At 41.0% G+C, this 116,777-nt stretch overlaps 2 protein-coding genes across 3 annotated transcripts; one reads left to right on the top strand and one right to left on the bottom strand.

The window, feature by feature from the left end:
- Window positions 1-6,347: 6,347 nt before the first annotated feature.
- LOC149467970 (uncharacterized) lies at window positions 6,348-43,413 on the top strand. Its single transcript, XM_089670864.1, has 4 exons — window positions 6,348-7,990; window positions 32,612-32,783; window positions 36,982-37,157; window positions 42,309-43,413. Exons 1-4 carry the CDS (start codon window positions 6,458-6,460, stop codon window positions 42,498-42,500), a joined length of 2,073 nt encoding a protein of 690 aa, XP_089526990.1. The 5' UTR covers window positions 6,348-6,457; the 3' UTR covers window positions 42,501-43,413.
- A 2,048-nt stretch (window positions 43,414-45,461) lies between these two features.
- Window positions 45,462-97,039, bottom strand: HOPX (HOP homeobox). Of its 2 annotated transcripts, none has more exons than XM_089670866.1 (3): window positions 96,882-97,039; window positions 68,372-68,567; window positions 45,462-45,937 (listed from the first exon to the last, which is right to left on the bottom strand). In XM_089670866.1, exons 2-3 carry the CDS (start codon window positions 68,534-68,536, stop codon window positions 45,860-45,862), a joined length of 243 nt encoding a protein of 80 aa, XP_089526992.1. In that variant the 5' UTR covers window positions 68,537-68,567; window positions 96,882-97,039; the 3' UTR covers window positions 45,462-45,859. The 2 variants fall into 2 exon arrangements, with proteins under 2 accessions (XP_089526992.1, XP_089526991.1); XM_089670865.1 differs by lacking the exon at window positions 96,882-97,039 and adding an exon at window positions 96,717-96,873.
- Window positions 97,040-116,777: the final 19,738 nt, after the last annotated feature.

Genomic DNA, 116,777 nt, shown 5'->3' with positions numbered 1-116,777 from the left:
AGACCCTGCCATCACAGTCTTTAATGTCTCACTGTACCAATCAGAGATGTTCCTTCATTTAAAGATTCTGCAGATAGGAAGTAAGAAATGATCTTAAAGGCTCTACACTTGAAGGCTCAGCTCTGCAACCAGCTTTTGCTGCAATGTCGTTTTGTCAAATTGCAGCTAACTGGACTAAGACCATGAACAGTTAACATGATACTGTTTTCCAAAATTACTTTTAACGGAGTAATTACCTTCTCTGCTCTTTCAAGTGGATGTCCTAGAGCAATTTATGACACAAATCTCCAGAATGGCTGATTTCCAATCACATGCAGAATCCGGTGGCTTAACGCCTGGTCAGCTGAAGCTGGAAGAAAAGTTCCTCTTCCACAGTGGAAATTTTGTAATTCCCATTCCTTGGGAACCTCTACCTCTTCAATGTTCATCCCAGATTTCAACTTTAAAATCCAAGTTCAGCCCTTCTTTTTGGTGCAAGATTTGGTCCACAAAGTCCACCAAGTCTTCCCCAAAGCCCTCATCCCAATGAAGGGGCACCCTCACTCTTAAGAGTGGGGGAATGTCTGTTATAGTTGTCTATCTCTGGGTCACAGATGTCCCAGACCTGTGGGTTCAATCAGTGATTTCAAATGGGTACAAAGTATATTTCAAAGCTCTACCCCCTCACCCCTTCTCTCAGTCAGCCAAAGTCTGCCCAAGGACACCCAGATTTGCAGAATGCCTTGGACCATCTCTTGTTCCAGGGAGCAGTTGTGCAATTACCCCTACAGGACAGGTTGAAAGGAGCATATTCAAACCTGCTTACAGTACAAAAACTCAACAGGGTTATTTGTCCACTTTTTGGCCTGAAAATCCTGAAACAGATACGCTGATCAGTTGGATAAATGGGAATATTCAGGTAGGCATATTGGATATCCCCCTGCATATTTCCATATATCCACCTGATCAGCGTGTTCTGACAATCACTTCTAGTTTGTCACATTGCCATTTGGCCAATCCTCTGCTCCCACAATATCCACAATAGTCCTCATACCTCTTCTTGCCCTACATCCAGATCACATGTTATCTACGTAATCTTCTTCTGGAGGACTCCTCTTCCTTCCAGCAATCTGCAACTGTACACAGGACAATTCAGATGCTTTGAGCTTTCAGTTGGGTGATCAACTTCCAATCAACAACCTTTGCTTGGAATATTTGGAGTTGATTCTAGACACCACCCAAACTAACGTTTCCATCCAGAAACAAAACGGCTCTCTCTCAGAACTCACATTTGGGACTTGAGATCAAAGAGACATCCCTCTGTTTTTGGGCAGGCATTGGATGTTTTGAGAATTCCCTGGTCTCAATTCAAGCTAACCTATGGCTTCCCTCCAGTGCTAATTCTAACTCACCTGCTCCACAAAATAGAGCAATAGAAGAAATTGGTGGTTCTCACTGCACCAAGCTGGCTCAAAAAAACTTGGTACACAGACATAATCGGGCTACTAGGAGACAGTCCCTGGCCTTTTCCCAACAGACTGTCTCAGGGCTATTCCATCCTTCTTTTCAGCCTCTGGCTTTAATGGCATGGCTGTTGAAGCCCAGGTCTAAAATGACAGAGGGATCTCTGAGTCTTTCATCCTACTTTGGTAAAAGAAAAAATGAAAGCCACTTCTAGAAATATCTATTATTGTACCTGGAAATCCTTTTTTTCCTGTTGTGAACACTGGCAGTTCAATCCCAGGGATTACTCTGTGTCTTCCATTCTGACCATCCTACAATTGGGACCAGAACTTGGCCTTAAGCAGCCTGAAAGAACATGCTTTGACCTTGTCCGTTCTTTCTTAGAAATCTCTGACCTCACTCTCCCTTGTTAGAAACTTTGTTCAAGATGTGCCTCGGATCAGGCCCCAGGTGCTTCCTTGGAATTTAATTTTCCCTGCATAAACCACTCTTCGAATCCATGAGGGAAATCCCCTTAGATTATACAAGGTATCTCCTGCAATGTGGCCTTCTTGGTTGCTATAATGTCTGTCATATGTGTCTCTGAGATAGTGGCTCTCTCTTCGAAGGAGTCATTGTTCAGAAAGACATGATAGTCTTATGCCTAGGACCATCTTTTCTTACTAAGGTGGTATCAGTCTTCCAACTCAATGATGACATAGTCCTTCCAACTTTGTGCCCTGCTCTAAAGCACCCCAAGAAATCGCTCTTGGCTGCCTTAACATAGATCCACCAGTGTCTGCCACAAAGTAACAGCTTCTATCAGGCAAGACAGACTCCCTATTCATCCTGCCCACAGGACCTTATAAGGGATATCCCACTTCCAAGTTTACCATCGCTAAATGGGTAAGAAAACTCATGGCCAGAGTTTGCACTCTAAAGGCCAAAATCCCTCCTGTGCTATTACATGCTCACTCCACAAAGTCGATGTGTTTTCCCTGTGCATTCTGGCACCATACATCTGTTACACAGCTTTGTAAGGGTGCCATCTGGTCCTATATGAATACCTTTTCATAGGTTCTTGCAGCCACACTCTGAAGTTATGTCAGCTGACATTTGTTGTTGGGCCTGTTGGCACAGTTTTGTGTGCCTAGTTGTTGCCCACCTTTCTCCTTCCTTGCTTGATGACATCCTAGGCTCTATGAATACTCTGCCTGTGTCTTGTACTGTACAATTAAGACGAGAAATTGTGACTTGTCTGTAAATTTCAAACCTTGGAGAACAGTGCTAAACACATGCCTCTCTTACTTCTACTGCTGGGTTACACTGCATTGCTTGCTACAAAACTGAGGACTCAAAAAATGGGGGAGATTAATTTTTTTATTTATTTCAGGTACTTGTATAGCTCCGTCAATTTACGCAGCGCTTTACATATATATTGTACATTCACATCTGTCCCTAACCCTCAAGGGGTGTACAATCTAAGGCCCCTAACTTACATTCATACATACACATACTAGGGCCAATTTAGACAGGATCCAATTAACCTACCAGCATGTCTTTGGAGTGTGGGAGGAAACCGGAGTACCCGGAGGAAACCCACACAGGCACACTGAGAGCATGCAAACTCCAGGCAGATATGGGGAATACACTCAGAGGCGTGTCTACAAAAGCTTGTGTGTGTGTTGCATCACTAAATATTTTAATAGGATATACATTGCTTGTATAGGAATGCTCGTATTTACATATTCACAAATTCACTTGTATAGACATTATTAGACAGTTTCACAGGAACATTTGTTCCCATTGGAAGATTTTCAAATGCAGACAAAAGTGACAAATGTAAAATGTGAGATTTCATACCACCTCCTGTCCCAGTAACAATTTTACATTGATCCTGTAGCAAGGAATAGCATTTTTTTGTCTTGGTGACATCATTCCTTGGCTTATTGCAAGGACAGCTGTTGTGATCTCAGGCAGGAGCACTTGCAGTATTTCTATATTTCTAAACCCTTCCCACCCTCTCCTGATAGCCTTTTAATTGTGTCTTTACATTGGAGGACAGCAAAATTCACAATCGCGGTCACTGTAGTTGGCTGTCACAGTGGTCACATGATTGGGACCCCATCCCACTGGCTTCTAATCATAACTAGTGACCTGGTGCTGCCTGTGACAGTGTAATCTCTGTGCTGGGAAGCCATCATCTTTCCCTAACTGCTGGTAGTCATTTCATGTGTGATTACATCTGAACACCCATGGCCATTATCAAATTGTCAATGCTTTGTACAGGTTCCGTGCCTGGTAGTATCCGCATATACCTGGGAATCTAGCAGCAGGAATATGCTTGACTTTTACTGCAGCTGGCACATAAATGGTGTGTGAATGAGGCCTTAACCCTTTTGCCGCCAGGCTTGCACATTTATACACTTGGCTGCTACAGCAGTGAAGCGATTACTTTTCCACCCACTGTAGTTTGCTGATCCACCCTTCTGTGAATGAACTCAGAAGCAACAAGTTCTACATCACTTCCTCTCATTCCCTGGTTAGTGTGGCCAGGATCCGTGCTTGATTAGCTTTAGGGGTGTGCAGGGGAGATACCAGGAGACTACTAGACCCCTGATGTTTCTTTAACCACTAGCCTACAGGGCACTTATACCCCCTTCCTGTCCAGGACAATTTTCAGCTTTCAGTGCTGTCACACTTTGAATGGCAATTGTGTGGCCATGCAACACTGTACCCATATGAAATTTTTATCTTTTTTTAGACAGAGCTTTCTTTTGGTGGTCTTTAATCACCTCTGGGTTTTTTATTTTTTCCTAAACAAATCAAAAACAACTGAAAATTTTGAAAAAAAAAGTTTTTTCTTAGTTTCTGTTCTTCTCCTTCACTGGTGTGCACTAATGAGGCTGCAGTGATGGGCACTGATAGGCTGCACCGATAGATGGCACTGATGAGGAGGCACTGGTAGGTGGCACCGATGGGCATTAACAGGCATCACTGATGGGCACTGAAAGGCAGCACTCATATATGGCACTGATAGGCGGCACTGACTGGCACTGTTAGGCAGCACTGATAGGTGGCACTGAAAGGCAGCTCAGATGGGCACTAATATGTGGCATTGATGTGCACTGGTAAGCACTGATATGTGGCATTGATGTGACACTGGGAAGTGGCATTGATGAGCACTGGCAGGTGGCATTGATGGACACTAACAGGTGGCACTGATGAGGCTACACTGAGCATCAGAGCACAATGGTCATCAGGGCACACTGGTGATCTTTGTACATGTCCCCTCTGAGAAATGTTGCTTACCAACTCTCTTCTCCTCACGAGCTGTCAGCTGATCACATGACAGAGCTGATGTCTTCGGCTCTTTCCGTTGATCGGTGATCCGCTGTGTCCGAGGGACACAGCGCAGGAAGGGGGTAAAAGTGCCCGGTATGGAAGAGGTTAATAGCAAAAAGTCAAAAAGATTTTTTCTCAAAATTGTCGACCTTTTTTTGTTTAAAACACAAAAAATAAAAACCGCACAGGAGATCAAATACCACCAAAAGAAAGCTAAATTCGTGGGGAAAAGATATAAATTTCAGTGTTGCATGACCGCACAATTGTCAGTTAACCTCCCTGGAGGTATTCCCGAGTGTAGCTCGCGGTAAAGTTTCAGCACCACAAGCGGTAACCCCGATCTACACTCAGGAATACCCTGCAGCATTGCTCCAGGATCTCTTCTTCACTTACCTTGTCCTTCGCTCCTGCAGTGTCCCTGGCAATGTCCTCCGGCCGATGCCAGCATCTGTCATCTGGGTTCCGTCCCCTGCGACGTCGGGACGTACGGGGGATGGAATGGTGGGAAATTTAAAAATGACAAAAAGTGACATTCACTAAAATCACATAGTATAACATTACTGTGTCAAAGCATTTCACATACATTTTGTCCCTAGTGCTTTGTCCTGTGCCCTGCCTGCAATTTTACTGTTCTTTCTGCCTGGAAACTGAGAAACGTCCATGGCGTCCAAAAAGCGTCCCTTTAGGTCAAAAGCAGTTTTAGACCAGCTAGAGAACAGCGATAGTAAATTAGAACCACTTGCAGAATTGAGTGATAATGATTTGTGGGGAAATTCGGCATCAGACACTGAAAATGATTCTGCGACTGAGCTCAGTGATGTGCGAACTTGGCGCTATATTTCAAATTTCAGTGTTTTCGGTTTGATTATATTATGGAATTAAATTTATTATTATTATATTATTATTTTTTATGATTATTTATTAAATTATAATTTATGATTTTGTGTTTCAAATGTTAACATACCCGGGATGTTTACTAGACTCTTGTTCAGACAGATTTCAGTGAGTTATTCCTAAAAATTACAGACCTACAATAAAATAAGAACATATTTCCATGCAAAAAAATGTCCCACTTTGAGCACAGAAATACTGACATAATCAGACCGCTAGGGAGGCTACAGTAACACAGCGCCGTAAAGCAAAAAATGGCCTGGTCAGGAGGGGGGTAAATCCTCTGGACGGCACGTGGTTAATAAAGGATTGCCATCTTCATGAGGCACACATGGGTGGTGCAGGGGCGGACTGACCATTTGAGCACTTGGGCACTGCCCGAGGGCCCGGGGTCAGTAGGGGGCCCCATGAGATGCCCCTGGTACCTTTTTCATAGGCTTTTTTGAGATTGGGCAAGGACACAGGGGTCCCATGATCCCCTATTGCCCGGGGGCCCCATGAGTTGTCAGCCCGCCCCTGGGGTGGTGTGTATGTCACCTCCTCTATGGCAGTCTATGGCATCGCTTTCCTCCCCGGTGTATGAGTGTCCTGCCTGTGTACATGACTATGACACTTACCATCCACAGAGGGCACTGCTCCGCTCCCTCCGGCTCTATGACTACCACTCCCAGCTCTGGCTCTCGCTGTCGGAAGTATTGGAGGATGTGTGGGCGGGGCCGTGTTGTGGTCCGTACACATGGTACCCCTGGATGTAGTCCTGTGTAGGGAGAACAGGTGGAGTACATAGAAGGCGGGAGGGATGTCTTTCCTCAGGGAGATGGGGCTAGCTGCTGCTCTTCTGGCTGCTACCGGAGGAGCGGCAATTGCTACATGGAACTACATCAGTGCCAAGAGAAGAAAGGAAGCTGGACGGGAATGGAAGCCACCACAGGAGGGGCCCCAGAGGACAGAGGAACCGTCTATAGTGCCTCATTCCGGCCAGGACTCTATGAGCAGACACTGTGTACAAGGAGTGGAGCTAAGCGACTCAGAGAAACAACAGGGAGGGCAGGGCACCGTGTCACTGCCAGAGCATGAGAGAGCTGGATACCCTGTGCAGAACATAGCACGGCCAGAGGGGGCAGCACTGCAGGTGGAAGGAGAGAGGTCAGTACAGGAGGATAGGGAATTAGCAGAGCAGGTGGAAGGAGAGAGTGCATACAAAGTGCATGAGGATAGGAGATCACAGCTAGGGGGATCAGCATTGCAAGTGGAAAGGGAGAGTGCAGACACAGAGCAGCATAGGGGATCACAGCCAGGGGGATCAGCATTGCAGGTGGAAAGAGAGAGTGCATGCACAGAGCAGCATAGGGGATCACAGCCAGGGGGATCAGCATTGCTGGTGGAAAGGGAAAGTGTATGCACAGAACAGGATAGGGGATCACAGCCAGGGGGATCAGCATTGCTGGTGGAAAGGGAAAGTGTATGCACAGAACAGGATAGGGGATCACAGCCAGGGGGATCAGCATTGCTGGTGGAAAGGGAAAGTGTATGCACAGAACAGGATAGGGGATCACAGCCAGGGGGATCAGCATTGCTGGTGGAAAGGGAAAGTGTATGCACAGAACAGGATAGGGGATCACAGCCAGGGGGATCAGCATTGCAGGTGGAAAGGGAGAGTGCAGGCACAGAACAGGATAGGGGATCGGCATTGCAAGTGGAAGGAGAGACAGAAGGGAATGCATACACAGTACAGGAAGATAGGGGAGCAGAGCAAGAAACATCAGCAGTGCAGGTGGAAGGAGAGAGAGAAGGTAGTGCATACACCGTACAAGAGGACAGGAGATCGCAGACTGATAGAGCTGCATACACCGTGCAGGTGGAAGAAGAGAGGGCAGACAGCACAAACATGGTGCAGGAAGACAGAAGATTACCACCAGAGAGATCAGCAGTGCAGGTGGAAAGAGGGATAGCGGGAAGTGCATATACAGTGCAGGTGGAAGGAGAGAGAGCACCTAGTACATACACAGTGCAGGTAGATAGGAAGGCAGACAGTACACACATGATACAGGAAGACAGAAGAACACAGCCAGAGGGATCAGCATTGCAGGTGAAAGGACAGTTAGTGGGAAGTACACACAAAGTGCAAGAAGGAGACAGAGCAGTCACTACATATGTAACACAGGTAGAGAGATCGCAGCAGGGGAGATCAGCAGTGCAGGTGGAAGAAGAGAAAGAAGGGAGTCCATACTCAGTACAAGAAGATAGGTCAGAGCTACAGACATCACCTATGGAGCCCCCTATCATAAAGGAGCTCAGTGACAGCAATATTTGTACAGAAGTACAACCTCAGGTAAGAACCCTCTGTGATAAACAGCTGTTGCTTCCTTCCTGTTTTATGCCCTTAGTTTTAAACGCTTGTGTTGATTGCTTTTACAAGTGAATCAAACTTGCAGGCCACTGACATGCCAAAGAAAATATTGTTGTCCATAGATTATTCTTAGTGGCCTTTCTGTCGAGCGAGAATGGCCATAAATTGATTGAAATTCATTCCATCCTTGCTGAACGAACCACATTTTGATCATCTATGGCCAGGCTTATAAAGATGGAGGTAAATCAGTTCCTTACAGTTTAGACAGAAATCTTGTGCCTAAAGTGGACCCTTTAACCACTTGCCCACCACCCTATAGTACAAATACTGCTACAGTGTGGCAGGGCTGCACAAAATCACGTGTATATATACGTGATTCGCATTTCTGGGTAGGGGGCGCTGCAGCTACGGATGTCAATCACAGAGATTCCCCACTGGCACCCGGCGATCATCTAGTAATACTGACAAGGGAGAGACCTGTGTATAAACAACACACACAGCAGAGAAATACACAGCAGCATGTTTCCCTAGTAAAACACAGCACATTATGTAAACAGCACATAACCAATAAATCCAAGTGAGTGTCGCGCTCCACTGACAATGATACTCAAAATATAGAATGTATAAGGTGTATGAACATACATATGTCAGGGAAAATTATGTCGAATGAAATATAATAAAATAAATTAAAATTAAATAAAATATTAGTCCAACATTAATTGAAAAGTGACAGTGCAAATGTCTTTAGGTAATCAATGATTCTAATATATCTTCCAGCGATGTAAGACGAGGTAAATATCGTGCGGTCCACCAATCTTAAACTGTGTGCACCTTCACCAGTTATGCTCTCACCTGGCATATATGACCAAACTGTTAAGTGAGGTCATAAAGGCTTGTGTCCCTTTAATTGGACTCAGAGATGAACAGATGGATATATCCATAATCCCTGGATGGATGGATGGACGGATGGACTTTTCCCAGTAGGGGGTCTCGCCGCTTCCCAGGGACCTTTTCCTGGAGATGGATGGAGTTATCCCTCTTCCCACTAGAGGTTCTCTTCACTTCCTTAGGATTTTTACTCCATATGTATAGGTGCCATGTAATGTAAGAATAGGATATAGTGCCTTATCTTCTTTTTTAAAATATGCATTAAACAAGTATAGTACGCTCACATAGATAAGTCAAAATCGCTTTTGTGTGTAAAATAAAGGATCCTCAATGTTTTTTACAAGCTCCAACATACTTGCTGTGTGTTGCCTTTAAGCGTTGTGATGTCAGAGCCCCTCCCCTATGTGGTACACCACCGGGTCACGTGGCTTCATCAGGGGGAAATAATCATTTCCATCCATCCATACACCTTCAGGAAAAGGTCCCTGGGAAGCGGCGAGACCCTCTACTGGGAAAAGGGAAAAGTCCATCCAGGGATTAGGGATATATCCATCTGTTCATCTGAGTCCAATTAAAGGGACCAAGCCTTTATTTATTTATTACAGGTACTTATATAGCGCCGTCAATTTACGCAGCGCTTTACATATGTATGACCTCACTTAACGTTTTGGTCATATATGCCAGGTGACAGCATAACTGGTGAAGGTGCACACAGTTTAAGATTGGTGGACTGCACAATATTTACCTCGTCTTACATCACTGGAAGATATATTAGAATCACGGATTACTTAAAGAAATTTGCACGGTCACTTTTCAATTGATGTTGGACTAATATTTTATTTAATTTTTATTTATTTTATTATATTTCATTCAATATAATTTTCCCTCACATGTATGTTCATACACCTTATACATTCTATATTTTGAGTATCATTGTCAGTGGAACGCGACACTCATTAAGTTTTATTTACTGTGACACACTAGTATGAGTGTGTATAGTGTAGGCAACCCACACATTTTAAATCACTTGGATTATATTTTATCAATTATTTAATAATTGCTTTCACATAATCACATATTTATATATTCTATTGATTTTGTGTATACACCATAATAGCTCACAAGATTTCACATTTTATTATACACACAATTAACCCTTTGATCGCCCCAGATAGATTTTTTTTACTGGATATGTTTTATAGCAAAAAGTAAAAAATATATTTTTTTTTATCAAAATTGTTGGTCTTTTTCTTTTGATAGCGCCAAAAATAAAAATGCAGGGGTGATCAAATACCACCAAAAGAAAGCTCTATTTGTGGGGAAAAAAAGGAAATATAATTTATGTACAGCATTGCATGACTGCACAATTGTCAGTTAAATTAACACAGTGCCGTATCGCAAAAAATGGCCTGGTCAGGAAGGGGAGTACTAGGCTGTGACAGCATGCGGAAAGTGCTGCCAATAACTGTCAATAGTGTTTACATCGCGATCAGCTGTGATTGGACAAAGTTGATCACGTGGTAAAGGGTTGCTGTGATTGACCCTTTACCGTAATCTGTGAAGAGCTGTGTCTGATGGACACAGCAATCACAGGGTGTGCCAGGTGCGCTCCACAGTGGGTGTGCGGTCATATGATGCCCTCCTAGAACTGATGACCACACTGTAGCTGTCATTCGGCTATAGCACAGTCAGCAAGTGGTTAAGTGCAGCCAGCCTGTAATGTTGCTTCAAGCACTGGATCCAGCTCTAGCCTCTCACCTTGACACATACTGCAACACATTATGTTAGCCACACAGGGCTATACAGATCCAGGCCCTCTGACTCAATTATTGGTCTGCGGAACTTCTTTGCAAGAGGCATCTTGAGAGAATGTCCTTTGATGATGAAAGCCTTTTTGATGACTTTTTAGAACAAGTAAGTCACTGGAGGTACCTTCAAACCCCAGAAAAAGAAGACAAACGCTCCTGTGGGTGACCCATCACCTTCTGGGACAAAAAAGTTACTTTAATTTCTCTAGTGGTCCAAATTCATCCTTGTTTTTCTCCAAACTCACCAAGTCCGGGAACAAGCCGTCTTGATAATGAGGATTTGCCCCACTTGTCTTAATGGAGGGATATCTGTTGGCCATCTAGTCTCAAGACATCCGACATTTGGGTCCAGAGTGTCATATCTAGAGGTTACAAACTAGGGTTTCTGTCTCTGCCTCCACCTGCTTCATTCTCTCAGATTTGCCATCCTGCTCACAAAAGCATGCAGATCTATACACTACTCTCCAGTGGCTCCTCTCTTAAGGTATCATTGCCCTTGTCCTAAACAAGGGAGTATTCCAAGGGTTCTACTCAAACCTCTTCGCTGTCCCTAAGACAGAAAGAGGACCTTCTGGCTTCTATGGACATCTAGGATGCCTACCTACACATTACTGTTTCATCAACACTAGTTGCAGTTTGCTGTGGGCATGCAGCATTAACAAATTGTTGCCCTTCTTATTGGACTATCCACAGCACCTCTGGTCTATACCAAGGTGCTATCACTTGTCTTAGCTGTGCTTCGCTGTCAGGATGTCCACACAGTGGAATATCTATAGACAGTTTACTGCTAAAGGTCCAGATCCTGACAGGCAATATCCAGCGGACCGTGCCAATTCTGTGGAAATTCAGATGGGTTAAAAACAGAGGGTTTTGTTTACACACATTTGCAAGTACATGCATAAGCCACAGTACTGCATCAAGGGTCCTCTGTATACTGTGGACCTAACTCTAAATTTTCAACAGTCTCCATAGTAAGAGCACATATATCAATGGATAGGTTAAGGTATAGCTGGGCGTCACATGTGTCCCTGTACCTTTTAAGGAGGGATGGGCTCCTCCAGGCACACCTGCCCTTAACCTATCCATTGACACGGGACTGTGGCTTATACATGTAGTTGCAAATGTGTGGAAACAAAACCCTCTGTTTTTAACGCAAACTGTTAGTCAGGGCCAAGTTGGTTGTTTTGCAGGCTGGCTGGTAAGTGCTGCTGGGAAATCCTTTGTTTGAAATTCAGATGGGTCCTCAATCTCCAGAAATCGACTCTGGATCCAACTGATTGCTTGGAGTATCTGCGCCGAGTTTTGGATATGGCCCTATCCAGGGTCTTCCTTGCCCACGGCAAACTACTGTCCCTTTGCTCACATGTTCCAACCCTTCGGTCCAAGAGCCACCCCTCTATTCGCTTTTGCATGAGGGTTCTGGGTCTGATGGTAGCTTCATTCAAGGCAGTACTGGAATGGAAATGGAGTCCGGGAAATCCTTTCTCCCAGTCCTGGATACCCTCTTGATATACGTTTCCTGGAGGAGCCATCAACATTCTGGAACTCGGTGCAGTTTGCCCCTTCAACGCTGGACTCCTTGAATGTGAGGTTAAGCAAGCAAAATCTAGTTGGATAATGCCACAGTAGTGGCTTACATTAACTATCAGAGAGGCAACAGAAGTTGTGCAGCTCAATGACAAGAAAATCTCATTCTAGCTTGGGCACTGGCTTTGGTGAGCTGTCCTAGCTGTTGACGGACAGGGGCCTATCGCATTCAAACATCCTTACACTTCTGAAGGCTACGAGATCAACTTCTCACAAAGTCTACTATTGTATCTGGAAACATTTGCATACTGTTAATCTAGAAAGGTCCTTCCTAGGAAGTACTCCGTAGAACAAATCTTGTCTTTCCTTCAGTCAAGTCTGGATCAACATTTGCCTTAAGCACCATCAAAGAGCAGATCTCAGCCTTTGCTATCCTTTTTTAAAGACTGCTTATTTCTCACTCCTTAGTGAAGGCTTTAGTCTGGGCTGTCGCTTTTATTACTACCCCCTTTAGGCTCCCCAGTAACATGATAGGATCTCAAACGGGTTCTTTTAGCACTTCAGAGGCTGCCCTTAAAACCCCTTTTAGGGGTATTCCCTTATCCAAACCCACTGAGGAGGTTACCTTCCTCAATGCTATCACCTGTAAGAGGCAGATCTTAGAGTTCGTGGCTTCCTAGTGATACACAAACATAAACATCCAAAATGTGATTCATGCTCTGTACCACTCCAACACACATCAACACTGGTGACTGTAATGTGCTTCAAGTATGTGGTCCACAATGGGATGCATCCAAAAGATCCTGTAGTGCCCCGATTTCCCACTGCACCACCGGATATGTTTGACCCTGTGTATTTACAAGTGAGTCAAAAAGAGCGATCCTGGTTTCAATGTCACTCAGTTTTCTTGTTAAGTCTCCATGCAGCTAAGTGGTGTCTCCTTATTGCCCCTTGGTATATCTCCACAGTATATCCACAAGGTACAAAAAAAAGAGGAGGGAAGGAGAATTTCACATAGCGAAAATATAGCTTTATTCATTGGAAGGATTGAAAATATTGCGCTTACATGTTAAAACCATTAGCAAACGCTTTTTAAAATCAGGGAGCACGGTTTCCAATATGGCCACTGTGCGTTCCAAGTAGGGGATATGGCGTCACCCAGAAGTCCTGCCCTACACATTTCAAGAAGCATCGTCCTGAGAAAACATCCTCAGGGTGTCGCTTTTTTTATGATGAAACGTAGAGAAACTTCTGGGTGATGTTATATGCGCTACTTGAAGCGCACTGCGGCCATATTGGAAGTGTGGGTAGGAAAGCCAAAGTGGATAGTGTCACAGGAAAACCTTTGTAACATGCTGCTCTCACCCCCATGAAAATGTCACATGTAGTTTAAATAGCTTTCATGAGCCCAATAAGAGTGTCCACTAGCCTAGTTAGGATTGTGTGAGTGTGATGGGGAAAAAAAACCTAAATCCTAAAAATGAGGCTGAAGATAAATTAATCCAAGAGTACAATATACATCTAATCAATGATTAAAACATGCAGACAGTGAAAAGGCAATATGGATATAATATCTACAGGTGGGTAGCCCAGATTAAAAACAGTCCAAAAGCTGCTATAACTAAGAGGGTGTTGCTGAGCTGTGTGGGCTGGTGCTGCAAAGCTGTGTAAAACATAAAAGGAGAGGGAAAGTGTGGCATGCATACAAGAGATTAATGGACATAATAAAATCAGTGGTTGCACTCACATATAACTGTGGTATATAGAGGCTTGTCTGCTGGTTTAGAGGGTAGGTCCAGAGTCAATGTAAGAGTTATCCTAGATCTCCGCCTTGGCCACTGGCTAGGGAAAGCATGGGCTGACCCTGCCAGCAGAAATGGATGGAGCTCTTGTAGGGTCTGGAGTCCAAGAGCCAAAAGCCTCCTGCTGTCACCACTGTGTACCCTAATATACAGGGATCGCGTTTTGAGGCAATCCTGCTACCTGCTGAGTATAAAGGCTGGCTCGGGGGGGTGGATCCATAGAAGCTTGTGCAGCTCTCTCGGGATGGAAGAGAGATGGACACAAACATTGGGCATTGACAGGAAGTGCAGAACTGTCAGGAGCAGTCTTTGTATTAAACTCTTTTATGCATGCTACACTATGTGTGCGCTCCTCTCTCTCCTTTGATATTTCCTATGGTTTCAAAAAGTGGTTATTGATAGTTTTAACTTGTAAATGCAATATTTTTATTCCTTCCATTGAATAAAGCAACAGTTTTTTTTTTTTTTTTTTATGTGGGGTTCCTCTTCCCTCTCCTTTTTTTGTATTTGGTGGATATACTGAGACACCATTGAGCTGGATGAAAGCTTTACAAGATAAATGAGTAGCACGGGAACCAAGATCTTTCTGGAGTGCTTTTTAACTCCCTTGCTAATACGAGGTAAAATATATCGGGTGAGTGAAGTTTGAAATCGGGGCACTACGGGATTTTTTGGATGCATCCCATTGTGGAGTACATACCTGAAGTACATTACAGTCACCAGTGTTGATGTGTGTTGGAGTGGCACAGAGCATGAATCACATTTTGAATATTTATGTTTGTGTTAACAAAACTATATGTAAAGCAGGGATATGTAAATCATAATGCCCAACTCCAGGGACATGCAGTTCCGGGCGTTGGGCAGGTAGTTTGTTTTGCATTTAGCCCTGCTGCCACCTGTCAGGTGGAAGCATTTGGGCGGCAGTGCTGCCACCCGATTGCTTCCACACAGCCCACAGTGCCAGCCTTTCCCCCATGCCCACTATATGTCCCGGGCTCCGCTTGCCCATCTGCAGGCCCAGGACTGGTTCAGTGGGTACCGGCAGGATGTGGTATAGGGGAGGGAGGACACATCTGCTCCCCTTCCCTTCTTGTCCTGACCCGGAAGTGATGTGACATCACTTCCGGGTCCCTGTTTGACAGATTCCTGGTTTTAGAGGCCGGGAAAGAATGTAATGTGGAGCGATGTGTACTGTATTACATTCAGGGGAGCGCAGGGGAGATATCCAGGGTCTTTTAAAAAGAGAACCTGTCACCATAAAATCATCAAAATCTTATCAAGTTAAGTTAAAAAAAAAATTTTTTTTTGTTAAATGGAAGTTACACCCAAGCATATAACCCCCCAATTTTCCCCCACCCCCACATATGTACGCACAAACATAAAATCACGTGCTGGGGCACCTACACAGGAAAACTTAGATTGCGATACGCATGTTACATATCGCCTCGCACGCCAGAATGAGTGCAATAATTCTAGTACCAGAGGAACTTGACTGGCCTGTACAGAGTCCTGAACATAACCTGATAGAACACTTTTGGGATGAATTAGAACGGAAACTGTGAAATCAGGTACTGTTGTTGGACAAAAAGGCCTGGCTCACAGTCTATGGGAATGGTCAAACATTCCCATAGACACATTCCTAAACATTGTGGACAGCCTTCCCAGAAGAGTTGAAGCTGTTATAGCTGCAAAGGGTGGACCAACTCAATATTGAACCCTACGGACTAAGACTGGGATGCCATTAAAGTTCATGTGCGTGTAAAGGCAGGCGTACTAATACTTTTGGCTATATAGTGTGTTTATTTAGGAATTTAGACAGCGCTGCTCCCTTCATTTGTGAGCACAGCCAAGAACTGCACAGGTAGCTGGATTTACATGATTGTAATATTCCTGAGCTATCGGCTCAGTCCAGGAAGTAGATAATGATCCTGGAAATGCCTGAACAAAGATGGCATCTTCCTTCTGGAGAGCAAAGCATTGCAACTAGTACTGGGATATCTGTAAAGGGTAATATATACATTTATACATTATTTAGCATGTCTTATGTTGACATGAGATATGCTAAAATGTGAATATATTCCTCTCCCCCTTAACCCAATATGTTTCACTGTTTTATTCTAATCAAGCCTTTTTTATACCTGTTTTACCATCTTTCTGCATCCAGCCTTGTGTACACGGATGGGTGGTTTTACTAAAGAATAAAAAGTAGGCTTTGTTTTTCCTATTCACAAGGTACAGCCTATTTGTTTTTACTGTTGCAGCCAGTTAGCAGGGGTGACTCATTATAGACTGTCAGGGCTGCAATTAAGTCTTAATCAGGCCTTTTGTTTAAAGGCTAAGTCCATCATGTATGCCATTTTACACGTTACACCCATGTTTAGGGTGGAACATAGTGCCAAGCTGCTCCCTCCCAACCTTCAAACTGCACCCCCCCCTTTCAGGATCATGCGTTTCTTTTCACTGGCGGCTCCTGTCACTTTTCATTTTAGTTAGTTGCATGGGTTTTTACTGTTTTCTGGGGCTCTTATAGAGTGAATTTCCCTCACTTAAGCAAGCCATACATTGTCTTCTTCCGTTCAGGCAGAAAGCCGAATGACAAAAAAAACTGTTTTCTCCATCCACACAAGCAAGATGAATAAAGGAATCCGCTCGCAAGGACCCACAGCAGGTGATCAAGAAAAGTTTTCCAGCTTGTCTGTTTGACAGACATCTGACCACACTGCTCCTCAAACCCTGCACAGAATTTAATGGGAACAAGTGCTATATGCAATGGACCCCCTGGGTTTTTTATTTCTGTAGGACTTCTTTAACCAATACACGCCCGGCCAATAGCCAAAAGGCGGACGGAAAAATGTATTGGATTTCCGGGTGGACGCCAAATGGCATCCTCCTGCACACTTTTCGCGCTTGCAGAGCCGCGCAGCGGGGCGATCTGTCAACAGCCGTGTACCTCGGACACGGCCGATGACAGATCTGAGTATCGGCCCCGTTGCCGGTACCATGTGACCAATCACAGCAGGTCACATGACAGTTGTATACAATGGATGGCTTCATTCATGCCATCCATTGTATACTAGTGTCTAGCTGTGAATGGTCACAGATAATCACATGCACATGTCATGTGATTAGCTGTGGCCAAAGCACACAAAAAAAAAAAACCCTGAATGAATCGATGTCATTCAGGTAAATGCTGTCCCTGATCACCGCCATGCCAGTTATATGAAGATGCTGTACTGCACTGGTGACAGTATGTAAAAAAAAAAAAAAAAAAAAATAGTGAAAATAATTTTTTGCATTTTTTTCATTTTCCAAAAAATTATGACAAAAAAATGCAACTTCAGAAAACTCGCCATGCCTCTTATGAAGTACGTCGGACTGTCTACTCTGCAAAAAAGGGTCATTTGGGGGATATCTGTACTATTCTGACATTCTTGGACCTCAAGAAATTAGATTGGCTGTAAGTACTTCAGGATTGATCAATATTCAGATATATACCATAGTTTGTGAACTCTATAACTTTCCTACAAACTAAAAAATACATCCTAATTTGGGTTATTTTCACCAAAGACATGTAGCAGAATACATCTCGGCCTAAATTTATGAAGAACAATTATTTATTTGCAAACTTTTATAACAGAAACAGAAAAACGTGGGGGTTTTTTTCAAAATTTTTGGTCTTTTTTTGATAATTTAGCAAAAAATAAAATCCCCGGCGGTGATTAAATACCATCAAAAGAAAGCTCTAGTTGTGTGAAGCAAATGATAAAATTTTAGTTTGGGTACAATGTTGTATGACCGCGCAATTGCCATTCAAAGTGTGGGAGCGCTAAAACCTGCAAAAATGGCCTGGGCAGGAACGAGTAAAATTGCCCGGTATTCAAATGGTTAACCAGCTCTGGAAGGTTTTATCCCTTTCATGACCAGGCCAGTACAATTTAGCACTGCGCTACTTTAACTGGCAATTGCTCAGTTATGCAACTCAAAATGAAATTTATATCATTTTTTAACACAAATAGAGCTTTCCTTTGGTGGTATTTGATCACCACTGGGTTTTTGTATTTTTTGTTATATAAATGAATAAAGACCAAACATTTTGAAAAAAAAAAAAATCCAATAAAAAAAAATAAAAATTTAATTTCTTCATACATTTAGGCCAAAATGTATTCTGCTACATGTCTTTGGTAAAAAAAAATCCCCAATAAGTGCACAGTGATTGATTTGTGTGAAAGTTTCAGTAAACTCTGGTATATATACTAGAATTGTATTTTTTTTTTTCTACTTGTATTGGTGGTGATCAGCGACTTATAGTGGAACTGTGATAGTGTGGCAAACCATCTGACACTATAAAAAGGAGGCTGCAAGGAGCAGACACAATGTCTATATGGTTTTACTGGTACCACATACCTTTATATAAGACACTGAAATAAACCAAAGACCCTACCAGTTAGAACATTTGACACTATCTGATGCTGGCTGGGAGGTACACTAACTGACATCAGTGACACTAATACAGTGATCAGTGATAATACTATACACTGCCACGCTTTGAACCTGGAAGACACTGCAGACGTACAAGTATGTGCGAGTGGGCAGTCAGCAAGTGGTTAAATCCACCACAATGGACCTGGCTGCAGTAAATTGGCCCCGTCTGTTTTGTTAAATAACTGCACTAGTACAGTTTTCACAAGGGTTTGTTCACCCCATCTGCACTGAGATGTAGATCAATGCAGGGTCAACACAGAGGCAAGTACCCTGTTCACATCATACAGTGCATGTGCATTGCCTAAAAATGTAGCATATATGCATTTTTACACAGTCCAACTCGGTGCACTGTGTGTCAATTCACCTCTGCAATGCAAAGATTTAATGAAGTGTCATTTGTGAAAAATGAAAGAAATAAACAACACATCACTAAGCAACTTATTCACTCCCTTGTCATATCACGCCTCGACTATTGTAACTCCCTCATTGGCCTACCTCATCGCAGGCTATCCCCTCTTCAGTCTATCATGAACGCTGCTGCCAGACTCATCCACCTTACTAACCGTTCCGTATCCGCCTCCTCTCTCTGCCAATCCCTCCACTGGCTTCCCATTGCCCAACAGATAAAATTCAAAACACTAACAATGACATATAAAGCCGTCCACAATACTGCCCCAACTTACATAACCGATCTTATCTCTAAATATCACCCAAACTGTACACTCCACTCCTCGCAAGACCTCCTACTCTCTAGCTCCCTTGTCTCCTCCTCTCATGCTCATCTCCAGGACTTCTCAAGGGTGTCACCCATCCTCTGGAACTCCCTACCCCAATCTATCAGTCTATCGCCTACTCTATTTTAGACAATCACTGAAAACCTATCTCTTCAGGGAAGCCTATCCCGCCCTCTGCTAATACTGGAATCCTCTACTTTTCCAACCACTTCATCCCCCACAGTTATTACCTATTGTACCACTAGCCCCTCCCTCTTAGACTGTAAGCTCAAAGGATCAGGGCCCTCCTAACCCTCTTGTATTGAACTGTATTGTTGCTGCATTGTCTCCCGTTATATTGTAAAGTGCTGAGCAAACCGTTGGCGCTATATAAATCCTGTATAATAATAATCACGCTGCCCCTTTACAACGTACACCAGTACACACACTTTTTATCTTGTTGGCTGTTAGGACCAAGCCCTGTTTATATTTAGCAATTTCATTATCATGCTACCATAAAGCTGGGTGCACGCAGTCTGAATATGGTCCGGTTCATCAGGAACTGGCTGACATTCGGACCGTGTGTACAGCTGTCCTTCTGACAGAAGTCGGTCTAAGGATCAGTCTTTGTTGAAGGCACATGCTGGAAAAACCATCATCAGATCAGCACTCGCAGCCAATGGAAGGAGGAGGCACAACGGGAAAGATTGTTGCATTAACATCAGTACAGCAATCTGTGTTTTTTTTTTTTTTCTCCGTTCAGCCCACTGGGTTGAACAGGAAAAATCTGAATGTGTGTACCAGGTTTAACTCTCTGACAAGATAAACCCACTTCAGTGCTTACAGTAAACTGTTGTGTATTTTCAGTGAAAACATCTTTTCTATTAACTGTGAAGTACATAAAAGGAACTTCTTATGCTCCATTTTGATTTGCTTGCTATTATTTTGATTTGATTTTGATATACTTGTTTTTAGTAATGTTTCAAATACAAATTTGCAGATTTTCCTTCTAATAGCTGCACTCATACCCAATCAAGGGATTATTCATCATAGCTAGTTGCATCTAGAGTAAAGCTTTCCACAATTGACAGGGTTTATTTATTTATTTATTTATTTCAGGTACTTCTATAGCGCCGTCAATTTACGCAGTGCCTTACATATATATTGTACATTCACATCAGTCCCTAACCCTCAAGGGGTGTACAATCTAAGGTCCCTAACTCACATTCATACATACACATACTAGGGACAATTTATACAGGATGCAATTCACCTACCAGCATGTCTTTGGAGTGTGGGAGGAAATCGGAGTACCCAGAGGGAACCCACGCAGGGACAGGAAGAACATGCAAACTCCAGGCAGGTGGTGCCGTGGGTGCGATTCGAACCAACAACGCTAATACTGCCAGGCGGCAGTGCTAACTATTTAGCCACTGTGCTGCCCATTTATCATCTATAGATGAATGGAGCTGTAAAATGGGTGAGATCAGGATAGACCTTGGTGTGTACAGGGAGGTATTCCTGTACATATTCTGACTGACAGGTTCTATATCTGCAAAACATTTTCTTTGCCACATCCGATGGCACACAGAGGTGAGCTCTGTCAACCTGACCCAGGTTGCACATCCATCTTCAGTTCTGTTTACCTCAGTTTACATCAATTTGCACTTCAGATCAGTTTATGGGTCCTTTCACATGGCGCGGACCCGTTTAGTGGATCCACTTGCTGAGCCGGGGATCTCTCCGTTGATCCCCCGCTGAACAAGCGGATAACAGGTCTGTGTCCGCTCCGCTGCAGAGTGGACACAGAGCAGCTCGCTTTCCTCAATGAGCGGTCAGATGAAAACCAACCGCTTGCCTGTTTCCATCTGACCCATTCCGATGGACGGAAGAGGAATTGGATCCCCATCTGTCCCTTTTTTGCGCATCGGATTGGATGTCGGCAGGTGTAAACAGATGTGTCTGTTTACACCTGCTACTCCATAGATGAGAATGAAGATTCTGATCAGGTCCCCCTGGAAAACGGGCAGGCGGACCCGATCGGAACATCCATGTGTTAGAGGCCTGTATCGGTTGAATTCAGTTCAATTTACATCAGTTTATATCAGTTCTGTTCAGTTTACATAAGTCTGCATCAGTTCTGTTCCTTTTCAACAGATCTGGACATTGGCTGTTTCAGACCTGAACTGATACAGATGTAAGCTGACGATCATCCGTTTACATCCATCCACCAATAGACATACGCTGTATGAAAAACTGACAGACGGATCTAGACTAAATGTGAAAGGGACCTAAAATACCAGACCTGAACAGTTACAGATATAAACAGATGATCATCCATTTACATCCTCCCTCCCATAGACACGTATTGTGATTTCAGTCTGGACCCATCTGAAAAACTGACAGATCAAGGGTGGATTTGATTTAAATCAAGATAATTTAAATTGTGATTTAAATTTCTAATGAAAAGGCTCGATTTAAATCATAATTTTTAAAGAGCAACTGTCATCTCTGTCCCGCAGCTGCTCCTTTGACCCGCTGTTGACTCCCCAACAGTCCCATTCACATTAATGGGACGGCTGGTGATGCGGCAGTGACACAACAAGGTGAGGGATAAGCAGCAGCAGGTGGGTGGACGCCCGCTAACAGGCGCTGCCATGATGGATCTAAAATTACAGGTGCTCTTTAAATGTAAGGAATCCAACTCATTCTTGCTGGAATTTAGAATCTTTAATATTTGCAAACCAAATGAAGGTTTCCTTTTTAGAATAATAAGCTGTCAGGTTAGTAAAACAGCGATATTAGAACCGATTTTAGGGTAATAAGGTAATCACACATAGCTGGAGCACTACTCAGATTTTTTCATTTCATGTTTTTTCTCATGGTTACTGTGAAATTGCATAAATGCAGTGCATGTTATCTCAACTTGCAGAGCTTGGATTCATTGAATGAGTTTACCAAAAATTTAAATACTGCAGAATGTACAGCCTCATGCTACATAACTAAGCTCCATTTCATGCTGAATAAACAAAAATTTTTATGTATTTTAAAAAAAAAAACTATCTTTAGATAGATTTTTCCTCCAAAAGCATTTTATGAAAATATGTGATAAAAATCAAAAAAATCCAATTTAAATTAAAAAATAAACTGATTTAAATTTGAAAAAATCCAGTTTTTTTTTTTTTTTTCTTAAATCATCGATTTTTATCTACCCTGGACAGATCCAGACTTGAACGCCTGTGTGAAAGGGTTTAAATCACATTACAAATCGCATCCAATGATTGGCAATGGAACTGTTCTAATCGGTGCACCCCAATTAAAAAAGTAGTTCCTGCACTAATTTTGCTGATATGGGGAGCAACTTGTATAGACATTTGTGCATGAAGTCGCATTGCCTTTCGACTTTGAAGTCGTGCAACTTCAAAGTCGGATTCAGTGTGAACTGTAGTCATTAGATCAAAACATAAACTCACACGTGCCTACTTAGAAGGTGCTGTCATTTAACAGCAGATTGCAGTGATATACCATATGATTACACTGTTCAACAAATTTTTATTTTTTGCCAGTTTTGGAAACAAAAGGATCCATTTCTTAATGAATTTCACATTCTGAGTTCAAATATAACAATGAAATTTGTCAATTGGCTCTAGTTTTTCTGTAAACGGAAAGTTTTCTACTATAGGTGTAATGACTACATAATGCACAATAATTATATAGATAGATGTCTTTCCACAAATATAAAGCAAGTGATATTGACTACATAACAAAGCCTAAATGGCATAATATATTGCATAGGATTACCAAGACAAATTATAGCCATAAGCTAAGTTGAATCATTTTAATACTTAGGATTCTCACTAGTTTTGTCTTCAGTTTGTGTCGGTTTTGCTTCTCTTGGCTTTTCTCTTGTATTCGAGGAAAGGGCTATCTCTTACAACTGCACGTGACTACACGCTTCAGGTTCTTCCTCACTTGACTCAACCACGAAGGATTCTGGTGCTTTAGGAATTGGTAGCCCCTCTCCATGAGGAACTGGACGTATTGCCGATGGAATATTTGGATAGTGCACAGATAACTTTTTCTTCTTATTTAGCCCTTTTACAATTGGAGGCACCATACAAAAGTAACAATTACTAACATGATCTGTTGGCTCTCTCCAAATCATTGGCACAGCGAAAGGCATAGATGCCTTTTTTCCGTTCAACCATTGCTCCAGTGCCGTCCCACAAGAATTGCAGCATATATGTGGTGCCCAGCTCGTGTCCTGGTCTCCTATCTTGCAGCCAAAATACAAGTTGTAGGCTTTCTTAATCATTCCTGTTATCCTCCTTTTTTGTGAGATAAAAGTTATTTCACCGCAGATATAGCAGAAATTATCTGCTTTATTCACACAAGTTCGAGGCATTACTGAGTAGCCTATATAAGCATAAAACGAAATGTAAAGACGCTGTCGAACTACAATCAGCTACAGATACTGCAGCTTTTATGCAGTGAAGTCATGCAATTAAAGGCTAATATTGCATCATCTCAGTATACATGCAATTTTCTATTGGTCACCAGTATCAATTGCGCAATATGCAGCTGAAGTTGCATCATAATTTTGAATGGCTTACGTCATTAGATGGGTGAATATATCATGGAAACTAGAGCCAATCAACATTTTTTAGGGCCATTTTCGTTTTCAGCACCCCAAAATTATGTAAGATTAGCTAATTTTATGCCCAAAACTTTTTACCTGTTGAACAGTGTTATGGGACTGTAAAGGATATTTTTTAAATAAAATAATAAACATGTTATACTTACGCTGTGCAATACTATTGCACAGAGTGATTTAGTATAACATGGCCTTGCCTCCAATTTTGGCTCCTCCTCTTGTATGTGTGCCCCCATAGCAAGCTGCTTGCTATGGGGGTATACCTGTCGACTTGTTCCCAAGCCAGGCTGTATGTTTCCATAGACACACACAGCATGGCTAAGCCCCATGCCCCTCCCTGCTCCCAGGATTTGATTGACAGCAGCAGCAGACCGTGACTCCCGCTGCTCCCCTCTCTGTCCTGTGAGCAGAGGAACACAGGCCAGCACTACTGCAGACGGGCACAGCACTGGATCAAGAGTGCTCAAGTAAGTATATAGGGAAGGGAGGGGTGATACAAATTCTGGGACATTTTTTACCTTAATGCAGGGAAGTATTAAAGTGTTACTAAACCCACAACAGTAAAATCGGTCAGTATATGCAGTAAAACATGCTTGTTATACTCACTGTGGAACCTAAGTGGTTAATCCTCTGCATTGTGTAAAAATGCTGTTTAATCCTAACTTCTCTGATCCTCCACTTCTTCCAGTGTCCCCCTCTTATCTCCTGATAAGACATACACTATATTGCCAAATATATTGGGACACCCCTCCAAATCATTGGATTCAGGTGCTCCAATCACCTCCATGGCCACGGTGTATAACGTCAAGTACCTAGGCATGCAGACTGCTTCTACAAACATTTGTGAAAGAATGGGTCGCTCTCAGGAGCTCAGTGAGTTCAAGCGTGGTACCGTGATAGGTTGTCACTTGTGCAATAAGTCATCCATGAAATTTCCTTGCTACTAAATATTCCACGGTCAACTGTTAGTGGTATTATAACAAAGTGGAAGCAACTGGGAACAACAGCAACTCAGCTACGAAGTGGTAGGCCATGTAAAATGACAGAGCAGGGTCAGACCATGCTGAAGTGCACAGTGCACAGAAATCGCCAACTGTCTGCAGAATCAATAGCTAAAGACCTCCAAACTTCATGTGGTCTTCAGATTAGCACAACAATGCGTAGAGAGCTTCATAAAATGGACTTTCATGGCCGAGCAGCTGCATCCAAGCCTTACATCACCAAGTGCAATGCAGAGCGTTGAATGCAGTGGTGTAAAGCACGCTGCCACTGGACTCTGGAGCAGTGGAGGCGTGTTCTCTGGTGTGCTGAATCATGCTTCTCTGTCAGGCAATCTGATGGACGTGTCTGGGTTTGGCGGTTGCCAGGATAACAGTACTTGCCGGACTGCATTGTGCCAAATGTAAAGTTTGGTGGAGGGGGGATTATGGTGTGGGGTTGTTTTTTCAGGGGTTGGGCTTGGCCCCTTAGTTCTAGTGAAGGAAACTCTTAAGGCGTCAAGCATACCAAGATACTTTGGACAATTTCCTGCTTTTCCCCAACTTTGTGGGAACAGTTTGGAGATGGCCCCTTCCTGTTCCAACATGACTGAGCACCAGTGCACAAAACAAGGTCCATAAAGACATGGATGAGCGAATTTGGGGTGGAGGAACTTGACTGGCCTGCACAGAGTCCTGACCTCAAACCAATAGAACACCTTTATGATGAATTAGAGTGGAGACTGTGAGCCAGGCCTTCTCATCCAACATCAGTGCCTGACCTCACAAATGCTCTTCTGGAAGAATGGTCAAACATTCCCATAGACACACTCCTAAACCTTGTGGACAGCCTTCCCAGATGAGTTGAAGCTGTTATAGCTGCAAAGGGTGGGCCAACTAAATATTGAACCCTATAGACTTAGTCTGGGATGTGATTAAAGTTCATGTGCTTGTACAGGAAGGCATCCTGATACTTTTGGCAATATAGTGAGACACTTGCACATGCTCAGTTTGGTGTGTATTGCTAGAGAGGTTGTTTTGTTTTTGTTTTTTTCTTTGGGAGAGTGCATGTGATTAGCACAGGGCCAATCCGCACTATCCAGACAGATCAGGGGTTCTGCACCCTCCTAGAGCAAAATGAAAATGCCTCCTACAAGCTTTAACCAGGGCTCTGGTTAACACTGATAGAAGTCACAAGACTGCTATATACTGCTAAGAAAAGGTATTTAGCAGTTTGTATTTACTAAAATAATTGCACTTCCATGTTGTGTGTACTGTGGGAGAGCAGATATTGTTAATGCAGGGTCCTGGGTTTAGTAACACTTTAAGGTAAAAAATGTCTTGACTTTAGAACCACTTTAAAGCAGACCTGAAAGAGGCAGCTGGCTCACAGTGACTGAATAGGAACAAGATTGTAGTGTGTTACCTGGGCTATGACACCTTAGCAACAGATCACGGCAGGACCATGATGGATCCATTGCGCAGGTGATTATGTGAATTGAGAACAGTGCTGCACAGCAGGTAAGAGGGGGTTAAAAATTAAAAAAAAAAAATACAGGGGCAGTCACCTTGTTTTCCAAGTAGCCCCAACATTTCTAGTGCACTGTGTTAACTTACAAAACCAAGCAATGTCACTGTACCGTTTTATGGAAATAAAAACCCACTAACACGGTGACCCAGTTGCAGTTCACGTTTTGTTTATCTCTTCTGCTGACCTGTGACGCTCAGTCTACATCAAGGTACGTAAAGGTGTACAGCTTTTAGGTTAAAGCTGGATTAGTGTTAACTGCATTAGTAAAATCTTATTAATGGCGGCTTCAATTAAATACATCATCACAATTGTTTTCCTACTTGAGCTCTGTTACTGCCATTAGTATTTGCCACAATGAGTCCTAGTGTCTGGTCATGATCGTGGGGTGCAAGAAGCCATGGAGAAAATAATCAAGAAGGTAATCCTTCTACTGCTTCATACAGCTACTTTTCTTATACCGTGTTTCCCCGAAAATAAGGCCATGTCTTATATTTTTTTTGGCTTAAAAAACACACTAGGTCTTATTTTCGGGGTAGGTCTTATTTTTTTTAATGTACAGGCGTGGACAGGGGGTGCAGAGGTGAGCTGCAGGCAGTTGTGGTGAGGGTTACTATAGAGAGGGTCGGCTGATGCCAGATAACAGTTGTGAGCTGTAGTCAGGTGTTGCAGAGGTGATTTGACAGGTGAGTTTCAGACAGGGTGCAGAGATGAGCCACAGACAGGGTTCAGGGGTGAGTTGCAGACAGGGGATGCAGAAGTGAGCTTCGGGTCCTATCTTCCCACACAGTGCACCAAGCGCACTCACTCACCACTCTGCCTCTTCCCCACTAGCCAGTGATCACCCCTGGGGCATTGGCTTCCATGCATTAGGCTGCAGGGTGAGATGCCCCGCCGTAAATACACTGATACTGTTCCTTCCCTGTCCCACAGTGAGTACAGAGGTAGGGGGTTCTGTGGGAGCAGATAGTGCTGTTACAAGAGGGATTGTCACTTGGAAACACAAAAGCCACGCTTCTGTGCTTATAGGAGACAGTAGATATTGGTGTATACAGGGCCAGTGCCAGAGGTGGTGGAACAGCTGATCACAACTAGATCTTATTTTCAGGGTACGTCTTATACTTCAGCAATTCCCAAAAATAGTACTAGGTCTTATTTTTGGGGTAGGTCTTATTTTTGGGGAAACAAGGTAGAAAATTCTCTTCATTTTTTGGTTTCACAGCATTTGTTTTATACTTTTGTTTTGTCTACGCTATGTATACATATGAAATATATATTTTTTAAATAGTTTTACATTAAACATCTGAGAAATTATAATACTATTACTGAATCTTGTTGATATATTAACATTGCCCAAGTCGGCAATATGGATCAAATTCTTCTATTTTATAGTATGCAGAAGATTTTCCTAAATATACAGTCAGGTCCATAAATATTGGGACATCGACACAATTCTAACATTTTTGGCTCTATACACCACCACAGTGGATTTGAAATGAAACAAACAAGATGTCCTTTAACTGCAGACTGTCAGCTTTAATTTGAGGGTATTTAATCCAAATCAGGTGAACGGTGTAGGAATTACAACAGTTTGCATATGTGCCTCCCACTTGTTAAGGGACCAAAAGTAATGGGACAATTGGCTTCTCAGCTGTTCCATGGCCTGGTGTGTGTTATTCCCTCATTATCTCAATTACAATGAGCAGATAAAAGGTACAGAGTTCATTTCAAGTGGTCTATTTGCATTTGGAATCTGTTGCTGTCAACTCTCAAGATGAGATCCAAAGAGCTGTCACTATCAGTGAAGCAAGCCATCATTAGGCTGAAAAAACAAAACCAACCCATCAGTGAGATAGCAAAAATATTAGGCGTGGCCAAAACAACTGTTTGGAACATTCTTCAAAAGAAGGAACGCACCGGTGAGCTCAGCAACACCAAAAGACCCAGAAGACCACGGAAAACAACTGTGGTGAATGACCGAAGAATTCTTTCCCTGGTGAAGAAAACACCCTTCACAACAGTTGGCCAGATCAAGAACACTCTCCAGGAGGTAGGTGTATGTGTGTCAAAGTCAACAATCAAGAGAAGACTTCACCAGAGTGAATACAGAGGGTTCACCACAAGATGTAAACCATTGGTGAACCTCAAAAACAGGAAAGCCAGATTAGAGTTTGCCAAACAATATCTAAAAAAGCCTTTACAGTTCTGGAACAACATCCTATGGACAGATGAGACCGAGATCAACTTGTACCAGAGTGATGGGAAGAGAAGAGTATGGAGAAGGAAAGGAACTGCTCATGATCCTAAGCATACCACCTCATCAGTGAAGCATGGTGGTGGTGGTGTCATGGCGTGGGCATGTATGGCTGCCAATGGAACTGGTTCTCTTGTATTTATTGATGATGTGACTGCTGACAAAAGCAGCAGGATGAATTCTGAAGTGTTTCGGGCAATATTATTTTCTCATATTCAGCCAAATGCTTCAGAACTCATTGGACGCCGCTTCACAGTGCAGATGGACAATGACCCAAAGCAGACTGCAAAAGCAACCAAAGAGTTTTTTAAGGGAAATAAGTGGAATGTTATGCAATGGCCAAGTCAATCACCTGACATGAATCCAACTGAGCATGCATTTCACTTGCTGAAGACAAAACTGAAGGGAAAATGCCCCAAGAACAAGCAGGAACTGAAGACAGTTGCAGTAAAGGCCTGGCAGAGCATCACCAGGGATGAAACCCAGCGTCTGGTGATGTCTATGCGTTCCACACTTCAGGCTGTTATTGACTGCAAAGGATTTGCAACCAAGTATTAAAAAGTGAAAGTTTGATTTCTGATTATTATTCTGTCCCATTACTTTTGGTCCCTTAACAAGTGGGAGGCACATATGCAAACTGTTGTAATTCCTACACTGTTCATCTGATTTGGATGTAAATACCCTCAAATTAAAGCTGACAGTCTGCAGCACATCTTGTTAATTTCATTGCAAATCCATTGTGGTGGTGTATAGAGCTAAAAATGTTAGAATTGTGTCGATGTCCCAATATTTATGGACCTGACTGTATATCACTGATGTACATGAAGTGAAATAAGGAAAGGTTTTTGTGGGACATGCATAGCTCTTGTTATATTGGTTAGGGCTCCTGATATAGGGCTGTTGTTTTTTTTCAGAGCAGTTAGAAAGTAGACACTATTTGGTTAAAACCTGGCTGTATTAAAGTGCATCTAAAAACTGTAATATATTGCAGCTTACCAGTTCTTAGATGTGGTGACTGCATTAGTTTTCTTCAGGTTTTTCCCCTTTTCATTTTTGGACCAGGTCATTTTGCAAATAACACACTTCTACACGTCTGTTGTGGCAGCCATGGTTGGTACAGTTACTGAACATCAAACCATCATCTCCAATAGATGGGGGGTTAATGGGATTAGTAGTCCACACAAAAAAGATAACATTCTATTCTGCTTTATTGTAAGCTCACAGGAAGTGGCATAGACGATACACTTCTGTCAGGATCAACAGTTGATTTCTGTATTTGCTGATTCAGTGCTGAATATAGGAATAAAGTAAACGGCTGCTGAAGTTATGCTTCCAGTGATTAGGGCTGAATAGTAGTGGCAGCAATCACAGATTTCTGCTGCGGCTTTTAGCACTGGTGCTGATGCGGCCCCGTTCACTATAATAACAGGTCCCTTGCAGCCACAGCTATTCACTGCTCTCTGCACAGCCAGCGGTCACTTGAGGTGATCACTGCTGGATACACTTTGGGGTTTATTTACTAAAGCTGGAGAGTCCAAAATCAGACTCCCTTCTGCATAGAAACCAATCAGCTTCTAACCTCAGCTTGTTCAATGAAGCTTTGGCAATGAAACCTGGAAGCTGATTGGTTTCTATGCAGAAGGGAGTCTGATTTTGCACTCTCCAGCTTTAGTAAATAAACCCCTGTGTGTCCAGCAGCAATAACTGCAGGTAATCGCTGCCTGTGCAGAGGGCCACGAATAGCTGCAGCCACCAGCAACCTCTCATTGTAGTGACCGGGTGCGGTAGCCACACCCAGCACTGAGAGCCGCAGCAGGAACTGCTCACCGTTGTGAATGTAGCCCAAGTCATCTCTGTTTCCATAGCCTTCTGATTGTACAATGAAACAAAAACATATTTCTTGGTCTTAGCTGGTTTGTGAGTCAAAAACTGTACTGGGGTTCTGTGCCAAAATCTGATAGGCCTTGTGTACAAAGGTGTCAAAGAGGGAATATGACCCTCCTTCCTGTAGCACACCAAGCACTTCCTAATGGCAACTGTAGAAAAATTTCTTCCTGTCTCTGTAAATGCTTTGACCTGGCTTCTCTGAAGTACCTTCAAGTAAGTTCTTGATAAAGGACAATGGTTCCTGCATTGCTTAACTAGTTGCCGACCGCAGATAGCCGAATGATGGCTTCACTGCGGCTGGCCAGTTCTGGGTGGACGTCATATGACGTCCCCCCAGAACGCGCTCTCCTGCGCGCCCCAGGGGGCGCGCACCCGGCGATCTCCTACGGGCACAGCTGATCACGTGATGTGGTAAAAGGCCGATCCCAGCGGCCTTTTACCACGTGATCAGCGGTGTCCAATGACACGCTGATCACAGGGAAATGCAAGTGCCGGTTCTCGGCTGCACTTTCCTCACGCTGTCAGATCGTCACAGCGGGGATCGGCACCGATCATCAGGACACTGATGATCAGTGCCCTGATGATCGGTGCCCAGCAGTGCCACCCGCAAGTTCCGCCCACCTGTGCCCAGCAGTGCGCCCACTAGCTCCGCCCACCTGTGCCCAGCAGATCACCCACCTGTGCCCAGCAGTGCACCCACCTGTGCCACTCTGCAGTGTCACACACCTGTGCCCAGAAGTGCCACCTACCTGTGCCCAGAAGTGCCACCCACCTGTGCCCACCAGTGCCACCCACCTGTGCCCCCCACCAGTGCAGCCCAGCAGTGCTGCCAGTCAGTGCCCAGGGGTTGTGCCAGTCAGTGCCCAGCAGTGATGCCAGTCAGTGCCGTCTATCAGTACCCATCATCAGTGTCACCTATCAGTGCTGCATATTAGTGCCACCTATCCGTGACACCTCATTAGTGCTGTCTATCAGTGCCGCCTATCCGTGCCACCTCATTAGTACTGCCTATCAGTGCCCTTTAGTGCTGCCTATCAGTGCCCATCAGTGCCGCCTATCAGTGCCCATCAGTGCTGCCTCATAAACGCACATCAGTGAAGGAGAAAAAATACCTGTTTGAAAAATTTTATAATAGAAACAAAGAAATTTTTTTTTTTTTTCAAATTTTTTGCACTTTTTTTATTTATAGCGCAAAAAGTAAAGCGCCCAGTGGCAATTAAATACCACCAAAAGAAAGCTCTATTTGTGAGAAAAAAATGATCAAAATTTCATATGGGTACAATGTTGCATGACCGCGGAATTGTCAATCAAAATGCGGCAGCGCTGAAAGCTGAAAATTGGCCTGGTAAGGAAGGGGGTATAAGTGCCTGGTAGGCAAGTGGTTAACTAGAAGTGCAGAGGTGATTGAATTGTAACCGTTTGACTGCCAAGGACATAGACTACATTTCCTGACAAAGGGTTAAAACAAACTATTGCAACTATGAGCTTGTTTTAAAAGTTAAGCAGTCATGTTTCCTCTTAAGTAGAAATGTTTTTGTGGCTATGAAGCCACTTGATCAGTTCTACATTGTGTGAAAGCATGACCCCCCACATCCAGTCTTGGAGCTTACCTAACTAATCTCTGAGCCTGGGATTGCTGAAATTCAAGGGGGAAAGTAGTGGGGGATTGGTGAAATGGAAATAGTGGTCCGGCTGCTAAAGTCTTAGTGTCCCTGTCACTATGATAAAAAAAACAATCACAATGTAACAGAACAGCACTTTACAGCAGGCAGTAATTCATATAATTCTTTGGAGAGCTATAGGGGCCACGGGTATCCAAAACTTCACACTGATGCCTGTAGCGCCTAGCAAAAATAAAAGTTACTGTAGCCCAAAAAAGTTGCTCTGGTTTTATTTTATTTATCATAGAGATAAGGTCACTTTTTTAAAATCTTAATTTTAACAGCTTTTTCTTTCAGTAAGTAATCACTGATCAATGGTCCCCAGTATGAAATATAGACTTTGCCAAATATAGTTGCAGTAGTAAGTTAAAAAAAAATAACAGTAACACTTCCTTTTTTTTCCCCTTCTTAATCCTTAATAGGTGAAAGCTTCATTGCGAAAACAAGTTGTGGTACTAGGACTTGATGGATCTGGAAAAACAAGTGTCCTCAATTCCATAGCAGCTAATAAAGGAAAATTTGTCACAACACCTACGGCAGGTGTTAATGCATTATGTGTCCACAATGGAACCTCTAAAATGGAATTTTTGGAAAGTAAGTTGTTTTGTTTTTTTATTTGTGCGCTATCATAAAAGCAATTATTCATATTAATTTTTCTTACCATTAAAATACACTGTCACTGCTCCTATGAAGATAAACATTACAAGTTGATATACCCATATAAACATGTTAACCTGCATGCATTTCCCCATACTTTGCCCCATTGAGCTGAAAACAGACCTTTCTCATGGTAAGCTTTCAGGAGATCTACTGCCTTCTTCTAATCAAGCAGAACTCTTAAAGCAGAAATAAAATTTGCAAATACTCACCTCCCCTTGCTAACATTGTCTTCTCAGCTACTCCTGGGTGCTGGATCTTTGGGTGTTTGATTGCATGGCAGTTGATGATGTAGCTCCTGCACTGGCGCATGGGAGTTTGTTCCTTCCGCCACCAAGGTGTGCCAAGAATGTACACTGCACATGAGCAGCTCTATGTGCATTCTAAAGAACATTGTAAACAGACATATACATTTCTTTAATTGCAAAATATACCTAGCATGTCATTTTGTGCAATAAAGAGCCTGCTTGCTCAGTGTTTTATTAGACACTTTAGTTTCACTTTAACCACTTCCAGTCCAGGCACTTTCACCCCCTTCCTGTCCTGGCCAATTTTCAGCTTTCAGCGCTATCACACTTTGAATGACAATTGCGCAGTCATGCAACACTGTACCCATATGAATTTTTTAGCATTTTTTTGAGACAGATAAAGCTTTATTTTGGTGGTATTTATTCACCACTGGGATTTTTATTTTTTTGCTATGTAAATGAAAATGGCCAAAAATTTAGAAAAAAAGTGTTTTTCTTATAAAATTTTGCAAATAAATAATATTTCATCATAAATCTTGGCCAAAATTTATTCCGTTTTATCTTTTTAGTAAATAAAAATAAAAAATATTATAAGTCATACACCCTTAATATCACCCTTCCTTGTGACCTAGTCTCATTTTGCCAGTCACAGTTCCCGTTTCGATGGGAAAGTGAGACCCTCACTTATCTGGGAATACAGCTCACGCGTAACCTTTCTGACCTTTATGCCAAAAACTTTATTCCAGCCCTTAGATCCATTCAGGAAGATCTAACTAAGTGCAACCGCCCATGCTTTTTGGGAGGGCTGCTATGCTAAAAATGAACTTTTTCCCCCGCCTCCTCTATCTATTCCAAACCTTACCTATCCAATTGCCACCCACCTTCTTCGCTTTGTGTAGAAGAATGTGTTCACTCTTCCTTTGGAACCACAAGCCCCCGCGCATATCTTTCTCCCAACTGGTACTCCCCAAATCCAAAGGAGGGCTCCCAGACCTACGACAATATCACTGGGCTTGTCATCTTTCCAGAATCATTGATTGGAATATTCAACCAACAAAGCTTGGGTGCAACTAGAATACTCCTTCTCCTCTTCTCCCATAGCATCGATCCCGTGGCTCTTGACAAAACACAATCCTCATACATCCACTAATTGGACCTACCCTGAGAATCTTCTGCTTGGCCTGCAAGTCGGCCTCCATTCTTAGACACACCTAACCCACTAACCTCCCTCCGCTTATACCCAGACTTTCCTCTGGGCATGCACAAGGCCTTTCTGTCCGAACATTGGCCACATAGTCAGGTGAGAGCGGAAAACTTTTTTTCACAAAGGCCAACTGAAATCCTGCTCTTCTTTGGCTAGCACCATGAGGGACTATGCCTTCCCCTTTTGGGCTTACTTTCAAATTAGGCATTTTCTTCTATCCCCTGCACTCTCACCCCCTTTGAATTAATTTGTTCTAAGGCTGAACCCCAGAGGCACCTAATCTCATTAACATACCTCCTTCTAGTTGGCGACAGGAATCCTAACTCACTCCCCGCTTGCTAAGCTTGGAGGAGAGACTTGGATATAGATTTTTCTTCCTCGGATTGTGACCAAATTTTTACATACTCCCACAAATGTTCGCTGAATGTATCAACACAAGAAAACGGATATAAACTGGCTTCCCGCTGGTATATTACCCCTTCTAGAATTCATCGTTTTAACCCTTCTCGGCCCACCAACTGTTGGAGATGTGGAGCACCTGACAGGTCCCTTCTCCATATTTGGTGGTCCTGCCCTATTGTCCTGCCCTTCTGGCAGGAGGTACACCGTGTAACCTCGTCAGTCTCCACTTTATCTCTTGATTTCTCCCTGGCCCAATTTCTCCTCCACCATACCCCGCTCCCCAAACGTCTATATTTCAAATCACTAGCAATGCATATGCTTAATGCGGCTAGACTCTCTCTACCTGTTTTATGGGGATCTACCCACCCCCCTTCAATACGAGATTGGCTCACATGTTTAGGAAGAATCAGGGAGATGGAGGAGCTGATTGCTTCCTCCAAAGATAACCCAACTAAAGTTTCCCATACCTGGTCTTGCTGGACTCACTTCCGAACAACCTCCGAATACCATTCCCTCATGGGTCTTTTTACTTGACTTCGAGCCTAACCTGTATTTACATTTTGTTTCTTCATTACATTGACCCCTCAACCTTTTCTAGGCTGTCGATAGTAACTTTTTTTCCTAACCCCTACACTGGTCGGAGCGAGACACCTCCCTTTTCCTGGCACCCGATTGTCTGACTCATGCTTATACACCCTTCGGGGCTCAGTACATCAGCCCTGTCCTTGGAGTTTCCACACATGTAATATGCCCATCCACACCGCGCCGCCCCCCCCCCCCCTTTTTTTTTTTTTTTTCTCTTCTTTCTCCTTTTTTCTCCTTCTTTCTCCTTCTTCTTCTCCCTTCCTCCCCTTCCCTCTCTCTGGCTCTCCATCCCCCAACCTTCCTTACCCCCCCTAACTCCTTCCTCATCATCCCCTATACCTCACATTTCCTCCTATCTATTTTCCTTGTCTTACTTTTCTTTTCTCACATACGCACTCATTCCCCTGCCCATAGGCGACCTAATCCCATACCCATACTACACCTGTACATGCGCCTCTTCCAATTCACGAAGACATCTCCCCACACATTGGTAACCTCTAAGAGTTACCTCTGTTCTACCTATTGGATAGTACCGAGCTCCGTATACCTTTGCACCCTCTTTCCTTTACAAGATGTCCAGAACCTCTACTCATATCCTCTGCCCCCCCATCCTGCTATTCTATGACGAAAGACATATGGGGGTGCAAACTAATGACCCTGCCAGTCTTGTGGAATTCTTACGCCTTGTTATGGTTAGTGTGTGCCTTTATTCTTGCTGTGAACAGATGTTCTTTTTCTTAGTCGAACTTTATTAACAATATGTGCGACATGGGATCATTTTCTCAGTCTGTTTACCTTAGTATTTCTTATTGTTTGACATCTGTCATTTGTTTTCTATTGCATTTTTCATTGGCACATTGTATCTCCTTGCACAATTTGTATGCTCTGTGTTTTCTTAATAAACTTTGTGGGGGAAAAAAATACCCCAAATTAGTTTATAACCAAAAATTTTAATTTTTAATTTTTTTACAATTTTATTTTATTTTTTTTTACATACTGTCAACCTAGCAGTACAGTCTCACCATGGTGACACTGTACTACTTGTGGGGGGTGATGATTTGTTTTGTTTTTTACACTGATTGCTTTTACAGCCTTTATGGGTGTAAAAGCAATCATTTCTCCTCTCTGGCTGCATTCTTGCAGCCATTGAGAACTACTGTGTGAGCTGTGATTTGGTCACAGCTTGTCACATGGTACAAGGCTGTTGTGAATGGCCTTGTACCATGTAACCTCTGTGATCATTCACAGATTTCACACGTAGTAAGCAATGATGTCTTACTTGCTTACTACTCTGCATGTGATCACTGATTGGCCAATCAGCGATCACATGATCGGGACCTCGCACAGAGGTCCCGTACAACGATCGGTGTTCCACTGTGTCCGGAGGACACAGCGGGCACCGGACTGCGGTGCTGCCACCGTCCAGCCATTTCTATACAACAGCCGGACGGGAGGTGGTTAAGGATTGTATCAGTACAGTTGATTACTGTATCCTGTTCAGTACTCCACTGTGTTATAGAATGCCAGGACCAGAACACTATGGAGAATTTATATCATAGATCACCCATTTTTTTAGTATGAGTAATATTAACTATTTTAGCAAGTTTTATTCATATTAACTACATCCTTCCTAGGTAATGAGGTTCAGAAAACTGTAGTTCACTTTCACTGAGTAATGTTGCTATTTCACCAACAGTTGGCGGAAGTGAACATCTACGTCCCTACTGGAAAATGTACCTCTCTAGAGCATTTGCTGTCATTTTTGTTGTGGATTCTGCAGATCATGGTCGCCTTCCACTTGCTAAAAGACACCTGCATCAGCTGATTCAACAAGATGCATTAATTCCATTAATAGTTCTTGCTAATAAACAGGTATGGTGAAGTTGTTTTCTTCAAATTTTTTCTTTATTTGCAGTAAATCATAGCTAGATCAACAAAGCATTAGCTCGATCTTCATAACATAGTTGTAACCTAAAGCTTGAGATTATTTACCATTAGTTTTGTTCTGATTTTAAGATATTAAATTCTGTTTTGGATGCATCAAACCCCAGACCCTTGTTTATTAATATGCTTTTATTTCTGTGGTATTTAGACAAGCTGACACTGCTTAACCTTCTTAGTATATAAAGCACAGTAGAGATGCAAAAATTTTAAACACCCTTTTAACTTAAAATGTTTATGTTAAAGTGGACGAAACCTATTGATTTAACAGTTTCAAAAGCAAGTTACATTCCTGTCATGCTGGGAGTGCTAAATGTCAGATTTGCTTGTGCTCTCAATCAGACTATAAAACCACCAAATGACTGGAGTCATAACTGATCATATATGCAGCACCAGGTCAGTTGCAGATCAAACAAAGGCTGAGATGGCCGCTTCCTTGGCTGGAACAATAAGGAGGGGTTAGTTCCACTTTAAGGAAAAATAATAATGCTCTTTTGGTCTCCATGTTCTTATTCACCTATGTTTAGAATTAGCTGAAGTCACTTTCTTTGTTCACACTAGAACCAGCTCACGGGAGAGTACACTGCCAGTATGGTGGTGCAGAGAGAGTGGGTTTTGGAGAACCCTAAACCAAATGAGTATGCTTTCTCAAACTTTTTACCATGGAGGAAACCCTGAAATAATTTTCAAATCTTAGGGAACCTTTTAAATATAGATTATACCCAAGAGCATGGAGTGCTGGATAGATTGCTTGTTTAATGCTGAATTCCAGGTATGCTTTTTTCTTCATAGTTACATTTGGTGCAGCTTTGACCAATGTAAGTATACATATTCCACACCCAGCCAGTTCCTGTGGAAGCTGCGAATGGCTGTAGTAGCCACCACTTGCTTCCTTCCAGATCCCATGTTTAGCAGTTGCCTGCTGCATAGTACCCCTAAGGAGTTGCCCATTTGGCATGGGCACCATCTAGAGAATGCCATGTGTCGTTCTAGATGAATAAAAGGCATTCTCTGATTGGACAAGGTGGTGATTGTGCTGTCATTGCCCAGCCTCTCCACCTCGTCCAATCAGAGAATAGTCCATTCAGAAAGTAGCTGCTTCTCCTCTTCCACCTGGATTGACCATATATGAAATATACAACACATGAATCCCAGTGCAAGGACAGTGAGGGTATGGTAAATGGTGGCAGGGTCGAGGTGAATCAGGTGCTTGAGTGTGCTGGCCAAATGTAGACTAATCCAATAACACATAAGATGCTCATCTGCGTCCCTGAGCCATGAATACACTGTTGTGAGGATGAGATCATGACCAAATGTCCAATATCATAAATAAGTCCAAATAGACACTTTATTTAGTCAAAGCAAACTGAATGAAAGTCCATAGTTAGTTAATAAGATGAAAACTCCACACTAGTGACAGTATAAATTAGTGCTTACTGTGGTTTACACGGTGTGCAGTAGGCGAGCAGCATCTCTAACCACGGTGGGACTGTGAATGGAGAGCACTCCTGTGTGTAACCTGACAAGCGGGTATAACAATCATGAGCAGGGATGGATATGGCTGCAAACAAGCCAACAGAGACACTAGAGCTTCATGGTCAGTCCAGAAGTGTGTCATCAATAGACCCGGAACTGTGTTACAAATGGACTGGTTGTCTGTATTGGTTTCTCCTGTCCTCAAGTGGAATTCTCTAGCAGCAGGACTGTTGGGAATATGTTGAACATTGGTCACACAGGCCTAGTGCCTTGGTTCAATTGTTGTGTGTTTTGTTCAGATATGGAATATTCATACTTATACTGTATTTGTCAGAGCTTGACCTATGTAACTATGTTAAAAAGAAAAAAAAACACCTGGAATTCAAATTTAGAGTTAGAGTTCATGTCTGAATGTAAGCAGACTGTTGATTCACAATGAGTAGCAGCTGAAGTGATTAAATGGATGCCTTTAGGCAGCACAGTGTCTACATGGTTAGAAGCACTAGAATCATTATTATATTGTTACAGGTACTTATATAGTGCCATAAATTTATGCAGCAACATCACATATATATTGTAAGGGGCATACAATCTAAGGTCCCTAACTTACATTCATACATACACATACTAGGGCCAATTTAGACAGGATCCAATTAACCTACCAGCATGTCTTTGGAATGTGGGAGGAAACCATAGTACCCGGTGGAAAACCCGCACAGGGAGAAAATGAAAACTCCAGGTAGGTGGTGCCGTGGTTGGGATTCGAACGAACTATCCTAGTACTGCCAGGCGAAAGTGCTAACCATTTTAGCCATTGTGCTGCCCCTATGTTGGTTCAAATTTCAACCATGCCTGCATGTTCTCCCTGTGCCTATGTGGGTTTCCTCTGGGTACTCCAGCTTCCTCCCACACTCCAAAGACATGGTGATAGGGTAATTGGCTCTAGTATGTGTATGTATGAATGTGAGTTAGGGACTGTAAGCTCCTTCAGGACAAGGACTGGTGTGAATGTACTAAGTGTGTGTGTGTGTACTGCTGCATAAATTGATGGTGCTATATAAGTACCTGTAATAAGTAATTTAAAATGCAAAAGTGGTGTACCATGATGGAGAATATATAACTAGATGCTACCCGAACTTTTTTTTTTTCTTTCTTCTTTTTGAAGGGGATGGGAGTGGTTGTAAAACAAAACAAAAAAACAATTAATCAGGATACTAATTTAGGTAAAAGTATCTTTTCAAATCTTCTTATGCGACCAATTAATTTGTTTTCCTTCTCTTGCTGTGAAAGAATGGCTTAGTTGTAGACTCATATATGACACTCTTAGGATTTATGGGCCCAATTCCCAATTGCAAAGTGTTAAAAGTGTTAATAGCACTCCACTACATTACAAACTTCCACTATACAGGCATAGGGCAGGTACTTGTAATAAGGGAAACTTGCTATTCCTAATGTTTCCACCAGAAAATATGTTTTCCAAATGATGATTAAATTTTAATTTATTATTGGGTTTATTGTATTTCATTTCTTACAACCCATAGTCTTTCAAACCCATTTTTACTAATCAATACAATATTCGTATATACTAGGGTTTCCCAAAGTGGTCAATATTGACCCCCAGGAGACAATGGTATTATCCAAAGGGTGAATAAAATGTCTTGGGTTTAAAAAGAGCTCAGTAGACACCTAAGGGTAAATAGAAGGTCAGTAAAAGATGGAAAAGTTGTTTGGGATCAATTCATCTTTTGAAGTCTCTGTAGAGCTCCCAGCCAGTGTCTAGTCCTGAATGTCAGGTGGCTGGCAACCAGACAGTGTTACAGATAGCCACCAGCCAGAGGCCTTGCGTTGTCTCTGTTAGCTTTGTGACAGAGGGTACTGGCCTTCTTTGAGTTGTGGTTGCTACCTTCCTCCCTTCCTTTTCTGGAAAAGATTTGTTTGTGTTCACGTCCCCAAACTAGTGTACTCCCGGGTTACTGCACATTTACTAAGAATTCAGCATTGTTCATTGTATGGGGTTATTTGAAGTAGAATTAACTTTATTTCCTGTAATAAATACATTAAAGCATGTGCCATAAACTGTGCATGTAGTATCCAGCATTTTACATATTTTTGGAAAAGTAGAGAAGGGATAGAACCTCTGTCAAGATTTTATTGTTGTCTGTATCCCTATTGGAGTGATTCTCTTTACTTCCTGTTCAGTTATCAGAATGAAAAATGTATTGTAAATTGTATGGTGACCCTTAAACCATTTAACATATTACCAATCAATCCAAGATTAAAAAAAGGGTTGTAATATTTAAACAACATACACTATATTGCCAAAAGTATTGGGACGCCTGCCTCTACACGCACATTAATTTTAATGACATCGCAGTCTTAGTCTGTAGGGTTCAATATTGAGTTGACCCACCCTTTGCAACTATAACAGCTTCAACTCTTCTGGGAAGGCTGTTCACAAGGTTTAGGCGTGTGTCTATGGGAATGTTTGACCATTCTTCCAGAAGCTCATTTGTGAGGTCAGGCACAGAAGTCGGTCAAGAAGGCCTGGCTCGCAGTCTACATTATAATTCATCCCAAAGGTGTTCTATTGGGTTGAGGTCAGGACTCTGTGCAGGCCAGTCAAGTTCCTTCACCCCAAACTCGTGTAGTCATGTTGGAACAGGAAAGGGCCATCCTCAAACTGTTCCCACAAAGTTGGGAGCATGAAATTGTCCAAAATGTCTTGGTTCCCTTCACTGGAACGAAGGGGCCAAGCCCAGCCCTTGAAAAACAACCCCACACCATAGTCCCCCCTCCACCAAACTTTACACTTAGCACAATGCAGTCAGACAAGTACCGTTTTTCCTGGCAACCACCAAACCCAGACACGTCCATTGGATTACCAGACAGAAAAACATGATTGGTCACTCCAGAGAACACATCTACACTGCTCTAAAGTCCAGTGGCGGCGTTCTTTACATTACTGCATCTGATGCTTTGCATTGTACTTGGTGATGGAAGGCTTGAATGCAGCTGCTCGGCCATGGAAACTCATTCCATGAATCTCTCTACACACTGTTGTGCTAATCTGAAGGTCACACCAAGTTTGGAGGTCTTTAACTATTGACTCTGCAGAGAGTTGGCGACTTCTGTGCACTGTGCGGTTCAGCATGCGCTGACCCTGCCCTGCTATTTTACATGGTGTATTACTTCGTGGCTGAGTTGCTGTTGTTCCCAGTTGCTTCCACTTTGTTATAATACCACTAATAGTTGACCGTGGAATATTTAGTAGCAAGGAAATTTCACAGATGGACTTATTGCACAGGTGACAACCTATTACGGGATGACACTTGAATTTACTGAGCTCCTGAGAGCGATCCATTCTTTTACAAATGTTTGTAGAAGCGGTCTGCATGCCTAGGTGCTTGAATTTTATACAACTGTGGCCATGGAGGTGATTGGACCACCTGAATCCAATGATTTGAAGGGGTGTCCCAATACTTTTGGCAATATAGTGTATTATGTACAGCAAAGACGTTTTTGTTGCCGTGCCCCCTTCCCAATCCTGTAATTTTGTTTGTTGGTGTCAATCGGAATTAATAATCTATTCTTTCATTTTTGTTATAGGACCTAAAACATGCATACCACATCACTGAAATTCACGAGGCTCTTGGGTTGTCTGAGATCTGTGAAAACAGGAAGCTCTTTTTAATTGGGACTTATGCGACAAAAGATGAGTCTGAGGTTTCTTCAGGGATTCTAGATGCTAAGGAGTTTCTTGCACAGCTTCTTTCTGAAAGTTCTGCTAAAAGATCATAATTGCACTTGTTACAAGCACATGCCAAAGTAATGCAGAGTACATGCTGCAGTAATGCAGAGTACTTTGTGATTTTACTGTGTTCTAGAAATAGTTCTTACATTATACTTTACATACTGTCTTAGTAATATATATTTTAAAGGTCACATTTATTACGTTTGCAACTTGCCCTTTAGAAAGTTGTGATCATTGGCTACACAATGAATATTTAATTATTTTTTTTTAATTCTTTTAAGCCAAGGAATTAAAATACAATATTTGCCGGAACTGAGCTATGATGTTCAGGATTTATTTATTGGCATCTGTCAAGGAGAAGGTCAACATAACTGTAGCATAATACATATTATTTGATATGCTTGGCCTTTTTTGTATCAAATAGATCTTAAAAGGATACAGTGAATTTTTGTTTTTGTTTTTTTTTCTAAGGCCCCATTCACACTAGTGAGTCTGCCATCTCACTGCAATGCATGACAATGGAAATCATGTTCTACTCTATGGTGCCCATTCACTTCATTGCAACGTGGTGCAGTGCAATTTTTGTACAGGTGTAGTTTCTTATCTTGCTACAGCAAAGTGCACTTTTTGGGTGCGTTTTTGACAGGCTTTTGTGTTTAATAACCAGTCTCCTCCTACAAAACAAAATGAATCATGAAAACACATCAAAAACATGTAACATAAACATACTGAAAAACGCATTATTATACAGCAGCACTAGTGTGAACCTAGGCTATTGATTACAGAAAAGGGGAAGTATCTGATGGACTGGTTTGAATACTACTGACGTTCGAACACTTTTGATATGTTTGGTTTACTGTATTCCTCTTCACTTCATACATATTTTTCTATTGAAACTGATTAAAAAATATATATTGTCCAATTTTAAATGTGCTGAATAAATAGAAAATGGTTTGTGAATTCCAGAGTTCTGTTGGTTTGTTAAACGTCTGCAACATTTTTTGTAAATGGTTCCTGCCTACGCTGTCTGCGTTCAGGCTCAAGCACCCACACGGCTGTCAAATTGGGAGCAGGGTTGTGTCTGTGCAGCCACTGCGTCCCAAGTAAAATGAATGGGACTGCCTGCACAGGGACACACACAACAACTGTGCATCCCTGTGTGGATAAACACAGCCCTTGCACGGGCATATGATGCAGTATGCCCATGTGAATAAGGCTTCGAAGTGACTGTTTTGCAGCATATAAAGAATTAAAAGGAGCTTCATGTAAAAAAGGGATTGCCTACCTGCCAAGTGTTTTGGCGATTTGTATCTTCACTCTCTTGAAGAGCTACTGGGACCAAAACACTTCAAGTGTGTCAGATACTTGGTCCCCTGCTGTTCTTTGTGGGTCCACTGGCCTGCTGCTATGTCTTTACTGTGTCTTGTAGGCATTGAAATCATTGTTGTTTGGCTAAAGTTAAAGTGGAACTACACTGTATCTGAGCACCACAAACCTAAAGCACTATTTAATTCATTTTTAATCTTCAAAGCAAACTCTCCCCTCCACCCATGTCTTCATGCTTTATTTTGATGGGAAATCACATACCCGCTAGCATTTCTGGTCCTGGCCATCTTGAGTAAGCGCAGATGCTTCATGTAGCATTTACTTCCTGGAATCTATCTGCCCTTAGCTCAGGCATGCATTCAGGAGGCTCTTCTTAGCTGAAAAACCCCTCCTGTAGACTCCTGGGATGTATGAGCTCATTTGCATAGGCATAGAAACCAGGAAGTAACTGAAGAAAAGTAAAAAAAAAAAAAAAAAATTAAAACAAGTAAATATGATGTACTTTCCTATCTATTTAATAATGTTAGCAGCATAAGGACTCAAAATAGTCAATGCTGATTGAAACTGTGAAGTTCCACTTTAAGTACAAATGTCCTTATTTCCAAAAATTATTCATACATGTGCGCTATTGTTTGGAACAAGCAGTTCACATTTGTTGTGGTCATATACAGTTCTCTATGCACACTGCAAATCCCATAGTCCATCTCAGGAGGAACCAAGAGAGGGTGGCTATGTTCCTACTTACAGTGAGACCATGGAGAACAAGTTCAGCTGCCCTCTAACAGAATGTCGGATCACAAAAAAGGGATTGGGCTGAGATTTAGTGGGTTGTTTACTAAAACCGGAGAGTGCAAAATCTGGTGCAGCTCTGCATAGAAACCAACCAGCTTCCAGGTTTTTTTGTTTTTTTTGTTTTTTTCCATCAAAGCTTAATTGACCAAGCTGAAGTTAGAAGTTGATTGGCTATCATGCACAGCTGCACTAGATTTTGCGTTCAGTTTTAGTAAATCTCCCCTTTAGCCTGGGTTCACACATATGCGGTGCAGTATATCGCATATCATTCGGACAGGAACCGCACCGCATTCCTGTACAAATCACATGAGATTTGTGTGCGGTGTGATTGAAGCCATACATTTTATATGGCCCTATTTGTACTGCACCTGCACCAAAAACATGCAGGACCCTTTTTTGGTCCGCACTAGAATTGGATCGCATAGGTAGTCACACCTATGCGATCCGATTCTGCACATCGCACCGTGTTTTGCAGACCACTTTCGGGGTGTTGTTAACATACACACCCGCAGCGGTTTGCATGTACAGGGTGCAATTCTGATGCGGTGTGGAATTCGCACAGAAAATGCCTGCGAATTCCGCACCACATCAGTGTGAACCCAGGCTGAGTGTAATTTCAAGACTTCTGACTTTTCCTTATATGGATACTTGTGGGTTAATTTAACCAGGTAACGTATTTTCAGATGGAGGTAGGTGATGGCAGCCCTGCATTTATCTTATGACAAATCTTAATCACGATTAAAATCTTCCATCATCCAGGGTTATGGATTCTGATACTCACATGGTTCCAGAGGTCACTTCACCTGTCCTAGTTGCTTCAGCTTAATCTTTCTATGTATGAACCTCCTCCTATGAAGATGTAATACCACAAGAAATACATTTCTACAAAGTCTTTGTTATTGTTTTTTATTAAATATTTCCATGCAAAATAAATGCAATTATTTTTACATATATTTGTGTAAATAATATTTAGCCGTTCTATGTTGCTTTTATTTCTGCTTTACATGTACATACTGTATATGTTTAGGATCTGAATAGATCTATTTCCAGTTTAGATTACATTACTGGTTAAATATAGATTTAGTTATATAAATATGTTTTTCAAATAAAACATCATATTCAAGAGTGGACATTTCAAATATATTACATTTGTATATACAACATAGATAAGTCTAATGCACAAACCGTACGTATATTATTATATTTTTCTCTCAAATGATTTTGAACTCTGTAGAAAAAAATAATTGAGATAAACATGATGTATAAAATGTTCATTCACAGTTCCTCCTTAGTCCATGACTGAGCCACATTCTGATGGTAAACCCTCCGATCTTTTCCATTTAGCTAATCGATTTTTGAACCATTTCTAGAGGGGGGAAAAAAAGCAGAATTACTTATTGCAATTTGAATTCTCTGTTAACACCCCCAGTTAATTAATTGCTGTGTGTATAATCCTAGCCAAGTACTTTAGCATATCCACTAAACAGCAGTCCTCTCTTGCTGTCGCAATAGATATTCCCTGCACATCTCATGCCTATGGGTAATGAGTCAGTCTGTAATATATAATTCAGTGTTTATTACACTTGTCTATCTAGAAAACGCATCCATTGCCTGCACCAATAAAATCTGCATTCTTAGCATAAAAAGCCTTTGAGTAAATAAAATTACAGAAAAAAAGTTGGATGGATAGACTTTGTAATTAATTTAAGTCCACATTTTCCACATTTGGTAATCAACATGTCCCATTCCATTATTTTCTTGTTACAATAGCAACCACAGCACCCACAATGTAGTATATGTTGTGTATTGCAGGGCCCTCTGATAAGTCATGTTTAATTATTCTGTGCCGAAGGATTCTTTCACACGAGCAGACCAATCGGGCCTGCCTGTCCATTTTTCAGGCAGACCCCATTGGATGTTACATTGTTCTCTAGGGGGAGGTGAATGTAAATGGTCATGTCTGTTTACACCCACCTGCATCCGATCTGGTCCACCAAAATCAGACCATCTGTCTAGCGGGTCGGATGACAGATGTAAACTGACAGGCGGTCTGTTTACATCCGTCTGACATATAGAGAACAGCAGGCTGTGTCCGCTCTGTACAAGCACAGAGGACACAGGCCTGTCATTCGCCTGCTCAGCGGGGGTCAGTGGACAGATCCCCCACTGAGCAGGCAGATCCACCTAACTGAGCCACCCCATGTGAAAGGGGCCTTAAGGTGTACTGCCACCATATTCAAAATGAACTGGCTGTCTTAAAGCAGTATATCTTAAAGCAGCACAGTGCTTTACATTGATAAAATGCACAGTGATTGGGTGCTAACAGAAACCTGTGCAGAGGGAAATTGAGATGCTGCCACTTCTGACCTATTTAGAAAATGCTGGTTGCCTGGCAGCTGTACTGATCCTCTGACTTTAGTACTTTTTGAGTCACTGACCTGGAACTTGCAAACCATGGCTGACTACTATCCCATCTTTAACTACAGTATTTTGATTAAAGGTATTTCATTCCTTAGATCAGATATGCCCTTGAAAATCTCTCAAAACTCATGGTTTTTGCAGAATGAAATTATTCAATCCTACAAAAGTCTTCTGGAAGCAATGCTCATTAAGACGGTTGTACTAACTATTAAAAGGGTGACCGCACAAAGAACCAAGTGGACCACTGAGTCTGCTTAATTTTTTTTTTTATTAGCTTATATTTTTATTGTTGTCCCTACCATGTTTAAATCCATCTTCTGTTGACTGATTTATTGCCATTGTTTGAAGTTTATTCCAAGCATCAACTACTCTTTCAGTAAAATAATACTTTCAAAGATTAGTTAGTTTTTAAAGGATAAGTTCACCTTTTAGAAAAAAAATAATAAATGCACATATTTTTTCAGGTAAAAAAATGTGCATTTATTATTTTTGTCTACAGGAGCCTGTAAAGCATTGGACCAGCGATCAGCAGATCACTGGTGCCATGCAGATCTGTCAGATCAGGAAGAATTAATAAACTACCACGGCACTGCAGTTCATTGAGGATTACCAGCTGACAGCCGCTAAGGCATTCACAGATGACTCTGTAACGCACTTGGCACTGCCATGCAGTGTACTCTGTAACGCACTGGACACCAAAATGCACTGTACTCTGATACACTGGACACTGCAATGCACTGTACATGGTGCCTGGTGTGCTCTCCTTCTCTCCTATTGCTCCTCTGCAGCAGGTGAAATCCGGGGCTTCCAAGTTGCTGCTCGCTGGGTCCTCGCGGCTGAGGACCCAGCGAGCAGCCTAGCTATTTGCCAGCCGGTGACGGTTTTTTTTTTTGGCTGGCCCGGCAAGCTGGATTAATGTCTTGGGCAGGCCATAGTTTGAGGACCCCTGGGTTATGTCTCCGTGTTGCTGACTTCAAATCGAAAATATTGCCCTCCTGAATGTTATTCGTCCCCTTCATGTATTTAAAGGTTTCAATCATGTCTCCCCTTTCTCTGTTTTCTCTAAGACTACATAGTAAGTTCCTGATGTCTCTCCTGATATGTTTTATCCCTCAGTCATCAATTTTGTTGCCTGCCTCTGGACTTGTTCTTATCAATATCTTTTTTGTAACTGATATCTCCAGAACTGGACACAGTATTCTAAATGAAGTCTTACTAAAGATCTATATAGGAAAAGAGTAGTGGTGCGCTGAAATGAAAAGTCTGGTACCGAAACTGAAAATTGAGGATGCACTTGGCTGGAAATCGAAACCAAAATGGACAGTTTTTAAAAATGTATATATTTTTCAAAGGCAATTGTTTTGGAAAAAAATACACTTTAATGAATAATTATATATAAATATGAAAGATGATGTTATGCCGAGTAAATAGATACATGTAATGCTTTAAAATTGCGAACGCTAGTGGAATGGCGCCAAACTACAGTGCTTAAAAATCTTCATGGGTGATGCTTTAAAAATTTCTACAGGTTACCAGTTTAAAGTTACAAAGAAGGTCTAGTACTAGAAACACTGCTCTCACTCTGACGTTTGCAGTAATACCTCACATGTGTGGTTTGAACACTGTTTACATATGTGGGCGTGACCTATGTACAGTTGTGTTCAAAATAATAGCAGTCAGACATCACTAACCTGATCAATCACTGTTTTTGGTAGGAATGATATTTCTACATGGCAAATAATTTAATAGCGTGTAGTAGAGTAATAGAAATCCAACAGACCCAACAGTCATGACATGCATGCTGCTGATTCTGTGTCATTGAATCACTAATTGAAAGGGGCATGTTCAAAATAATAGCAGTGTGGAGTTCTATTAGTGAGGTCATTCATTCTTTGAAAAACAAGTGGCAACTATTGCCCTTATTTAAGGAAGGGATGCAGCAAATGGTGTACATGCTGGTTACAGAGCATTTCTCTCTGAAATTCTGAGGAAAATGGGTCGTTCCAGGCATTGTTCAGAAGAACAGCGTACCTTGATTAAAAAGTTGATTGGAGAGGGAAAAACATATAAAGAAGTGCAGAAAATGATAGGCTGCTCAGCTAAAATGATCGCAAATGCTTTAAAATGGCAACCAAAACCTGAAAGACATGGAAGAAAGTGAAAAACTACCATTCGAATGGATAGAAGAATAGCCAAAATGGCAAGGACTCAGCCAACAATCAGCTCCAGGAAGATCAAAGAAGGTCTAAAGTTACCTGTGAGTACTGTTACAATTAGAAGGCGCCTATGTGAAGCCAAGCTATCTGCAAGAAGCCCCCGCAAAGTCCCACTGTTGGAAAAAAAGACGTGCTGAAGAGGTTACAATTTGCCAAAGAGCGCATTGACTGGCCTAAAGAGAAATGGCGCAACATTTTGTGGAGTGATGAAAGTAAGATTGTTCTTTTTGGGTCTAGTGGCCGGAGACAGTTTGTCAGACAACCCCCAAACACTGAATTCAAGCCACAGTACACTGTGAAGACAGTGAAGCATGGTTGCGCAAGCATCATGATATGGGGATGTTTCTCATACTACGGTGTTGGGCCTATTTATCGCATACCAGGGATCATGGATCAGTTTGAATACATCAGAATACTTGAAGAGGTCATGCTGCCTCATGCTGAAGAGGAAATGTCCTTGAAATGGGTGTTCCAACAAGACAATGACCCCAAACACACCAGTAAACATGTAACATCTTGATTCCAGACCAACAAGATTGACGTTATGGAGTGGCCAGCCCAATGCCCGGATCTTAATCCAATAGAAAACTTGTGAGGTGACATCAAAAATGCAGTTTCTGAGGCAAAACCAAGAAATAGAGAAGAACTGTGGAATGTAGTCCAATCATCCTGGGCTGGAATACCTGTTCACAGGTGCCAGAAGTTGGTTGACTCCATGCAACACAGATGTACAGCAGTTCTCAGAAACAGTGCTTATACAACTAAATATTAATTGATTCAAAGGAAAGCAAAATGTTCACACATTTTTCAGTTTATATAGTGAATGTTTGAGTTTGTAAAGAAGAATACAAACACTGCTATTTTTTTTAACAGTCTAATATTCACTTTTCTTCATTTTTTTTAGAGGAACAACACACATTTGATATATTTTTTTCATGTTTTGATTTGGAATAGAATGTTTAGTGTTCCCAATGCATTTGTGTGTATGGAAATAAAAGCTATTAGAAGGATTTTGAGCTTTATTCACTTTTTTCAACCCACTGCTATTATTTTGAACACAACTGTATGTGTTCACCACTGCACACAAACACGGAGGGACAGGGGCACTTAAAAAAAAAAATTAAACGAACAGAAATTTTTTTTAAATCACATTTATTCCTATCACAAGGAATGCAAACATCGCTTGTGATAGAAATAAGCAGTGACAGATGCTCTTTATGGAGATATCTGGGTTCAATAAGACCCCACATCTCTCCTCTACAATGCAAAGCATTAGATAAAAAAAAAAAGCATTGATCTAGTGCTTTAAAAAAAGATGGCCTTGTTTACAAGGCGCCAGAACCAGAAGTGACGTAGTGACGTTGCTCCAGACCTCCAAGGGCATATAGATCAGTGGAGGCCATCTTTCCTCCTCTGATCTCTATGCCCAGCTTCCGGGATTATTGGATGGGCTCTCAGGTAAGCCTGAGAAGCGGTGGGCGGTGACGGGGCTATTTTTGACACCTGTATCCGTGCCTATTTTCATATCAGTCAAAGGCCAACAGGGATATTTTCAGCTGAAACGTTTCGGTGCATTCCTAAAAAAGAGGACCTCCTTGCTCCTGCTGGTGGGTGACCCTTCTGGTTATGCATCCTTTTATGCACTTTTCCTAATGCCTGAACACAATATCCAAAATAAGTACCCCCAAATCTTTTTTCCTCTGTAGCTCTGGCCAGCACTGTACCCCCCCCCCCCCCCGATATTGTACTCTAGCAAAGGATTCTTTTTCCCCATGTGAATTTACATTTAGAAACTTTGAACTACATTTTCCACGACTTTGACCAATTAGAATCTGTTGTCCTACCTGAGGCAGGCTAATAGTCCTGCTCAACATACCTATAAAAAAAATGACAATTTGAAGTAAAGGAATCTGGTACAGAGCAATTATGGGCACTGTTACTGCTGAGTTTCCCTTCTAAATACTAATTTTACTCTAGTAACGTCATTACTCACTCTGTTGTTGGACAACTATGCACATTAGGAGTTCTTATTCAATTTGACTTGATCTGCTTGCTTGTCCTGTATTGGTAACTCAGAGTACTAAAGCCATTCAAACAGCATGACCCAGGAAAACAGTAAATTTTATTTTTATGTGCCCATGCTTTTTGTCAAAAAGATTTACCCAATTTACACAGATACAATACGTGTGAATTGTGCTACCACTGGCCCTGGAATCAATAATTAATAATTATGTTTTTTTTTTTTTGAAGACCAAAAACATTCAAATGAAACTATAGTACATTTGCAGTCACACGTTCGATTATTTTTGTATTTAGAGTTAATCCTGAAATTATAAAGATGTTAGATTCGGACTAAATTGAATGAATTTGAATATCCCAAGCTGAATTAGAAATGTAGTGTTATTTCTGGCAGATAAGATTTCCAAAAAAAAGATTCTGGTTGTTTCTGTTGAATATCTGTTTCTGCTGTTGACTGGGCCCCCCTAGCTTGATTGTCAGTGCCAACAGGCCCCACCCTTCTATCTCAGTATCCCTGGTGGATTTTTTCTTTATACAAATTTTTTATTTAGGAGAAACAGCAGTACAAAGATAGCAGAAATATAGGCAATCAGGACGTACCAGTTGTAACAAGCAATTACTCAAAATAGTAGTAAGACCACAGAAGCCACTGAGGCTGGCAATGTCTAAGACAGTGTTTCTCAACCTTTTTTCAGTCAAGGCACCCTTTAAAATTATGGACAACCGAGGCACAGTTTAAAATGATGGACAGTCTTAAGGCACCCCATTCTAAAATGGGGTGCCTCAAGACTGTCCATAATTTTAAAAGGGCACCCCATTCTAAAATGTGAAAATCTATTCTAATAGTTTTATATAATACAGCAACATCTGCACATATAGGACACCCAACATTATTCTAACAAACCAAATACACTATTACACACTGGTACGGACTAGTATTCCAGTGTTTCTCTTCTCCTTCACTGAGCTAATGTGACCACCAACACTGATGGAAAGGGGCAGGGGAGGGTCAAACTAAGATGCTGTGCAGGCAGCTGACATCCTCCCTATCAACTGATGATGTCATTGGTTGTCAGGATGCCGGCAGCTAGAAGGTTGTAATGTTGCACAATAAAAACCTGTGGCTTTGTGTAACTAAAAGGTAGGTTTGTTCCACCCGCTGGCTTGTATACAAATTTGGGGCAATTTTTAGACATTTTGCCAAGGCACCCCTGAAGAAACCTCAAGGCACCCCAGGGTGCCTGGGCACCCTGGTTGAGATAGGCTGGTCTAAGACATAGGTACATAGGTCACGCCCACATATGTAAACAGTGTTCAAACCACACATGTGAGAGCAGTGTTTCTAGTACTAGACCTTCTTTGTAACTTTAAACTGGTAACCTGTAGAAATTTTTAAAGCGTCACCCATGAAGATTTTTAATCACTGTAGTTTGGCGCCATTCCACGAGCGTTTGCAATTTTAAAGCATTACATGTATCTATTTACTCGGCATAACATCATCTTTCATATTTATATAATTATTCATTAAAGTGTATTTTTTTCCAAAACAATTACCTTTGAAAAATATATACACTTTTAAAAACTGTCCATTTTGGTTTCGATTTCCAGCCAAGTGCATTCTCAATTTTCAGTTTCGGTACCAGACTTTTCATTTCAGTGCACCATTACTCTTTTCCTATATAGATCTTTAGTAAGACTTCATTTAGAATACAGTGTCCAGTTCTGGAGATATCGGTTACAAAAAAGATATTGATAAGAACAAGTCCACAGGCAGGCAACAAAATTGATGACTGAGGGATAAAACATCAGGAGAGACATCAGGAACTTACTATGTAGTCTTGGAGAAAACAGAGAAAGGGGAGACATGACTGAAACCTTTGCCCTGATCGCGGCACCTTTGATCATTGTCAGCAAGCAGGCGACTACCATTTGTCTGCTACATTTTAAAAAATTTTATAGTTGACCTCATCAAACCAGGGGAAAAAGAAAAGAGGAACAAGGAAAAAAGAGGGCGGGGGGGGGAACGGTTTAGGTGAATGGGGTGTGGAAAGATGGGAAAAGAGAGGTGAAAGGAGTATTTAGGAAAGAGAAAAGGAAATATCCCCCTCTGCTTCAGCAAGTCATTAGTTAGATACTTAGAGGAGTAAGATGTTGTCCATCTTACTCTTGGGATCCCTGGTGGAATTTAAATGTCTGGAGTTGTGTTTTTTTTTGTCTTCTTCTTTTTTTTTTTTTTAACTGTCATATAAGGAATGATGCTAAGAGCTTCACACCATTTTGCACAAATTTGCATTATTTGGTGCCCTGGAATACACACTTGTTTGAAGTGATTGGTTTAGATTCCGTTTGACATCCTTTTCAGGAATTCCAAATTTCAAATATTCACAAATACCTAAAAAGTTAACCTGAACCACAATTGAATGAATATTTTGAGAAGTTCACATATCTGAAATTGTAATGTTTTTAAAGTAAAGTTGTATAGCCAAGCAGAAAACATTTTATTACCAAATGAAAGGGAAACATATTGCAAGTCTCCACTAGATGACGCCAGAATATTATGCAATATTGAACCTGCTGCAGTGTTTACCAAACATCTCCAGTAATGTGCAATTCAGTTTTCCCAGATCTCTACAGAATAACAGCTGAAATAATTAAAATGGTTCTGTGAAGGTCTAGGGCATGACTCCAGAAAAAGTGTGCAGATGAGACCGTATCAATGATAAGGAGCTCATGCATCCTAACCCCCTTCTGTGCAAAATACAGGCGTACCTCGATTTACGAATTTAATTCGTTCTGTGGGACTTTTCGTATTGCGAAAAATTGGTAAACCGAAAAGCCGGTTTCCCATAGGAATGCACTGAAAACCAATTAATCTGTTCAGGAGGTCAGAAAAAAAGTAAAAAAAAAGTATTTTATCTGTTCAAAACTCTTTATAAAGTGCACTTTAAAGGCATAAATACTGTACAGGGACATGATTAAAAATTAATTTGTAAATACAGTGAAAACCAATTAATCTGTTCCGGAAATCAGAAAAAAAGTTAAAAAAAAGTTATATCTGTTCAAAACTCTTTATGTAGTGCACTTTAAAGGCATAAAAGGACATGATTAAAAAAAATTGTAATTTCATTGAAAACCAATTAATCTGTTCTGGAGGTCAGAAAAAAGTGAAAAAAGTTTTATCTGTTCAAAACTCTTTATAAAGTGCACTTTAAAGGCGTAGTACTGTACAGGGACATGATTAAAAAAAATTTTGTAAATGCATTGAAAACCAATTAATCCGTTTATATTGCAAAAAAAATTAATAAACCGAGGCATTATTTTCAATGGATTTTCATTCGTAAACCGAAAATTACGTTAACCGAGGTGTTCGTAAACCTAGGTACGCCTGTATACCATCATCTATCTTTCCACATCCCTTTTGCCTTCTATTAGCAGTTTTTAGAGTTTGTATTAGGCCTCATTCACACAGTGACAGGTTGCCAACAGATGCCACTATTCGTGGCTGTTAACTCACATGTGGTGATTGCTGTTCAATGCACACAAAAGGGGTTATTTTCTAAAACTGGAAAATGCTAAATCTGGTGCAGCTCTGCAGAGAAACTAATCAGCTTCCAGGCTTTATTGTCAAAGTTTAATTGAACAAACCGAAGTTAGCAGCTGCTTGGCTACCAGGCACAGGTGCACCAGAATCCGACGGCATCGGTTTTAGTAAATCTCCCCCAAAGTGTATCCGGCAGATTCCTGCCACTGCCATTTGCATCGGGGCAAACACCTGTGCAAATGTAGCTTTAGGGACTGACCTGAGTTAGTAGCTCAGGCGAGCAGATGTTTGTTTTATGCTATGCTTACTGCACAAAGCCCTCGAGGATTGAAAACTGTGTTTGCTGCATTGCTTAATAAATATTGTACCAAATAAAGGAAGACCCCCATACACCTGCCAACATCCCTATTTAAGGATTATACAGAGATAAATTAAAAAGACAATACACTTTATTCCAGTATTATCATAAAAGTGTTTTCCTTATATTAAAAGACCGTCCATTACAATGTGTTCATACAAAATCATAATAAATTGCAAATTTGTAGAATTTTACATGTTTACAAAGATCCAAAGATCAAAATCTGACGCGGTTTGGAGACTATGACTCCTTCTTCAAGGGTAACTTGTGTAAACAATGCAGTCTAATATCGATTAAAATGTGCTAAGGAGATCGTCTTCCAAATGATAGCCACATCAAAAAAACAGCTTACACATTAGTGCAGGGCTTGAAAAAGCCGCTTGCCCTCTCGCCAAATGCGAGAAGAAATTCCTCTGTGGCGAGTGGCTGCGAGCGGCGAGCACAGATGAAGAAGCATGGAGTGACTGCACATGCGCTTCAAGCCTCATTGTGAAGCCGAGTTCCGGTTTACAAATTCCGGTTTCCGCGGCATCGCCATTATAGTGGCAGTACCGCTGAGGGGACATGTGCAGGAGAGGTCCGCTCTCCTACGCTGAGAGGAGACACCCACTCTACCGCCACGGAGGACTCAAGGCCCGCTCTCCACCGCCGTGGGGGACACGAGGCCCGCTCCACACCGCCTTGGGGGACACGAGGCCCGCTCCACACCGCCTTGGGGGACACAAGGACCGCTCTGCACCGCCTTGGGGGACACAAGGACCGCTCTGCACCGCCTTGGGGAACACAAGGAGAGGCCCCCTCTACAGCGCTTTGGGGGACATGGGAGAGGCCCGCTCTACACTGGCGTGGGGAGAGTAAGGTTTGTGCCTGGCTAGTAGTTCTAGACTCGAAATTTTAACCCCTGCATTAGTGGAAAGAGGAAAAGGGGTCTCCAAATCATAATGCGGCCAAATGTAACGGACACTGAGATCGCCTGTACCACAGAGGGTGAAAAGGAAGATTGATGGGGAAAGAAGAAATATACTCCCCTTGAGGATAATCCTAATCGCTGTGCATTAACTCTTCCAGCCCCAAAGGGATCTTGGTGTATTGTGTCAGTGGATAAACAAGCATCTAACTTGCCAAGCCCTTTTATTTATCTGATGCTCTTAACAATTAAAACAATAAATCTAAAAAATGAGTTGTTAATCCATCTGAATACTACTTTTTCAAATGTTGGCATATATTTTGTCAATAAAGAATGTCCGGTGCATTTGTCTGTTAAGACTTGCCTACTGGGAGCCCATATCCTGGGAATGTGGACTGAGACTAAGAGGCTGATTCACACCATCTGTGTCTCAGCCCTATGGGCCATTGCTCTTCATTGGAAATGACCTACGGTACCATTGGCCTCAATTATGCGAAGAGTCGATGCGATAATGCTCATGGAACATAATCACTTTACGTTACTGGATAGGATGCACTTATTTGACAAAAAATGGGATGTTTGGACATTTACTGTCTGATTATTCATGCTTTAATTGATGATGTCTTTCCGTTGGTGGCTTTATTGCTCTGCCTACCTTCCTGCCTACCTTACTAATGTATTTAACTTTTATGTTCTACATCACTGTACCTTTTTGGACTGAATATTACAGATGTGCCTTTTTTTGTTGTATGTTATACCTTACGCTGTTAAACTGTTTTTGCAGCCTATTTCTTAATAAATAAAAATCTTTTGTAAACAAAAACAAAATAAAAGAATGCACATATTTCTTCTTTGTAAGTGTAATCAAAGTCAGACATTTATAAAAGAATATGAACATGAGAACCATATTTATCGGTTTGTTGTTATGTATGCAGAGATACTGTGTGCTGATCTAATTGTGGTACAGAACCAGACACTAGCAGAGCCATTTCAGCCCAGGAAAAAGAACAAACAGCTCAGTGTCAGTGCAGACACAGGCGATGCTTTGCATTACCCATTAACGTATCAGTTTCATTGGCCGCTAAATGAAAAGGGACAATTGAAGCCTTTCTGGACCCACAAGGTCAGCCGGGAAAAAGCAGGAGAAAGAAAAAGAAGAAAGCAAAATGATAATACAATTAAACAAAGACATCTGAGTTGTTGCCAGTGGACTGTTTGTGACAATGTGTAATCTGTCTGTAGCCTACTGTCTGATAAGGAGACCTTGTTTGGTAAGTCATATGATGACAACCAGAGACCAATGCCACGTAATAGTTATTTTTAATGCTGCAGCAACATAGTTATGCCAGATAAAATGACAGTTCATTCCTGCCTGGAGACCAGCTATATTTTACAGCATTTTATGAGCATTTTTTAAGAACAGGCTATAGAAATGCAGGGGATGTAGATGCACATTGTAACTGTACAATACCGCCTGCTCTCGGACAAAAACCGTTTTATTTTTAGTAGATCAGATTTATGCACTAGAAAAATGCAGGGGTTAAGGGCTTGTATTTAGCATTCCTATTCCCAAGCACTTCTTCCCCGTGATCCTATTTTAAAAATGTAGCAAACAGGTGATATATCCAATTTCATAAGCATACAACGCTGTTTAGACACTCACCCTGTCCATTCAGTCTTTACCACGTGAAATAAAGCATACGTTATTACAATTGGTACTGTGCAATTCCTGTCTGGTGATATAAAGGGTTAACGTGGAACTCCAACTATGCATTTTGGGTGACAGATATCTAGACCACCAATATAACTGTATAAGATGGTGAACCTAGGGACCCTTCTCCACTATGTACATGCAGTAATGTGTTGTTTCACTGTATTAGGAAATAAAAGGGCCACTCTTGGATATGTACATGCAGTAAAGTGTTGTCTCTGTACCAGAGGCATAACTAGAACCTTCTGGGCCCCATTGCAAGAAACCATGAAGGAACCCCCTGGCCCCCAGCCAGGGCCCTTCACTCTGAACCCGGGGCTCTTTACTCCCATCACAGGGTTATGCAGTAGGTCCCCTTCCTGCTGTTACTTGAACCAGGGCCCAGTCGCAAGTGTGACTTTAGCAACCCTGATAGTTCTGCCACAGGTGTCAGTAGTTTTTTATTTTTGTCATTTAATTTTACCTTATTTTTTTCTTACAATTTAACCACTTCCCATCCAGCCCATGTACATAAACAGCCGGAAGGGAGCGCTGCCAAAGCGGGTTGACGTTTCTAAACATCACCCGCATTCACTGTCTGTGTGCTCTCCCTGGGAGCGCACGGCACCGCCATCCGGTGCCCACTGTGTCCACCGATCACTGTACGAGATCTCTGTGTGAGGTCCCGATCATGTGATCACTGATTGGCCAATCAGTGATCACATGAATAGTAGTAAGGAAGATGTCACTTCCTGACATCATTGCTTACTACTAGTGAAATCTGTGAATGATCACAGAGATCACATGGTAAAAGGCTATTCACAACAGCCTTGTACCATGTGACAAGCTGTGACCAATCACATCTCACACAGTATTTCTCAATGGCTGCAAGAAAGCAGTCAGAGAGAAAGAGAAATGATTGCTTTTACAGCCTTTATGGGTGTAAAAGCAATCAGTGTAAAAAAAGAACAAAAAAATCTTTATCACCCCCCACAAGTAGTACAATGTCACTATGGTGACACTGTACTGCTAGGGTGACAATATGTAAAAAAAAAAAAAAATCATAATAATATAAAAAAAATTAAAGAAAAAAGTAAAAATACATTTTTGAAAAAATATAAATTTTGGTTATAAACTAACTTGGTTTATTTTTTTTTACTAAAAAGATAACTGAATACATTTTAGCCAAGATTTATGAAGAAATATTATTTCTTTGTAAAATTTTATAAGAAAAACACTTTTTATTTGAATTTTTGGACTTTTTCATTCATATAGCAGAAAAATAAAAAATCCCAGTGGTGAATAAATACCACCAAAATAAAGTTTTATCTGTCTCCAAAAAAATGCTAAAAAATTCATATGGGTACAGTGTTGCATGACCGTGCAATTGTCATTTAAAGTGTGATAGCATTGAAAGCTGAAAATTGGCCTGGACTGGAAGGGGGTAAAAGTGTCTGGACTTGAAGTGGTTAATTATTATTATTTAAAAAAAAAAATTTAAGAGCCTTGGTGGGGGCTTTGGTGAGATATCAGGGGTCTAAACAGACCTCTGATATTTCACCTTTGAGACAGAAAAAGGAAATTAAGGACACAGCCCTCAACCCCCATCTCTGCAGCCTCCGCTGCACAGAATGAATGGACAGGAATAGCTCTGTACAGAGCTTCCCGTTCATTCACAAACTGAATAATAGTAAACACAATGCTATGCCTCGGTTATGAATGGAAAGAGTCAGTGATCGGTACCAATCACTCACTGGGGTTTATTTACTAAAGCTGATTCACTCGGAATCTCATGCACCTGTGCATGGTAGCCAATCAGCTTGTAACCTCAGTTTGTTCATTTACGCTTTAGCAATAAAACCTGGAAGCTGATTAGTTTCTTTGAAGAAGTGCACAAGATTCTGAGTGAACCAGCTTTAGTAAATAAACCTCACTCTGTCTATTCAGGAAATCACATTGTATTATTTTTAAAGAATTTATTTGTCTTGCACTGCTGAACATAAGTATTTGAACACCTAAGAAACAGCAAGAATTCTGGCTCTCAAAGACCTGTTACTATGCCTTTAAAAAGTCCACCTCTACTCCACTCATTAATCTAACTTAGTAGCACCTGTCTGAGCTCTTTAAAGACACCTGTCCACCCCACAGTCAGTCAGACACCAACTACTACCATGGGCAAGACCAAAGAGCTGTCAAAAGACACCAGAGACAAAATTTTTGACCTCCACAAGGCTGGAAAGGGCTACGGGGCAATTGCCAAGCAGCTTGGTGAAAATAGATCAACTGTTGGAGCAATTGTTAGAAAATGGAAGAGGCTAAAGACGACTGTCAGCCTCCCTCGGACTGGGGCTCCATACAAGATCTCACCTCGTGGGGTATCACTGATGATAAGAAAGGTGAGGAATCAGCCCAGAACTACAAGGGAGGAGCTGGTCAATGACATGAAGAGAGCTAGGACCACAGTTTCAAAGGTCACTGTCGGTAGAACACTACGCCGTCATGGTTTCAAATCATGCATTGCACGGAAGGTTCCCTTGCTCAAGTCATCACATGTCCAGGCCCGTCTGAAGTTTGCCTATGACCATCTGGATGATCCAGAGGAGGCATAGGAGAAAGTCATGTAGTCAGATGAGACCAAAGTAGAACTTTTTGGTCTAAACTTCACTTGTCGTGTTTGGAGGAAAAAGAAGGATGAGTTGCATCCCAAGAACACCATCCCTACTGTGAAGCATGGGGGTGGTAACATCATGCATTGGGGGTGCTTTTCTGCAAAGGGGACAGGACGACTGCACTGTATTAAGGAGAGGATGAATTGGGCCATTTATTGTGAGATTTTGAGCAACAACCTCCTTCCCTCAGTCAGAGCATTGGAGATGGGTCGTGGCTGGGTCTTCCAACATGAAAACGACCTGAAGCACACAGCCAGGATAACCAAGGAGTGGCTCCGTAAGAAGCATATCAAGGTTCTGGAGTGGCCTAGCCAGTCTCCAGACCTAAATCCAATAGAACATCTTTGGAGGGAGCTGAAACTCCATGTTGCTCAGCAACAGCCCCGAAACCTGACAGATCTAGAGGAGATCTGTGTGGAGGAGTGGGCCAAAATCCCTGTTGCAGTGTGTGCAAACCTGGTAAAGAACTACAGGAAATGTTTGACCTCTGTAATTGCAAACAAAGGCTTCTGTACCAAATATTAACACTGATTTTCTCAGGTGTTCAAATACTTATGTTCAGCAGCGCAAGACAAATAAATTCTTTAAAATTCATACAATGTGATTTCATTTTTTTTTTTTAAATTCTGTCTCTCAGAGTGGGAATGCACCTACAATGTGAATTTCAGACCCCTCCATGATTTCTAAGTGGGGGAACTTGCAAAATCGCAGGGTGTTCAAATACTTCTGTTCCTCACTGTATTTATCGGCCCCTTCTCCCAACCTCCATCCTGACACATCCCCCACAGCAGACAGCAGGAGAGGGGAGGGGGTAAGCAGGCAGCACTGCAGGGGAAGGGGGGACTAAGGGAGCACACAGGGGCCCTGGGGCAGCAGGAGACAAGTAACCTCGATAGGAGGGATGGCGGGGGGGGGGGCATATAGAAGAACTGATCCCCTCCATTTTCCTCCTGCAGCAGGAGGGAGAAGAAGAGAAGCTCTCTTTCAGCAGCTGCAGGAGGAAAATATATATGCCACTGCCCCATCCTATCCAAGTTTACAGGAGAGCCACACAGGCTCCCTGGAGAATGGGACTGGGTTGCCCTGCAACCCCTATGGTTATGCCCCTGCTCTGTAGCTAAAGTTTTAATATTTAAGCATAATCTTACAATAAGCTGTTAAAGTGCATGCACAGGTAAAAACTAAATACCCATATGGAAGAAAAATATATTTAAAAAATATTCTTTCCCGATATATTGACATATATTTGAAATGCTACAATTTTGACCATATTCAATATATTTAAAAAAAAAATTATATATATATACTATATGTTGAAATGCGTTTTTATTACATAATATATGAAAAATATTTTTAAAAATATATTTCAAATATAATGTATGTCTTTAAAAATACAAATCTACATTTTTGTAATACATACATTTTTACATATATTTGTAAATGCATTCCAAAAATGTAGATTTGTATTTTTAAAGACATACAGTATAATTGAAATGTATTTTTACAAATATTTTTCATATATTTTAGAATAAAAATGCATTTCAACATACAGTATATATATATATATATATATATATATATATACACACACATATACATATATATTTAAATATATTTTGAAATATATTGCATATGGCCAAAATTTTTGCATTTCAAATATATGTTAACCTCTTGCCGTCCGCCTGCTGTTTATAAACGGCAGGGCGGTGGCAGTCCAAGGTCGGGTTGCCGTTCCTAAACGGCACCCGCCTTTTCTAGCTGTGCGCGCTCCCTAGGAGCGCGCACCACCGCGATCCGGTGTCCGCTGTGTCCTCCGGACACAGTGAAACACCGATCGTCGGACGGGACCTCTGTACGAGGTCCCGGTCATGTGATCACTGATTGGCGAATCAGTGATCACATGCAAAGTAGTAAGCAAGATGTCACTTGTGACATCATTGCTTACTACGTGTGAAATCTGTGAATGATCACAGAGGTCACATGGTACAAGGCTATTCACAACAGCCTTGTACCATGTGACAAGCTGTGACCAATCATTGGTATATTTCTCAATGACTGCAAGAATGCAGACAGAGAGAAAGAGAAATGATTGCTTTTACATCCTATATGGGTGTAAAAGCAATCAGTGTAAAAAAAAAAAAAAAAAATCTTCATCACCCCCCACAAGTAGTACAGTGTCACCATGGTGACACTGTACTGCTAGGGTGACAGTATGTAAAAATAAAAAATAAAAATAAAAAATAATATAAAAAAAATAAAATAAAAATGTAAAAAAAAAATGTTTAAAAATTATAATGTTTGGTTATAAACTAATTTGGATTTTTTTTTTTTATTAAAAAAATAACGGAATAAATTTTGGCCAAGATTTAGGATGAAATATTATTTATTTGCAAAATTTTATAAAAAAAAACACTTTTTTCCAAAATTTTTGGACTTTTTCATTTACATAGTAAAAAAAATAAAAATCCCAGCGGTGAATAAATACCACCAAAATAAAGCTTTATCTGTCTCAAAAAAATGGTAAAAAATTCATATGGGTACAGTATTGCATGACCGCGCAATTGTCATTCAAAGTGTGATAGCGCTGAGAGCTGAAAATTGCCCTGGACAGGAAGGGGGTAAAAGTGTCCGGACAGGAAGTGGTTAATATATTTGGGAAGAATATTTTAAAAATATATTTCAAATATATTTTTCTTCCATGTGGGTATTCAGAACATTTCCACAACGCATGCACATTTTCCCTTGTTATATCTCTTTAAAAATGCTGTAAGTACAGAAAAAGAACCATTGATCATGGCAGAAATTCAGTGAGCTCTTAACTTATTGTTATGTGCTGACAACATGGTGCCTTTGCTGCACTGAAATTAAAAGCAAGCCCACCCTGAATTCTCCCCTACTATACTACATAACTTGTATCCTTCTACATCACCATTTGGATACATTTTATTCAGTTCCCAGAAAAACAATGCTGTGCCTTTATTTCCAATAACACTTTGTGTAGGAAAAGGGCTCTTGGAAGAAGTAATTCTGGGGGGTGTCTATGTCAGTGCCCCTGTAATAATTGTCCAAGCCTGGTGATGATATCAAAAAAGTAATAAAAGCTGATTCTTGCTACAGGTAAAGGAAAAAAGAATGAATGATGGGACATCCTCTAGATGTGGAAAGGGAGGTTGGGGGTAAAATTGGGTCATGCCTATACAAACCCTTTAATTCAGATATCTCTACGTTGCAACGATGTGCCATAGTAACACATTTAGACAGGGTGTTAAAAGAAAAACTTCTGTTTGTCTTCTTCTGTTATCTCACAAACATGTTTCCAGTGCATTTGTCTTGTAAAATATAATATTGTATATAATTATTTATGTGGTATATGTTTTTCAATCTATTGGATCTCTGCTATCACTGCTCTCCACTATTCTACTTCACAATATGGAGCACTGTAAAAATTGTGAATTTTCATCCTCAATCATCAGCATGTACTATGATGCTAATTGTAACTAGAGTCAATGCACATACTTTTCTAGACCTATGTGAAAGGCCTAGCTGGATCTTCCAAATGCAATCTTGCATAAAATATTGCTGCCTCTATACCTAAGATAGATTTGATAATAGATGATACATTTGTCCTGCACAACCTGATAGGAAGGAGCAAAACAATCAGTTCATGAATTGTCTGCAACAACTGGGCAGTGTGGACATTACAGTAAGTAGTTTTAAACCCCTGGCATGAAATATAGACAAAGCATAACAATCTGTAGTGTTTACTTGTCTCAATCCAGAGCACTAAGTTACATTTCTGTCTGCTGCTTTGTTCCTCTGCCATCTGCATGAGTCACTTCTGACAAGTTTTCCTGACACCAAGGAGAACACAGCCTGTGATTGACAGGCTCAGATCTGTTCTTGAGTGTTGTGTGAAGGGAATGGGTCCCTTCCTTCCAAACAGCATTATACTAAGCCATGCAGAGTGTAACTTAAGTGTTACCAAACCCAGGACCCTGTTTTAACTATATCTGGTCTCCCACAGTACACAGAACATGGAAATGCAATTATTTTAGTAAATAGAAACTGCTAAATACCTTTTCTTATCAGAAGTTAGAGCAGTCTTGTGACTTCTATCAGTGATCAGCAGAGCACTGGTTAAAGCTTGTAGGAGGCGTTTTCTTTCTGCTCTAGGAGGATGCGAAACCCTTGACCTCTGTCTAAACAGTGCTGATTGGCCCTGTGCTGATCACAGGCATTCTCCAAAGAAAAAAAAACCCTCTCTAGCAATAAACACTAAACTGAGCATGTGCATAATGGCTACGGGTTCAGTCCGTCTTATCAGGAAATAAGACATGGACATTTGAACAAGAGGAGGAGCAGAGAAGTTAGTATCAAATGCCCTTTTTACACAATGCAGAGGATTAACCCCTTAGGTTCCACAGTGAGCATAACAAGCTTGTTTTGCTGCATATACCAACTGATTTTACTGTTGTGGGTTTAGTAAAATGTTCAGCTCCCCACAACCCCCCCCCCCCCCCCGAAACTCAGAAATGTTACGTAAATTCTGGACTGAATGGATGTAGAGAAGATGAGAATGCAGATAGACAGGTACAACGTATGTAGGAGGATTTGTTTCATCTCTGTGTATCACCTGAGGACATTCACTTCACTAAGTGTATGTTTACAACCACTTTTAACTTCAGCCACACAGATGTCATGCACATCAAGAATGAAAATAAATGATTTTTCAGTTTTTCTGACCACTGGGCCTGCAATCCTGTCATCAACTGTTTGGAATATTTAGAACTTCATTGATTGTTCCGGTTTACTTTGAATACTTGCATAGCAAAGTACTAACCTTTCATCCCCTTTTATCCCCTTCCTGCCCAGGCCAATTTTCAGCTTTCAGCGCTGATACACTTTGAAAGACAATTGCGCAGTCATGCAACACTGTACCCAAACTAAGTTTTTATCTTTTTTTAAGACAGATAGAGCTTTATTTTGGTGGTATTTAATCACCTCTGGGGTTTTTATTTTTTGTTAAACAAACAAAAAAAGACCAAATATTTTGAAAAAAAAAGGTTTTCTTAGTTTCTGTTATAAAGATTTTTAAATAAGTGAATTTCCTTCACTGATGTACACTGATGAGGCTGCACTGATAGGCACTGATCAGTAGGCACTGATGAGGCTGCACCAGGGACGGACTGACAACTCATGGGGCCCCCAGGCAATAGGGGATCATGGGGACCCTGTGTCCTTGCTTAAACTCAAAAAAGCCTATGAAAAAGGTACCAGGGGCATCTCATGGGGCCCCCTACTGACCCTGGGCCCTCGGGCAGTGCCCGAGTTTCCAAATGGTCAGTCCGCCCCTGGGCTGCACTGATAGGCAGCACTGTTAGGCGGCACTGATGAGCACTGATAGGCGACACTGGTGGGTACTGACAGGGATCACTGATGGGCACTGACAGGAATAATTGAGGACGCACTGATAGCCAGCACTGATGAGCACTGAAATCCAGCACAGATGGGCACTGAAAGCCAGAACAGATGGACCCTGATGATCAGTGTAGATGTCCCCGAGAAATGCAGCTTTGCAGCTTACCAGCTTTCCTCTCCTCATGCGCTGTCAATGTGAGAAGAGAACTGACGACAACCGGCATTTCCTATTTACACTGTGATCAGCTGTGATTGGACACAGCTGGTCGCATGGTGAAAGGCGGCTCTGGCCCTTTACTTTGACACTTGATCAGCTGTATCTAAAGGACACAGTGATCACAGATCCCACACGGTGCACGCCCCAGGGGACACGCGGGGGGTGTGGTCCATGGACGCCTTCCCAGAACTAGCCGACCACGCTGTAGCCGTCTTTTGGCTATAGCGTAGTCAGGAACTGGTTAAAGTTGACACAGAATACAAAGCAATTTATATTTAGAGTAAAAACTTTCTTTTTTTAGATAGTGTGCATACAGTGGATTCAGCAGGAAGTGGTAAACCCCCTGTCAGTTAATTTTTTTTTCCTTAAATAATCAGCACAAAGGATGGTACTTACATTCAATAAGAAGACTCCCTGCTGGTGGATGCTGTCTTAGTTGCAATTTTCAGTCCTCTACTCCCCATCCATACCCCTGCAGCAGTAATCTTCTGCTGCGGGGGTTAATACAGCTGCTGGACCCAGGGTTGCCACCTCATCCCTTTAAACCTAAACACACATTAATTCTGGGGCTAATTTAATGCAGATAAGGCACTAAGTGAGTTTAATTACCACCTTAATCAGGCACAGAATTTGTGTAATTAATATGTGTTTGGTTTTAAAGAGATGAGGTGGCAACCCTAGCTGGACCTGTCATGGTCACTCATCAAGAGTCCTAATTATGCCCTTTCCACCCCCCTCCTCCATTCATAGAAGCTGCACTTTAGCTTCCAGCAATCAAAAGCACTCTATGAATGGAGGAGGCAAACCATTCATTCATCTGCCTGTGCTCCATTCATAGATCACTTTCATTCATGAAAGATATGATACAGCTTCTTGACGTAAAACAAAGTCTTAAAACAAGTCCTGTGGTTGTAATAACCCCCCACAGCACTGGAAGAAGACTTCTGCAGGGGTGGGGCAGAGGACTGAAGATTTCAATTTAGACAGCAGCCGCCAGCACAAGAGACATTTATCATTGAATACTGTTCCTTCTTTGTTTTTTTAATAATTTTAATTAAAATGTACAACTGTGGGAAATACAAAATGTTATGGTTGCTACTGGAAAAGGAAGTAAGAGAAAATCTTCCAAAGGGGACACTGTTTTTTCTGGCACTTTCTATTTTTGAGGAGATTTCTTCTTATCTGCTGGGCCTCTAGAGCAGGAAGTGAAGGGAGTTGTCAAGAGAACACAGATAGGGCTTTTCTTCTCAGAGAATAGGTGCAGGAACTCTCCCCTTCTAAGTCACTTCTTGTCTCCACCCCCTACCCACCTCTGAGCACTGGATCTTGGTTCCACCCCCTACCTACCTCCGAGCACTGGGTTTTGGTTCCACCCCCTACCTACCTCCGAGCACTGGGTCTTGGTTCCACCCCCTACCTACCTTCGAGCACTGGGTCTTGGTTCCACCCACCTCCAAGCACTGGGTCTTGGTTCCACCCCCTACCCACCTTTGAGAACTGGGTCTTGGTTCCACCCCCCACCCACCTCCAAGCACTGGGTCTTGGTTCCACCCCCTACCCACCTCCAAGCACTGGTTCTTGGTTCCACCCCCCACCCACCTCCAAGCACTGGGTCTTGGTTCCACCCCCTACCCACCTCCAAGCACTGGGTCTTGGTTCTACCCCCTACCCACCTCCAAGCACTGGTTCTTGGTTCCACCCCCTACCCACCTCCCATTACTTCCTTAAGAATACAGAGCCCAGTATCATTTTGTGGTGCTAAGTAAGTTGTATGGAATTTGTTACTGATTACAAGAAAAACAGTAGCAACAACAGATTTCCCAGCAGCCAGCATCACTAGACTCCCCAGTAGCCAGCAACATTAGTCCCCTACCTCAACAATAGATTCCTTCCAACAATAGACTGCCATGCAAAAATAGATCCCCTCCAGTGACAACATATCTTCCAGCAGCCAGCATCAATAGACTCCCCAGCAGCCAGCAATTAGACCCCTCCCTCAACAGTGGATCCCTTTCAGCAAACATTGACCCCCAGTAGCAATAGCTCCACCACCAGCAACAATAGAGCCCCCCAGCAACAACCGACCGAGAAAATAGATGCAAAAATAAATACCCTCCAGTGACAAAAGATCCCCCAGCAGCCAGCATCAATAGACCTTCCAGCACACCTCAGCACCCCTTGCCATTACAGACAATCAGTGCTCAAGGTGCTGGAATGGCGTTCCCCTGCGTTTCCACTGAAAAAAAGCTGTTTCTATAATTATGTGCACTTTCAAATTTAGTCATACACAAAGGAGAGCTATTATAATTATCTCTAAATATAGGGTCTAATAACATTTGCTCACCGCTGTATTTTCATCTGAGAGCCCAGCTTCAGCAGCAATCAACATTAGCAAACACTTGTCAGGCTGTTTGCTCACTTTATTGAAATTATTTTCAAGAATGTCTATTTGTTCTTGGCTTGGCTCCTCATCATCGTTTTCACCGGATTTTCTTGGATTGGAGCTCATTATCACTGCCAGTGTCCACGTATCTGTAAAGCTGTAATGCATTATAAAGCACAGTCATTACATTAAATTATATTTTACTGTAAACTCCATAACCTAGAAAATACGTTACATTTTTAGAAATATGTGTGAAGTTTCATATAATAAAAAGTGAATTCTGCTACTTTTTATTTCACCAAGTTCAGGACAGCTTGCATCAAAAGTATTCTTGTTTCTAATATTAAAGACAATTTTCTTGTGCATACGTTCTTTACAATAGCTTGTCTGGATATACAGTATGCATTGTACATGTCACAGGAAAATGAATGGACTGAACAGAGCAGCTTTTGTCAACATGGAAGAACTCCTGTGTCTCAGGGAACTCTTATTTATTTATTACATGTACTTATATAGCACCATCAATTTACATGGTGCTTTGCATATATATATATGATACATGCACATCAGTCCCTGCCCTCAAGGAATGTACAGTCTAAGATTCCTAACTCACATTCATACATAGACCGATTTTGAATCCTAAATCATATTATTATTTCAGGTACTGATATAGTGCTGTAAATTTACACAGTGATTTACATATATATATATTGTACATTCACATCAGTCCCTAAACCTCAAGGGGTGTACAATATAAGTTACCTAACTCACATTCATACATACACAGGCCAATTCACCTACCAGTATGCCTCTGGAGTGTGTGAGGAAACTGGAGTACCCGGAGGAAACCCACACAGGCACAGGGAGAACATACAAACTCCAGGCAGGTGATGCCGTGGGTGGGATTTGAACCAATGACCCTAGTACTGCCAGGTGGAAGTGCTAACCATTTAGCCACAGTGCTGCCCCAAATGATACAATAAGGGTTAAAACAATATTCAAGGGTTTCATTGACAACAACAAAAATCTGGTTGTAAGCCTTGCCTACTTTAGTAACAAAAGTATTATTGCTGTGAAATTCTGCTCACTTCCTTGGGCTCCAGCCAGAGTACCTGGAGGAAACCCACACAGACACAGGGAACTCTTGCTGAAGATATAGCTACAGCTCACAGTACATTAGCATGATATGTAAGTTATAGATAGAATAAAAAGGAAAAAATAAATTTGGGATATTTTACATATGTTACACATTTTTTTCACACTAATTTTTTCACTTATTCACACTATACATGTCATTGAAAATTTCCGCATTATATTTGCCCCTTTACATTGATGGTCAATGGGGAAATGCACTTTTACATTCGTTGTCAGTGAAAAAGTGCTTCTACATGTCAGTGGTAATTATAAAAGTACACCCCAATATTGGAAATCAGAGATAAAGAATCCCTTTATATTGGATAGGATTGCCCTGTTACTTTGGTAATCAGCAGGATTACACCACCACTGTCACACTTTGCTTCTCTCCAATAGACCAGACCCCCAAATATAGGTGGTCTTAACTGTCACAGATGTCAGAGAACTGTGACTGCAATCATATCACAAAGATCAGGGAAGCACAGGACACTTCAGCAGGGAGCAGCATCCAGTCACCTCCTCTGAACACAGCCGCATCAAACAAAACTCTGCTGCTTCTACTTTTGGCAGCATGATGACATCAGTACATGCTCCTCCCCAATACGTTTCGTATGCACATGGATATTTGTAGGAGCAAGGGGCTGTATTGATAAATTTCAGTGAAACCGCAGATGGTGCATACAGCCAACCATGGAAGTGCATAGGCACTTCTGGTTCAGCGTTTACTCGTGCTTGTGTGTAAGATGTATTTTCCTGAATGCAAAATTTGTGTGTTAAGGAAATTTACCAGGAGTTTTATGCTAGAGCTCACTTGTGCCTGTTCAAGTTCAAGGTTATAGGGCTGAAATGTGTAAGCAAGGAAGGATACTTGTTGTGATCCCAGTAGCATGTGCCAGGCTACAGCTGCAAATGCTCAACTACATGTACCCTTACACTGACACATTAATTAGCATTCATGTAATTAAAGTAATTGCTCTCTAGAGGATTTACCCCCCTTCCTGACCAGGCCATTTTTTGTGATACAGCACTGCATTACTTTAACTGACAACTGCGTGGTCATGCAACACTACATAAATTAAATTTATGTCCTTTTTTCCCACAAACTGAGCTTTGTTTCGGTGGTATTTGATCACCTCTGCGGTTTTTCTTTTTTGCACCATAAACAAAAAAAGACAGACAATTTTGGAAAAAAAAACAATATTTTTGACTTTTTTGCTATAAAACATACCCATTAAAATATAAAAAAAATCAAATTTCTTCATAAATGTAGGCCAAAATGTATTCTGCTACATGTCTTACCAATACATGTAAATTAATTGGTTTACGTGAAAGTTACAGGGTCTACAATGGCAGTATATATACTGGAATGTTTTTTTTAATTTATAGTAGTAATGGCAGTGATCAGCGACTTATAGCGGGAATGCAGGACTGCGGCGGGCATTCTGACATTGGGGGTGGGGGGACTGACTAACTGCCACTGGCATCCCAATGACACTAATACAGTGATTACTGCTAATAAAAAGCACTGACACTGTACTAATGACAATGGGCAGGAAGGAGTTAACATCTGGGGTGATCAAAGGGTAACTGTGTGCTGTTTTACTGTGTGCTGTGTGTGTTTTACTAGGGAAATATGCTGCTATGCTGTGCAGCATGTTATTGCTGGCAGGAGAGAGACCTGTGTAGTGTACATACAAGTCTCTCCCCTGTCAGTTATACTCGGCGATCGCTGGGTGCCGGTGGGGAATCTCCAGCCGGGACCCAGTGTTCGACATATGTAGCCACGAATGGCGGCGAGGGTAGGGCAGGGCACATGCCCCCTACCCGGAAATGCGAAATCATGTATATATACGTGATTTTGCGCAGCTCTGCTGCCCTGTAGCAGTAGTTCTGTTCTATAGGGCGGTCGGAAAGCGATATCCTTATACTCCCAAAATAATCCATCTACTACTTAACTACTTAAATGATAAGTTAAAATTTCGTACCACGTTACATGTTACACCCATATTCAGGGTGTAACATGTTATTGTAGGAGTGGCACCACATCCCCCCCGATCCCCTGTTGTGAGAGCTAGCAGGAGATCTTCTTCCCTCACTAGATGTCACAATTTAAAAAAAAAACATAGTTCTGTGAATGGGAAACTACAAGTCCTGATAGACTTTGTGGCTGATGGCTTGTAGTTCTCAATGAGCTACCACGGTGCTATTGATCGCTGTGGTAGTTGATTGATCTTTGCTGTCAGTGTAAAACTGCCTGCTGAAATAAGGTACAAGCAGACAGATTACACTGACAGTCTGAAGGAGACCTGCATGGTATCAGCGATCTTCTGTTGCTTGCCAGGCTTCTAAAACAAAAAATAATAAATGCACTTTTTTTTACCTGCAAAAAAATGTGCATTTATTATTTTTGGTTAAAAGATGAACTTATCCTTTAATAGTCCTGTAATCTATTTTTTTATTTAATTTGTTCCTTACTGATTTTTTTCTGTATCCTTGTAAATGTCCATGAGTTTCCAAACCTTTCCATTTCACCTTAAAGCGGTAGTAAACCATGTCTAAAAAAAAAATCCTTGATCCGTGCTGACACCACTGTAGAAGCTTCCATCTTCACCCCGTTTTCCTTTGGGTTTGCGAGCTGCAGCTATTTGGCTGGCTGAGCCTCGATGACGTCACTCCCACGCATGCGCACGGAAGTCTCGAGACACGGCACAGGTATGCACATATAGAAGATATTCTTTTTACTTACAGGTAAGCTTTATTATAAGCTGACCTGTAGGTAAAAGGTAACAAAGTGCCTTTACTACCATAGTTTGGAACAAACAGCAAACACTAGTTGTAGCCATGCGCATTGCTCACACTATAAATCCCATACTCCAAAATCCTTAGTCCATCTTGAGAGTGAGCAAGAGAGGGTGACTACATTCCTACATACAGTGGGACCTTGGAGAATGAATGTAGCCACCCTCCAACAGGAAGTCAGATCACAGCAGTAAAAAAAGGAATTTGGATTTTTGGAGGAGGCTGAGAGCAATAGAAGAGACTTTTTATAGTTATAAATACGTACTTGAATAGATTTTTTTTAAACAGACTTTAGCATCACTTTAAGATAAAAAATGTATCTAATGCTGGGTCCTTTTTTAACTACAGCCTGGAAGAACATCATGTTTTGATAAATTCTTGCAACTAGCATCGATGACAACTGAGAGCCTGCAATTAAAAAATAGCTTTTAGCTGTTGCACAACATAATACAAGAGCATATACTGTATATTCAATAAACTAAAGTAAAAACCAATCTCACTGCACTGAGAACAAAGAAAATAAATGGGATGCTTACAGCAACCGGACATTTTAGCATTTGTTTTATCATTAAAAAATTATGGAAGGTAAGTAGCTTCTGGCTTTTGGATATTTTTTTTACAAATTGACGTTTTAGCATATCCATTAAGCTACGGGAAAATGTAGAAATTCTCTTGCAAAGAGAAAAAGCCTATTTGTTTGAAGTAAATCAACCCCAATGTCTTTAGTTCTGCACCACTGGATGGAAGTGAGCAGGACTCCAAGCCAATTGGATCTTGAACAAAGGTCAACGCAGGTAATAGCACTGCAAAGGTATTCTGCCTATCACTATAGTAAAGCAAAGTTCTCGCATTGACGTAGTACAGCTTGATTCTTGGTCAACTTAAAGGTAAATAGTAAATGAGCTTATATTGCTTCCTTTAGGTTTTAATATACATAGTTACATAGTTAGTCTGGCTGAAAAAAAGACAAAAGTCCATCCAGTTCAACCATTACAAAAAACAAATTTATAATCCTACACCATAGTTGATCCAGAGGAAGGCAAAAAAAACCAGCAAAGCATGATCCAATTTGCTCCTGCTGGGAAAAAAATTTCTTCCTGATCCCTTGAGAGGCAATCAGATATAATATGATTTAGGATTCAATATATTTACCACTTCAAGTCCGAACACTTTCACCCCCTTCCTCTCCAGGCTAATTTTCAGCGTTATCACACTTTGAATGTCAATGGCGCAGTCATGCAACACTGTAGCCATATGAATTTTTTATAATTTTTTTGAGACAGATAAAACTTTATTTTGGTGGTATTTATTCACCACTGGGATTTTTTTTTGCTATATAAATGAAAAAGTCCAAAAATTTTGAAAAAAAGTGTTTTTTTATAACATTTAGCAAATAAATAATATTTCTTCATAAATCTTGCTCAAAATGTATTCATCTATCTTTTTAGTAAAAAAAATAATAATCCAAGTTAGTTTATAACCAAAAATTATAATTTTTCAATTTTTTTTACATTTTTATTTTATTTTTTTATATTATTATTTATGTTGGGTTTTTTTTAACATACTGTCACCCTAGCAGTACATTGTCACCATAGTGACACTGTACTACTTGTGTGTAGTGATGAAGATTTTTTTCTTTTTTTTTACATTGAATGCTTTTACACCCATAAAGGCTGAAAAAACAATAATTTATTTTTCTCTCTGGCTGCATTCTTGCAAGAGCTGTGATTGGTCACAGCTTGTCACATGGTACAAGGCTGTTGTGAATAGCCTTGTACCATGTGACTTCTGTGATCATTCACAGATTTCTCAAGTAGTAAGCAATGATGTCAAAAGTGACATCTTGTTTAGTGCTATTCATGTGATCACTGATTGGCCGATCAGTGATCACATGATTAGGACCTCACACAGAGGTCACGTACAGCGAATGGTGTTCCAAATCGCGGTGCCGCGCGCTCCCAGGGAGCGCGCACAGGCTGTGAATGCGGCCGCCATTTATAAACAGCAACCCGCTCCTGCACTGCTCCCGTCCAGCCGTTTATGTACATGGGCCGGATGGGAAGTGGTTAAAAAAAAAAGTTATAATCCTATACTCACAATTGATCCAGAGGAAGGCAAAAATGCAGAGGAAGGCAAAGCATAATCTAATTTGCTCCTGCAGGGAAAAATGTTCCTTCCTGATCCCCTGAGAGGCAGTCGGCTATAGAAAATAGGGCAGCACAGTGGCTAAATGGTTAGCACCTCCGCCTGGCAGTACTAGGGTTGTTGGTTCGAATCCCAACCATGGCACCACCTGCCTGGAGTTTGCATGCTCTCCCTGTGCCTGCGTAGGTTTCCTCCCACACTCCAAAGACATGCTGGTAGGTGAATTGGCCCATGAATGTGAGTTAGGGCCTGAGATTTTATACCCCTTGAGGATTAGGGACTGATATGAATGTACAATATATGTGTAAAATGCTGTGTCAATTTATGGCACTATATAAGTACCTGGAATAATAATATGATTTAGGATTCAATATATTAAGTTAGGTATAACTATATACACAAAGAAAGTATAGGTGTTTAAACATAACTAAAGCAAATAGACTGCTCACTGTGCAAGGTAAGTTGCACTTTGCAAGATAATGTTCCCTAAAGTTTAGTGAATGCTGACTCCATTCCAGGGGCGGACTGACAACTCATGGGGTCCCCAGGCAATAGGGGATCATGGGGCCCCTATGTCCTTGCCCAAACTCAAAAAAGCCTATGAAAAAAGTACCAGGGGAATCTCATGGGGCCCCCTACTAACCCCAGGCCCTTGGGCAGTGCCTGAGTTTCCAAATGGTCAGTCCGCCCCTGCTCCATTCATATGCAAGCAAAAAAAAAGAAATCTGATTTTTCATTTTATTTCAACGTGATTGGATATTTTTTGCAAAGTGAAATTACACCACATTCACTAAACTCTTGGGATAATTTCCTTGTAGAATGCATTTACCTCTACAAGGTGAACAGCCTATTTGACTTTAGTAAATCAGCCCCAATATATCAACTTATGACATGTACTTATATAGCGCCATCAATTTACACAGCACTTTACATATATATTGTATATTCACATCAGTCCCCAACCCTCAAGGGGCGTACAATCTAAAGTCCCTAACTCACATTCATACATACACATACTAGGGGCAATTTAGACAGGAGCCAATTCACCTACCAGCATGTCAGGAAACCAGAGGAAACCCACACAGGCAGAACATGCAAACTCCAGGCAGGTGGTGCCATGGTTGGAATTCAAACCCACAACCCTAGTACTGCCAGGCAGAAGTGCTAACCATTTAGCCACTGTGCAACTTGAATGAGTGAGTAAGAAGCAGCAAAAGCAAAATTAAAAAATGAAAAGTGAAATACTAATGCAAGAACACAGGTGGAAATGACAAGAGAAATAGAGGTGAAGCTATAAGGAAAAGGTCAGAGACATTACATGAAATAATGATGTTTATTTACATGTAATTATGTACTGAGGAAATACTGGCCATCTGGTTTGCTCCCAGCATGTTTTTACATCATGAACTTTGTATTGTAAGTCTAAGACTTGGTGTGTGAGATAAAGGGTTTGGGTGGTTTAGAAATTCCATTTCTTTTCATTTGTATTTATTGATTTGAATCTTTTTATTCCCTTCATATAATATCCCTGGTAACATAAACTTTAAACCACTGCCATACGAGCACAACACTTTGATGCATATATTCCTAGATCTTAAGGTTTGAATTTTATAAGGGAGGTTTGACATACTAGTACCAATCATCAGTCTACCTAACCACTTGCCTTCCAGAAGATTTATCTCCCTTCACGACCAGGCCATTTTTTGCTAAACGACGCTGCACTACTTTAACTGACAATTGCGCAGTCATGCAACACTGTACACAAAACACATTTATGTAATTTTTTAACAGAAATAGAGCTTTTTTTTGGTGGTATTTTATCACCACTGAGTTGGGGTTTTTTTTGCACTATACATGAAAAAAGACCAAAAGTTAAAACAAAAAAATATTTTGTACATTCTGCTGCAAAACAGCCAATGAAATTTTTTTTAAAATATAATGTCTTCTTAAATTTAGGCCAAAATATATTCTGCTACATGTCTTTGGTAAAAAAAATCTGAATAAGTGTATAGTAATTGGTTTACGTTAAAATTATAGCGGCTATGGTATAGACAATGATATAGATACTGAATTTTTTTTTTTTAATACTAGTAATGGCGGCAATCAGTGACTTATAGTTAGACTGTGATAGTACAGCAGGCATTCTGACACTGACTGACACTGGGTGCGAACTAACTGCCACTGACATCTCCAGTGATACTAATACAGTGATCAGTGCTAATAAAAAGCACTGTCATTGTACTAATGACACTGGGCAGGGAGGGTTTAACATCTGGGGCAATCAAAGGGTTAACCGTGTGGTGTTTTACTAGGGGATATGCTGGTTTTTGTCTCCCTGCTTTGCAGGGAATTAAAAACCAGCATATCCCCACTGACAGGAGAGAGAGCTGTGTTGTTTACATTCACAAATCTCTCTCCTGTCAGTTGCTCCGCCGATTGCCGGGTCCAGTATATGAATCGCTGGCTCAGACCCTGTGATTGACATGTACAGGAGCCAATAACAATGCGGGTAGGCTCCCTACCCAGAAATGCAGAATCACATATATACATGATTCTGCACAGAGCGGCCACCCTGTAGTAGTAAAGCTGCTATAGGGTGGATGGCAAGTGGTTAAAGCTGATGTTTAGTGATTTATTCATTTTTTTTATTCAGCACCAGAAAAGGCACTTCAATTGCTGCAATGACAATGACTGAATGAATGGAGGAGGTAGATCTTTCATTCATCCGCCCATCCTCCATTCATTAAATGCTTTTTATTGTGGGAGCTAACAGTACAGCTTTTATGAATAAAAGGGGGGGGCTGAAAGGGCAGGTATAGTCGGCACAGCTATGGGGGAATATGGCTGTGGTAGATTGGACCACTAATCTAAAAGAATGTTGGGTTCAATTTGAGAGCTGGATTATAGTGAAATATTGGGCAAATGGTATCTGTCACAACAAGTAAGTCAATAAAAAAGTGAACAATTCAAATGCCAAATGCAATCATAAAGTGCTTATGTGAATAGAAGTGTTCATACAATATTCCAGTGAAATATATCAAATAAAACATCTCAGATCACATAGAATCATAAAAAACATTAACATTCTGAATATAAATAGTGGATAGTCCGTGGCACTGCAGGTCACAGAAGTGCCAAGTGATATATGTGTGCTTATTTAGCAATAATGGGGATTATTCATAGTCCGTGACACTACAGGTCACACCAATGCCTGGTGTTCGTGGAACTACAAGGTGCAGCAATACCAGCTGGGATGCTCTAGAGTGCTCATGATCCAACTTGGGAATCCACCATCTTATATGGATGTGCACTCATCAGAACGCTACTTGTGTAATAGAATTAATGCTGATTCTTGTGGGGGGGTCTCAGGAAGCCATAAATATGGACCGGACTTCTCCAGGGTCAGGGCTTTGCAAAACCAGCAAAGGATCCTCCGAGGGGGAGAAGCTCACCACAGGAGCCGAAGGTATGGCAATATAGGGTAGTATTTATTGTAAATAGTTAAAAGCAATCGACGTGGACACAACAAAGAGTTAAATGCATAAAAACATACCAAAATGGCTGCCGCTCCGAGCTCCTGCCACGGCGGCGTGACATCAGCATGTAAGCCTCCACCCAACTTGTTTCGTGCGCATGCGCGTCTTCAGGGGCACGCTTACTAGTGAGCTTCTCCCCCTAGGAGGATCCTTTGCTGGTTTTGCATTGCCCTGACTGGATCATGAGCACTCTTGAGCATCCCAGCTGGTATTGCTGCACCTTGTAGTTCCACGAACACTGTGCACTGCTGTGACCTGTAGTGCCACTGACTATGTATAATCACCATTATTACTAAATAAGCACACATATATCACTTGGCACTTCTGTGACCTGCAGTACCACGGACTATCCACTATTTATATTCAGAATTTTAGAGTTTTTTTATGATTTTATGATTCTATGTGATCTGAGACGTTTTATTTGATTTATTTCACTGGAATATTGTATAAACATTTCTATTCACATAAGCACTCTATGATTGCATTTGTCACTTATGCTTTAGTGCTGCACTTACGTTTGAATTAATTACTGTGGGTTTGTTACCTTGCCTTCTGTGCTCGCCTCATATCTTGTGTTAAATAAAAAAAAGTGAAGTTCTTACAACTCCTTGTCAAAAGAAAAACAGGAACATTAATTTGGCATTTCACCAAGTGTTGTTGAAACTGTTAACACTACATATATATTAAGTGACGTATTACCCAGGTTTTGTCTGGGCGCAATGAACAGAACTGTTGGAAAACACTCCGCTCCCTATCCCTTCTGGAAACTTGTTTTTGCATGTTTCTACACAAGGTATGCATTGATTCATTCATAATTCTACTCTGTGTTTTTCAATGGTTTCTGCTGGGTGTGGCTGTAGTATTGAGATTACTCTTAGAAGAAATCTTGGTGCTGTTTATTTGACTGTATGTCCATACCTCACTATTACTTGACCTATCTGCCAGCTACTTGCTATAAGTCTTTAACATCAAATCTATAAGAACATCTGCAGTAGATGTTAACATCATGATTTTTTTTTTATCTTTCTGTAACAATTTTACATAAAAATCTGAAATTTGTGTCCATTGTCATATTAATGTAGCACTACTCCCGTAGGAGCCACAGGACTACTGTCCAGGTCTTCTGCAAAAATTTTGCCCCTCAGCCAGACACCTAGACTCATTCACACGTTTCAATCACCAGTCTAGGGGTGTTGTTTTTGTTGTTTTTATTTTGGAGAACTTGGATAAGGATGGGGAATTAAGTGGGATACTGCAAAAACAAGAACTACAGTTGTGTTCAAAATAATAGCAGTGTGTTAAAAAAAAGTGAATAAAGCTCAAAATCCTTCTAATAGCTTTTATTTCCATACACACAAATACATTGGGAACACTACACATTCTATTCCAAATCAAAACATGAAGAAAAATATATCAAATTTGTGTTGTTCCTCTAAAGAAATTGAAGAAAAGTGAATATTAGACTGGTCAAAAAAATAGCAGTGTTTGTATTCTTCTTTACAAACTCAAACATTCACTATATAAACTGAAAAATGTTTGAAGATTTTGCTTTCCTTTGAATGACTTAATTAATATTTAGTTGTATAAGCACTGTTTCTGAGAACTGCTGTACATCTGTGTTGCATGGAGTCAACCAACTTCTGGCACCTGTGAACAGGTATTCCAGCCCAGGATGATTGGACTACATTCCACAGTTCTTCTCTATTTCTTGGTTTTGCCTCAGAAACTGCATTTTTGATGTCACCCCACGTTTTCTATTGGATTAAGATCCGGGGATTGGGCTGACCACTCCATAACGTCAATCTTGTTGGTCTGGAACCAAGATGTTGCACGTTTACTGGTGTGTTTGGGGTCGTTGTCTTGTTGGAACACCCATTTCAAGGGCATTTCCTCTTCAGCATGAGGCAGCATGACCTCTTCAAGTATTCTGATGTATTCAAACTGATCCATGATCCCTGGTATGCAATAAATAGGCCCAACACCGTAGTATGAGAAACATCCCCATATCATGATGCTTGCGCAACCATGCTTCACTGTCTTCACAGTGTACTGTGGCTTGAATTCAGTGTTTGGGGGTCGTCTGACAAACTGTCTCCGGCCACTAAACCCAAAAAGAACAATCTTACTTTCATCAGTCCACAAAATGTTGCGCCATTTCTCTTTAGGCCAGTCAATGTGCTCTTTGGCAAATTGTAACCTCTTCAGCACGTCTTTTTTTCAACAGTGGGACTTTGCGGGGGCTTCTTGCAGATAGCTTGGCTTCACATAGGCGCCTTCTAATTGTAACAGTACTCACAGGTAACTTTAGACCTTCATTGATCTTCCTGGAGCTGATTGTTGGCTGAGTCCTTGCCATTTTGGCTATTCTTCTATCCATCTATCTATCGAATGGTAGTATTTTGCTTTCTTCCACGTCTTTCAGGTTTTGGATGCCATTTTAAAGCATTTGCAATCATTTTAGCTGAGCAGCCTATCATTTTCTGCACTTCTTTATATGTTTTCCCCTCTCCAATCAACTTTTTAATCAAGGTACGTTGTTCTTCTGAAATATGTCTGGAACGACCCATTTTTCTCAGAATTTCAGAGAGAAATGCTCTGTAACCAGCATGTACAACATTTGCTGCCTTCCTTCCTTAAATAAGGGCAATATTTGCCACCTGTTTTTCAAAGAATGAATGACCTCACTAATAGAACTCCACACTGCTATTATTTTGAACATGCCCCTTTCTATTAGTGATTCAACTACACAGAATCAGCAGCATGCATGTCATGACTGTTGGGTCTGTTAGATTTCTATTACTCTACTACACCTGCTAGTAAATTATTTTCCATGTAGAAATATCATTTCTACCAAAAACAGTGATTGATCAGGTTAGTGATGTCTGACTGCTATTATTTTGAACACAACTGTATAATCCTGTACCCACAGCTGATCCAGAGGAAGGCAAAAAAAACCCAGCAAAGTATGATCCAATTTGCTCCTGCAGGGAAACAAAATCCTTCCTGATCCCCCAAGAAGCAATCGGATATTCCCTGAATCAACTTTACCTTTAAATGTTAGAATCCAGTTATATTCTGTGTATCTAAGAAAGAATCCAGGCCTTTTTTTTAAAGCAATCCACTGAGCTGGCTAGAACCAACTCTTGAGGGAGTCTATTCCACATTTTCACAGCTCTTATTGTGAAGAAACCTTTCTGCATATGGAGATTACATCTCTTTTCCTCCAGAAGTAAAGAGTGCCCCCTTGTCCTCTGTGATGATCTCAGGGTGAATAGCTGTACACTGAGTTCACTATATGAACCACTGATGTATTTATATATGTTGATCATATCCCCCTTAATCTCCTCTTCTCAAGAGAGAATAAATTCAGTTCCTCTAATCTTTCCTCATAGCTGATCTCCTCCATGCCTTTTATCAGTTCAGTTGCCCTTCTCTGTACTTTCTCCAGTTCCCCAATGTTCTTTTTGTGAATTGGTGCTCAAAACTGAACTGCATATTCCAGATGAGGTCTTACTAATGATTTTTACAGGGGTAATATGATATCTCTCTCTCTGGAGTCTATACCTCTTTTAATACAAGAGAGTATTTTGCTTGCTTTAGAAACCGCAGCTTGGCATTGCATGCCATTATTAAGCTTGTGATCCACCAGAACTCCCAGATCCTTCTCCACCATTGATTTCCCCAGTTGTATCCCCCTAGTATGTATGATGCATGCATATTCCTAGCCCCCAAGTGCATAACTTTACATTTATCAACATTAAACCTCATTTGCCACATAGTTGCCCAATTAAACAGTGCATTGAGGTCAGCTTGTAGGTTGGAGACATCCTGTAAGGACGTTATTCCACTGCAAAGCTTGATGCCATCTGCAAAGACTGAAATGGTATTTTTAATCCCAGACCCTATATTGTTTATAAATATATTAAAAAGTAAGGGTCCCAACACTGAACCTTGGGGTACACCACTGATGACCCTAGACCATTCAGAGTATGAATCATTAACCACTACTCTCTGAATATGATCTTTTAGCCAGTTCTCTATCCATTTACATACAGATTGTTCCAAGCCTGTGTGTGGGGAACTGTGTCAAACACTTTTGCAAAATCCAAGTATACCATGTCCATAGCCACCCCTCTGTCCAAGGTTTTGCTCACCTCCTCATAAAAAGAAATCAGATTTGTATGACAACTTCTGTCTCTCATGAATCCATGCTGTCTGTTGCTTAAAATATTTTTTTCCAGCAAGAACTCATCTATGTGGTCTTTAATTAGACTCTCCAGTATTTTCTCAACTATAGAAGTTAAACTAACAGGTCTATAATTACTTGGTAAGGATTTTGACCCCTTTTTAAATATTGGCACCACATTGGCCTTACACCAATCCTGTGGTACTATGCCAGTCATTAAAGAGTCCCTAAAAATTAGAAACAATTTAGTGATCTTGGAAAAGCTGTCATCATGCTAATCTGTGCCCTCGTCAGCCCAACTTAATCTTTTAATGCCACATTAGCAAGCTAGTTTTTTTCCCCTGTGTCTGTCGCAATGTAACGTCAAAAGTGGAATAAGGCTCTTCTAAAGTAAAATCCATATGTTTACTTTGAACCTTACCATTCTGCTACATTACATAGAAGTCACACTAATGTGATGTCATTTTAATCAGCAGACTTTTAAAAATCATATGTACAGTAAATATCTGGGGGTGCACAAATTATGTATAACTTGTAAATATTGTGTTGGGAAAAATTCAAGGAAAATGACATTCTTCTAACCTTTTACTATTTACCTTCAATAAAAGCCAATGAATTAAAAATATATGCATCCAAATAATGTTCTTCCAAAATAAACTCCTATCTGTCCTGGAGAAAACAATCTGTAATTCGTTAGGGTATACTACAAATGCTAAAAGGTACAATGCGCAGAACCAAGATATCGCCAAAACAAAAAAAGGCTCTGGGACAAAAAGGGTTTTCAGAGAAAAAAGCCTAGCAAGCTGCAGTTCCTACAAGGCTAAACGCTGTATTGAGTGGTACCTGGGTTTAGGGCTCTGTGCAGTCAGGGACGAAGGTTCCTCAGAATGTCATTACATAGGCTCTGCAGGCTGTACGGCCATTTACATGAAGCCTAAAGCAACTCTTGCATAATCTGAAGCTAAAGAATGTCTGCCGCTTATCAATAAAGGCTTGTCACAAGGTTTTGACAAGTGGATTCCACTTAACCAGGGCAAAAGAAAACAGATTTGATCTAGGGCTTCTACATTTTTAGAGCTGAAGCCAAGGCATGGCATAGGCCTGGAATTCAACATCTCCTGGTGGCCTCTTACTACCATACATAGTCAGAATTCATAAACACAAACAGACCCAGTTGTCTACCACCATGCTGGATTAAGTATGAAGCTTACCCCTGCACAGTTATGGAAAACTGGTACATTGTCTTTTTAATTGAATTATGACTATATAAAGTAACTGGCTTGTAGCTCTAAATTACACATTTTGCTGTGAAATTTTTAATATGACATTAATGTTTCTTATACATTCAACATATGTTCTTCATTATTAGGCATTTATGCTACATGAAGACAATTTATTAAATTAATCAGAAAAGCATACAGTGCTTCCACAAAAATATTCTGATTGCTATTTATGTTCAGAATATACCTATCACAAATCTGGGAAAGCATATCTATGAAAATGTAAAATAATACATTCATTTCAAAATTGTATATCAATCATTTCTAGCCTCTCCTTATTAATCTGAATGATCTTGAAGTTTGTAAATTTACTTTGTGAAGATCCGCACACACTTTGAATTCTGTGACACAATCACTATACCCTGTGAGTAGGCACTGCTGTGTCACACACAGGGGTGGACTGACAACTCATGGGGCCCCCGGGCAATAGGGGATCATGGGGCCCCTGTGTCCTTGCCCAAACTCAAAAAAGCCTATGAAAAAGGTACCAGGGGCATCTCATGGGGCCCCCCACTGACCCCGGGCCCTCGAGCAGTGCCCGAGTTTCCAAATGGTCAGTCCGCCCCTGGTCACACATTTTATAGAGCCTGCCTTCTGAACCACAGAGGTGCTGAGAGAAGGAAAGAGGGGGAGCATATAAGACACAACTGTAGGATTTGGTTTATCTAGGGAAGGTAAAGATGTTTTTCATTCATTATATCAGGCTTGTGCATCACATAGTAACTGAACTTGGTACTTGTTTAGACTGCTTTATAGAAGCCTTTAGTTATAAATTAAGGCCCCTTTCACAGGAAAAGTCCAATCGGGTCAGTGTCAGTTTTTCAGGCAGATATGATCAGACAATCCATTCACCCTTAAAGGATACTAAACCCAGGACCCTGCATTCACTATATCTGGTCCCCACAGTACACAGAACACGGAAGTGAAATTATTTTAGTAAATATAAACAGCTAAATACCTTTTCTTATCAGCAGTATATAACAGTCTTGTGACTATCAGTGTCTCGCAGAGCACATGTTAAAGCTTGTAGGAGGAGTTTTAATTTTGCTCTAGGAGGATGCAGGACCATTGACCTCTGTTTAAACAGTGCTGATTGTGCCTGTGCTGATCACATGCACTCTTTACAAAAAAAAAAAATAAACACCAAACTGAGCACGTGCAGAGTAACGCCACACAATATGTCAGGAGATAAGAGGGTGACACTGGAAGAAGGGGAGGATCAGAGAAGACAGGATCAAACAGCCTTTTTAGACAATGCAGAGGATTAACCCCTTAGGTTTCACAGTGAGTATAACAAGCATGCTTTACTGCTTATACAGACTGATTTTACTGTTGTGGGTTTAGTGTGACACTTTAAGGACCAGCGGGTGTAAACAGACTTGTATCCGTTTACACCCGCCTACCCCCAGTTCAAACCAGTCTGCTAAGGGGATTCATCAGAGGCATTACTACTAGAACCATCAGGGCCCCTGGTGCAAGAAACTATGAAGGGCCCCCTAGCCCCCAGCCAGGGCCCTTCCCACTGATCTTGGGGCCCTTTTACTCCCGTCGTGGGATCCTTTATTAGGGACCCTTCCTGTCATCTTGGGGTCCCCCCAGGGTGGCAGAATGCCAGGGCCCATTTACAAGTGCACCCTTTCTGACCCTGGTAGTTTTTTCACTGGTCTCAATAGTTTTTTATTTCAATAAATTTTTTTTACTGTTTTATTATTATACTAATTTATTTATTTATTGTTTACAATTTTTGTTTTCTATTATTCTTTAAAATGTTTTATTTTAATTAATTTTTTTACTATCTTATTTTTTTTTTTTTACAATTTTATTTTTTATTATTCTTTAAAACATTTTTTAGGAACCCTTTGGGGAGCTTTGGGGAGATATCAGGGGTCAAAACAGACCTCTGATGTTTTACTTTTGAGAAAGAGAAAGGAGATTGAGGACATCTCTCTATCTCTGCAGCCTCAGCAGCACAGAAAGAATGAGAAGTAATAGCTCTGCACAGAGCTTTCCGTTCATTCATAAACTGAAGCATCGTAAACACAGTTTAGTATGCCTCAGTTATTAACCAACCACTGACTCGATTCATTCAGACAAGGAAGGAGCACATTTACCATCCCCTTCACCACTCTCCATTCTGACATTATCCCCTGTGGCATCCAGTTGGATATGGGAGGGGGGAACCCAACAGCCCTGCGGTGGGGGAGGCCAGAGGGGGCCAGGGGAGCACACAGGGGCCCAGGGCCTGGGGCAGCAGGAAAGGAATAGGGAGGCAGTTGGGCCGGCATGTAGAGGAAATTATGCCCTCCATCTCCCTTCTGCAGCCACTGAATGCCTGAGGGATGGAGGAGATGCGGGCATTCAGCAGCTGCATGGTGGGATCTGTTTCTCTACAGCACCGCCCCTCCTATCCAGGTGTACAGGGGGCCACATGGGCCCCCTGGAGCATAGGGCTGGTTCTCAATCACAACCTCTGTATGTACGCCCCTGGGATCTGTCCTCCTTCATCCACTCTAGGCGGACTGGATAAGAGGGCAGTCAGGTGTAAATGGACTGTGGAGTCCGTTTACATCTGACTACCCATACAACAGAGTGTGCTCTGTCCATATCCACTCTATATATACTGAGTGGACACGGACCTGTCATCAAACGTGTTCCACTGTGTTCGCTGATCCCCTGCTCTTCTCAACATAGTCCGCCCTGTGTGGAAGGATCCTAAGAAGTGGTAGGATCCCCAAAGAGCTCAAAGCTGGTTGAAAACCATGCTACCAGTGCTGATTTGACTCCATGAACCATTAGAAAATTGGACAAATGTTCCGAAATTGAACATTTTCAAACAGACTTCTACTGGTATATGGCTGGTTTAGGCTAATTGCACACTGATCCATAGCAAAAACACGCTAAAAATGCATGTGCATTTTTACTGCATTTTTGCCACGTTCTCCATACATTTTGATGAGGAGGTATGTTTTTGGTGCATTTTTTTACTGCACCAAACTTACACCAAAAATGTAGCAAGCAGGATTTTACTAAATACAGCAGACCTGCAATGTATCAGTGTGAAGGCTTCGCAGGATTACACTGTTACACATTTTTCGTCCGCTTTTTTTACGCAAAAGCGGAAGAAAACAGATCAGTGTGAAAGCAATCTTAAATGTGTGGATCTAACAACTGCTTTGACATGCATACTACACAAAAGGATTCTCTGCTTATGCCTTTTCCTCATTGCATGGTCACTTTGTGACAGGTTTGCTTTAAATTATTTTGTGAAAATGTGCTGTGATATTACCATATTGTTTGTTGCACAAGTGATGACTTTTGACAGTGAATATTTTATACTTGGAACAGCCTATAATTTCTTCATCTTGGTAGTGTTGAAACATGCATGTTGAAACACGGATCGTAACAGTTTACATTGGCACAAATAATTATACAAGCCAAGCACCTCTCAGAGTTATATGAATATTTGACTATCCACAAAGCGGATTGCTCAGCCACATGAGCAAGGTTTAAAACAGTCAAACATTTTTTACAACATCTTACCCTACTTTATAGTACTTTGATCTTGACCTATTGACTTAAAAGAGCTCAAGTGGAACCTTTTACATTAGTCTGCTAGCTAGGTTAACAGCCTATAATTTTACTGATCAATGGCTTGTAGAAAGTAAACTGTAGTAAATGTAAGGCTAGGTTCTTGCTATTGCGGTTTGAGTGGGCATGGCAGCCCATTCATTTAAATTGGCTTCTGTGCCTTTGTTTCATGCAGGAAAAGCTTCCTGCAGCATTTTAAAAATACAGCAGCTGGGAAATCGCATGGTGCTTTTGTACCATGCGATTTCCCTGCAGTTCCTGTACCCACAAACGTGCTGCCTTTTAGATGCATTAAGAATGAATGGCAGCCCTGTGTGTTTTTAAAGAGCAGTGAGTTTTGGCTGTGGGTGCTTAAAGCGGAGTTCCACCCAAAAGGGGAAGTTTCGCTTTAAGCCTTTGTCCCCCGCTCCCCATTAAGGATTGGCACCTTTGGGGAGCAGGTACCCGAATTTGACAGGTACCCACTCCCACTTCTGCTGCGATCGCCTAAGGCGATTGGAAGCGGAAGTTGTCCTCCTACCCTGCACCTGCAAACATGCTACCCTTTTAGATGCATGGGGGTGCCATTAAGAATGAATGGCAGCCATGTGTTTTTTTAAAGAGCAGTGAGTTTTGGCTGTGGGTGCTTAAAGCAGAGCTCCACCCAAAAGGGGAAGTTCCTCTTTAAGTCTTTGTCCCCCACTCTCCTTTAAGGATTGGCACCTTTGGGGAGTGGGTACCCGAATTTGACAGGTATCCACTCCCACTTCTGCTGCAATCGCCTAAGGCGATTAGAAACGGAAGTTGTCCTCCTACCCTTCCTCCTGGGACCTGAAGACTACGGGACCATTCACAAAGCGCAGCACTACTCGCGCATGCGCTGTGGGCATCCGGCTGTGAAGCCGCAAGCCGTCACAGCTGGGTGCCCACACTGAAGATGCCGGCGCCAGTGAGAAAAGATGGCCAGTGAAACCAGCGGTAGAGAGGACAGAGGATCGTGGGACAGGTAAGTGGCTCTATTTTAAAACTCAGCAGCTTGTCCACTGGTGCTATTATATAACACTTTACGCACAAAAAAATATATATAGGGCAGCACAGTGGCTAAATGATTAGCACTTCCACCTGGTAGTACTAGGGTCATCAGTTCAAATCCCAACCACAGCAACACCTGCCTGGAGTTTACATGTTCTCCCTGTGCCTGTGTGGGTTTCCTCCAAGTACTCTGGTTTCCCCCCACACTCCAAAGACATGATGGTAAGTTAATTTGATTCTGTCTAAGCTGGCCCTAGTATGCGTATGTATGAATGTAAGTTAGACTGTACACCCCTTGAGGGTTAGGGACTGATGTGAATGTACAATATATATGTAAAGCACTGCATACATTGACAGCACTATATAAGCACATGTAATAAATATATAATGCACTTATTAAGTGATCAGGTACAATATATGTCCAACCAAACTTCATGTGATACCAGTCTTCAGTGTAGACAATCAATCCAGTGCCAAATGTACTGTAGAATTCACCAATTACTACAAAGTTTCCAAACTTTAGTGCTTATGCTCCTTCTAAGCGTTGTTCCACATTTCCTCTGTGATAAAGCAGTCCCCAGAGTCTGCAACCTCTTAATTTAATAAGCGGGTCTTAATGCACTTTTACTGCAATTCCAGCTTCAGATGATTTCCTCCCTTCTTTTAGGCTCCATTCACATCAATGCATTTTTCAGTGCTTTTTGCAGAAGCGCACTACAATCCATTTAACATGGTTTCCTATGGAACATGTTCACATCTATGTTTTTTTGAGCTGCTGCGTTTTTGCAAAGGGTCAGGGACTTTTTTAAAAGCAAAAAGCAGCATTTTTGCTACATTAGAGTTTAATTGATAAGCTGCTGAAATGCATGGTAGTGTGTTTTTTCTGCGTTTTTTCCGCATTTTGCATTTTTTTCTGCCCAGTAACAAAAAAAATTCCACTTTATCGAAAAAAAAAAGAGCTGAACAAAACGTGGTAAAAATGCATCAAAAAGCGCATGTATTAAAACGATAAATAAACTGCAAAATGCACTGGAGAAAGCATCAAACACAAACTGCATATATGTGAATGAAGCCTTACTCTCCTCCAGTTATACGGCTTCTTAATACCAGCAACCCCAATATTCTACACTTTCGCCAGCATAGGAGAGAAAGACCCACACATAGTGTAATACCATTTATTTCATTAAAACCAAAGAACAACAATTGTGCTCTTACATTTATAGGTGTCGAATACACAGGCACAATACAAATAGCTTCTCTCTCTTACACAGAACACCTCAAAGCACCTCCTCAAGATGACCATTTTATTTTATTATTTATTTTTTTTATTTCAGGTACTTATTTAGTGCCATCAATTTCCACAGTGCTTTACACATATATATTGTACATTCACATCAGTCCCTAACCCTCAAGGGGTGTACAATCTAAGGTCCCTAACTCATATTCATACATACACATACTAGGGGCCAATTTATACAGGATCCAATTAACCTACCAGCATGTCTTTGGAGTGTGAGAGGAAACTGGAGTACCCGGAGGAAACCCATACAGGCACAGGGAGAACATGCAAACTCCAGGCAGGTGGTGCCATGGCTGGGATTCAAACCAACAACCCTAGTACTGCCAGGTGGAAGTGCTAACCATTTAGCCACTGTGCTGCCCCATGTGCTCCAATCAGTGGAAGCGGATGTATATGAAGCCATACCAACGCGTTTCACTTCGTTTTTGGTAGAAATTATCAGGGGATGGTGCTTCCCATTCCACCTTTACCATATTTATACTTCCTCCATACTGAATGCTGATATATGACATTTTATTTGCCCTCTAGGAGACATCCACATAATCTTGTGGTTAACTATCTATTTGGTAATAACACTCCAGAGGTAGTTTTCAAACTACTAACTTATTAGGGGCATATTGGTAAATCTATGCAAAATAAAAATACTAAATACTTACATTTAAAATCAAGTTGAATGTGTATACTGGCCCGTTAACAGACGTGTATAAAAACATACACATGAGCTAAATATATACAAATATATATGTATAAATATATTAAAATATATATACAGTCATGGCCAAAAATGTTGGCAACCCTGCATTTCTGTCAGAAAATGTACCACTTTGCCCAGAAAAATTATTGCAATTACAAATATTTAGGCATAATCATATTTGTTCCTTTTGTTTGTATTGGTATGACACAAAAAAACTGGAGAAACAAAAACCCCAAAAATGGGCTGGGCAAAATTATTGGGACCTGTTCAAAATTGTAAGAAATAATTGTGATGCTCCTGTAATTTGTAATTAAACTCACATATATCAATTAACGGGTGCTAACAATATGGAAATCACATCGGCAACCAGTTAAAATGGTGAAAAATTTACTTAATTTTTCTGCTGTGTATCTGTGTGCCACATGGAGCATAGAGAAGAGAAAGAGCAGTAGAGAATTGGCTGAACATTTGAGTGCTACAGTGTCCAGAATTTACAGCCCATGACACTGTAGCTAATCTCCCTGGCCATGGACGAAAGACAAAAACTTGATCAAAGATTGCAACAAAGGATTGTTTCGAATGGTGGATAAAGAACCTAGATCAACTTCTAGACAAATTCAAGCTGTCCTTCAGGCACAGGATACAATTGTGTCAGCCCTCACTATATGTCACCATCTGAATGAAAAGGGACGCTATGGTAATAGACCCAGCTGGACCCCACTGCTGACACAGAAACTTAAAAAAGCCAGATTGGAGTTTGCCTAAACTTACCTGAGGAAGCCAAAATCCTTTTGGAAGAACGTGCTGTGGACAGATGAAACAAAATGACAGCTTTTTGTTAAAGCCCATCATTGTACTGTTTAACCTCCCTGGCGGTATGATTATTTCAGATTTTTGGTGCTGAAAGCGGTACCATTTTTTTGCATGGAAATATGTATTTTTTTTATTGTAGGCTGTAATTTTTAGGAAAAACTCACTGAAATCTGTCCGAACAAGAGTCTAGTAAACATCCCGGGTATGATAAAATTTGAAACACAAAATCATAAATTATAATTTAATAAATAATCATAAAAATAATATAAAAATAATAAAAAATTTAATTCAATAATATAATCAAACCAAAAACACTGAAATGTGAAATAGAGCGCCAAGTTCGCACATTGCTGAGCTCAGTCGCAAAATCGTTTTCAGTTTCTGATGACGAATTTCCCCCACGAATCATTATCACTCAATTCTGTAAGTGGTTCTGATTTACTATCGCTGTTCTCTAGCTGGTCTAAACCGCTTTTGACCTAAAGGGACACTTTTTGGACGCCATGGACATTTCTCAGTTTCCAGGCAGAAAGAACAGACAAAATGCAGGCAGGGCACAGGACAAAGCACTAGGGACAATATGTATGTGAAATAGGTTGAAACAGCAATGTTTTACTGTGTAAAATGAAAAAAAAAAAAATGACATTTTTTAAAATTTTTAAATTTCCCGCCGCTCGCGGCAGCGCCCGTACGTCCCGTCGTCACAGGGACAGGACACAGAAGCCGGATGCCGGCATCGGCCGGAGGAGATGGTCGGGGACGCTGCAGGGGACACATCGTGGGAGCGCAGGGTAAGGTAAGTGAAGAACACATGCCGGAGCAGTGCCGCATGGTATTCCCGAGTGTAGCTCGGGGTTACCGCTTTTGGTACTGAAATGTTACCCCGAGCTACACTCGGGAATACCGCCAAGGAGGTTAAAGAAAAAGAAATGTGGCCTTTAACCACTTCCCGTCCGCCCTATAGCAGAAGTACTGCTACAGAGTGGCACGGGTTTGTAAAATCACGTATATATACACGTGATTTTGTATTTCCGGTAGGGGGTGTGCACGAGTGCCACCATTCGTGGCTGTCAATCACCGGGTCCCGGATGGTGATTACTGGCTGGCGACTGGTGATTATCGAGGATCTCCGACAGGGAGGAGAAGTGTTTTGTTTACTAACAGTTCTTCTCCCTGTCAGCTCTGGCACACTGCTTTGGATGGCTGTGCACAGCACAGCCATCCAAGGCGGTGTGAGTACAGTGAAGCACACTGACCCCGCCCCCCTAGTAAAACATTCCCAGCACACAATTAACCCTTTGAGCGCCCCTCATGTTAACCCCTTCCTGTCCAGTGCCATTAGTACAGTGTCAGTGCTTTTTTTTAGCACTGATCACTGTATTGGTGTCAATGGGGATATCCGTGACACCAAGTCAGTTCCCCCCAGTGTCAGAATGTCCGCCGCAGTCCCGCTATAAGTCACTGATCACTGCCATTACTAGTAAAAATGTAAAATAAAAAAAAATCCCAGTATATATAACACCATTTGTAAACTCTATAACTTTCACGTAAACCAATTAATTTACACATATTGGGATTTTTGTTTAGCAAAGACATGTAGCAGAATACATTCTGGCCTAAATTTATGATGAAATTAGATTTTTTTAATTTTTTTACAGGACATGTTTAATAGTAAAAAGTCTCAAAATTGTCGGCCTTTTTTTTATAGCACAAAAAATAAAAAATGTACAGGTGATCAAATAACACAGAAAGAAAGCTTAATTTGTGGGAAAACAAAGGATGTAAATTTCATTTGGGTGCAGTGTTACATGACCGCGCAATTGTCAGTTAAAATAACGCAGCGCTGTAACTAAAATACTGGCCTGGTCAGGAAGGGGGGTAAATCCTCAGGAGGGCAAGTGGTTAAAGAAAAGAATACAATCCCTACAGTCAAACATTGTGGAGGTTCACTGATGTTTTGGGGTTGGGGAGAGTACTGAAGTGGCATGTGGAGAGATCTCAAAACAGCAGTTGGGAAGAGGAACCCTTCCAATCTGAGAGACCTGGAGCAGTTGGCGAAAGAAGAGTGGTCCAAACTTCCAGTAGAGAGGTGGAAGAAAATCATTGATGGTTACAGGAATTGATTTCAGTTACTTTTTTCCAAGAAAGTACTATCAAATATTAAATTGACGGTGCCAATTATTTTGTCCACTCCATTTTTGGTGTTTTGCTTGGAATGTGTCAGATTTGGCTTTTTGTTTTTGTTTTGTTTTGGCTTCTTTTCTGTGTCAGGCTCTCATTTCTCCATCAGGTTTTGCCCATTCCACTACAAAAACCCTTAGTTATATGTCTGTCAGTGTGATGAGTCTGGAGGACACTCAGACCACAGTGCCAGGCTCCAACAGGTTCATCTACTGTACCTGTGACTGACAGGTAGATGAATCAGGTGCAGGCACCAACAATTTCAGTGCAGTTCCCCGCCGGAATTCTTAATGTGGAACTAAAGGAAGCTTACCTTTCCTTCCCTTGCCAGCATTGGCATCTTCTCCTATGTGCTGTTCTTTCTTTGGCTTCATCTTCATTGGCTGCACAGGAGTCCGTTATCCCAACACACAGGGACAGTGCCCATGGTGTCAGTTAAGCTATGCATACGCAGTAGCTCAGTTTACATCGCCGGAAAAGACAGCAAGCAGTCAGGTAGGTGTATTTTATTGCATGTTGCTCTGCAATAAAAAGCCTCCCTGCTTGCTGTTTGTGACAGCTGCACTTTAGTTCTGCTTTAAGGGTGTCTCCCATATGGAAGAAAAATATATTTGAAATATATTTAAAAAAAAAAAATTCCCAAATATATTGACATATACTTGAAATGCTACAATTTTGGCCACATTCAATATATTTCAAAATATATTACAATAAATATATATATATATATATATATATATATATACACTGCATGTTGTAATGTGTTTTTATCACAAAATATATGAAGAATATTTTTAAACATACATTTCAAATATAATGTATGTCTTTAGAAGTACAAATCTACATTTTTGGAATGCATTTACAAATATATGTAAAAATATATGTTAAAATTACTTTTTTATATGTTAAAAAAAATCTGAAGAATATATTTGAAAAAAATATATTTTTAAAAATATTTTTCATATATTTTGTAATATATAAAAAATGCATTTCAACATCCAGTGTATATATATATATATATATATATATAATTTTTTTTTTTAATTGAAATATATTTTGGAAATATATTGAATATGGCCAAAATTGTAGCATTTCAAATATATGTCAATATATTTGGGAAGAATATTTTTAAAAGATATTTCAAATATATTTTTCTTCCATGTGGGCTATAACACCCTTTATGAATTCCCCTCATCATCATTCCTATTTGCACTGCTTTATAGAGTTAGCCCACCTGATGTCTGATGCAAAAACCAAATTAATCCTAGTAACTGCAGCCTACTAGGTAGACCCCAGTAATGCTCAGTTGAGCAGTTAATCCATATCTAGTACACATTTCAGTCGTGGAGTCATCGAAAAAGAATGGTTCTAAGGTTTGAAGTGCATCAAAGGTCACAATGTGGTCATGGTAATGGGAAGGGAGGTCTCTCTAAAGACACGGAATCTTAAGTGGAAAATCTCTGTGTGCCATATTAAGAGGACAGATGAAGGTGACAAGCATTTTAACTAGGTATGCAAAGAGAATGAAGGATGTAAAACAAGCTCATTGGTGCAGCTTGTACTGTATTTCTTCATCCAGCTCCTAGCTGTCTAGGAAAAGTGAGAGTAATAATTTTGGGGCCATTTTTTATTGTTTACTCTAAACTAATGAGCTGTAAAAGCATTTCAAGCGCCGCCTATTGATAATTTTGGGTACCATCATTTGTTGCCATTTTTGTGTGTAGTTTTGAGGCTTGACACATCAAGTATCCATTTACTCTACACTACCTCACATTTAATGTTGTATAAAAATAATTGGGGATTAAATTTGTGTGTATAAAATTCATTTTTGTGTATTTATTCCTGAAACTATAGATTTGATAAACATTTACACAAATATTGCATGGAATAAAAAAAAATACTGTATTTTTATTCTACCAGACTCAGCTTTCAGAAAATGTATACCCTGGAATTTATACAGACTGGTGCAGGCAGATTTGCGAAAGTGTATGCATTCTACAAGTGGTGAAGAATGCGCCAATTTCATGTACCTGTCTAGAGCTTGAACTTGGTTTATGCTTCGAAACTTTTAGAATGCATGTGAGACACTTCCACAAAATCTGTCTTAGTCTGTGTTTGTCTCTGTACTCGAAAAGAGGCAATAGGGTAGATTTACTAAAACTGGAGCACTCAGAAGATGGTGCAGCTGTGCATGGTATACAATCAGCTTCTGCCTGGGTTCACATATATGCATTACGGTACATCGCATGTGATTCACACAGGGACTGCACTGCATTCCTGTGCAAATCACATGCGATTTGTGTGCGGGGCGATTGAAGCCATACATTTTGTATGGCTCTAATTGCACCGCACCAAAACGTGCAGGACCCTTTTTTTTTTCGGTCCACACTAGATTCAGATCGCATGGGTATTCACACTCATGCGATCCGATTCTGCACATCGTACCACGTTTTGCAAACCGATTTGATTTGAAAGTTAGAGTTCCCCAATTTCCTAATTCTTCCAGTTTCACACAATGTATCTCTTCACAAAAAAAAAGGAACAGATAAGTAGAATCGGATTGCATGGGTATTCACACCTATGCGATCCGATTCTGCACATCTCACCGCGTTTTGCGAACCGATTTGATTTGAATGTTAGAGTTCCCCAATTTCCTAATTCTTCCAGTTTCACACAACGTATCTCTTCACAAAAAAAAAGGAACAGATAAGTAGAATTGGATCGCAAGGGTATTCACACCTATGCGATCCGATTCTGCACATCTCACCGCGTTTTGTGGACCGCTTTCCGGGGGGTTGTTAACGTAACATACACACCCACAGAGGTTCGCATGAATGGGGTGCGATTCTGATGCACAGAAAACGCTGCGAATTCTGCACCGCATCAGTGTGAACCAGGGCTCTAACTTCAGCTTGTTCAATTAATCTTTGACAAAAAACCTGGAAGCCGATTGGTTTCTATGCACAGCTGCATCAGATTTTGCACTCTCCAGCTTTAGTAAATAACCCCCAATGTCTTAATTAGTTCCACTTTTACATACATTTGAAACATACAATGTGGTACAATGTAAAAGTGGGTGAATTCAGAACTAGCTGTCAGAACCAAAAGTGTGGCAAATGTTTCATAAATTTGGCGCAATACATTAACAAGAGAGATTAATGTCAGAAAAGTGGCGCAATATCTTTATTGAGTTCCCCCATAATATTCTAGAAGGTTTTCAGTATTTTTTTTGCCAAAAATGCAGATTTTAATTTGTGTACAAAAAAATAATTTAAAAAATTCTATAGAAGGGAACTAGTTAATGTCCCATAGAGATCCTTTGCGTGCCCAAATCCACAATTATTGCTAGAAGCATTTGAAACTGTCACATTAATTGCAAAGATCAAGCTGTGTATGAGTATCTCTTAGCATTCTCTAAGATACAACACACAAAAATCTGAGAGTAGAACCCGCATCATGCTGCCTTGTTGGAAGCTTGATGTCATGTTTACGTAACATAACAGATCGGTAGGTATTTACTATTTGATAAGGCTTTTGTCCAAGTTGGTACCCCCATCTCCCACACAAATCATTGTACAGCTTGTGTTTAAAGATGCCATACTTTCTCCATCCCAGAATTTAAAAAAATCAAATACTTACATAAGGGAATAAGTTGCCTGGAACAGATTGCACACACTCAGCCAGCACGTCTTGACTTAATAAAAAGCAGCGATGGAAAGCTTTTTAGCTGTTTTACTGTGCGCGGATGTGACGCCTACTTGTTTGTTGTACATTGTTGTGTTATAAATGAGCAAACACAAGTACCTGAAAAACCTGCAGTACAGGCCCAGACAACTGAGATGCTAGTAATCGGGAGATCACTTGTCAGCTGAGCGATCACACGCTGCCGCTTCTCCTGGCGTACGCTGCAAGTTTCTATGGAGCTGTTGTTTCTGTCTCAGGCTTGCTTTTCCATATGCTGCTGAATGGGTGTTTCATATTTCACATGCAGCACACGCCTAGTAAGCTTGGCAGAAGGCTACATAAGCTGTGAAGGAGTTGCTAAAATCCCTTTTCACTTAGGTGACAGTATGTACTTTTAAGTGGTGTTAAGTGGCGTGCGTACAAGATGATGAGATCATATAGCACTCTACACTTTTTTTTTAAAGCTATTGTCTAACTGTGTCTAACCAATTGCATGTCTGATTAGCCACATTACCCTAAAGGAAGAACTACACAGGTTTCCATTGCTGACTTTTCTTTTACAAAGTATTATTATTATTATACAGGATTTATATAGCACCAACAGTTTGCGCAGCTCTTTACAATGTAAGGGAGACAGTACAATTACAATACATTTCAGTACAGAAGGAATGTGAGGGCCCTGCTCGTGGAGCTTACAATCTAAAGGAAGGGGGAGATGATACAAAAGGTGATAGCTGTGGGGGATGATCTGGTGGAGGTGATTCAAGTCCAACACAACAAACACTTTACTCCTGCGCTAGGAAAGGACTCAATAGGTTGGCTCTGAGGAAGAGGTTGTGTCCTCGAAACGCGTTAGCCAGTTGGTCATCCAGGGTTCCATCGTATGGACTCAGATGTTGTTTGGATCATACACCTTGTTCAGTTTGACATGCCTGTGTTATTATGTCCATTGTGAGTATGATACCTATTTTTGTTTCTTTAATAAATTATTTTAAACGATAATGCACTAGGTTGGTGCGCCCTTTTTCTGTTTCTCCATTTGTATGGAGGTGATTCAAGTACAGTTCTTAGGTGGAAGTGGGGTAGGCTTCCCTGAAGAAGTGAGTTTTCAAAGATCGCCTAAAGGCAGACAGGGTGGGGGCTGACCGGACATGCTGTGGTAGGGAGTTCCAGAGGATGGGAGAGGCTCTGGAGATGTCCTGGAGGCGAGCGTGGGAGGAGGTGATGAGGGAGCTAGAGAGGAGGATATCATGGGAGGAGCGGAGTGGGCGATTTGTCAGATATCTGTGGATGAGGTTGGCGATGTAGTTAGGGGCAGTGTTGTGGATGGCTTTGTAAGCTGTGGTTAGTATTTTGAATTTTATACGTTGGGTTAGTGGAAGCCAGTGGAGGGATTGGCAGAGAGGGGCAGCAGTCGCTGATCGGTTGGTAAGGTGTATGAGCCTAGCAGCAGCATTCATAATAGACTGAAGGGGGGATAGCCTGTGTAACGGTAGACCAGTGAGGAGGGAGTTGCAGTAATCGAGGCAGGATATAACCAAAGGCATGGATGAGTTGTTTTGTGGTGGCATTGGTCAGGAAGGGGAGGATTTTGGAAATGTTCCGGAGGTTGAGGCGGCAGGATTTAGCCAAGTACTAGCTGTTTGGCTAAAGTTAATATAAAGCTTGCAAACTGCTACAGTAGGTTCCTTCACCAACTATCATCCAACGGTGAATAAGTAATATAATGTGATTATATAAACATAACCTCCAAAGTATTGCTAAAGTAAAATGCAAATGCAAATGCAAATGGAGAAACAAAAAGCAAAAAAGAGGGCGCACCGACCTAGTGCATTATCGTTTAAAAATATATTTATTGAAGGAATAAAGTAAGTATCATACTCACTATAGACATAAAAACACAGGCATGTCAAAACTGAACAAGATGTCCAACTTTTAACGCGTTTCGAGGACGCAACCTCTTCCTCAGAGCCAACGCGTTACCCAGTTGGTCATCCAGGGTTCCATCGTATGGACTCAGATGCTGTTTGGATCAAATATCTTGTTCAGTTTTGACATGCCTGTGTTTTTATGTCTATTGTGAGTATGATACTTACTTTGTTCCTTCAATAAATATATTTTTAAATGATAATGCACTAGGTTGGTTAGCCCTCTTTTTTGTTTCTCCATTTGCATTTAGTGTATTTGGACCACCCCGGTCTGTAGAGGGCAGCAAGCAGTGCATATTCCAGAACATTCCTATTGGTTCTACTGAATCCATTCCCAGAGCAGGAGAAAAGTGTTTGTTGTATTGCTAAAGTATCACCAAAACCCACCACCAGCCACTAGGCACTTAGGTGTCCTTTTATCATGCAGTGGTAAATGACCGCTGCTCACTTTTCCGGCATTTTCAGAGGAGACAGTTCTCCTTTGAATGCCTTTTTATGAAGCAGTGTAGATCGCTTCTCTGAATGAAGATAGAAGTGATCTAAAAACGCTTTGAACGCTGGAAAACAGCTGCTGTTACTGTAATCTCGTGAGATTACAGTAAGAGATCAGTCAAACACCATTTACTAAGCAGAGGTAAATTACCGCTGCTTAGTTTGCGGTTCCACTGATTCTCCACCTCTGGGCTGGAGAATCTGGAGGGAGAACACAGATCGCCAGTGAAGGGCTGATATCGCTCCTTCATGCACTGGTCATCTGTGTGCTGAGATGATCAGCGGAGAACATGTTCTCCACTGATCATCTCTGTTTACTAAACCACTAATGATCTGAGATCAGCAACAATCCTCAGGATCGCCGCTGATCTCAGTTTCATAAAAGGACACCTCAATACCATTCCCATGCTGATTGGTAAATAAATACAAAACATTATAAAATAGTGCAGCGCTAGGATCAAATAGTATTATGTATTATATCAAAACCATATATCAATAACCATAAAAATATATATATATGATAAAAATATGAAAAAATAATTATTAGCCAAAAGTACAGTTGTTAATAAAGTGTCCTTTGCCTATAAATATATGCCACCTTCTGTGCTCAAATTCAATTGTGCTGCACGCATAAAGCCACTCCTGGATGTACTCTCACTTTCCTTTTTTGACCTCACAGTACAGTTCGGTCAAAATGCGCTTTTGTCCCTTAAATGGACCAAGATAACTTCCTGGGTACTGGCAATGTGAATCTCTAAATCTTTATATTGAATTACCTCAACTACATGTGATGTAAACAGAAACAATGAAAATAGTGCTTTATTCTTTATATATTCTTTAAAAAAATGAGTAAAACACACTCACATTAAAATGGAGCCAGATTGCACCAGATATGTACAACTAGTATTCACAGATATCATATGTTGTGCATTATTGCCCCATACAACGTTAAGGTTACCACACTTCCACCTTCAAACAAGCATCGTGACATCATCCAAGGTCCCATCCTAGCTGCTTGGTTATAATCCTGATCCAATGACTTCATTACCTTCGAAGTCATTGAAGTGACTTAAATCTCCAGATCACGATTTTACATTGACTTTCCCTGATGCGTATTTTTCATGGTCAGTGAGTCAGAACGTATTGAAGCCAGAGACAGCTTGTGAACTAATATTCTTAGAAGGAGGTCGGCAAAAGAAGAGCCAGTGCAGAACAATGTTAACATTAATGCATAGGCAATGCTTTTCTTTATCAAATGTTCCTGTTTTTTTTTTTCATAAAGCAGCAGAGTCTTCATAAATCCTTCTGAAAATTTTCACATAATATGTTTCCAATGATGGTTGTGTAGCACCCTTCTAGGTAGGTGCTAGGGTTAGATAGATATAATTATTTGAGTTTTTTATAGGTACATTTAGTTGTCACTCTGTAGTCAGAGTGGCTGTAATTATTTTCTAAGTAAAAGCATAGTTAGCTCACTGTACTTGGTGAGCTGTGATCTTTTAGTTACTATTGGGAAAATATTTATTTGATCCCCTGCAGAGTTTGTAAGTATGCCCACTTACAAAGAAATGGAGGGTCTATAGGTTTTTATCATAGGTGTATTTTAAATGATAGAGACAGAATATCAACCAAAAATCCAGAAAAAACACATGATACAAATGTTATAAATTGAGTTGCAGCTCAGCAAGTAAAAAAAGTATTTGGTGGCGAAATCCTTGTTGGTAAGCACAGACGTAAGACTTTTCTTGTAGTTGGTTACCAGGTTTGCACACATTTCAGGAGGGATTTTGGTCCACTTTTCTTTACAGATCTTCTCTAAATCCTTAAAGCGGAGTTCCACTCGATCTATCAAAAACTGCAGTTGCTGACATTTAAAAAACAGCCACTTACCTGTCCTTTGGTCCCGCGGTGTGTCCCCCGCAGCTCGTTTCACCGGCCGTCCTGTATTCCAGGAGGCCGGCATCTTCAGCGTGGGCACATGGCTGTGATAGCTTGCAGCTTCACAGCCGGGTACGCACTGTGCATGCGCGTGTGGCGCTGCACTTCGTGAATGGTCCTGTAGTCTTCTGGGACCTGTCACGTGTCCCAAAAAACTACAGGGAGGGAGGGAGGACACCTTCCATTTCCGATCACCTAGGCGATCGGACCAGAAGTGGGAGCAGGTACATGTCAGATTCGGCTACCCGCTCCCCCCCCCCCCGCTCCCCAAAGGTGCCAATCCTTAATGCGGAGCGGGGGAGCAGTCCTTTAAGCGGAACTTCCCCTTTTGGGTGGAGCTCGACTTTAAGGTTTCTCTGCTGTCGCTTGACAACTCAAAGTTTCAGCTCCCTCCATAAATTTTCTGTATGATTAAGGTCTAGAGACTGGCTAGGCCACTCCATGACCTTAATGTGCTTCTTCTTGAGCCACTCCTTTGTTGCCTTGGTGATATGTTTTGGGTCATTTTTATGCTGAAAGACCCATCCATGACCCATCTTCAGTGTTCTGGCTGAGTGAAGAAGGTTCTTATCCAAGATTTTACAATACATGACCCCATCCATTGGCCCCTCATTGCGGCAAAGTCAACCTGTACATTTAGCAGAGAAATAGCCCCAAAGCATAATGTTTCCACTTCCGTGCTTGACTGTAGAGATGGTGTTCTTACGATCATAGTCAGCATTTTTCTTCCTCCAAACATGGCGAGTTGAGCTAATGCCAAAGAGCTCAATTTTGGTCTCATTTGACCTTAGCACTTTCTCCCAATCCTTCTCTGAATTATTTAGATGTTCATTGGCAACCTTCAGACGGGCCTGTACATGTGCCTTCTTGAGTAGGGGGACCTTGTGGGCACTGCAGGATTTCAGTCAATGGTGGCATATTGTGTTGCCAATGGTGTGTTTGGCGACTGTGGTCTCAAGTGCCTTGAGATCATTCACAAGCTCCTGCCGTGTAGTTCTGGGCTGATCTCTCACTTTTCTCATGATCATCCTTACACCATGAGGCGAAATCTTGCATGGCGCTCCAGGGCGATTGATGGTTATTTGGTAGTTCTTCCATTTGCCAATAATCACTCCAGCAGTTGTCTTTCTCACCAAGCTTCTTGCTGATGGTCTTGTAGCCCATTCCAGCTTTGTGCAGGTCTACAATCTTATCCCTGACGTCCTTTGGCAGCTCTTTGTTCTTGCCCATGGTGATGCCCAAGAAAGAAATTCTGTGGGCAGGTGTCTTTTATATACATAACGATTTGTTGTTAGGAGCACCTTCTTAAATTGACGGGACTAGTCTGTGTACCACATAAGCACATAGCCAGTCTGTGGGAGCCAGAATTATTGTTGGTTTTTAGTGGATCAAATACTTGATTTAACTACTGAACTGCAACTCAATTTATAACATTTGTATCATGTGTTTTTTCTGGATTTTTGTTGATATTCTGTCTCTATCATTTAAAATATACCTTTTAAAAAAAATTAGACCCTTAATTTCTTTGTAAGTGGGCAAGACTTTGGGGGCACTGGTTCGCAACCTGAAGATCCACCAAGCCTCCCTAGCAAGTAACCTGCGGTGGTGATCCCTCCCTCTTGCAGCTGTAGAAATACAATCAATGCCATAAAACCCAAAGCCATTCATGTACCCCAGATGCTGATATTGAAAATGCTTTGAGACAGTGGATGTTGTTTTGGCATTTGGTTTCCATGAATCTCGGAAATGTTCTGAAATTCTAACTTTTAGGGGTTGTGTAGTACAGCCTACATATTGGAGGGAACAAACTCTACATTCCACAACATAAATGACATAGGTGGTATTGCAATTAATATACTGTTTAATAAAGGTGTTTTTCACTGGTAACCATGGATGTAAAGGTATGTATTTAAACGGCAATACCTGCACGATATATGTCCACAAAGAAAAGATCCAAAGACAGAGAGCCAAGTTGGAGCTACTTGACTTTTAGATGTAAATTAGATTCCCCAAAGTAGGAGCCTTGCAGCTGAAAAATCTACGCCCCCTCTGCAAGATAGAAAAAAGATCTTTAACAGAGTAAAGAATGGGCAGATTTCTCCTGAATATATCAATTACCTTATGATACTTAGAGGAGAAAGTGGTCACAAAAGTTACTAAATTCATCCTTTTATCTGACATTTATCTGAGATTTATGTTTGCTAGAATAAAAAAGTTTGTAGCCCTGTCAAGGAGTGTCTGTCTATACTTACTTCCTGCAATCTTCATCCCCTTATCAATGGACCAATCTGGAAAACCCTGCCAACAAGTCACTTTACATTCCTCATTATATAATATGTCAGTGGAGCAATTCCTGGGAGCTCTTGTAAATTCTCCAACAGGTATAGCCCAAATGGTGTGGAGCAGATGACAGCTTGTGGAATGCAGAATTGCTAGAACATGGTTTACGATATGTAGAGGTAGAAATCTCACCAGTTGTACCATCACCCAGTAACATAAGTCCAAAAAATGGATAGTGCCAGAATGATTTTCACATGTGAACTGGAGATTCAAAGAATTATTAATATAAATCAAAAAGTCAGGCAACATCAATGCTGTACCGCTCCACACTATTATCAAATCATAACTATATCGACCATACCAATGTATATAGTTCTTAAAGGGATTTTCCAGAGAGAATAAAGAATGTTCCTCCCACCACCCCATGTACAAATTGGCAATGGTTGGTGAGAACCTTGCTCCCATGGAAGCTCCACAGCATTGTTGATAACATATATCATCAAACAACAAAAAATTGCGAGTGAGTAAAAACTCAACTGATGCAATAATAAATTCTTGTAGAGGAGATGAATAGGTACTATATTTCTCTAAGTGATATTTTACTGCCATTACTCCATATTGCTGTGGTATTGAGGAATAAAATGCACAAACATCAAACGTTGCCCACATTGAATTGGGAGACCACTGGAAAGTTGAAATATGAGCCAAAACTATACTAGTATCCTGAATGTATTCTGGCAACCATATGACCAGAGGTTGTAAATGGACATCCACCCACTCACCTAACTTTTCTAATAAGGAGCCTATGCCTGCCACAATTGGGAGACCATGAAGAGTTTCACCCAACTAGTGGATTTTAGGCAAGTGATGGAATACAGGAGTGACTAGCTGTTTTACATAAAGATAGTCAGATGTTTTGGGTGATAAAACTCCCATAGCTCTACCTCTTACTAGCAGATCAGTAGCTCCTTCTTAAATTGAGCGGTGGGTTTGTGAGGAAGGGAACGGTAAACATCACGTTCGCTCAACTGACGTAATGCTTCAGAACAATATTGCTCTTTATTTAAAAAAATACCACTGTCCCCTCTTTATCTGCCTTTTTAATAACCAGGTCCCAGGATTGTTTCAGATGTTTAAGTGCATACAATTCCTGCTGTGAAATGTTTGAAAAGTAGTGTTTTGTAGAATCTGCTTTTAATTTGACCAATTCCTGTTCTATAACATTTTGGAAAGCATCCACAATGGCATTACGAGAATAGATAGGATAAAAATATTTATCCCCTTTATATAAGATACTATCGTTAACACCATGCATGCTCCCAATAGACTCAGTATGCAATTGTTCTGAATACTGTATAATTGTGCACACTGGTCAGTAAAAAGGAAGGAATTATGAACCACAGAAGTGTTATCTACAGGAATCCAATACATTCAGGGGGTCTTCTTGTCCACTATCACTAAAATGTTCCCTCAACAAAAAACAAATCTGTTTATGTCCAAGATTGTGGAGAAAACACAAAACCCTAGAGATGGTTGTGCGTGAAAACCCCAGTAAATCAGCAGTTTTTGAAATACTCAGACCAGCCCGTCTGGCAACAACAACCATGCCACGTTCAAAGTCATGTAAATCCCCTTTCTGATGCTCGGTTTGAACATCAGCAAGTTGTCTTCACCACGTCTACATGCCTGAATGCATTGGGTTGCTGCCATGTGATTGGCTGAATAGCAATTTGTGTTACCAAGCAATTGAACACCTAATAAATTGGCAGGTGAGTGTAGATACTTGGACTGGGTATCAATGACCTTTATCACAAAAATCAAGGAATGGTTTTGTTTTTGTGCTATTGAAACTGCAAGGTCCAATTATCTAAAAAAAAAACGAAAAAAAAAACATACTTTGCACCCTTTCTTTCAACATAGGGTGATATCACTTGGCCTTCTTGTGGTATCCTGGTTAGGCCGAAGATCCCTCTTCTGCATGGTACTGGAGCTTTTTCTGGTGAAATTTGGGATCCTCAGCTGTCCCTGCGTTCTGTGGTGATGTCACCGGCAGCTACAGGAAGAAGCAAAAATCTGCAGTGTAAAGTGAGAATTTCTTATACATTGTTTTATTGGTTTACATAAAATGACTGTATTATTAAACATTGCAATTTATGGTTATTATAAAAATACATAATTTTATGATATAAGTTGTTTTGTTACACGCTAGTTAGTTTGGACATTTAGTTAACATATTAGTTTGGGTAGCATACTTGTCTCCAACACATCCAATGCATTTCAGGGGCCAGAAAACACTCCCTTCATCAGGGATTGCCAGTGTCTCTAAATCAGAACTTCACTCTCTCATTTAACATTAATTATTTTTAATCTTTATGCTACTAGCATTAGTAAATAGCTAGGAAAGTATGTTATCTCTACTTGTTTTAATTTTTTTTACATTTCTTCAGTTACTTCCTGGTTTTTGGCCTAGGCACATGATGTCATACATCAAGGGCTTTTTTTCCCAGAGATTACATGCAAGTACACCCCCTTCCGAGTACCACGCCTTTTGTAGAAAACAGAACCAAGTATAATTTTGTGGTAATTTCTATGGTATTTGCTCATAAAAAGAAAAGCAGCAAATACAGTAGACCCCCCCTGCAGCCAGCAACAACAGACCCTCCCACAGCAATGATAGATCCCCCCAACAACAATGGACTCCTGCAACAAAATACCCCCTCAGCAACAACAAATCCACTCATTAACAGTAGATCCCTCCCAGCAACAATTGGCCCCACACCAACATAAGACTCCCTCCAGCAACAAGAGAATCACCCACCAGCAACAATAGATCTGCCCAGTGACAAGAGATCCAGCATCAATAGACCCCCCAGTAGACCACAGCTTCCCTTGCCATTACATACATTTAATGTTAAGTTCACCCACGTTGCCGCTGAAAAAAAAGCCCTGCCGAAATATGATCTTGTATGGTATCAATATAGGCAGTTGAGAAGGTCATAAAATTGTGCAATGCCCATAAAAGCAATCCAGGCAGTACATGTTGCATCACATTTTGGATTTCTATCTTAGTGTTGTGATATGGAGGATGTTTAGCTCAGTGGTAGAAGCATTTTTAAAAGAGAAGTGCAAGATTTAAAAATTAATCATAGTCATCTGTGTGATTCCATCATCGATCCGTTGCGGCAGCTGTCTTCCATCAGCTCTAAGACCGAGAACCAAACAATCACATGATCACAGTTCTCGGTCTTCACTGCGCAAAGAGTGGTGACTGTCAGTCAAAAGCTCTCTGCTCTACCCCTCCAGCACTCATGCTAGTCCAAAATTTGTTGTAGGGCTTCCTAGCACACTTTTATTCAAACACAATGAAAGTCAAGTATATAAAATCTTGCCCACACAGGGGTTTCAGTTTGCCACAACAAAAAAGATCACATCACGAAAATACTGAGCCACCTGGCTCTCTCTTCAGCAGCACTGCTCCTCTTTAAACTGGATCCAGCTCTCCTTGCTCTCTGAACTCTTTTCTGGCTCTCGATGTGGGTTCTTCTGACACCCTGGGCACTCTCACTGTGGGTTCTTCTGACACCCTGGGCACTCTCATTCCTCTGAGACTTCCAGGATTCCATCAGTCCCATGGACTTTCCTAGTTGTCCTAGCCTCCTCAGTCCCCCAGACCCCCTCTTGGTCCCTCAGACTCATGTAGCTTCCTCAAGTCTCTCAGTCCCATGAATACAGAACCCCTCTAACATGATGTTCAGGCTCTCAAATAGAGCACCTTGGTCTCCTGACAGGTCTACACACCTTTCTTCATGCAAAGCCTGTGTCTAAATATGGGAGCCATAAGCTATGATCAGGCTTGGTTTAAAACGAACCTAACATTTGGGTCTCCAATAAGGCCTGGACACAGGTTTGAAAGTTTTGTCCCTCCCAAGACACTTTGAAACCTTCAAGTTCCAGACCTTGAACCTGACTTCAAAACCCGGGGAACACTGGCAAGCCAGTCTTCTCATCTTAAAAATAATCCCATAGAGCTTTGCACTCTGCCTTAATGCTAATGCTGTGTGTCTTTTTCCTATAATCACATGGTGGCAGGGTCTAGCAGTGTCACAGTATGAACAATAAAAGTACAATCTAAGGGGACATCTTCGCTGTATTACTGTACTTGTCTCTGGGTTGTACATGACAATCCCAGCATACATGAAGCATGGTGCCTGGCGCTTCCCTGCATTTTACGCACTGACTGGAGACTTGTGGGTATATTTCTGTGTATTGTATGGGGACATCTGTAGCACTTGTTGGTTATATCTTACAATTCCTCTTCTGGGCTGAACTGACAACAATGGTTTTATGTGTCAATGTTTAGGACTTTGTAGGTTTTCTTCTGAAAGTGAGCTACCCACTTCTCTCTCACACTCTGCTATGTAATAAATACATTTTGAGTTAAAAATATGTGAGATAATAACATTCTATAGAGTTTGGAGATTGAATGAGTGGGTTCCTGCATTTGAAAGCCGAGAGTCTCAATAGGGGTAAGGTCTTTGAGAACTAGGCCCATGCTTGTAATACACTCAAAAAAACTACTCAGTTCTTTCAACAAGAGCCAGCATCACAGGAAACAGTCTACGCTATTTGAGAGAGCACTGAATGTCTTTAGGCACCTTGGGTCAAGCATATTCAGTGGAATACTGTTGAGCACTCCAGACCTAGTGGGAACTCAGAATTTCCAAATATTGTGGTCATCAGACCTATGTAGGAGGAGAGCTTTATGTTATTTATCAGAAAATCCAATATTCTCAGCAGGGTGGGAATACAATTCGGGAGGCTGTAATTCCTATTGTGACATTGAGGTTAAAACTCACAAATCTAAGGCTTTGGCTTTCTCCTTTAGTTAAAGGTATATCCAAAGCCTTAGATTTGTGAGTTTTAACTTTAAAGTTATAAAGTAAAAAAACTGAAATTCCTGAAGGAGGGCTGTGAATTTTGTTCTGGGCTTTGAGACACGCAGCAAAATGTCATCTGCATACAGACCCATCTTATGGTGCTGTTCACCAATGATCAGACCTTTTGTTGTAGAATTGTCTTTGGCCAAATGCTCCATTGCTAGTATTTAAGGGTATGGTGACAGAGAGTATCGCTGTGTGTACCTTTTTGGATAAATATTAATGTGCACAGTATTTTGTTTACTTAAACTTTTGATATTGCATATTGGGAGATTGCCACAATCTTATTAATAAGATTGCTTGATACATTAATTTGGTTTTTAAATTAGCAAGAAACCATAGCATGAGTTTCATAAGTTTCAGACACACCTAGAAGCATTGTGTTTACTTCTTCTCTTGCCACTACTAGAGGAAGTTAAAGAGAAGAATAACATACAGAAAATTGATTTCAATACCTACTGTAAATTTCCTTTCTTTACAGGTCTCCATGTCAGCATATTATTAATGGTCAAGTGGACCAAAACTACCAATGGGCATGTTGACCTGGAGATGTAACTCACCCAAGCAGGGAGTACGGTATATATTTCTTTACAGCAGAACACTTTTGCAATAAATCAAATACAATGAGAAGTAACTCTGAGGCTAGTCTCCCATGTACATACAGTGAGGAACAGAAGTATTTGAACACCCTGCGATTTTGCAAGTTCTCCCACTTAAAAATCATGGAGGGGTCTTAAATTCACATTGTAGGTGCATTCCCACTCTGAGAAACAGAATTTAAAAAAAAATTCAGGAAATCACATTGTATGATTTTTAAAGAATTTATTTGTCTTGCACTGCTGAACATAGGTGTTTGAACAACTGAGAAAATCAGTGTTAATATTTGGTACAGAAGCCTTTGTTTGTAATTACAGAGGTCAAACGTTTGCTGTAGATCTTGACCAGGTTTGCACACACTGCATGAGGGATTTTGACCCACTCCTCCAGATCTGTCAGGTTTCGGGGCTGTCGCTGAGCAACACGAGTTTCAGCTCCCTCCAAAGATGTTCTATTGGATTTAGGTCTGGAGACTGGCTAGGCCACTCCAGAACCTTGATATGCTTCTTACGGAGCCACTCCTTGGTTATCCTGGCTGTGTGCTTCGGGTCGTTGTCATGTTGGAAGACCCAGCCACGACCCATCTTCAATGCTCTGACTGAGGGAAGGAGGTTGTTGCTCAAAATCTCACAATAAATGGCCCCATTCATCCTCTCCTTAATACAGTGCAGTCGTCCTGCCCCCTTCGCAGAAAAGCACCCCCAAAGCATGATGTTTGGGAATGCACCTACAATTTGAATTTCAGACCCTTCCATGATTTCTAAGTGGGAGAACTTGCAAAATCTCAGGGTGTTCAAATACTTCTGTTCCTCACTGTAACTTGCTGGTGGTCGTTTAAGTCAGTAAAATAATTGCTGCTGTGCAATCTGTTCTAGCGCCTATGTAGGGAGCACATATATTGTTATGAAGGATGTATCCTGTGCTTTAGCACATGTTGCTACTTTCTGACTGCTCTGTAAATGAATGATCTGTTCCTTCTTTCTTTGTGAAGAGATAAGTTGTGTGAAACTGGAAGAATTAGGAAATTGGGGAACTTTAACTTTCAAATCAAATCGGTTCGCAAAATACGGTACGATGTGCAGAATTGAATCGCATGAGTGTGAATATTCATGCGATCTGAATCTAGTGCGGACCTAAAAAAGGGTCCTGCACCTTTTTGGTGAGGATGCGGTATGATTTGAGCCATACAAAATGTTCGGCTCAAATCACACCGCACAGAATTCGCATGTGATTTGCACAGGAATGCGGTGTGGAAATCATTTCCCCCTGATGAAGCCACGTGACCTGGTGGTGTAATGTGTAGGGGAGGGGCTTTGACATCACAATGTTTGATGGTTCCATACTGACACCAGCTGGTTATACATAGGACTTCACCACTGCAAAAATATTTTTGCACAAAGCACTTTCTGTACAGAGATCATGTGAGTGTATTACTTTCTATCAATAAATGGTTGTTTAAGGAAAAAACAATATGATCTGGTGACTCTCTTAACATATCCACCGTGGGAAGAGAGACAATTGATGAGTAAAAGGGATCCCATTCAGCAGGACAACATCCCATCCTCATTTGGTCCAATTAAAGAGACACATGCTTTATATTACCTCATTTAACGGTTTGGTCATTTATTTGAGGTGAGAGCACAACCAGTGTATATTCACATGGGAGGTGAATTAAGAAGCACTGAATTTATATATTTCAAGTGAACACACTACTTCTGAAGAATTTTATATGACCATTTCTGTTTGTTATATTTATGGACATTTTTGTTTTTTATAGTGGATTCACATGAATATTGCACAGATTGTTATTTGGGCACGTATATATGTATTTATGATTTGCAACATATTGGTACTAATGGAGCGCGGCACAATTTGGCATCTATAATTAATTAGACACATTGGTATCAGTATGTGTTAGGTGCAGGCAATCCATTAATTAGCAATTGTATTTGGCACACAATAAGTGGTTTAGCAGCTTACAAGTTTAGATTTCAATTTCACATATGAAGGAACTGGAGAAAGTACAGAGAAGGGCAACCAAACTGATAAGAGGCATGGAGGAGCTCAGCGATGAGAAAAGATTAGAGGAACTGAATTTATTCTCTCTTGAGAAGAGGAGATTAAGGGGGGATATGATCAACATGTATAAATACATCAGTGGTTCATATAGTGAACTCGGTGTAGAGCTATTCACCCTGAGGTCATCACAGAGGACAAGGGGGCACTCTTTATGTCTGGACAAAAAGAAACTTAATCTCCAAACACAGAAAGGTTTCTTCACAGTAAGAGCTGTGAGAATGTGGAATAGACACCCTCAAGAGTTGGTTCTGGCCAGCTCAGTGGATTGCTTTAAAAAAGGCCTGGATTCTTTCTTAGATACACAGAATATAACTGGATACTAACATTTATGGGTAAAGTTGATTCAGGGAATATCCGATTGCCTCTTGGGGGATCAGGAAGGATTTTTTTTCCCTGCAGGAGAAAATTGGATCATGCTTTCTGTTTTTTTTTTTGCCTTCCTCTGGATCAACTGTGGGTATAGTATTATAGCTTTTTTTTTTTAATGGTTGAACTGGATGGATTTTTGTCTTTTTTCAGCCAGACTAACTATGTGACTATGTGAAGGAGGTGTTTTTCAGTTGACAGAAAGCAACTAGGAAAGCTGAAAACATCATTTGAGATTTCAGTACAACTAATGCAGCCACCTCGTCTAAGAAATGGTAAGCTGCAGTATAATATACTTTTGTTCTTGGGTTTAGAAATCTTTTAAAAAATACTGGATATTTGCTGTTTTCCATGTGTAGTAGAATCATGATTAATAAATAAAGTTCACTACATGCCCTAAAAATCTAGATTATTTAAACAACCATTACAATGCTTGCCTGAAATTTTAAATAACTGAAGATTTATTGTACATGCACATTTATTTCAATGCTCTCATTTATTCAGATCTTATCTCTTAAAGACGTTTTACTAGATGCATACTGGGTGTAACCAAACAAATAATAAGTGATGACAATCCAGTAGCATTCATGATAATTACCAGGAAGCCCACACATTTGAGAGAATGACAATCTAGATTTTGCTAAGGTATATATGTATGGATGTGGCAAATTCTTTTTTTTTTTGCATGCAGGGAGTAATCTGCTTAATATTGATAGGCGTTACAGCTAACGCCCTGAGAGTCAGCAATACCACCATCAATGATTTGAAGGTTTAAAAAACATTTATTGCACACCTTAAAGTGGTAGTAAAGTCTGTTTGTTATTATTATTATTTGTTTAATTGTACCTACAGGTAATTATAAGGCTTACAAGCAGCACTGGCGCATTCGCTATGAAGAAATGGCATACCGGTGCCGTTCCTTCAGAGTTGTGTGCCGTAAGCAGTGACTCCCGCGAGTGATGTCATCGTGGCTTAGCCATTCAAGCTGCCAAGGTCCGCGAACCCGAAAGGAAGATGGGTGAAGATGGAAGCCCTGTCAGTGGTGACAGCGCGCTGCTGGAGAACTTCGTTTCAGGGTATGTTTCACATAATGTGTTAGTATGCAATGCATATTAGCACATTATGACATTGTCTTGCAGGGGAAAAGTTTTTTTTATAATTATCAGGTTTATTATTGCTTTAAAAGATTTCATACTTTTGCCAGTACAGTAGCTCCTATTTACAATTCAAAAACTGGAAGGTACTGGTCAAGATTTGTGATGGCATATGTACAGTGTGTTTATCAGGGGCGGACTGACAACTCATGGGGCCCCTGGGCAATAGAGGATCATGGGGCCCCTGTGTCCTTGCTCAAACTCAAAAAAGCCTATGAAAAAGGTACCAGGGGCATCTCATGGGGCCCCTTACTGACCCCGGGCCCTCGGGCAGTGCCCGAGTTTCCAAATGGTCAGTCCGTCCCTGGTGTTTATCCATCCATGCTGTGGTAGGGACATTAGACTGTAAAACGTTTTGGGGAAAGGGAACATTTTGAATCATTCCATGTTAATGTAAATGAATGCAGAAAATGTGCTGTAGAAATTCATAAAAAAACTATTTCAGTGCTTTTAAATATGTTGTATATAGTATAATATAATCCAATAAATATAAATGCAGTGCTAAAAGTGGTAATAATAAATCGATAAGAGTCAGTAGTAATAATAATAATAATAATAATGATATTATTAAAAGTGAGTGCTGTAGAGCGCTAAAAAGGTGCTAAAATGTAGATGGTGAACAGTTATGAAATGACGCATACAGCTAGTACAAGTAACTAGTATAAAGTGACTGAAGTGCATTATTAAATCCACAGAATGCAAACGTCCAAATATAAAGGTGATCCATGCTCCGTGCTGGTGATCTTTGTGACGTGGACCAGTAATATGAATGCACTCACCAGAAGCACAAAAGATATGCGCATGTATATATATTATCCAGGTATGGTCACCTGGGTGTAGGCGAGGATGGCGGAATCATCTAGCATTCCATAGGCACACAGGGCAACTCTAATGACTCACAGGACACTCTCAGCTCGCAGGGACAGCTCCAAGTAAGTGTCAGACCACCGGATCAAGAACATCAAGGAATAGGAATATCTCCACCTTGGAGGCTCGTATAAACCAAGCCAGAGACATATGAAGCACTATTAGTGTAGTATTTTATTATTCAGAAGTTTGGTAATAAAGAAAAAGTATTGGCACTCATATGTAAAAAAGTTATTTAAAATGGCCGCCGGCCTTCCATGTGGCCGTCTGCGGCGTGACGTCACTATGGCAGGCTCCTCCCTAATATAGTATATGCAGTTACAACCAAAACCACCCAGGAATATATCATATACTAATTTTGATGGCTGAAGTTGTACAGAAGCAAAAAAACATCTGAAATGGATCATATGATTCCTTCAAATGTATGAAAAACAGGTGGCCACACACACACACACATATATAAAGAAATTCTAGCACTAAATGAATACCTGTCTGTATTTATCAAACAGAGCCTGTTTTTAAAGTCCATTAAAGCAATACTGCCAGTTTTGGCACTGACATTTCAGTAGCGGAAGCTAAGGCATCTACAGTATATATAAAAACTTTTCTGTATGAATGTAACAAACATTCACACAGCCCCAACTAACTTGCCATATTTTGTGTAACATAATTCTCTCCTATAATCATAAACGTAATTGAGGTATTTATTTATTAGAGGTACTTATATAGCGCCGTCAATTTACGCAGCGCTTTACATATATATTGTACATTCACATCAGTCCCTAACCCTCAAGGGGCATAAAATCTAAGGTCTTTAACTTACATTCATACATACACATACTAGGGCCAATTTAGACAGGATCCAGTTAACCAGTTGTCTGCCGCCCTATAGCAGAAATACTGCTACAAGGTGGCAGAGCTGCGCAAACTCGCGTATATTTACGAGATTTGTATTTTTGGGTAGGGGGCATGCAAGCGCCGCCATTGGAGGCTACAGATATCAATCACCGGGTCCCAGCTGGAGATTCTCCGCCGGCACCCGGTGATCGCCAAGTAACACTGATGGGAGAGACCTGTGTGTAAACAACACAGGTCTCTCTCCTGGCAGCAAGAACATGCTGCTGTGTATTTCTTTGCACAGCAGAGAAATACACAACTGCATGTTTCCCAAGTAAAATACACACAGCACATGTTGTAAAACAGCACACAGTGAAACCTTTGATCGCCCCAGATGTTAACCTCTTCCTGCCCAGTGTCATTAGTACAGTGTCAGTGCTTTTTATTAGCACTGTTCACTGTATTAGTGTCATTGGGATGTCAGTGGCAATTAGTCAGTCCCCCCCAGTGTCAGAATGCCACCGAAAAAAAGCTCTATTTGTGGGGAAAAAATGACATAAATTTCATTTGGGTGCAGCATTGTATGACCAAGAAATTGTCAGTTAGAGTAATGCAAAAAATGGTCTGGTCAGAAAGGGGAGTAAATCCTCTGGAGGGCAAGTGGTTAACCTACCTGCATGAGTGTGAGAGGAAACTGGAGTAAACCCACACAGGCACAGGGAGAACATGCAAACTCCAGGCAGGTGCTACCATGGCTGGGATTTGAACCAATGACCCTAGTACTGCCAAGTGGAAGTGCTAACCATTTAAGCACTGTGCTGCCCAAATAATAATCCCACATTTGGACACTTGATGGTGCCTATAATGGAGATAATTAAATTACACAAAAGTTTTGTTGGGGCTGTGTGGTTGTTTACATTCCTACTACATTTTTTTTTATACATAGGTCACCATGTTTTTGCATATATTTAACTTTACTGTGTTATATTAAAAGTGCCTGCTAAGTATTGATTAGCAAATACACCCATGTTTATTTCCCCATGGGTTAAGAGAATAGTGTTCAAAATGTATTGAGCTTGAATTTAGAGCTGAATCCTACTGAAGTTTATAGTGGTGAATCTTGTTAAATTCTGGCCATTTTTAGGGCTAATACGCAAAGTACTGTCAAAAATAAGACTTGCTTGGGCACTAACAGGGGGGATATGTATGAATGCAAAACGGGTTTTATTTTCTATATACTGTACAGTGGGGAGAAGGTCTTTTCATGCGGACTTGATGGCAACATTAAAATACACAAATCCTTTAAATAAGATTCTTGGGGGATGCCTTAAAGCTGTACTTTGTGTTACAGAAGAGTACAATTTTCATGCACAGTCTCAGTGCTTTTCTTATATACAACAGCAGCATCCCAATCTTTATTAGAGTTTGAAGGCTTTTTTTCTGATAGCTTTAGCAGTGGCACATGCTTTCTCATCAAGCATTAATAGGCACACTTTAACTTGCAGATAAGCATTGCCCAGTGTATATCCTTGTTCTCACTAATGGAAAACTGTCCTGTCACTTGACAATTTCTATCAAGCTCTCATTAAAGTGTTACCAAACCCAGGACCCTGCATTCTCTATATCTGGTCTCCCACAGTACACAGAACATGGAAGTGCAATTATTTTAGTAAATCTAAACTGCTAAATATGTTTTCTCATCAGCAGGTAGATCAGTCTTGTGACTTCTATCAGTGTCCAGCAGAGCACTGGTCGAACCTTGTAAGAGGAGTTTTCATAAGAAGCATGCTTTACTGCATATACAGACTGATTTTACTGTTGTGGGTTTAGTAATACTTTAAGCTCGTTTTCAGAAGCTGGTCTATTCTTTATGGGTGGTGAAGTGTAGTGCCTTGCATTTTTGAAAAACACCTGAGACCTGTATTTTGAGAGTGCTTCTTTCACTCTCATACTCATTTCTGTAAATGTGCAAAAAATCCTAAAAATCACATACAAAATGATTGGCGCATATCATTCTAACCAACAAGCATAAGAACTTCACCCTGAGAGGAATGTACCTGGGATATTTATCATCGAGTAATTGGGTTAAGGACATTCATAATTTAGCAATTGGGCTGCTGAAGACTTAAAGTGCTCAGCATAAATGAATACCCCTTTTGAAAAATAAGATTTTAATCAATATCTCAATGAACACAAGAACAAGTTCCAAAATTTTGACAAAACTGAGTTTTATAGAACATTTGTTTAGCCCATTACATGAAAGTAAGGTTAATAATATAACTTAGATTACAAAATCTTCAGTTTTACTCAAATTAGTTGATGTAAAAATGAATACAACCCACAACAGAAACTACTACATCTAGTATTTTGTATGACCTTCATGATTTGTAAGGACAGCACTAAGTCTTCTAGGCATGGAATGAATAAGTTGGTGACATATTGCTACATCTATCTTTTTCTATTCTTCAAGAACGACCTTTTGTAGAGCCTGGATGCTGATCAGTGCTATTAAAAAGCACTGCCACTGTACTAATGACACTG

The sequence above is a fragment of the Staurois parvus genome, unplaced genomic scaffold (assembly GCF_062004578.1).
Source record: "Staurois parvus isolate SC_StPar_1 unplaced genomic scaffold, SC_StPar_1.0 ptg000096l, whole genome shotgun sequence".
Classification (NCBI taxonomy): domain Eukaryota; kingdom Metazoa; phylum Chordata; class Amphibia; order Anura; family Ranidae; genus Staurois; species Staurois parvus.
The sequence above is the reverse complement of the archived record's forward strand: the minus strand, read 5'-3'. Positions and strand labels throughout refer to the sequence as shown.

What these genes read in the sequence shown, in the direction of transcription:
- LOC149467970 (XM_089670864.1), top strand. Translation starts at nt 6,458, where the DNA reads ATGTCTTTCCTCAGGGAGATGGGGCTAGCTGCTGCTCTTCTGGCTGCT. An exon ending in GTACAGAAGTACAACCTCAG is followed by an intron (nt 7,991 to 32,611) that starts GTAAGAACCCTC and finishes AATCCTTAATAG; the next exon opens with GTGAAAGCTTCATTGCGAAA. An exon ending in TAGTTCTTGCTAATAAACAG is followed by an intron (nt 37,158 to 42,308) that starts GTATGGTGAAGT and finishes TTTTTGTTATAG; the next exon opens with GACCTAAAACATGCATACCA.
- HOPX (XM_089670866.1), bottom strand. Translation starts at nt 68,536, where the DNA reads ATGAGCTCCAATCCAAGAAAATCCGGTGAAAACGATGATGAGGAGCCA. An exon ending in TCTCAGATGAAAATACAGCG is followed by an intron (nt 45,938 to 68,371) that starts GTGAGCAAATGT and finishes TCCCCCCTCTAG; the next exon opens with AAATGGTTCAAAAATCGATT.